A 129,214-nucleotide genomic window follows, 5' to 3' on the forward strand; every position below is an offset into this window, starting at 1 on the left:
GGGCAGTTCGCAAGCAGATCTACCAGTTGGAGAGCGGCGCCAGAGCCTAGAGGGACGTTATTGCGGCGCTAACAGCGGAGAAGGACGAACTAGCATGCGAGAAGGACGTGCTAAGGGGCGAGGTGGAGGCCCTCAAGGCGGAGTTGGCACGCGAGAATAGTGCATTGAGGGAAGAGATGGACACCCTCAGGGCAGAGGCGGAAGGCCTTAAGGAGAATAAGAAGGCCCTCCTGAACGAGGTGGAGTTCCTCAAGGCTGACATCGAGGAGAAGACTGAGATATTTACTCAAGCCATAGAGGAGACGAAGATCAAGAATGTTGCGGAGTATATCCAGTCTGACAAATTCAATGTCGTTCTTGGGGAGGCCTACCGCAAGGGGTTCAAGCACAGCAGGTGGCTGATAAGGCACACGTACCCCGAGCTTGACACGAGCCCCATCACCACCTCGTGAATCACAAATGAGATAGCTCATCAAGCCACATAGGATCCAAATTCAGAGGAGGAGGACGATGACGAAGAAGCGGATACCCCTGATCAGCATGAAGCTCCTGAGGAGGTCTCGCGCGGAGATGAAGAGTCCCCGAAGTGATTGTCTTTGTATTCTGAGCCTACGAGCTCAGTCTTTGTTGTTTTTTTTTTTTGTCTAGCTCATTGTACAAAAGTTACTTGTTAATGAAATTGTTCTTTCTTTTCCAAGTGTTGTTTTATCCGAGCTATCATGGTTGAGTGTGCGGAGTGATTGTCATAGCAAGGCATATGACCAAACTGTCTTGTGGCGTACATCTAGGTGATTGACATAGTAAGGCATATGCCTGAACTACCTTTTGGTTGTATGCTGAGGTGAGCTAAGCGTTACAAAATCTACTGGTCTGCTTACGCCCTTGATACATTATGTACTATGGCGCTGAGCTCCTTGGTCAGATCGGTGTTTTAGCCCCTTGGCCAGGGAGGAGTGGCTTCAGCCACCCTTAGAATTCGTTTGTCACGGGGGCGGCTAGGTTATTATGTCGGAGTCTGTTAGTTCGGCATTTTGGCCCTTAAGCCCTGAGAGTGACTCGTGGTATGCTCTTGGAATTCGCCCATGGCATAGAGGCGACTGGGTTTTATTGCGCTGAGGTTTTTGTTAGCTCGGCATTTTGGCCCTTGAGCCCTGAGAGCGACACGTGGTCTACTCAGTTATTTATAGGTAATACTGCCTTAGGTTGATAATATTCCATGCCCGAGGTACTTGTTTCCCTTCCAAAGTTTTGAGCTCGTATGTTCCTTCCCCGACTACTCGCTTTACTCGGTAGGGTCCTTCCTAATTTAGACCGAGCTTACCAACACCAGGCTCAGGCACCATAACCTTACGGAGAACCATGTCGCAAATGCAGAGAGTCCGCTTTTTGACCCTGGTGTTATAGTACCGAGCTACCCTCTGCTGGTAGGTCGCGGTCCTGATGTATGCGAAGTCCCGTACTTTGTCAAGTAAGTCGAGGTTGGTACATAGCTCATCTTCATTTGCCTTGTCATCATACGCTTCTAGTCTCAGCGAGGGAACTCCAATCTCGGCTAGAATGACTGCTTTGGTGCCGTAGGTGAGGTTAAAGGGGGTTTCTCCTGTGGCAGCCTTTTTCGTGGTACGATAGGCCCATAATAAACTGGGCAGCTCGTCTGCCCATATCCCTTAGCTAGGTCCAAGCGCGCCTTTAGTCCATGGAGAATAGCTCGGTTCGTGACTTTTGTCTAACCATTTGCCTGAGGGTGCACCACTGAGGTGAAGTTCTGCTGAATTCCCATGTCTTGGCACCAGTTTTGAAATTTGATGTTTTCAAACTATTTGCCATTGTCGGAGATCAGTACCCGAGGTAATCCGAAATGACACACTATGTTCTTCCAAAAAAAGTTCTGCACATTTCTGGGTTGTGATTGTTGCGAGGGGTTCAGCCTCGACCCACTTCGTGAAATAGTCAACTGCCACCACTAGGAACCTCCTTTGCCCTGTCGCTGGTGGGAATGGCCCGAGTAAGTCAATCCTCTATTGTGTAAATGGCCACGGGATAGTGAGGTATTTTAGGTCAGCGACAGGCCGGTGGTGGATGTTGGCGTGCTTCTGACACTTGTCGCATTTTTTGACGAGCTTGGTTACATCTGCCTTCATCGTTGGCCAATAATACCCCTGTCATAGTGCTTTCTGAGCGAGGGCTCTGCCCCCCAAGTGTCCACTGCACAGGCTCTCATGAGTATCACGGAGGATGAGCTCGGCTTCAGAGGGTCGCAAACAGCTCAGGTAGGGGAGCGTGTAGGATATTCGGTACAACCGTCAGTCTATCATGTCGTATTTGGCTGCCTAACGCTCTCCCCTCCTGGCAACATTACAATCTGCGGGGAGGGTCCCATGTAGTAGGAATCTCGTGAGCGGATCAATCCAGCTCGACTCTGCTTGAACAACGAGAGCGACCTCCTCTGCCCCCTTGAGAATGCTAGGCCGAGGCAAATTCTCTATATACACAGTCCTCATAGTGTTATCACCAGTGTTGGCTAACTGGGATAGGGCATTGGCCCCTGCGTTCTCTGATATCAGGATTTGCTAGATGAAGTGTAACCAGAAGTTGAGCAGAACCCCTCTTACTTTGGATAAGTATGCTACCATGGTTGGCTCGCGAGCTTCGTACTCACCCATAACTTGATTGACCACGAGCTAGGAATCGCTGCATACAACAATGTGTTTGGCTTTCACTTCCTTTGCCAGATCTAGCCTGGCTAGTAGCGCCTCGTACTCTGCTTCGTTGTTGGATGTTGCGAACTCAAAGCGTAGTGCGTACTCCAGTTTCACACCACTTGGCCCGTACAGAACGATCCTAGCTCCGATGCCCTACCGGTTTGACGAGCCATCTACGTGAAGGATCCAGGGTTCCTCGTCCCAGTTCGCGCTTGGCCTAACTAGGAGAGAGGTCGCACTGGTTGCTACTTCATGGCGCTCGAGCTCAACTAGCCCAGGAACCCCGGGCTCACCCGCACTGGGGGCCTCATGTTCCATTGGCCTGGGGACTTCGGAGCTAAAGGTGCATTCTACGGCGAAATCTGCTAAGGCTTGGGCCTTGATAGCAGTTCATGGCTTATACTAGAGTTCGTATTCGCTGAGCTCGATGGCCCACTTTGTCAGCCTTCCCGAGACATCGGGCTTGAGCAATACTTGCCTCAGAGGTTTGTCTCTGCTCCCTGCAACACTTTACTAACATAATAGACGGTTCGCTGGACCCAATCTACTTCTCTTATTAGTACCGAGCTGACCACCTCGTCACTTGCCGAGAGGTATAGCTCTAAAACATCACCCTCTTCGGGTCAGGTTAAGACTGGGACGTTGGCGAGGTGCCTTTTGAGCTCGTCGAACGCGAGCTGACACTCTTCAGTCCATAGTAGTTCACTATTATGATGGTAATCTCATGCAACTATGATGGAAATAACAAATGAGAACCAAATAATATATCAAACAAAGTAAAAAAAAACAAAAACAAAACAAAGAATTGGACAGATTTCTCATGGATGATCGAATATGGCTCTAGGGCTCGCAACATCACACCAATAAAATCCACTGTTGTCAAAGGCCTGCAAGGAGAATATTATGATGGCCAGCTAATACATAATCATAAAATCTGGAGGAAATGATGAATCGATTCTCATGTTTCAACAACTAAGTAACAAACAACAGAGACAATATATATAATCTAAAAACTGTTTGGTAGTTTTCATATCTAACATTTCAACCTGTTTCATAATTCTACAAGAAGTTCCACAAGGCTCAAACATGTTTGGCAATATAATAACAACTAATTTGTTCTTATAACTTGGTTGGAATGGAATTTGAAACCATCATTATACAAGTTTCTTGAATCTCTAGGGGCCAAGGTTTTTAATTATATGTAACTGAATTCAGAAATGTATGAAATTTAAGAATTGAAATGGGTAGTGGTCGGAATGTGTAAAGTGAACAAAGTTGGGAAATGGGCGGAATGTGTAAAGCTGGAATTACTTTGATTACTGGATGTTGATCAAATACAAAAGCCCGCCATTGCTAATATATGTTAAAGGTCAACCAGTGCAGGACCAGAGATGGAAACTTCGCAATTCTTTGTCATTTTCATTGAGCTTGAGACCAAAAGAACGCCAGTTTACATGATATGCAACAGGTGCAACTCTTTGAAATGCTGATGGGTACTCACCTAGTCATCTTGTCCCTACAGTGTGGTATTCAAGAATTGCAGATAGGCGAGCCCTCAAATAACTGAATAAGAATCAGATCTTAGCTTATAGTTCTTTGCATGGAAAAAAAGTAAGGGGAATAAGAAGACTTACTGTGGACTTAGTAGAATCCTCTTCCAAGAATCGCAAAAAATTGATTTAGCATACTGATTTGCGATTTGAAAACTGTAAAGGTATGGGGTTCTCTCCACGAATCCACTTCATTTAATGCTGTGTTTGGTTTGAAGGAAAAAGCAGGGAAAGGAAGGGAAAGGTAGGAAAACCTATGTAAAGATTGTAAACGTTTCTTTATCTTTCCCTTCCTTTCCCTACTTTTTCCTTCAAACCAAACACATCCTTAGTGTATGCTTATCCCATTTGAAGTTTGAAGTTTTGTTTGTCAGAAAAAAAAGTTTCTTCTTCTTGTTATCAATTATATTGTTGATCTTGTAAAAAAAAATATTAATCCTGTGTAGGATGTGATGTTTGGTGGCACCGGACCGTCACATTGGCAATCGAGTGGGCCATGGTGGATGATGAAGGAAGATTTGGCCCGACCTCACAGTTATTCGACACATGGCAGAAACAACAGCTCGACAAAAGGGCCAAGCCTAGGCGTGAACAAGGGGACACCAGCGGACCGAACTCCCTACGGGGGGCCCGTACTCACCCTTGGCCCAAAACCAGAGTAATCCGAACTGGCCAACCTTATAACAGCTCGGGATATACCTCGCTGAAACCTTGTAACAGCTCGGGATATACCTCGCCGAGCTGGCCAACCTTGTAACAGTTCGGGATTCACCTCGCCGAACTGACAAACCTTGTAACAGCTCGGGATATACCTCGCCGAGCTGGCCAACCTTCTAACAGTTCGGGATTCACCTCGCCGAACTGGCCAACCTTGTAACAGCTCGGGATATTCCTCACCGAGCTGGCCAACCTTGTAACAGTTCGGGATTCACCTCGCTGAACTGACTTGCCCTATAGATACCTCCGAACTCAAGACTTCGCCGCGCTCACCACTCCGCATCACCTTCTGGGCACCAAAACCAAACAAGTCGTACCATGCCTGACACTAAGGAAGTCTGTGCCTGAGGGCACCGCACCTGACTGACTTGGGATCTGACGCTTGGCGGCCGCACTTTAAACGGCTACCTGCCACCGCCACTGACACTGCCATCTCCAGTTAGAGAGACGGTTAGGCAGTGACGGTTCTGTCCCAGCAGAAAGGACGACGGCCGAATTGACAAGCGCAAGGGTAATCGTACCCGACCTGACAAGGGCCTCGGAACGAGTACGCGAAGTGATTATAAGAGCCCCCTGCCCCCCAACAAAGAAAGTATGCAAACTTTGCGCTATCTGGTATTATCTTGCTTTTGAAGGATTCAAACTTGAGCTTCGGAGCCGCTACACCGGGTTCCCCCCCAGAGCTTCCTCATCTCCTCCGTTTCAAGTTCCCTGCTACCCAGTTCAGAAGCAAGGTCGTTGACAGCTAAGACCGGCCGGATCGCGCTCCATCAATTGGCGCCGTCTGTGGGAAAGCTTCAAAAAGCCTCCCTCCAAATTTCGATAACCCCTTTTCTTCAAAAAACCCAACACTCATGGCCTCCTCCAGCAACGCCGGACATGGCACGGAGACAAACACCACCGGGGAACAACTTCAAGTCCCCGTGATGTGCATTGGACAGTTCACCATCCCCCTTTCGGTGGATGGGATCCCCATCTTGAATGCACCACAAGCAGTGGCGCCCGTAAACCTTCCTAACACAAGCATCCCCTTTCCTCTCCCCATTGAGACAACCTTTACTGAACCGACTGCCATCCCCCTGTCAGCCAGCCAAAACTGGTTGGACGACCTGATGCAGTGCATGTGGGCAATGCAAGCCCAAATGCAACAATTCCAGCAGCACCAGCTTCACCAGCACCAAGTACTGCACAACATCTCCCAGTATCACTATCAACAGCAATTCCCCCCACTGCCACTGAACCAACCACTACTTCCACCTCGCCACCCCGCTTTGAGGCCGATCAAGGCCTCCCCGCAGGATGGACGCCCCCATCAGGCGAAGGCCTCCCGGCCCTAGAACCCCACTAACAGCCAGGCCTCGTCCCCAGGCCGAAGAGAGAAAAATATCATCCCCGCCTCGCAACCCGCAGGCGGGTCGGGAACCTCGCCCGCGAGGTCGGCACCCCGACGCTCCAAGCCCGAGTTCCCGCTCATGGAAAACCGATTCGGCACCCTAGCGGCAAACTACCAGCATTCCGGGCCCATCGAGCTCGTTAACATGGAGGCCAGCAGCGCCAGTACAAGGCCCACTCAACAACGAAGGCGCCGGCGAAGTCGTCGAACCGCCACCCGTGCCTTGTCAGAACTCAGAGGCAAAGAGACGAGCTTGGACGAGGTAGGAGCTGCCCCGATTCTCTCGGTTCCTTCCCCCCTCGCATCAGAACTCCTGGCGGTCCCCTTACCTAGAAATTTCAAGCTCCCACCTCTGGACAAGTACGACGGGTCCTTCGACCCCAATGACCACGTTGACACCTTTCAGCCCCAAATGCACCTTGCTAGGGCTAGCGAATCGTGCATGTGCGTGGCCTTTACCACCACCCTCAGGGGGGTAGCCTGCACTTGGTACAGGAACCTGGCCCCGGGTCGATAAAGTGCTGGGCCTAGTTCGTGCAGGTCTTCATCGCACACTTTGTCACCAGCCAACGGTGCCCAAAACAGAGGAAAGCATCTTCGAAATAGTCCAAAAAGAAGGAGAATCCATCTGGGGCTACATCAAGCGATTCAACGAAGCATGCTTGCAGATACCGCAGTTGGACCCCGCAATGCAGCTCACGGCGGCCAAAAGAGGGGTGACGCACAAAGAATTCAAATGGCACATGGTGGTTAACCAGCCCGCAACCGTGGCCGAATTCCTCAAGCTCGTGGATAAGTTCATGAGGACAGAGGAAGAAATCAACCAACGAACCGAATGCAGGAACGAGAAAAGAAAGAGGGAAGGCGAGCTCTCCAACCCGGTCGACAGAAAAAACCCGGCCCAGGAGCCGAAGCCGAACCAGTCGTTCTGAGCTCCCCTAGCAGTTCGGACGGACTACACGCCGTTAAACACAAGGCGGACCGAGATCTTAATGACGATCAAAGACACCCCGTACGTGAAGTGGCCACCTCGCCTAAAGGGAAATCCGAACGAGAGAAATAAGAATTTGTATTGTAGTTTCCATAGAGACCATGGTCATAGTACCGAGCAGTGTAATAACCTCCGGGACGAGATAGAGGGGCTCATCCGTCGCGGATACTTGAGAAACTTTGTACAGCACAACAATAATAACAACAAGGCAGGTCAGCAAGGGGAGCACGAAAAGGATGCCCCCGAGTCTAGCAGCAGACCTGCCGAACCATTGCTACGACAGCCTCCGGAAGAGAGGCCAGTTCGAGGAACCATCCATGTAATTGTGGGAGGTTCGGTGGTAGCAGGGTGTACCTCGGCAGCGGTCGGACTTTAGTTCGCGAAGCGGCCCTCGAAGAACGGAACCCCCCAAAGAGACCAAAGACCGAAGAACCAATCTTCTTCACGGAGGACGACGCGCGAGGGATCCGCTACCCCCATGATGACGCGCTTGTCATTAAGCTAAGGATCAACGACTTCGAGGTCAGACACGTACTCGTAGATTCGGGTAGCTCAGCAGACATCCTCTTTAAATCAGCATTTGACCAGCTACAGCTACAGAGGAGTGAGTTGAAGTCCGCGAGCACTCCCCTGGTGGGTTTCAGCGGAGAGGAAGTCAGGCCCCTTGGAAAAATAACAGTACCTGTGGAAGTCGGCACATGGCCTTGTGCGGTCAGACTCAACCATGATTTCTTGGTGGTCGCGCCCCCTTCCCCATACAATGCCATAATAGGGCGGCCGATCACGCATATCCTACGAGTGGTGGTCTCCACCTACTATTTGGCCATGAAGTTCCCTACGGACTTCGGTGTGGGAGTAGCGCGGGGTGACCAGCTCGAGTCCCGCAAGTGTTATGTTGCCGCCCTAAAGGGAAAAACCAAGGCGGACGACGACCTCAAACTGGAGCGGCATGCGGAGCAAGGTGAGGAACGAACTTCGCCCATGGAGGAAACAGTCGCAATCCCGACTTTGACTACGGACCCAGCTCGCACACTTCAGATCGGAGCTTCCGTCGAGGAACCCCTACGAACAGAACTGGTGGGTTTTTTACTTCAAAATTTAGATATTTTCGCCTGGTCTGTGGCCGACATGATAACTCACAAACTTAATACTGACCCTGTAGTCAGACCCGTTAGACAGAAGAAACGCAACTTAGCCCCAGAACGCTGGAGGTCGGTCGATGAGGAGGTCGAGAAGCTCCTCGCAGCAAACTTCATAAGGGAAGTCCATTACCCGAACTGGGTGACCAACTTGGTGTTGGTAAAAAAGGCAAACGACAAGTGGCGCATGTGCGTCGACTACATCGACCTGAACCGAGCTTGTCCGAAAGATTGCTTCCCCCTCTCCAGAATTGGCCGCCTAGTGGATGCGACCTCAGGAAATGAGTTGCTAAGCTTCCTGGACACCTACTCGAGCTACAACCAAATCCGGATGGACCCATCCGATGAGGAAAAAACCAGCTTCATAACCGAGTTCGGCCTATATTGCTATAAGGTCATGCCCTTCGGACTAAAAAATGCCGGGGCGACTTTCCAAAGACTTGTAAATAGGCTGTTTCGATGCCTGATTGGCACGAAGATAGAGTGCTATGTAGACGACATGGTCGTCAAGACTCAGTTTTCACAATAATTAATACAAGACTTAGATTCTGTCTTCCAAATCCTGCGTCAGTTTAGCATGAAATTGAACCCCAACAAATGTGTCTTCGGCGTCACCTCGGGCAAATTCCTAGGGTACATTGTCAATCGGCGCGGTATTGAGGCCAACCCGGACAAGATAAAAGCCATTCTAGATATGAGACCACATCGGAAAGTAAAAGAAGTTCAGAGGCTAAACGGCTGCATAGCTGCTCTAAGCCGCTTCATGTCCAAATCGGCAGACCGCTGCCTACCTTTCTTCAAAGCAATCAAAGGCAAAGGGTTCGAGTGGACCCAGGACTGCCAGCTCGCGTTTGACGAGCTAAAAGGTTACCTCGCTTGTGTGCCAACCTTAGCTCGGCCCGAGGAGTGCGAGGTCTTAGAACTGTACCTCTCGACAAGCGACGAGGTGGTCAGTTCGGTACTAATAAAAGAAACAGACCGGGTCCAGCGTCCCATCTATTATGTTAGTAAAATTTTGCAGGGAGCAGAGACAAAGTACCTGCAGATAGAAAAGCTAGCATACGCACTAGTGACAGCAACTCGGAAACTCCGCCCATACTTCCAGGCTCACTCCGTCATCCTCCTGACTGACAAACCTCTGAGACAAGTTTTACTCAAACCCGAGGTTTCCGGTCGACTGAAGAAATGGGCCATCGAACTCAGCGAGTATGACCTCCAGTACAAGCCAAGAATCGCTATTAAGGCCCAATCTTTGGCAGATTTTATCGCCGAGTGCACTTTCAGCCATGAAGCCCCACAGGTCGAGCCCAAGGTCCCCAGTTCGGGCGAACCCAGAGCTCCCAAGCCAATAGAGTCTAAACCCCGCGAAGTAGCAGCCAGTGTGGCATCTCTCCTGGTCAGGCGAAACGCGAACTAGGATGAGGAGCCCTGGATCCTTCACGTAGTTGGTTCCTCGAACCGGCAAGGCAGCGGAGCTGGAATAGTCTTATAAGGCCCGGGCCGCACAAAATTAGAATACGCACTACGCTTTGAGTTCGCAGCATCCAACAACGAGGCAGAGTACGAAGCACTGATAGCTGGGCTGGACCTAGTGCGAAAGGTAAAGGCAAAACACTTGGTCATCTTCAGCGATTCCCAGCTCGTGGTCAACCAAGTTGCGGGCGAGTATGAAGCACGCGAGCTCTCCATGATCGCATATTTGGCCAAAGTAAAAGAAGCCCTGCTCAACTTCCAGTCACATTTCATTAGGCAAATCCCGAGGTCAGAGAACATTGAGGCCGATGCTCTGTCCCGGTTAGCCAGCACAAGTCACAACGACATGAGATCTGTTTACATATTGGACTTACCTCGGCATAGTATTCTCGGGGGGACAGAGGAGCTCGCTCCCATCTTGGAAGCAGAGCCGAGCAGGATCGGCCCACTCACGAGCTTCTTGATAGATGGAACCCTCCCTGCAGAACGCAATGCGGCCAAGAGGGTGCAGCGCTAGGCAGCCAAATACGTCATAATAGACGAACGGTTATACCAACGGTCCTACACGCTCCCCTACTTGCGTTGCCTGCGACCTGCTGAAGCCGAGTTCGTACTCCGCAACACTCATGAAGGCCTGTGCGGCAGACACTTGGGGGGCAGAGCACTCGCCCAAAAAGCACTTCGACAAGGATACTACTGGCCAACGATGAAGACAGAAGCTGTCGAGCTTGTCAGAAAATGCGACAAGTGTCAGAAGCACGCCAATATCTACCATCAACCTGCCTCCGACCTCAAATACCTCGCCAGCCCGTGGCCCTTTGCACAATGGGGCATCGACCTCCTGGGGTCATTCCCATCAGCAACAGGTGGAAGAAAATTCCTAGTTGTTGTAGTAGATTACTTTACGAAGTGGATAGAAGCCGAACCTCTGGCAAATGTCATGGCCCGAAACATACAGAACTTCTTTTTGGAAGAACATAGTATGTCGCTTCGGGTTACCTCGGGTACTAATCTCCGACAACGACAAGTAGTTTGAGGATATCAAGTTTCAAGAGTGGTGCCAGAACATGGGGATTCGGCAAAATTTCACATCAGTCGGGCACCCACAGGCAAACGGGCAGACGGAAGTAATGAACAGAGCCATCCTGCGCGGACTGAAAGCACGTATGCATCGAGCTAAGGGATTGTGGGCCGAAGAGCTACCAAGTGTCTTATGGGCTCACCAAACTACAAAAAAAACCCGCCACGGGAGAAACCCCCTTCAACCTCACCTACGGCACTGAAGTAGTGATCCCGGCGGAAATCGAAGTACCAACATTGCGACTAGGAACATACGACGACCGGACGAACGAAGACGAGTTACGTACCAACCTTGACCTATTGGATGAGGTAAGGAACCTCATGCACATCTGAACAGCGGCATACCAGCAGCAGGTAGCTCGCTACTACAACACCAGAGTAAAGCAACGAAGCTTCTGAGTCGGCGACCTGGTCCTTCGTAAGATTATGGTGCCCGAACCCAGCGTAGGCAAACTTGGACCAAACTGGGAAGGGCCCTATAAAGTAAAAAGAGCACTTGGAGGGGCATACGAACTCGAAACCTTCGAAGGCAAACAAGTACCTCGAGCGTGGAACATCGTGAACTTAAGACAATACTACCTATAAACCGCCAAGCGAAGTGGACAAAATCAGGTCCTATTTGCCACGATGCAAAGCCAAGAAGAACCTCAGTGTAAACAAGCAAAGAAGAGCATATTATCAGCTCGACAAAAAATTAGTTCGCTGCAAAAAGCCTTCGCGGCAAAACAAGTCGCGGAAGTATAATAACCTGGGCAAGAAAGTGGCATATTCAGTTCGACAAAGAATCAGTTAGGGGAAAAGGAACACTTGGGCAAAAAGATTATCTATTCCGTTGCAAGAAACAGGAGTACATTGGCCATTAGAAGGGGCTAAAAAGAAAAATTGTTACATGCCCGGAGCTACTTCTTCGCCATCAGAAGGCACTTCAACAACACCCGAAGGCCCTGCCTCTCCTTCAGAGTCCGGCTCGCCATCGGTAGCATTGGTCATCTTCTGAGTTATACGCGAAGTGGATATGGCACTAACGTCGAGGTCGGGGTACGTATTCCGGATCATCCACCTGTTTAGTTTGAACCCCCTCCTGTAAGAATCCACCATCAGATTGTCAAAACGCGGAGAGGCAATGTAGTCTTCAACGGCCATCTTCTTGGTGTCTTCAATGCCTTGGAAAAAAATCTTGTTCTCTCCCTGATGTCCTCTTGAAGATATTCGACTTGATGTTGCAAATCCAACTTCAAGTCCGCCATATGCTTGACAACTACCCCCATGGCCTCGGCGTCACGCTGAGACCTTGCCTGCCTAGCCATCGTGACGCGAGTAGCCTCTTCGGCAGCATAAGCAGCCGCCTCAGCAGCCCAGGTATTCGCCTCTGCCGCGCGGAAAGCTTCTTCAGCAGCATGAGCGGCAGCCTCAGCAGCTCGCGCCTGTCACGAGCTCCTCTCCACTTGGGCCGCTAAGGCATGAATTGAAGAATTCACCTACCAAAAGAAACAAGTGAGTAATAACAGCAAAAGCGACAGGAAATGAAAAATGCAGACGAAATCTAACTTACCACCATAGCATGTGTCACGGCGCGGCAAGCGACCTGATTCAAAGGAATATTGGTCCACGCCACGATCTCCTCAGGGAAAGTAGCCTCCCTATTCTTCTGAAGAGCGTAGTTCGATGTCAACACGCTCTTGAACTCCCCTTGAGCTCCCGAACCCGAGGGCCCAGCCCGCGTATGAGCGGACCCAGAGTGTGCAGGAGCACTTGAGTATGCCAGAGCGCCCGTATGAGTGGTCTCAGCGTAAGGCGCCCCGGTAGTTTCGTGCATCGGTGGAGTCACCTCGGGCTCCCTGGGCAGATCCTCCAGCGTGTGGTCTTGAACTTGGGGCTCCTCGTCCAGGGGCAGCTCGGTACGAGTTCGCTTGGTGACCCGCTTCCTCCTCTTCATACCTTGGAACAGACGCCCCCCATGAGTTCTCTCCGCATCCATCACACCTGCAGAAACGAGTTCGACATCAAAAAAATGAAAGAACAAAGCAAGCAAGAAACCGCATAGCTAGAAACCTACCCGAACTCAGGGCGGCCGCAATAAGCTTGGCCTCCGTTAAGTAGTGATGACACTTTAAACCCTGCCGTGCCCATTGCCGGAGGCCCTTCACCGTCTCTTTATTGAGAGTAACACCTGAATCGAGAGAGGCCTCACCCCACCCAGTCCGAAAGGGTCATCCTTGTGCACTTCGCACACTGAAGTAGTCTCGCTTCCACGCTGGGACCTTATTAGGAAGATCGTGCAGAAGCTTAAAACCCTGGCGAGGAGAAATGTAATACGCCCGTCTTCCCCCAGGAAGAGAATCCGCCTGTCTCTTGAGCATCAAGATGGAGGAGAATATATCTAAGTCCAAGGGGAAGTTTTGCTCGCCAAAAAGGGAAACTGTCCCCACTAGGTTTCGAATAGAGTTTGGATGAAGTTGGCCAATGGTGACACCGAAATGGTTTATGACTTCAACGAGAAGGGGGTGGAAAGGAAGTCGCAACCCCGCAGCGAGCTGCTCTTGAAAAATCACGATCTCATCAGGACCGTGTTCCCAAGGAAAACTACCCGAAGGAATAAAATATGTATACCCCCCGTAAAGGTTGTAAGACATAAGTATGGATTGAAGCCCCTCAGGCGTCATGGTCGAGGGACCAAACCTGTCTAGCATCCGACCTCGGTGGGAGGTAGACGCCAAACTGCCCGAGGCGGCTCGGCCTACTGGTTCATAGTCCTCGAGTTCCACCTCAAGATCACTGAGGCAGTCGGGGAACACGGCTTGGTTGGTAGAACCTACGTCGGCCCTACTTGAAGAGTCGTCTGAGCTATCAAAGCTAGACATTGAGGAAAAGGTGGATTCAGGAAGGTACTCACCGAAAGAAAGTTTTGAAGGCTCCGGAGATGGGAACAAGCCAAAGAACCTTGAAGGCTATGTAACCAGCCTTGATGCAAGATAGGAAAAACTTGGACGCGAGCTGAAAAATTGGACGCTAGCTCAGTAGACACCACAGAAGTGACAAATCGACTGGGGTCCCCCACTATTTATAGCTACAGTAACCAAGGATCAACCGTGCAGATCAAAGACGATCCGACGACCCACGTTTTTGCTGACCGCACGTCCCATAAAGTCGAGATGTGATTGGTGCACGTCTTTCCGAAAAGAGCGAAACGTCAGCGCACGCCTTTTTGAAACTGACGTCGCGCTGACACGCGTCTTTCCGAAACTGACCGCGCCGCACGTCTCTCTGATAGCCGCCCGCGCACGTACAGTAGTGGTGCGCCTTTTTGAATGACCCGCTGTCACGTCCCAGTGGCGCAAATTTTTGAAATTAAAAAACGCGCGCTGTCGCAACCATCATCATTTATGAGTAGGCACATTTCCATCCTTCACGGAAACTCCCCGCACCAGGGGAAGACCCTTGGCGCGAGGAGTGGGGGGCAATTGATGAAGGAAGATTTGGCCCGACCTCACAGTTATGCGACACATGGCAGAAACGACATCTCGGCAAAAGGGCCAAGCCTAGGCGTGAACAAGGGGACACCAGCGGACCGAACTCCCTACGGGGGGCCCAAACTCACCCTTGGCCCAAAACCAGAGTAATCTGAACTGGCCAACCTTATAACAGCTCGGGATATACCTCGCTGAGCTGGCCAACCTTGTAACAGTTCGGGATTCACCTCGCCGAACTGACAAACCTTGTAACAGCTCGGGATATACCTCACCGAGCTGGCCAACCTTGTAACAGTTCGGGATTCACCTCACCGAATTGACCTGCCCTATAGATACCTTCGAACTCAAGACTTCGCTGCACTCACCACTCTGAATCACCTTCTGGGCACCAAAACCAAACAAATCGTACCATGCCTGACACTGAGGAAGTCCGTGCCCGAGGGCGCCGCACCTGACTGACTTGGGATCTGACGCTTGGCGGCCGCACTTTAAACGACCACCTGCCACCGCCACTGACACCGCCATCTCCAGTTAGAGAGACGGTTAGGCAGTGACGGTTCTGTCCTAGCAGAAAGGACGACGACCGAATTGACAAGCGCAAGGGTAATCGTACCCGACCTGACAAGGGCCTCGGAACGAGTGCGCGAAGTGATTATAAGAGCCCCCTGCCCCCCAACAAAGAAGGTATGCAAACTTTGCGCTATCTGGTATTATCTTGCTTTTGAAGGATTCAAACTTGAGCTTCGGAGCCGCTACACCGGGTTCCCCCCGGAGCTTCCTCATCTCCTCCGTTTCAAGTTCCCTGCTACCCCGTTCAGAAGCAAGGTCGTTGACAGCTAAGACCGGCTGGATCGCGCTCCATCAATGGAGATGATGAGAAGTCCAGAGGGCCCGAATAGAGTGCAATGGAAACTAATGGATGTGGTGGGCCTGGAATGAAGAATTTAGGAGAGGAACCGAATAAGCTCTAGGGTGAATCAGCAAGGCACCGGAACTTGGCCTCGTGAATCAGCAAGGCACCGGAAGCAAACAAAATCATTTGTTAAGACTCGATATCGACTATATACGTATTTACATAAGTTTGGTTTTATAGGCATTTGAAAAGTGGGTATAATTATTATTCACGCAAAACTCCACTCCGATTTAATCTTATGTACGTTTAAATGGAATGGAATTTTACGTCCATAATCGATGTAAAATCTCATCAGCTCTAAAGCATTACACTCTTCCACCCATCGGTATTTTTATACCAATGACGTTTTGTACCGATTCCAAACGCAGCCTTAATACCTCCTGAAATTTGATTTAGCGGTATTTGTCTAACGGCTAAAGTCCACGAGTCTTTGTAAAAAAAAAAAAGAGGGGACTTTGTCACTGACCCCATAATAGAGGGGGTGTTTCTAAGTTACCCAGAACATGGAAAAGAGCGTCGACGCCCATTTTCCATTTTGCCGCCGCTCCGCTCCACTTTCACCAATGGCTAATTTTCCTTTCGTGTTCTAACCGTCATTCCATAGGAAAGTCGTAGGAAGGGAAAGGAGGAAGTGTGTGAAGGGAACGAGAGAAAGGTAATGGAGGAGATAGAGGAGCTCAGGGCAAAAGTTATCGCATCAATGTCTACACATTCAAACCCTAACCCGAAGCCGAGGGAGAACCCCATTGGGACCAGAGAAGAAGGCGAGCTTTCTTCATCTGATAGCGATGTAATTTCTTTCTTAACCTTGATTTTTTCTATCATTCATCTGTTGTTCCATCTTTGTTTCTCGATGAATTGATGATTCTGCAATAGATCAATTTTCCCAATTTTCATTTTATTTTATTTTTTCTATTTTGAATTTCTGCTTGTACATCTTATCTTATCCCATGGTTCCGAGATTTAGGTTCTTTTAACTTTATATTATATCATTTCGACGACTTGCTCCTTCTAAATTTGCATCTTGTCACTGATCTCTAGTTGCTATCCTTCGTATGCTCTCTTGTAGTTTAGATTCATTCACCAACTCATTTACAAATTCAGGTTCCAATTGTACGCTTTGGCATTTTTGTTCTTCTTCTCTTCCCCCTATTGGTAACAACTCGCTTGTTCTTGAGTATGTTCTACTTCATTTTGATTGGATGGAAATTTCGCAATTATTTGGATGTTTCTGGCCCTTTCCCCGGTAAATCTAATATATTCTTCGCCGAAGACTACTGGAGATTTTTGTTAGTCCTTGCGTTTTTATCATTTTTGTCATTTTCTTTGTTCAGGAAATGCATGCATGTTCTCCTGCACAACCCACCAATAATACTGCGCCTTCAATTGGGCGTAGTAATGCTGCTCCTCCGAACAAACATAGTGGAACCTCTAATGTTGGTAAGTCACGTTCACTGTGTTTGACCATTTGTTTGTTTCATCATCTAATCGCACTTGCAATTCGGAAACTTTGTTCTCTTACTTTTGTTGAGTGTTCATTCAACTGTTTCAGATTCCATTTGCAGTTTTTCCTTTAGTTTCCTTTTTATTTCATACTTCACGCTTTACAATCAGTTGGAGAGGTACTAGAAGGACTTAAAATGATCCGGTACTATTCTGGTTCTACTGCAGAAGCTATTCCTATTGCTGTTCAGCTGTTGCTGCTGCTATTCTAATGAGTAATAGTGGATAATTGGGTAGACAATAGAAAAAGTCATTAACATGTGAGAAGATGGAGCTATAATTGATCCATGGTCCAATAAATGAAGTGTGCAAACCTTTTAAGGGAAAAAACTGGTCTTCAATACTGAAAGTAGACTATCGAGTGTATTATTTAGTAATTAAAAAAATAGATAGACGAAACTATCAAAAGAGACAGAATAATAGTTCAATCTTGAAATACTCCTTTGTTGATTTTCATTTACCAATCTTGTATCTTGTCCGTTTATCCATCATCCTTTCACTAGTTGTCATCTTGAGCTCAAAAGGTAATAATGTGAGTCCTAGGTGATTATGTATGTAATAAATCAGTTAGTTTCAACTTAGGGGTATTAATGTTATATGTAATAAATCTAAACAACTTGTTCTTATCGGTATCAAAGTAAATCTAAACAACTTTAGTTTCAAATTAGTTTAAAGTCAGTATGGTAAGGTCAATAAATTTAATAAATTTCAGTATTTTGGTGTTTGAATAGTGAGAACCTTGTTATTTTGTAGTATTTATGGAAGAAAATAAAGGGAAAGCCAAATTTAGGTTATCATTTCTGAAAGTGCCAAGGCCCATCCTCAGTGAAATGTCTTAGTGTGCAGTCCTAAAATTTGGGGATGCTGTTTATGGATGACTTTGTAACCTTAATTAAATATGACTAATAAAGAATATGCTAATGCTCTTTTTGTTCTTGAGGAAAGATTAACCAAATTTCACTAAAGCAAGAAAAGTATATGAGAAGATTTACATGGCAGGGGTAGAACCCCAAAGCTTACAGAGGAGGAATTCTATCACTATACAGTTCTTCCATAAATACACCCCATTTGGCTAAACCATCTGCTATGTGATTTAGTTCCCTAGGAATCCAAGTTAGTCTTGCATTTAGGTAGTTCAGGGAGTTCCTAGCCTCTGTCAAGTAATGTTTCAGTCTCCAAGGTCCTCCCTCCTTTTCCTTTAACCATTTTATGGTATCTGCTGAGTCTCCTGCAATTATTTTGTTCTGGATTCCCAGATTTTTCACTATTCTGATTCCTATAAGAGCCGCTATTACCTCAGCTTTTATAGAGTCAGCCAAGCCAATTGGACCACTGAAAGTCCAGCAAGTATTACCCCTTCATCCCTTAAAGGGGTAAGGCGCATGCCTTTCGCCTTCCGCCTCGTGCTTTATAACTTATGAGGCACACACTAGTTGCCCCTGCAAAATGGAAAATCAATGGAATTAAGAAATGCATTTATTGTTGAGCTACAATCCAAGAGAGAAATCATGATTCTTGAGAACAAAAACATATTTTTTATAAAAGAGAACAAACATTTGTTCTTCATGAATGGCCGGTGAAGATATCTCTTTTCTTCTTCTTCATGCTCTTGTTTGTTGAAGATTTACCCATAGAATTGAGTAAAAAAGTGAGAACATGAGACCAAACCTTTTTACCAGAAAAGATTGAAGATTGCTCTATTTATTTGGAAACCCATCGGCCATACTCTGCGTTGGAATTCGGAAATCCATCCACCGCTCAATCCATGATAAACCGAAGCAGTACTTTTTAGGTTTTGATTTTACGGTTGTACTTCTGTGGAGATTTTTTAGGTTAAACTATTATGCTAAGCTTTAAAACTTGTCTTTTAAGTTCTGAAATTTTTAGGTTGATTGTACTTTTATGATTTTTTTTTTTGTGGATGAAAAATTGGCTGTTAAGTATTTCTATTTTATGTTTTTAGCTAGGTGACAAATGGTTGATATGGTTTGTACTTTGTTAGTAAGCAAGTATGAATTAATTAATACAAATAATACCAACACTTCAAAATCCAATGGTCTAATGGGTTTTCTAGAGGGTATTTTTGTTAACAGCCATCATATTCTTTAAATTTTTTGGTAAATAAAATAAATTACCTTTCTTTGATAAAAAGCCTATGCTTTAAAATTTAAAATCGAAACAAACAAATTACTTTTTTGAGTATTCTAATGAAACTTTGTCCACAACATGTATTCTAATGGTGAACCTTAATTCTTTTTCTTTTTAGTTTTTACAGTGGTTTTTCAGGAATTATAAATTGGGTAGTAATTTAGGGTTTGTTTGGTTTACATGAATAGAGGTCTAGAATTGGAATCGGAATGGTCCATTCCAAGTTTTTTCATGCAGTAGCAAGTGGAAGAAGGAGAAGGAATTATATCTCGAGTCTGGAGATTGAAGGGGCAATAATTTCCAATCAAAGAGAAATTGTAGGGGCCTTTGTAGATCATTTTAGGTCTATTTTTAGAAGACCCCTAAACAATAGGGTGTGGCTTGATGGATTGGATTGGCCAACACTGAAACTGGAGGATAGGGAATGATTGGAAAGGAAATTTGAATTGGAAGAGATAAAGGAAGTTGTGTTTTCTATGGACAGATCAAAGGCACCAGGACATGATGGTTATACGATGGCTTTTTATCAGGATTGTTGGGAGATACTAAAAGAGGACCTAAGGCTAGTGTTTGATGAATTTTATTCTAGAGGAATGATAAACCCGGGGCTAAATTCCACATTCATTGCCTTAGTTCCCAAGAAAAGGAATGCAAATCACCCGAGGGACTATAGGTCGATCATCCTAGTTAATAACCTCTATAAGATCATCACTAAGGTGCTGTCCATTAGAATTAGGAAAGTGCTCTCAACAATCATAGCAGACAACCAAGGAGCTTTTGTGAAAGGGAGGCAAATAACAAATCAAATACTTATAGCAAATGAGAGTTTGGAGGAGTTCAATAGATCCAATAAAAAAGGGGAGGTATGCAAGTTGGATTTGGAAAAGGCTTATGACATGGTGGATTGGTCTTTACTGATGGAGGTGATGGTCAACTTTGGGTTCGGAGACATGTGGTGTAAGTGGGTGATGGGCTGCATCAGAAAATGCCATTACTCCATATTAGCAAATGGGACAGTGCTAGGTTTTTTTCCAGCTTTGGGAGGGATAAGACAAGGAGATCCCCTTTCCCCTTTTTTATTCACAAAGGCTGTAGTAGTTTTGGGGAGACTAATTTCTAGAGTAGACTCCAGGGACTTAATAAGAGGTTGGAGAGTTGGAAGGGAGAATGTGCCACTCACACATTTGCAATTTGTAGATGGCACAATACCTTTTTGTGAAGGAGGGGACCTTAATAGGTAAGAAACCTGAAGCTCACTATACAACTCTTTGAGCAAATGTCAAACCTTAAGGTGCATTTTGAGAAGAGTTGTTTAGTTGGGGTCAATATGGGGGAGGGGGAGACATCGGAGTGTGCAGTTTCTAATTGGCCCTTAAACTACCTCGGTTTGCCTTTGGGAGATAACCCTCAGAAAGATGAGTTTTGTGTTCCGGTTGTGGAGAGGTTTGAAAAGAGACTAGCAACTTGGAAGAAGAATTATTTGTCTCTTGGTGGGAGAATCACTTTAATCAGGTCTACATTAGCTAACCTTCTTGCCTACTTTTTATCAGTCTTTAAGATTCCAGTTAGGGTGGCTAGCAGACTAGAGGATGGTTTGTAGGAGCAAGAGGGAGGGAGGATTGGTTATTGGGAACATAAGGAATAGGAATTTGGCACTACTAGGGAAGTGGCTGTGGAGATTTTCTTTGGAGAAGGATAAACTGTGGGTGAAGATAGTGGGCAATATTCATGGGGTAGCAAACAATGGATGGTATTCTGGGATTCTGGCAAGGACTACAAGGGCAACACCTTGGAAAGCTATTCAAGCCATTTTTCCATTGTTCTCTCCATTGATCAGGTATGACTTGCACTCATGCTATCTCATCAATTTTTGGGAACATATCTGGATTGGGGATTCTCCCTTAAAAGACCAATTCCCGAGTCTTTTCACTCTTTCCACATTTAAAAATGAACCAGTTTCCTCCTTCCTTGTTCCTTCTAACTCAGCTTCTGGATTCAACTGGAACTTGGGCTTTAGAAGGGAAATTAGGGACACAGAGTTTGATTGTATTTTATCCTTGTTATCCATTCTTGAAGGGGTCTTCCTAGAGACAACAAAGGCAGACAGTAGAATTTGGACACTTACACCCTCGGGTTCTTTCACATGTGCTTCTTTCTTTAAAGCCCTAACACAACCTTCTTCTTTGGGTTTGTCCTTCCCTGTTAAAGAGGTGTGGTGTCTTCTTATACCTCCAAAGGTTGAGAGTTTCTGTTGGGAAGCCTTTTTGGAAAGAGTTAATATGGGTGATTTACTTCAAAGAAAAAGACCCAATAGTTGTCTGTATCCTCATTGGTGTGCTTTCTGTAAAGCTGATGGTGAGTCTGAATACCATTTACTAATTTCTTGTCAATTTACTAAAGTCATTTGGGAATGGTGTACTTCTTTGTTTGGGTGCAGGTGGACCCCCTTTGAATGTGCAAAGTTTATTCAGTTCCATGCCTGAGTTGGCCAACAAAAAGGGCCAAGATTATGTGGAGATGTATGAGGGCTGCAGTTTGTTGGACTGTTTGGGAGGAGAGAAACTCATGGATCTTCTCAAAAAAGGAGAGAAGCTTGGAAGTAATATTGGAGGTCATCCATATTAGGGTGATACATTGGCTGAAAACTTTGGCATTGTTTGCAGAATTCTTAGTAGATGAGATGCTAAAAAACTGGAAGGAGATTGCAGAATTAGCTTTAGCTAAGAAGGCATCAAACTCTGGTTGGATTCCTCCACCTCATGGCTTTATTAAACTGAATTTTGATGGCAGCAGTATGGGTAATCCAGGGCCATCTGGAATAGGAGGAGCAATAAGAGATGAACATGGGAATCTGTTAGTTATGTTTTCTGGACCAATAGGGGAGGGAGATTCCTTGAGGGCTGAGATACTTGCAGCTCTTGAAGGGGTACAAAGCGTCAAGGAGATGCAGTTTAGCAAGCTGATCATAGAAGGAGACTCTGAATCTGTTAGTTATGTTTTCTGGACCAATAGGGGAGGGAGATTCCTTGAGGGCTGAGATACTTGCAGCTCTTGAAGGGGTACAAAGCGTCAAGGAGATGCAGTTTAGCAAGCTGATCATAGAAGGAGACTCTGAATTTGTGGTGAACTGGTTAAAAGAGGATAACTCTAGGATATGGAATTACAACAATGAAAAAGAAGTGCAAACTCATTGGCAGATGGTCTAGCTAGGAAGGGGTGAACAGAAACTCTATATTTTGGGCCGTATTGTAATTGTATTTTGGTGTTCAATGATTGTTCTAGGGAGATAAGATTGTTTAGCCCCCTTGCTTTGTAATTTTTCTTAATCTTAATTAATACATTTCACAGTTATTGATAAAAAAAAATACAACTGGTTTGTTGGGCAGAATTGGAATCCCATCTAAACCAATCAGAATGGTCCATTCCATTTAGACCATTCTAATTCCCAATGGGTGGTTGGATGCACATGCTTGTAGTGTGTATAAGGTTTTTTGCTTTTAGGAGATCCTGTTATGGTCATTGGACCATTAATAGATTAGATGAACCAAACAAAATCACACAAAACTCCAATTCCATGTTTTTTAATGCCTTTATTGTTTATTGACTATATCTATAATTTTTATCTTTTTTACATTGAGGCTTACGCCTCACCTCTCTAAGAACCAACTGTCCCGCCTCCGCCTTTAGCCTTTTAAGACCTTGGGTAGAACTAGACATTTCTTTTAAGGAGAGGGATCGGCTGAGGGATGGCGTGAACACCACGTTTCTTCACCTTAATCCTAGTGAAGCTCAAATCAGAAGGGTTTGACAGTCGATGGTCTATTTCTTCAAGGCCTCCATAGAGATCTCCTATTAGTGAGAAAATCTCCTTCGTCCAAAGGTGGAATGGTAGTCCTCTCACTTTTATCCAACTGTTGAAGTTTAACAGTTCTGGGACTGCATTTATATTTGGCCACCATTGTTCTATAGTAACCCAGTTACTGAACACATGGAAAGAATTTTGTTTAATCCAGGCTAAAACCAGATCTTCGATGGAGCAAAACCCACTGCTCTGTTTTCTTCAAGAGGAATCAGTTTCAATAGAAATTCAGAGTGAAGGTTTGCCAACAATCCTAGCTCTACTTCTCTCCAGTTTAGGCTTTGAGCAAACAAAAGCAATACCGAACGATTTGTCCTAGTGGATGATGGAGATGAACACTGAGCCCCGTCTTGATGATCCTACTCCTGGATTCGAGCAGAGGAAAGAAAGACCTTCAGGACAAGGGTTCGCTTTGGGGATACAGAAGAACTTCAACAACTGGACTAAAATGTTCCAACCGCCTTTGACTGGCTCTTCTGGAATGCAGATGCTTCTTACCTTGTCTGATTTTTCCCAACAACTGACTTGGACATATCTGCCCCAACCTGTTTTCTTTAAGTTGCAAGCAGAGGATTTTTCCTTTGGATACCCTCTTGTGATCAACGATGAATGATCATTGATTTTCCATTGCTTCCTGAATGAAACCCCTGATCCAGAGAATATCCTCCTCAAACAGGAAGATCCGTGTCCATTCTCCCGTACCTCTTTCTGTTATTGTGAAGTCTTCTTCTTGGTTGACACTCCTTTGTTCTATTTCAAAATTTTTTGAGCCGACTACTGCAAGCTTCTTGATTAATCTTCCTTCCTTAAAATTTGACATCGATTAGTGCGAGCTTTTCTCTGATTAAGAGTAAGGGCCTGTTTGTTTCCTCCTAACTCTTATCTCTTAAGAGGAATCTTTTTACTTTAAAAGAAAAATGGGTGTTTGTTTCCTCTTATCTCTTATTTCTTAAAGTGCAATCAGCCAATCATACAACTTTGTGCTTTCCAATGATACCCGCAAAAAGACAAACAAAAACTCTCATATATAGGGTCAAACTGGATATTTGATAATTTTCAGAATTCAGAACAACATTCTCTACATTCAGAGTTCAGAGGAAAGAAAAGTTCACCAATACCAGTATACTTCTTGTAGAGAACACTGAAGTGGGCCCCATAGCTACGGTCCCACTGTGTTCGTAGGGTAGAAGATATTCTAGTCTGCCTAGGGTTAGCTATTGGTCATTTAGTTGTTTCAGTTGTTATTTATTTCAGTCTTTGTTTTACTCTATTTGTTATGTAAAGACTAAGGGCAGATCTGTCCTTTCCATGTAATGAGCATAACCTATAAATATTAATTAAAGTGGCGGCGGTAGAATATGAAGCTTCTGCTCATCCTTTCAACCCTTGTGTTCTACTGCTTCTTCTCCCTCTTTCTCTTCTCTCCTCTTTCTTTCTGCTTATCTTCGATCCTGAGATTCATTAGGGTTCAAGACTGATAACAGTCCTGAACTTCTAGTTGGTATCAAAGCTAAGTTCTCTCATGTGAGCCTAGTCCAGCCGACCACATGAGAACTATCTAAGGCTGGAAGACTGAGAAAGCAGAGTTCGTTGACTAGTTCTTGGAGATCTCCAGAGGATTAGCAGCTGTCTGAAGAAGTATCACAGTTGTAGCAAGTTGGTGATCAGGAAGAATCAAAGAAGGATAGGGTTCGGGTAACCTTGGTAGGCAGCGAACTGCATTCTACTGTAAGTTTTTTACTTTTTGAGAGAAGTAACATCAGAAAAGATAGGTTGGACCTATCCAGTAAGGGTGGCCGAACTACTCTAGGGTTTTATCTCTCTATTCTCTAGGGTTTCTCTAGGGTTTTGTCCTATCCCTACGGCAAACCCTAGTATTAGGCCGAAACTTGTGATCTTATTCCTGCGGCACCCCCAGAATTCTCCTCAACATTGATCAGTTTTAGGGTTTCATATTAACCCTAATACAAACCTTATCCGTAAGGCTCTTAGGACTAATTAAAACCTCGAATTTGCTTCAGCATATCAGATTGCCCTTCAAACTGTGTTTCAGTCTTTTTTTGGGGTTTCAAACACTTTTGAAGGGGTGAAAACAGTTCGGACTGTTGCTGTTGTGTGGGGTTATTGATTTCAGATCAGTCTTATATATATTTCATGCACATCTATCGTGAGTACATATTGGTTCTCTACTGATTTTGTGACTGTTGTTGGGATTTCTAGTGCTGGTTTTGACTGTAGTAACCATAATCTTTGATACTTCTGGTTCTTGACTGAAATGGAGCTTAAGAATCAGGCAGAAGACAGTTTTGGGAACAACAGTTATGGTGGTGGTTTTGAGACAGGTTTTCAGATTACAACCGTAAAGTTTGATGGATCAAACTACTTGGAATGGGCCCAATCAGCCATGATGGCTATTGGGGGAAGGGGCAAAGTAGGGTATCTCTTGGGAGATGTAGCAGAACCTTCCAAGGGAGACCCTACGTATACCAAGTGGGTCCAAGAAAACTACTTGGTTATGACATGGCTCTGTAATTCAATGCAGCCCCATATCATCCGAAATTACTTATGGGCAAAGACAGCCAAGGAGATATGGAATGTGATGAAAGAGACTTACTCCCAACCCCTTAATGTTGCCAGAGCATATGAGTTGAAATGTGAGGTGAATGCCCTTAAACAAGGAGAGAAACCAGTGTCGGTCTATTTCTCTAACTTGCAGTCCCTGTGGCATGAGATTGATCACTTAGAGACTCTTGAGTGGGAGAGTCCCAAAGATGCTCAAATACATAGAAAGCACATTGAGACAAACAGAGTGTTTGAGTTTCTGGCAGGACTGAATTCAGAATATGAGATTGTGAGGCAGCAAATCTTGACCAGAGATAGTGTGACCCTCTCTCAGGCATACTCCTTAGTGCACAGTGAAGAGACCAGGAGGAAAGTCATGATGCAACCTCAGCCGCTTACACCTGCCTTGGTAGCTGTCAAACCCAAAACAGAGGGTGATTCAGAGAGGGACAGAAAGAAGGAAGATAAAAGGGATGTAGTGTGTGAGCATTGCAAGAAACCTAAACACACAAAAGAAACATGTTAGAAGCTGCATCCACATTTGGTCCCGGCAAAGTCGAGAAATAAAAGGAGTAATGCTCATGTGGCTACGACTACTGATTCAGCATCCTCATCTGGCACGAGAGGCACACCATTAGAGACCTTAGCTACAGTTCGGGCAGCTCTAATACAATTGGAGAAGGAAGTTGGCAGTTCAGCTCAGTTACCGCAGTCATCATCAGCTCCAGCTACATCGGCCTTTGCACACTCAGGTACTCGAGCCTCAGCCTACCATGCCTCCGCTCCAGGTACTACTGAACCGTGTTGGGTAATAGATTCAGGTGCATCTGACCATATGACCAACTTGCCCTCTTTGTTTACTACTTATCACTTATCTTCTGTTAGGGATAAAGTATCTATAGCTGATGGCTCTCTTGTCCCTATTTCTGGCAAGGGTGACATCAAACTGTCAGATACTATATCCTTGTCCTCTGTCTTGCATGTTCCTAAACTGGATACTAACCTCCTTTCCGTCAGTAGCATTACCAAACATTTGAACTGCTCAGTAACTTTCTTTCCTGACCGATGTGTTTTTCAGGACATGGAGACGAAGAAGGTGATTGGGACTGGCTGTGAGACGAATGGGATCTATCTGCTCGGGGAGAGTTCTCGTCGGGAAGAGTCAGTGGATAAGAAGTTACTGGTTTCTCAAGTTGTGAGTCCGGTTATGTTGTGGCATAACCGATTGGGTCATTTATCTTTTCGGTCCTTGAAGAGTCTGTTTCCTACTTTGTTTGAGTCTGTTGAGTTATCTCAATTGAAGTGTGAAAGTTGTGAGTTGGTTAAACATTGTAGAAACTCTTATTCATTGAGTAATAAAAGGAGTAATAGTTCTTTTGATATTGTGCATACTGATGTTTGGGGGCCATATCACATTCCTTCTATGGGGGGGGTACAGGTATTTTTTACTATTTGTTGATGACCACACCCGTTTTTCATGGGTTTATCTTATGCGATCACGAGATGAGGTGCCTGTCCTGACCCAAAACTTCCACCAAATGATCCTAACACAATTTGATGCCAAGATAAAAGTACTTAGATCTGATAATGCAAATGAATACTTTGCTAAGCCATTGGCATTGTACCTCCTTAATCATGGGGTTATCCACCAAAGCACGTGTCCTCATACACCTCAGCAGAATGGGGTTGCAGAGAGGAAGAATAGGCACATCTTGGAGGTGGCTAGAAGTATTATGTTTACCTCCAATGTCCCTATTCGCTTCTGGGGTGATGCTATCCTTACGGCGGTATATCTTATTAATTGGATTCCTTCTCGGGTTCTTGATATGAAACCTCCTTTTTCCCTTCTATACCCCAATGAGGAGTTGTTCACTATTCCCCTCAAGACATTTGGTTGTACCTGTTTTGTTCCGCTTTCAACCCAAGGCCTCCAAATGCATCTTTCTTGGTTATGCACAAACTCAAAAGGGTTATTGTTGTTATGATCCTGTCTCAGGGAAGAAGTTTGTATCCATGGATGTCACTTTCTTTGAGGAGACACCCTACTATTCTCGGGTCTCTCCTCAAGGGGAGAGTAGTGAGCGTGGAGATTTGGGTCTTTTTCTTCAGGGGGAGGAGTGCAGTGAGGACAGGGTTAATACCTTTGGGGTTGTTCCCTTACCTATTCCAGTTGATGATGAGTGTTGTAGTAGCGAGGGTGGTCAAAGGGATCGGGAGTTGAGAGTCTATCATAGGCGATGCAGGCAGATTGATCCTGGTCATCAGCAGTCTCAGCCAGCTACAATCTCTTCTACGGCTCCAAGTCCAGATATTACAGTCCCAGGGCCCACAGAGACTCCTTCCATTGTTGCTACCTCACCCTCTGCAGATGACCTTGACCTTCCCATTGCCCTCCGTAAAGGAAAACGGCATTGCACCACATCTATAGCCCACTGCATCTCCCAGTTTTTGTCCTATGATCGCCTATCTCCCTCTTACAGGTCCTTTCTCACCTCTGTTGCTGATGTCCCTATTCCGAGAACAGTGCAAGAAGCCCTATCAGTCCCAGAGTGGAGAGGTGCAATGCAAGTTGAAATGGATGCCCTGTTGAAAAATAATACCTGGGAGCTAGTTGACTTGCCCAAAGAAAAGAAACCAGTTGGATGCAGGTGGGTATTTACTGTGAAGCATAATGCGGATGGTTCCATTGAGAGGTACAAAGCTCGGCTAGTTGCAAAGGGGTTCACTCAAACTTATGGTATAGATTACTTGGAGACATTTGCCCCGGTAGCCAAGATGACCACCATTCGGGTTCTATTATCTCTTGCAGCAAGCTACACTTGGCCTTTGTACCAAATGGATTTTAAGAATGCTTTCCTGAACGGGGACTTGCAGGAAGAGGTCTACATGCAGTTGCCTCCTGGATTCTATGATATAGAGGCAGGTAAGAAAGTTTGTCGGCTCAATAAGACTTTGTATGGTTTGAAGCAGTCACCTAGAGCTTGGTTCGACAGATTCAAACTAGCCATTGAGAAGTTCGGTTATGTACAGGCCCAGTCAGATCATACATTATTCATCAAGAGGGTGGAGCCGTCACTGACACTACTTGCAGTTTATGTCGATGATATTGTGGTCACAGGAAACGACAACCATGAGATTGAGTCCCTCAAACAACTTCTTCATCAAGAGTTTGAGGTGAAAGATCTGGGTACACCACGGTATTTTTTGGGTATTGAGGTTGCTAGATCTAAGCAGGGGATCTTTGTCTCTCAGAGGAAATATGTGTTAGATCTCTTGGCTGAAACTGGAAAGCTAGGTGTCAAACCTGCAGATACACCTATTGAACAGAACCACAGGATTAATGCAGAGAGTGGGGAGCTGCTTGAAGACAAAGTTATGTTCCAGCGGTTTGTGGGAAAGCTCCTATATCTATGCCTTACCCGACCAGACATCAGTTATGCCGTTAGTGTTATCAGTCATTACATGCATTCTCCTAGAACCACACACCTTCTAGCAGCAGAAAGAATACTAGCATATTTGAAGAGATGCCCGGGTAGAGGTATACTGTTCAAGAACAATGACCACATGAAGGTGGAAGTCTATACAGATGCCGATTGGGCTGGGAGTGTTGATGACAGAAGGTCTACCTCTGGATATTGTGCTCTTGTGGGAGGTAACCTGGTTTCTTGGCGGAGTAAGAAACAAAGTGTTGTCTCTCGATCCAGTGCTGAAGCTGAGTATAGGTCAATGGCTAATGGAGTGGCTGAAATTCTTTGGCTGAGATCACTACTTGAGGAGTTGGGCGTTGAGTATGAGAAGCCCCTGATGCTGTATTGTGATAATCAAGCGGCTATTAATATAGCACACAACCCAGTGCAGCATGACAGGACTAAACATATTGAAGTTGATCGACACTTTGTACGAGAGAGGGTTTCATCACAAGAAGTATGTCTCCCATACACCACCTCCAATATGCAACTGGCAGATATCCTCACTAAAGCTGTATCACGGAAGAAGCTAGAGGCAGATCTATCCAAGTTGGGAATGATAAACATTTATTCCCAACTTGAGGGGGAGTGTAGAGAACATTGAAGTGGGCCCCATAGCTACGGTCCCACTGTGTTCGTAGGGTAGAAGATATTCTAGTCTGCCTAGGGTTAGCTATTGGTCATTTAGTTGTTTCAGTTGTTATTTATTTCAGTCTTTGTTTTACTCTATTTGTTATGTAAAGACTAAGGGCAGATCTGTCCTTTCCATGTAATGAGCATAACCTATAAATATTAATTAAAGTGGCGGCGGCAGAATATGAAGCTTCTGCTCCTCCTTTCAACCCTTGTGTTCTACTGCTTCTTCTCCCTCTTTCTCTTCTCTCCTCTTTCTTTCTGCTTATCTTCGATCCTGAGATTCATTAGGGTTTAAGACTGATAATAGTCCTGAACTTCTAGTCCTCTTAATGTAATTATTGCACTTTTAGATGTCAGACTTCAGAGCAAACGAGCAGGCCCTAAAACTTCAACTTAGTACCTCCTATTTGTCTTCATTGACGTCACTATGATCAGTTGGTCTTTCTGCACACCTGCTACTGTAACTGGATAGTCAGAGCACCCAGACATTTTTAGTGTCTCCACTCAAGAAGATCAAAAAATGTTTTGCAAAACTTCTTAGAAAGGGATATTCTCATGAGTACCAACCAAGTTATTTCAAAACTGAAAATCTGGTTCACTTAGCAGATAATGCCTCCGGTCTCGGTCCCAAAAAAGATAAACAAGCTGACACAAGCAAGGCATTAAGTTCCGCCTTAGTAACACGACCATCTATAATGGGGCAATCCACCTCAAGACCGCCATTTTCTGAGATTAGGCATGGAAGCCATCCTTCCTGATCTTTGAGATTGAGCATTTTTCAAAATCTTATACTAATTTCTTAGATGTTGACATACACATGGAAACAATTTTATTTATGCTTTTCTTCTTCTTGGTTAATCTTATTCTAACAGCTATATTTTCATTGTCTAATATGCACCCTGTTTTCTGTTTAACATCCATCTTTAGTTTATTACTAGTCACTGCATATTTTGGTTTATATTACCTGTCCTTTTTTTATTGTGGCTGACTCCATATAGTTGGGATAAGGCATGGGTGATAATGATGATCGCCTGTCCTTTTTTATTGTTTACATTAATGTGTGGAAAATAATGGATTACAATACAAAGTGTGACAAGCATCATTCTTTAATGATGGCAAGTTCCAGTTACCTAACTCCATTTTCAAATATTCAACTTGCATATGACCTTCATAGTGGATGACTCCTCAATACAATTCTAAGCCCTCTCATTAGGGGTTGAGTATGATCATTGTTTGGTTCTTTCCTCAGATGAGGTGTAATTTAAATATTCTTTATTGTGGTAGGCATGCCTGTTATTTCGGAATTGTGTTAGAACCAGGATGTTTACCCCCCCCCCCCCCCTTTTGGGAGCAATTGATACATATATTCAATACTTGCTCAATCAGATACACATACACATACACACACATTTTGGAAATATCAATACAGCTATATTTTATTTTTAAAGAATCCTCTAGTAAAACTCCCAAGTACCTAATCTAACTAACAGAATCTTTATTGGTAGATGGTCCTGTAAGCTCTGGTCGCACTCAACTTTTATCTGTGAAACAAAACCATCGTAAGTACTTGGAGACTAGTCCAGCACCATCCAGACCGGGTAATCATCAAAATTCTTCCAGTTGGTATCTTCCTTCTGGGACAAATAATAATCTTGTGATAAGATTCTCAGATGATGACAGTGGAAGTGACTCTGAAGAGTATAAACCAGAAAAATCTTTGGAAAGGAATGTCAGCTCTATTGCAGTAGATGCATCTAAACGACAACTTTTTCAGTCAAAAGCAGATATGTTGCAACGAACTTCAAATAACCAAGTGAGAACAGTGCCAAAGAAACTCCCATTGAGTCGCACTTTTATCACTTCGATGACCAAAATCAATGGAGCCACTTCCAGGGGATCAAGACCTTCACTTGAACAGGCATCTCGTGTGCGAAATTTAGATTCTGTCAGTAAGATGTTGGCAAGTTGTGACCGAGTGCATAACCAAGGTATGAATTTGAACAATAACAATCTTGAGAGCTTACGCCAACAAATTGCCATACGAGAAAATGAACTGAGGCTTCAATATAAGTCTGCCCAGAAAAACAAGGAAACTACTTCAAGTTCACGTAAGGGTTACAGTGGTGGAAAGATCACCAACAATGCTGTTGGAAAGGGTAGACCAGCTTCTGCTAATACCATACAGCCATCTCCTAATGAACGGGAGAACAAGCGTTTGAAACTTGATGAAACTTGCCAAAATAAGCTCAAATCAGTTTGTCAGCAGCAGAAGTTGAGACCAGCCTCTAAATCTGTATCAGAACCAAAAATGTCGTCAATGAACAACACTCTTACAGACAGAGAGTTGGTGGTTTACAGCCAATACTCCAAAGAAATTCCTGAGGGAACCAAAAGTCCAAGCACAGATGAACGGCAAGTAGCAGGCGATGAACAGAATCCTGTTCCATCAAGCAATTTACTAACTGAGGTGAAAGATGGTAAATCTTCAGTCCCATTGAAACCATATTTAATGCACTGAACTTTGAGTTGCTTAATAAGCAGGGTCCTTGCAAATTATCAGGTGGTGGTGTCTCTGTGAATTGCAATCAGTCTGAGAAGAGCGCTAAGCTGATGGGTTCTCATACTTCATTAAATCAAAGCTCACTATTAATGCAGATGACATCAAGAGTAGATGATGGACCTGCTTGCCAGCTCAGGGTGCATTCCCCAAAGGAACAAGTAAATGTATACTATGTTTTATTTATCTTACTTGAGTTCTCACAACTTAATACTGACCTTTTTCTATGCCATCCTTTGCTTTTCTGTCCTTTTTTTCCCAATCAATATTTAACATTTTTTGTGACATAAATTTCTGAATTGATGAATTTCATCCATGATCAGATATGTGTTGTAAAGCTTATTCCATGTGAGAAATCTAAAGCTACCGAATCATTGTCTTGTTTAACATTCAAGATTTCTACCCATTTGAATGCATCTTGAGCTGATTTGTGGATATATATTTTTGGATCAATAACTGATTTTTGAAGATGTACCTGATATAATATTACTTTGGTGGTTGCCAGTGTTGTTGGTTTTCATGAGTGGTTTTCCAGGAATGTGGGCCCAACATTGTGGAACTATATTGACATTTTCCATGAAATAAAAAATTTATTAACCATTCTTGGCTACTATGGATTTTTCATTTTTTCAGTTGGGTCCCACACATTTATATCGATCTTACAGAAGCTTATAAGACTCAAAGCAGGTCATATAAAGAGACTTAAAAGGTGACCGACTTTCAAGTTTCAGTACTAGTTATGAAGTTATCTGCCATTTCCAATATTGTTGAATGGCATGGCCTGGGGCTAAGGTAACTACAGTGGGAGAGCTGGGTTATGGGTGACCTTATTGCACGGATCACTTGTGTATGTGATGCAAGTGAATGTTTACAAAAATTCTGTTGCAAAGTTTCATTGTTCGTTCCATCATTAGCCCTATCCATGTTTTTACAGAAGCTTATAAGAATTTATTAACCCTATCCAACGTTGTGAAACTATATTGACATTTTCCATGAAATAAAAAAATTTATTAACCATTCTTGGCTACTGTGGATTTTTCATTTTCTCAGTTGGGTCCCACACATTACATCGATCTTACAGAAGGTTATAAGACTCAAAGCAGGCTGTATAAAGAGACTCAAAAGGTGACCGGCTTTCAAGTTTCAGTACTAGTTATGAAGTTAGCTGCCATTTTCCAATATTGTTGATTGGCATGACCTGGGGCTAAGGTAACTACAGTGGGAGAGCTGTGTTATGGGTGACCTTATTGCACGGATCACTTGTGTATGCGATGCAAGTGAACGTTTACAAAAATGCTGTTGCAAAGTTTCATTGTTCGTTCCATCATTAACTTTATCCATGTTTCTACAGTGGCTCAAGAACACATTCATTCTTCTTTGTAGCTTTTCAAAGCATGGAATAAATATTTCATGGTCTTAAAAACGTTCAGTTTTAAAAATTTCAAATAGAAAAACATGTATTTATGCTTGATTTTAATTGTTAGGAATGACAAAAATGACAACAACAAAATCCACTACATTGGTGAATATTTACAAATACATTACACTTTGTTTCTTTGTTTCTTGGAAAAAGTCACTAATTATAAGTTTTATTATCTTCACTATAATTTAGCTATAATTACATAGTATTATAATGTTTATCCATTGCATGTAGGAAAGTATTATAAAGCCTACCCATTGCATGTAGGAAGATATAACTGTTCAAGTGTTCTTCTCTATGTTACCTTTATGCAGTTGGATATGGTCTTAACCACTTCTTGTTCTCACAATGTGGATGGTTTAATGAAATATTTCCCTATTTCATATTCGTTTTAATTTTTATGTCTGAGATGGTTTGCACCAAAGTGTCTTTGAGTTTGTAGCGTGATTAACCTCAATAATGTGGTCAAACTTACTGTTGCTTTTAATTAAATTTGTACATAACCACATCCAGATGATTTTGAGGTTGCTCAATTGCCTACTGTTTCCTTTTTATCATTTTAATCTTCTACTTTTGCAGAACACTGACATGGTAAAATTTCCCAGTAGACTTGGGGGGATTCGTTCATCCATGTTTCAGAACAAGTCAGCTTCTGAACACTTAGTGAGAGGCAGTGAGTATAACGAAATTTCATCTGGTGATAGGACACTTAAGCCCATATCTGATAGTACATGCCATAAGTGTTCCCTCCATGTTCTGGAAAGCAATATGAGAACCTCTGATGTAAGTTCAAGTTCTTTAGGAATGTAGAGCTTGTATATTACATTTTCCTTGGCTACTTTGTTTCCAGTGTGGTAAATTTATTTTTTTGGTTAATGCTAGGCATTTCCGAATACCACATGCTTGTTAAATTGTTCTGGTCAGCTAAATCTCTTGGGACATGATAGCATGGATATTGAATCTTTAGCAAAAATTGAGGATTTGCAAGATAAAGAGTTGGAGGAGGCACAAGAGCACAGACGTCATTGTGAACTTGAAGAAAGAAAAGCACTTAAAGCTTATCGTAAAGCCCAAAGAGCTTTGGTTGAGGCTAATGCCAGATGTACTCTTCTTTATCGGAGAAGAGAGCTGTTTTCAGCTCAGCTTCGAGCTTTTACGATGGAGGGTTCCAATTCTTTGTGGAGTTCTGGGTGGAATATTGTTCCTGAAGCTAACCTGGACCAATCGCCCACTTTAGGCCATCAAATGCAGGCTGAACTGGAAGAATTGAATCAGCTGGCCAGTGATTCAAATATTCAATGTAGAGATGGTACTGTTTGTAATGCACCTTACCAGCCCATGAGTGGGCAAAATTTAGGTTCTGAACCATGTAGTGAACCTGATGCCAGTACATCAGAACCATTACATCACAAGGACAACAATGCTGTGAATGGAGTATGCACTCCTTCAAACCACCCAGACGTGCCAGCAGATGAAGACGAAGAGACATTTCCTTTTGACAACAAATCTGTTCAGTGCAGGTTACAGTGTGATAGCAAGCAGGAAAATTTAGAGAAGGAAATGGGCTTTCCTGCCAGGTTGGAAAGAAAGTATTCAATTGATAGTATCCGGGATCCTGCCCTTCTTGAAGCTTCCTTGAGGTCTGAACTGTTTGCACGTTTAGGAACTAACATTTTGTCGAAAGAAAGTGGTATAGGCTTGAAGAGGGGGTGCACTATTGAAAAAGGAACAGGAAGTGATTTTGGAAATAAGACAGCTGATCGGATTATGGGCAACCAAACAGTTCTGGAAGTGGAACAAAACCAAGTTTCTTCTACTGGAGGTATTTTCTGTTCACTAGTTTTTCAGAAGTGTGTTTTTTAGTGTTACACTATCGGGATTCTTTATCTGTTAATATTCTATCAAAAGCTCAAGTTTCCTTTAAGTTCAAAATTCTGGTTCTTCTGGGTTTTAACTTTGGTGATAAATCTGCCATCAGAATTTTGTGTTCCAGTTCAATATATAACTACATCTAAGTTTGTAAATGGTTGTATTTTTGGTACTTCATCCTCATGGTTGTACAAGATTTAGAAGCTATTAGAATTTAGAAAAGGTGAAAAGCATATAGTTTGCAGTTTATGATGATTTCTGATCCATGTTTTTAAATCCTTTGTCATATAGGCCTGACTTCCTACTTTTGTTTTTTGAAAAAGAATTGTCATAACATCTTATGCCTATATAAATTATAAATAAGGACAGTTTTGAATTTGATGATGCTTATCCTAGAATCTGTGGAATTCCTTGAATATTGTTGTATATATTTTGGCTGAACCTTGATATGAGGTAGGAAGCTTGTACTTTTTAGAGCTTAAGGGCTATTTGGATAACATTCTACAATTTGGCTTCTGTCCAGAATTGGATTTCAGTAAGAATCTGAGGTATCTAGTCTTTGATTCTACGTCCATTTCTTTTACCAGACCTACAACCTGACTTGATTCTAGATTTCATCTGTCACCTAATATAGGTTGTGTATTTTGGCAGTAATCAAATCATATGGGATTTTGTTTGATTGATTTGGTAACTTTATATTTCTTTTTTCGTTCAGTGAGAGGTGCTTCTAAGCTTTCTTTGCAAATCACAGACAAGAGCTGTGGTGATAAGAGTTCTTTTGGCGGTGAATTTAACGGTACTGTCAATTCCAATGAGGACAAGTCCTATTTGAAAGAAAGTCATAGTTCAATTACATCTGTATCTGTCTTACCTTCTTCAGATGTGAGGTGCGCATTTGGTTATGTGAAATTTAAACCTATAATCAGCATAAGCCGATCCCAGACTGCTAATCATCAGAAGTGCCTAGATGAGATTTCACATGAAGAGCACACTGGTGTTGGGTATAATGAGATTATGCTTGATGTTTTGAGGACAACAGAAACTTCAAGAGGTGGAAGCATGGGAGAAATGGGGTCTTATACTTGTGACCTTTCAATTGATCCTCTTTGGCCTCTCTGTATGTTTGAGCTCCGAGGTAAATGTAACAACGAAGAATGTTCTTGGCAGCATTTTAGGGACTACTCTCAGAGAAATATGAAGCAGATTGATGATTCTGAAAGTTCTGGTATCAACTAAATCTTTACAAATTTTCCAAGCCTTGATGCAATCTTTCTTTTAATCTAAAAAATGATTTTCTTATGCAGATTGCCATGCTAAACCATCATCACCTCTTGAAAAACCTAATAGAGCATGCATACCTCCTCAATGTCTTAATTATCATCCAATGCCAGCTCCAGTGACATATCTAGTTGGCACAGATCTTCTTAAAGCTGACTTGCATTCTTGTGAATCGATACTGGCTCGGAGTATTGGACAATGCTGGCAAAGGGGTTTCAGCACTTCTTTGTCTCTTCCTTTCTGCTTGCAGAGAAACATTCCTTCAGATGCATCTCTGTTGCGTCACAGTGACAGTTGGACCAGGCAATCTTTATATTTCCATAGTCAAGATGAAGCAATGGTTTGTTGATATGTTCTTCTTCATCTTTTAAATTCTATAGTTCAATGCATTATATTGTCAAGGTATCTTGCATTTCTACTTTTGTTGTGAATGGTTATGTTTGAAGTTGCTAGAAATATTTTGTTTGAGACTCAATTGACAGACCTTTTGCTTTCTCCAAATTGTGCATGTTACAACTGAAACAAAATTTCTATTGTTGATCAAACAACTGTTTATAGTGTTAAATTGTATGTAGGTGTGCCAATGGATCAGAGTTGGGTTGGACCCCATCTGAATCAAAATCAATTTTGAACAGATTGGGCGAACCAATAAGACATTGAATTGGACCAGTCCAGAATTAATGGTCCAAAGTATTTATTGAATTGGATTGGACCTGATCCATTTGTAATGGATTTATATTAGACTGGGTTGGGTTGAACCAATATCTGGTCCATTGACATAAGAGTATGGGTGCCAATGAACCATGTTTGGGTTGGATCCAATCTAAATTTAAACCAATTTGAACAGTTTGGACAGCCTAGACATTGAATCGGACTAGTCCAGGATGGTCCAAAGTATTCATCGGATTGGATTAGACTTGGTCCATGTCCATCTGTAAAGGACTCATACTGGACCGGATCAGATTGGACCAATATCTGGTCCATTGACAGTCCTAATTGTATCTATCTTATTAAAGATGATCAGAACGAGAACGTATAGCAAGTATGGTAAATACCTCAGATTTTTTACCATTGGGATCATTCTTTAATTTATACAAACTAAGCTCTATTTTCACCTTTAGTATTATTTCATTTCAAGATTGGAACCATTATTTTTGAATAAACTATTAGTTATTTTGCTTATAAAAAAGCTATTAGTTATTTATTTTTTTTGTTTTTCATGTATTCTTTGTTTGGATGCAATATCTAGTCGTGTACAACATATGTGCTACTTGTATCTTCTTCCTTGCAAGTTGGTAGAAATATCAGTTGTTAAGTTTTTTGTCACGTGGAGTGCAGTGCTTTGGAAAATTTGTGTTTTTTCCAAGTTTCTCTTCTAATCCTTAGAGTTGTCCAGTCATGCTATCTGAGCCATGTTCCAGAACTATTCTAACTCCTTATGTGTCTCCTTCAGAGGCAAGTCATCCATGGTTCAGCTGATCCTGAGCAAGTCTTGGAAATGGCTTTTATTTTTCTCAATCAGGAGGTCAACAAAGTAGATGGGAAGAAAAAGGTGATGCATCTGGCTTGTTCTTAAAAATATTAACAACTACAAACATGTTTTTGAAATTTATTTGTGTTCTGTGACCTAAATTGGACTGGAAGTTAAACTATTGGGACTGTCATCTGACCCCAGAAATAAATGTGGTTGATAGGTAGTCCAGCATGCAGTTGACTTGGTCAAATTTCCATGTCATGTGAATGTATTTATATATATCTGTGCATGCCATATAAAACTGAAATTTGTTTCATTTTTTGATTATTTAAAACATTTATATCCATGCTTGATCCTGTCTAAGTATAATTCAAAACCTGGTCATTATTGTCTTTTATGTTTCTTACAATTACATTGCAGGCACTGTCTGTTTTGTCACGATCTCTTGAGACTGATCCAACATCTGTGGTCCTCTGGATTGTTTATCTGCATATTTACTATAGGGATGAAAAGGCTATTGGAACTGATGACATGTTTTTTCATGCGGTATGTTTCTCTTTTTGCTTTTTTTGACTTGTAAGGTAAATGGGCTTTGGGACTCCTAACATTATTCATCTCTAAAATCAAATACCTTATCTTCTTGAACTACAAATTGAATGTTGATTTATTATTTCTCTCTGCCATTATTGTTTTTCCAACCATTATTTTTTGACAATTCATTGATTTATTTGCTGATTTTTTCTCAAGGAACAATGATACTATTTATCTATTCTAACCTATGAATGTAAATCAGATATATAGATTATAGATGTTTGGTCATGATTGTGTGTAAACTTAGTTCATCCAGCCAGTGTACAATGTTCACTCATTTATTTATTTTCATCATATTGTCATCAAGTTTATTGTAGCCATCCTTGAGTGGATATGATTTGATATTAAAATTATTATTTTCTAAATGTTCTTCAAGTTTTGGATATGTGGAACTCTAATTTTCTTATAAGTTGAAACTATATAATGCTGTATGACTTTCTTATTGTCATCATCCTCCAAGCCTTATCCCGACACGAAATACAGATGATTGAGCGGATCTTAACTTCTATTTGAATGGCATGTAAAGTTGGCAATTGGGTTGGATCAAGACACTTCGGCTTGAATTTCGGGTTGGGTTAGCAAATGCCCCTAACCCTAAATGTTTGGGTTAGGGTTGACCCATGGGTCAATCCTAAAAATAACTGGAGTTTTAAAATATAAAGAAAAAACACATGAAAAACATTAAAATTAAAGGAATTAACCTTAAAATTCCAAACATAAAATAAAAAACTTAAAAATTTTCAAAAATTCAAATATTAAAGAATAAATAGTAAAGATTAGTGATTTAAAAGGCACGCTTGAGGCGTGCCTAGGTCCTAGGTGCATTCCTTTCAAAAGGCGCATGCCTGATGCGCCTTGCACCTCAGCCCAGGCATGCACCTTTTTTAAAATTCTGCGCTTTTTGCTTTTTTGGGCCTAACTACTGGGCCGGGGGCTCTGCTCCTAGACCCACGACCACACCCCTCGAGGCAAGCCCAGACAAGTTCATGTTAGGGTCTTAAATTCTTATATGTAAGAAATAAGAATTTAAGACCCTAACATGAACTTGTTCAGGCTTTCCTCGAGGGGCGTGGTACAAAGGTGACTCATAGAATCAAGAATGCAATATGTTTTACATCACATTAGCTACTTGAAGTAATGCAATCGAAGAAAAAAAGAGATTGTGGGTTTTTTGAAACATTTATTTTAAAATTTAAGTTTATATTTTTTATCAACATTATGTATAATATTTTTTTGATTTTTTTTTTTGCATTTTAATAAAATTTTTGGTTTTTTTTTGAATTTTCTGACATTTTTTTAAATTCTTATCATTTTTTTTTGTAATTTTGCGCCTTGCTTCAAAAGGCTGTGCACCTCAGGCGCAAATTGGCCCTTGTGCTTTTAAAACACTGGTAAAAATTAAAGAATGAGAATTTCTAACCATACATACATAGTCCTAATTTGGTTGGGCCGGCTTAGGTCATTCTGAAATTAAGGTAGCTAGATATGAGACCCCCTGTCTCTTTCGGGTTGGGTTGGGTCGGGTTCACAGGTTGGGTCAACTTTTTGCCAGGTCATAGAGTGCAGCCACATCTGAATCCGGAATAATAAAATTGATGTTGGATCAGGTTTTGGACTTTCGGAGTCCATTGACAGCTCTAAATGGCAGTGCATCATGTGGATGTTCAGCAACTGTTGGAAAGTTGCAATGAGTTAGCCTACTCATGCTGAGAACACCAAATAATTTCAATGAGACTCTGGATAGCTAGTGTTGTTTATAGCGGCAAATGAAAAAGGAAACTCAAAAGACATGGAGAATTGAAAATTCACTAGGGTTGGAACCTGTAGTTGATACCACTGCATTAAAATCTCAATTAACCACCAAGAAAAAAAGTAGTCAAATTCAAATCCTGAAGACATTACTTGATGGATAGGGAGGAAAGTTAGAAGCAATACAGAGAATATTTTTTTTTTCGATAAATAGCAATACAGAGAATATTACAAACCAACTTAAACCTCATTGACCTTTCTGAGCATCTATCATCCCAACCTCAACCGAAACCATGTGAAATTAGAACTAAAAAAATTGAAGATGAAAGTATGTATGTTTTGTGGACCTTTTCCAACTAAGTGCATGAAAAAAGCATTTCTTTTGGGGGCCAAGTTAAACAAGAAAGTGAAATAGGGAATAGAAGAAGTAGGGTTTTGAGTTCTGTTATCGATAAAAAAAAGTAAGGTTTTGAGAGAAATGGGACGGGAAGGTTTGGATCTATTACAGATTTTTTAAAGAAAAAATAAACCTTCTTTTTTCAATTTTGGGAGTTGGAGGAGCACTAGAGAGTGATCCTTGACATCTCAGTTTCAAGTTTTTTTTTTTTTTTGGGGGGGGGGGTTGGGGGCGCACAACCCCCACCAATATACTTGGCTCTGCCCCTGGTCATTACCCAATGTTGCTCCAAGCTATCTGGGGTCTTCGGAAGGGTGAGCTGGATATGGACCTAACCTTTGGTATTTTTGTGCATGAAGTTGCTTCTCTCAAACTCAAACCCACATTTTCAAGCTTGTCAGCCTGGGATTTAACTACTGCACCAAGCAATGGCTCCTCAAACATGACTTGATGAGTAGAGAGATTTTGTGGAATTGATGAGTCCTGAGATATCAGAAGGTCATGTAGTTGGTTTCTTCAAGCAACCCAATTAGGTGTACTCTGTTGCATTCTGAGGTTCATAGTTCATTTCCAGTTTAGATAAAGATATGCGGCATCACACATGAAAAATGGAGGATTTAGAAATAACTAAAGAAAAAGGACGCATATAGCAATATCAAAGCATTAAGTGATTTTACCATCTTAGCTGTGCATTGGGAACTTTTCCTTGTGCACATCTTGCATTTGACCATTATTGTTTGGGTAGTTTTCTTATGATGCAGAGAATTCATCTATTCATTTACATCGTTTAATTTTTTTTCCTTGGAGAACTGAAATGCAAATTATGTCAACATCATATCTTGTTCACCAGGTCCACCATAATGAAGGTTCTTATGAGCTCTGGCTTATGTACATCAACAGTCGCTTACAACTTGATGATCAGTTGCTTGCATATGATAATGCATTGTTGGCACTTTTCCGCAATGCATCTTCTCCTGATAGGGATATAAAACATGCTAGTGCATGCATCTTGGACTTGTTTTTACAGATGATGGATTTATTGTGCATGTCTGGGGATGTGGGGAAGGCCATCCAAAGAATACAGACACTCTTACTGACTGTGAAAGATTGTAGCAGCACCCATTCTTTGTTGCTCTCAGATATCCTGGTATGTTTAACGGTATCTGACAAATGTATCTTCTGGGTTTGTTGTCTGTACTTGGTGATCTACAAAAAGATGCCTGATGCAGTAGTAAGGCAGTTTGAGTTCGAGAAAGAGTTCCATACGACGATAGAATGGCCTTCAGTTCAGTTAACACCTGGTGAGAAACAACTGGTTGTACAACTGATGGAAATGGCTGTGGGGTCAGTTGCTTCCAGCTCAGATACAAGGGAAGCCGCTCTCAGATCGGCACACCTGTTAGCTGTGAGTCATGTTAGATGTATGGCAGCACTTGAAGGCTTAGACTACAGTAAGAATTTGTTGGGCAAATACCTTAAAAAATATCCTACTTGCCTAGAACTCTTTCTGTTATCAGCTCGACTGAATGATCATGAATTTGAGGGTTTGGGTTTTGAAGGATTTGAAGAGGCTTTGAGTGGCTGGCCGAGTGATACCCCTGGAGTTCAGTGCATATGGAATCAATATGCCGAGTATGCTTTGGAGAATGGAAAAGTTAATTTAGCGAAAGAACTGATGGTTAGATGGTTTCAATCTGTTTGGAAGGCTCAGTGTCCTCAAAATGAGAGGACAAATAGTGTCATGGATAATGAATTACTCTTACTGGAATTACCTTTATCTGTGAATCAAGAAGACTCTTCTGCTTTGTCTAATACAAGAGATGCATTGTTTGGGTTACTTAATCTTTCTCTCCATAGATTGTTGCAAAAAGATTTAACCGAAGCTCGTAGGACAATTGATAGGGCATTGAAAGTAGCCTCTCCCAAGGATTATGAGTACTGTGTTAGAGAGCATGCCAGGTTTTTGCTTGCTGATTGTTCAGAACCAATGGAGGATACTCGTGCCAGTGAAATAGTGAGCTTTTTGAGTAGGTACTTGGTTGATGACCGGTCTTTTCCTAGTTCCCAGCCATTGTCTAGAAAATTCATTGAAAATATCAAGAAGCCAAGATTACGGCAGCTGATCAATAACATTCTTGGTCCAGTTTCTTTTGATTGCTCTCTAATAAACTCTGTTCTTGAAGCATGGCATGGGCCGTCACTTTTGCCTGAAAAATTCGGTCAACTTAAGGATTTTGTGGATCTTGTTGAGGCTATAATGGAGATTTCACCGGCAAACTATCAGTTGTCTTTGTCGATTTGCAAGTTGATGATTAATGTTTCAAACTCTGGTGCAATTACTTCTCATAGTGTTGTGTTTTGGGCAAGCTCTCTCCTGGTCAATTCCATCTTTCAGACGGTCCCAGTGGCACCAGAACCTATATGGGTTGAAGCAGCAGGCATTTTGGGTAATCTAGAGGTAACCCAATCCATTTCTGAGAGGTTTCATCAGAGGGCCTTATCGGTGTATCCCTTTTCCATTAGCCTATGGAAATCCTTTTTCAAATTGTCTAGCACAATAGGAAACATAACTGCGGTTGTAGAAGCAGCCAGAGAAAGGGGTATCAGACTGGACTGACCTTATTTTCTTTCCATCTTTTAGTGGTTTTGAAGGAAACTTAGATGCGTTAGACTTGGCCCAGTAACTGCTTTTGAAAAATTTTGGGCCTCTGTGGATGTATTCAAGATATAAGCAGGAGGTCGAAGTTCAATCTGACAACAGATACAACCAAATTACTGATTAAAAAAATGGACAACCAAATTGCTTATATAAGAATGAGATACAGGATGTCATGGCAAGCAGTTTCACAAGCTGAAGGTTTATGAAATGTCGTTATCAATTGGAAGAACTCGAATATACAAGATAACAAGCTAACATGATGGACAATCTAACCATTGGCTGTAAAACAGAGAAGAAACTTTCTTTATTTTTTGTTTGTGTATAGCCATGAAAGGATGTTCTTTTTTCTTGATTTCTACTCATTGATGATGCTATAAGATCTGAGAAATTTGTACGCACAGGGAAAATATTGAAATGGAAAGATTAATTCATTTTTACAGATATCATTCAACTCACAATCTTGATCTTGGTGAAATAGGTATCTGTTGAGCTTAAGTATGTGCTATTACCTGGACACCATGATGCACTATGCTATGGCCAGATTCATTGTCAATTGTGATTAGTGAGTGCTCATTGCCCTGATGTATGAAGGCCCATCATACAACGAACAACCTCCCTTCTATAATGTTATTATGTCCAACACTGGGGAATAAATGCTGTCTTGTACACCGACCTAAGTGAACATCTGTCTGCGTTCAACAATCAGTGCATGCACTTCTGAGCAAGGACAAGATAAACAACTTCTTGAGAAATCTGGGCTATATTGGTATAGCCTAGTGCAGTGTTTTGATCTGGACTGTTGGAACATTCGGCCTGGGAACCATCCAGGCAACTTTTTCAATTTTACCCTAAACCTAGTCTTTGGCCAAAAACTGTTGAAATGGTCAGTAATTCACTGACCTGGGTGGTCAGACTGTTGATCCAGTCGATTCAATCCGTTCAAGTTTTTGGTTATTTTTTTTATTTTATTTCTTTTTTTTTTAAATTGGAATGGGCCATCCATTCAAACCATACGACCCAGAAGTTGGTGGCCAGAATGATTCTGGTTTTGGGTCGATTTTTAAAACCTTAGTCTAGTGGAGTTGAACCTTCGAGTCCCGCACTCCCATCGCCACCATCACTCACTACTCACCAATAAACCCACCAAGCTATTGTTTACCGAAGTGTGTCTTGTGTTTCTTCATTTTTTTTACAGTGCATTGACGGAAATGCCCAAACAAGCGGCTCTACTTGAATTTCCTTGAATACTTGGTATTTTCGTAGTTATATTTGCAACTACCTTGCAAGCTCAAAGATGGCTAATCAGCTACCATCATTTAGGGTTGTTTACATTAAATGTGAAATTGACCAAACCGGCCCAACCCAACTCGAGTTGGTCGGTTTTTCAAAATCATTAGCCGGTTTTGGTTTGTATGAAAAAATAAACCGACAACTTGGTTTTACTTAAAATATATAAAAATCAATTAAATCGACTAAATCGATAAATCAACCCAAACCGACCCTTCATGTTTGGGTCGATTTTGCTTCAGGGTCAATCGGTTTCGGTTTTGTCAATGAGTAAACCGACTAGGTCGGGTCAGTTGAAAAAAATAACTCAAACCGACCCAACTCAACCTGTGAACATCCCTACCATCATTCCATAATAAAAAAAAAGGTGAAACTTGGGAGCAAAAGGAACACTATAGAAAATTATGTTATATCTCACATCACAATTTTTTGTATGTTTGTTTGTTTATTTTATTTTATTTTCCAAAACTCCCACTTGTACATACCTCCTTTGTATTAAACAAATGCCTACTTTGTGTTGCAACTAAGGGAGTGTTATGGAGTGTGGATGAAAAATTGGTGGGTAGATTGGTCTACATCACACCCTATGGTAGGGACCAATCCACATTCCACAGTCCAGAGTTGTTCTAAATTGTGGATGGCAGTCCACACTATACTTTTTGATTCCATGTATCTCATGTACATTTTATGGGAAATCTACACAGTTGATCATAAATGTCTAATTTTTGCATTTTATATGGTAAATAAATTGAAAAAAGGCATCATTATATAGACAATAATTGCAATTTTTAATTACTTAAAAAATATTATTTTAAATATTAAGAAATAATATTTTAAATATTATTTTATTGATAAAATATTAAAAAATAATATTTAAATAGTGAAAAAAGAGTTGAAAGGGAGAACCGTCGAACTTGTGCTAGAATTAACATTAAAATTTATTATTTTATTGATAAAATGTTAAAACTTATTAAAAGATTAAATAAAATGAGAGTGATTGGACCAATGTAACGTAGTTGCGTTACACTAAAACCTTCTCACAAATTGTCCACACCATAATGTGGACCATCCATGAGAAAATACTATGGATGATAAATTGGGGTGTGGCCTGTCCCTGTCCACGCTATTTTGTGCCACATCATGGTTTTCAGAATTAGATTGGACCGGATAGTCGAACCAGAAAAATTGGGAACCGGTCAAGTGACTGGTTTCAGTTTTCCCTAAAACCAGATTTTCTTAAAAAACCATTGATTTTAATCAGCAAACCTCTGACTTGGGCGGTTAACTGTTCAAACAGTTTTGACCGTTTTTAATTTTATTATTTTTTTGTCAAAATGAGCCAACCATTTGATCCGATAACTGGACCCTTGACCGGTTTGATCTTTGAATCAGTTTTAAAACCATGATCCACATATAATAAAACACCATATCTTACTATGAACGGGACCAATCCACAATATATGCATACTACCGAACGCCACTTAAATAACTAAAGGCGCTACAACTCAAAAAAGGTCCGTTGCATGTGTGTGTTTGTGTTTTTGGGTTTTTATGATTCACTCTACCTCGCAACTTCATCATACAGTTTGGATCGTAATTATATTGGGGAAAATAGTTTCCCTATTCTGAGGTGGATTGAACCGTAAAAATCCTCTTTTTTTTTGTGGTGTCCTTTATATAGTAACCATTTTAGAATTTAGAGTACTGTATTGCTGGGAAAGAAAAGGGGAGAGGATCAAAGAAAGACACTTACGTCCAATTTTTTAAAAAATCAAGTATTGTTGCATTACTTGACTTTGGTTAAACAATCACTAAAAAGAGGGGTTTTGAAGACATTAGACAAACGTCACCAAAATTACAACAAACGGCGCTGCAAATTTTCGTCAACGTTTGCACAAATGTCGCTAAAACCAATTTATTTGTTAATGGGACATAGTTTTGCCAACGTTTATAAACGTTACCAAAATTGTGCCTTTTTTCGACGTTTATAATTGTCACCAAAACTATGTTTTTTGGCGGTGTTATAAACGTCGCTCAAACTGCACTTTTTTAACGACATTTATAAACATCATTGTTGCTGGTCATAATAGACTGAGGGCAATACTGTAATTCTGATTCTGAGCTGAGGGCTGATTGAGGAGTCCGATGTCTATTGCGGCCAAGGACTGGTAGGTTGGGCCTGTGGAGAGAGAAAAAGTTAGAGGCCCTGAGTGCTAACCCGAGGTGAAGACTCTGACAATCAAGTTATTATGGGTGCAACACCAGGTGGGCAAGGCCTGAGATGAAAACACTCAAACAAGGCCATGAAGTAAACCAAGAATTCTTAGAAATCTTGACTCTAGGTTCCGGATGTTTACTTTGAGAGGGTTGCCCCCTATTTATACTTGGGACCGCTTTGAAGTAGGTGGACTCGAACAGTCAGGATGTGGTCCGGCCTTGAGGGGGACGATCATTTGGGTTCATCGTGTGCAACCGTGCCATTGGTTCCAGGTTGCAATAATCATTGAACTACTTAATTAACAATATAAATATATCTATTAAAATATTCTAATTTGCCACTTGGCTACTCAATCATTATTGACATGGATGTGATGTTGCACACTCTGAATACACGTATGCAAAAACTTAACATTGAACTAGTACTTCTTGGTCTCCTTTTGCCATACGAGTTCTCAGATTTGTTTTCTAGGAATTCTTAAAAAATTTAGAAAAAAACTAATGGATATTTAATCTTTTTAATGTGACTACCGGTTACAACCGAGATATGGCGTAATACTGAGGTCAATGGGCGGGTATAAAAGATAACAAGATGGATGAAATGACAAGTTTAATTATACGCGAAAAGGTATTTCCAATATCTTTCCCAGAGGCGTTATCTTGTTAACATGTACGCCCTGGATTGTTTACAAGAAGCGCCTTATCCGGCACATGACCTTCGTTCCTAACGCAAAAGCTCGGGGCGTAGGCAAGACTTCAACGGAAACTACTCAAAGCTACCAGTTTTTATATTTTTTTCCCATTTCCTTCTTTTTCCTGCAACTTTAATCTAATCCGGTGGATCTACATTTCATTTCACCAACTTATGACCGTCTCTCACTCTCTCTTCCTTTTTCTGCTTCAGTTTGTCTCGACGGAAGTTTACCTGAGTATCATCTTCACAGAGGATTTGAGGTAAAAGGCATTAGTATTAAAAATATAGTTTTCCATCGTGAAGGCGCATTGTTCTGTAACAACCGGACAGGAAATCAACAGACGCCCACCTCTGGCTCTCGCACTAGAACAATCACATGGACGAAAGTGATTCTTGGGTTCGCACCTATGGGAGTTCAAATCAGCCTCCACCAGATTGCCCCCCACAACGTCCCACAGTATATCCCCGCTGTATATTATGAATCGGGAGATATTCTCAATACACGGCTTGAATGTGCTGTGGGACGTTGAGTGTGTGTGGGGGGGGCTGATTTGCTCTCCACCCATGGGTGCACAGAACGCGAGCTCAGCTATGGGTATTATGATATGAGAGAGAGAGTCCCTCATATGATTGATTACATGTGATGGTAAATGCCTCTTGTTAAGCACAAAAATATACATTTTAAAATGTAAACCAATGAAATATAAGCTAATTAAATTTGGCTGCACATCAGTGTTACAAAATTTTCCCTAATTTATCAATTCTTAATAGAGTTCAACTAGGGTGCATTCCCTAGTGTTGACGGGGAAAATTTTGTAATACCTTAGTTGAACTCTTTAAGGTCAGGCGGGTTTCTATATGACTATGAATTTTAGGATGCATAGTAGATCTGGCAGGGCCAATATAAACCAAGCTTGGAACCAATGTTTTAAAAACTGACCCAGTGGCCGAATCATTTTTTACTTCAGGTTGTGAGTCACTGTTTTAATCAGCCATGTCGGTGTATATATGTATATGTATATGCATATGTGTGTTTGTATACACATATATACACATATGCACTATTAATTAAGCACGTGTTGCAGTGAGAATTTTTTTTTCATATTAATTACTTGAATTTTAAATATATCATAGTTAAGATAGAAATTAAAAATTAACAAAAGTAATTAACAATATGAAAATAAACTTAAATATTTATTATTCAATTATGACATCATGGGCATTTTTGAATGGTTGGATCAGCGACTCATCATCTAGATAAGAAAATAGCTTTGCTTTTGGATTAGTTTTAAATTAAGGAAAATTATAGTTGGAGTCGACTGTACATTTAAAATTAAGCTACAAGTTGGTTCATAAACCAACACAACTCTAACAATCGGCTCTACATTTCAAATTATAAAAACCCTCGCCATGTCATTAAAGGCTTATGTGGCTATTGCCAATATGGAACTCTTAATCCATGTTGGACACAACAAAAAGCTTGTACTGAAATTGCCCTTTAATGTTGGGTGATTGGAAAAAAAAGGGTTTTTAGTTTACCTCTCTCTCCCCCTCAAACTCTATCACTCACAGTCATGTTTATGTTCAACAACTATGTGATTTGAAAATAAATAAAAATGAGTTTTGCTTTATGTATTTATGTTCTCTATATCATTTTCTCTCATTCTCTCTCTACTTATCGTTTTCCTTCAATCTCTCTCATTCTCCTTTAATTTCTATCAGCCTTTCTCAGTTTCTCTCATGCTCCCTCTCTCGTTTTTTTTTAATTGTCTTACACACTTATATGGTATTAATCGGATTGTATAAAAGAGCATGAAACCAACTTGTTATGATTAAAAAATTATTACACTAATTTAATAAAAATTCACAAGAAGCTCTTGGCTATGAAATTTACACAAACTGGAGAACAATAGAGATTGAGGGAGGAGATATTGACTGAGAGGGAGAGTGAGGGAGAAGAATGAAAAAGATTGAGGGAGAACAATAGAGAGAGAGAGGTTTTGATTTGGTTATAGATCGAAGCTGAGAGAGCGGGAGAGACAAAGGGAGCGGGAGATCGAGAGATGACTGAGAGAGTGCGAGAAAACGAAGGGAGATTGAGAGACAGAGGGAGTGAGAAAGAAACTGAAAACCTATTTTCGGTATAGGTCTTTTGTTGTGTCCAACATGGACTAAGAGTCCCATGTTGGCAATAGCACATAAGCCTCCGATTACATGGCGGGGTTTTTATAATTTGAAATGTAGAGTCGGTTGTCATAGTTTTGTTGGTTTTTGGACCAACTTGCAACCTAATTTTTAAATGTACATCTGACTTTGACAATAATTTTCGCTTTAAATTATATATTTAATTTATATTATATAAAACCTTTTTTACTTATCACACTTAATTTTTGTTTGTCTATGCTATCATTTGACTCAAACCTCTAACCCACCATCTAAAAGTAAAAGTTGTTTGATTTCTAGGTTAACATAATTAAACTTTGTATTACATTTACATCATTGATAAAATTATTTCTTATGTATAAAACTTATTTTTGTTCAATATAATGAATGCACAATATTAGAGATGTACCCGATATTTTATTTTTTATAAACATATAACATTAGATATGTGCCCAAAATTTTCTCTATCTTTTTTTATTATTTTTATGATTCTTTGTATTTTCTATTATTAAAAATTTTATTATTTGACTATGGCATCATTTCATTTCTAGGTAGATTTTGAATTTGACATTCCATTTTCATCATTAATAAAAAGACTTCTTACATTTCATAGTTATTTATTTTAAATTTTTATTATTTAATTATGACATTATTTATTAATCCATTTGATTGGAAATGGTCAAATTGCTTATCCACCACTGGGAAGGAAGAAAATGGTTTTGTTTTTAAATTACTTTTCAAAATATTTATTTTTATACTATCAAAATTAATATTGTGGATTTAATTATAAGAGTTAATGATGAGAAAAATATATCTTAAATATAGGATTTAATTAGAGAGAATAAATGATTTAATTTCTTACCACCACCTAGATGGAAACACTATTTTTGCTAGGTAGATTTTAAAAGTATAAGATTTTATGTTATTGAAATTATTAATTTATTAAATACGGATTTAATTAATAGAACTTAATGATGAGAAGAAACAAAAAATAACTTAAATATATGGTTCAATGAACATGAATGCAAGTTAATGACTTAAATGTTGAATTTAATGAGAAAGAATTGAATGCATTGAATATCTTTAAATTACCTCTTTTCAACTCATTTAATATCAAGAATCGATTGCCCTATTTGCCCTCATTTTTTATCAATAAATTTAAATATAGAGGGACAAATTTTGTCCTTAGATAATTACAGAAATATTCTTTAGGCCATTTGTGCTTTTTAAAGTGGTATAGATGTGTGTGTACAAATATATACTTTAACATATATATATGTTAAATTACCCGAAATCCTAACTGGGTGACGGTTCAAACAATTTGATTGATTAAGTCAACAATGGGTTAAAAACATTCCTTGGACCAGCAATGTTGGCATAAAATAAAACCTAATCCTGTCCTCAATGCCTCAATGGGTCCAATACTATTGAGACGACCCAAAATTACAAGCCGGTCTGAACCTATTAATCAGAGGATGGAGTCAAATAAAAAGTAACTTTTATTGGGCCTTCTTTTTAAACCCGATCTCATATGGGCAGCTTGGCCAGTGATGCACCCCATAACCGGGTATAGATGCTTTGTATAAAGCAAGCATACTTCGTAATGCTATGAGCAGCCCTATTAAAATCGGGACCAGATATAGTAGGCACGTTCGGTGAGCATTTAATAAAATTTTCCAATTGATCATGCTTAGCAACCTGTATCCTTGACAAACCAACATATGCTAATTCATTTGGTATTTTATTTTTTATACAAGAGTATAAATCAGTGAAAAAAAGGTAGAATTTGAAATAGTTTTTAGCTAAATTTCATGTTTCATACATAATTTTTTTTTATAACATTACATTATAATTTAATGAGAAAATTAACAAGTGGGTATTCGGCAATGTATATGATTTTAATTTTGAAAAAAAAAAAAAACAATTGCCACATCAACAAAACAATGGGCTTGAATATTTGGGTTCTCACCGGGCCCAAGGCCTTAATACTTGGGCTTGGATTAAAACCTTAGTCAGTCATAAACTGGACCGAGCCCCATCCGATCTTTCCCAATCTGTTAATCTTTGTTTACTTTTTAAACTAAAGAAATTAGGGTTCGACTATGATATGAAAAAGATATGATATCCGAAAAATAATTGACCAATAAACTAAAATTATAAACATGAAAGCGAATCAGGTGTTATTTATCAAAATTCATGGGTGGATTTTGATTGCTCAAAACTCTTTCCATATCATATCTTTTCCATATCATAGATTTTTCCCAGAAATTTTGAACAGGTTCATCACCTAAATACTGTTTCTCAACAGAAATAAGATTTCCATGTGCTTGGTTTGTTTGCACTTTGTAGTGTAATTTCATTTGCACTGGTGCAAAGTACAAATTATTTGAGTTCAAAATTCTGATTTTTTTTTTCAGTTTTTCTTTATTTTCTTTGTTAGTATTGCATATGATATAAAACAAAGTAGCCTAAACAAAGTAAAATTCAAAAATAAACTGAACTATAAATTGTATCCTTCCCATTTGCAATCTAGTATAAATGCACTAATGCAAATGAAATTATACCGGAAACATTACTCTTACAATATTAATAATCTGAAATTTACTAAGTTTCTCTAAACCTATGTTTGGTTTGAAGAAAAAAAGTAGGGAAAGGAAAGGAAAATTAGGAAAGTCATCACAAATCTTGTATAAATTTTTCTGTCTTTCCTTTATTTTCCCTAATTTTTCCTTCCAACCAAGCCTAAATTTCTAAAGAAGTATCAATTAATTCTCTATACATGCATACAATACATGTCGGTCCACACCTGCTGGGCTTGAACATAAAATTGTAGGCACAGATCTGCAGTTGGGCCCTCCGGGCCAGGCTATGAACGATCACATCATTATGACCAATTCTAAGATGAAGTGGTCCACTGTCCAGACTACCAACCAACAGATAAGCATGAATTTATTGCTGAAGCTTCAGCCAAAATAAAAGAGCCCCACAGATGAAATATTATGGTTCACTGAGTGAGCATCTCTAGGGCATTTTGGTAATTGACGTTTGTGGGTTTGTTTTGATTCAAATGCCCAAAGACACTCGATTGTCCAATTAGCATGCTTGAGCCTTCTGAGTAGGGTTATTAAATTTTGAATAAGGGAGTGAGCATGGAGTATAAACAAACGATATAGCCAAAATTATTCATCCAATCCCTACTATATACGTGGCATACTTGGAGGGCAATTTCGTCACTTCATAGGTCTTGGGGGGGCATTCCTGGTATTTTCCCCCTGGCCTTAATGACACTCTCATACTCATTTAATACTAGAGCAACGCCCGATCATGTGGTTATCATCTTAATGAGTTTGGTCAATGATGCAACCTAGCGTGCAAAACCATTAGGCCTATTACAAGTAACCCATAACGCAACCATGAAAGAGACTATTTGGCCTATAAATAGGGACGAAGAGCCACAAGTACTTTCCTTACATTCTCTGATTCTTTTTCTTGTCCTCACCTCTACACTTTGACTAGCATAACCGAGCCTCCAGCGTCATTTTATGCTTATATATCCGTAATTGCATCGTCTTTGCTACACCTCTTCTTATCCATGAAGCATACATTTCCATTTTAAAAGCAAAACATGCTAAACGGGATTTCCTACACTCACTGAACACTATGCGAGAAAGATGACTTGAGACCCAAACTCCTGGATCCGTATGTAGCAACCCTAGGTGAGCCGACCTGACCTAATTTCCGATCAGTCATACCTTACAAATCTGTTAGGGCCGTTAATGGGTTGGTTGGGGTTATATATAGGAAGAATGACAGTTCAGTCCAAGGTCAGAATTTGTAGGTTTAAAGTACTGTCGGGGTAGGTACCAGCTCCGAATTGATACTAATTCACAAGCAGACGTTGATATATAGAATGTGAGTTATTGACCTTTTGAATATTTATAGCTTTACAGTGAAAATCAGAAATTTACATTGGATAAATTCATACTTCTCGGTATATACATAATTTTCAGTAGAGTTATTATAATTGAATCTATTGAGACAGACCCGATTGTCTCGGGAACCAATCAGTTGGTTTTGGGTCTAAAATTACATGCTCTATAGGTCTGATTTGATTTTGAATCCTCAATATTTCTTGTCGAATCGATCCACCCTTTGACAGCCCTACTGCGTATCACTCCCTTTTTTTTCAAATCATACATTCAATTCATGATTGATTTAGACAATTGAACCATTCAAACTAGATGAATAAACCTATATTTTTAGTAAAAAAAATCATTGTCTTTGTAAAAGAACTTTTGACCCATGCATTTGAACTAAGGACCTGTTCGACCTATGTCTCTAACCCTAAACTTGACCGACCCAAATCAATCTGAAATTGTCCTGATCCTATTGTCAGGCTTAGTTGAGCACTTTGCATCTCCTACCCACAGAATCACACGATACAACAACTGCTGTATATAAAAACATCTAATAACATGTAAATATGGGAGATTAATGTGCGGTGGTAAGAGGTCTGAACACGTAGTTGAAAGCATGATTGCGACTTAGTGGCAGAATCGCCTCTATTATCCTTGCAAGACCAATCAGAGCGCTTCTCATCTCTCAGGAATCAAGATTCAAGATAGTGTCCTTTGGATTTTGACTATAGTTTAACGAGGGCCCAATGGACCATAAACAATTCTTCTTCTCTAATCCGTATGGTAGCTTCTCTATCACCACCTTCTTCAAATTTTGTCTTTTAGCTACTTTTCCCTATTAAGACAATGTCTTCTACCGTATATGCCCATGGTTTGCAATCGTAATATGAGAATGGGGGCCCATATGATAATGAAGGTACTTTGCCAACACGGGTTTGCCAACCTTTGCCAACGGCACAGGTCACATGGCCGTGGGGCCTGTTTCTCTGCTCTTTATTTACACACTTATTATTAACATCTCTGAGATAGAGCCAAGTAACTGAAATTATGTCTATACACGTGGTAACCACTTACCTTCACTTGAACCGACCCGCTAATCTGCTCTGAAATTATGTCTATACACGCGGTAACCACTTACCATCACTTGAACCGACCCGCTAATCTGCTCTGAAATTATGTCCATACACGTGGTAGCCACTTACCATCACTTGAACCGACCCGCTAATCTGCTCCTTTTTTTTTGGAAAGGTTGGCAATCTCATGTTGGGATGGGTTATGAAGAATTATCCGATACACCTGGTTCATATGCCATGTTACGAAGAGTTCAATCTCTTGCCCACGAGAATCCTGTCTACGTCTACCTACAACACACTATCCCAATAAATTAGGAATATCTCTTCTGTATAATACTATTCCGAGAATGAAATATTCTTCATGTATGATTGTGATGTTATATAGGTAGAGGTGGGTAGGAGATCCAGACTCATTTATGTGTTAATTTGATGGATGTCCTGAACTGCAAATGGATCCAATCCGATAGGATATAGATAAATTCATCAGGTTGGGGGTTATGGGGCTTGAAGGATGCATTGAACTCAGATTTCTTATTCACTTTCTTTATTTACGCTTTACCCGCAATACACTGCAATCGCACATCTCAATATAAAATGTGATGTGTGGCTGCAATTCACGGTGAATAGAGTGTGGGTAGAAAATTCGATTTGGGATGAACTGTCCCTGTTGTGTAGTCCCATCGAAGAAAAAAAATTGAAGGACTTTAATATCATATTTTATAAATAAAATGAATTGAAAATTATTTATATGAAACTTAAACTTATGATAATTTAGGAGAAATATTATATATATATAGAGAGAGAGGTGGATTTATATGAATTAGATAAGATAGAGATGGATTTGTAGTCAATCCAATTATAAAATGATTGAATTTTGATCACCCTTAATGAGATTGAATTAGAAGATTAGATAACAGCCTTACAGTTCCCTATCTGTGGAATATCTTCCAAGAGTGATAGATGAAAATTTTTACTGATCAAAGAATCCTGACCATCCATATAATAAATAATTGTGGGCCATATAAATAACTTTGCTGGTCATATTGATGCTATTACTTTGGGGCACAATGACCTTATAAAATTACTCTAGTTGGCCCCTAGTTATTAATTTTCAACATCCGTGACAAAGTAAATTATCCTATCTGTAGGAGAGAGAGAGAGAACAGATTACCTGAATTTGATGCATAATTCAAACAACATACCATTAATATATAATGGATAACACAAAAAATATCAACAATAACTTCTGGTTAAATAATTCATTTCTTTTTTATAGTACCTAAGAAAATAATTTGTTTCTGCTTTATGATGGTATGCCCATTTTCTTTTAACTTTTTTTTTATAATAAAAAAAAAACATGGAAATCATTAAATGCAACTAATTGAGTGAATATAGATATGGGTTTCATTTGGACTCCATTTGGTTTATGATAAAATTACTGAAATTCAGAAAATTGTGCATAAGTCCTTAAGGCCATACCCCCCCAAGGACTTACCCACATCTTTCTCAATTTCAGTAATATTGCCAAAAAAAAAAAAACCAAACGCAACCTAGGCTATGGTGGAAAAAGAGCGTTGGTTCATCCATTCATGCAGTTTTAACAATGTGGCCTGTTTTACATTGTTTAGCAAAGCAAACTCCTGAAATGGATATTCCATTAAGTAAACAATAGCAATACACACATCACACTGTGTACATTTTAAGGCCACAGAATTCATGGGCTTAAAATGCACTAGTCTAACCCTATTATTTGGTCCATAAGATCTCGTAGAATCAGGAGTGTTCAAATTCGGACACCGAACCAAAAACCAAACCAAATAAGTTGGTTCGGTTTGATTTATATAGTATTTGGTTTGGTTTGGTTTGACAAAAATTTTCAATCAATTTGAATTGAATAAACCGATAAATAGATAGATAGATATGTATGTATGTATGTATGTATTATTAATGAGCCCGAATAAAATTGAACACTAAAATATCTAAATCAAAACATTAATTAGGTTCTAAATTTGAACTGAGCCGGCGGAATCAATACCCTTACTGGGAACGTTGATGTTGGAATATATATTACTATGAGTTACTTTCTCCTGTTCATCACTTTTGGGCAATGTTTTTAAAACCGGATCGAACAAGGAACTGTTATGGGGTCTGGTTCCCGGGTCAAACAGTCTGATTATCCGGTTCGAACGAACTATCCACTCTGACCAAAAAATTAAACAAAATGTCAAAAACCGTTGTCTGGGTTGATGATTTCAGTGGTTTGGCTGCTAGGGTCAGTAATTAGCTGACCAAACCAACAGTTTTTTATTTAAAAAAAAATCGGTTTTGAGATAAAATGGAACCGATTCCTAGTTTATCTGATCCAACCATCAGGTCCGGTCTGGTATTGAAAATACTACTTTTGGGTGATTAAACCAACATATGTCATTTTAATTATATGTCGTTTGTCATATTTACAAGGAAAATGCTGAGGGTGTCGTGGATAAAGGTAAGGTCATGGAAAACTTTTAGGGGCGTTCTATTTTTTGGATTTGGGGAGGGGGGAAAGTTGTTAATGGGATTATGGTTCTTGATGGAGCGCGATCCGACTGGTCTTAGCTGTCCGCTGCCTTGCTTCCGAACGAGGTAGCAGGGAACCTGAAACGGAGGAGATGGGAAAGCTCTGGGGGGAACCCAGTGTAGAGGCTCCGAAGCTCAAGTTAGAATCCTTCAAAAGCAAGGTAATACCAGATAGCGCAAAGTTTGCATACCTCCGTTGTCGGGGGGCAGAGGGCTCTTATAGTCACCTCGTGCACTCGTCCTGGGGCCCTTGTTAGGTCAAGTATGATTACCCTTGTGCTTGTCAATTCGGCCGTCGTCCTTCCTGCTGAGATAGAACCGTCGCTGCCTGACCGTCATCTAACTGGAGATGGCGGTGTCAGTGGCGGTGGCAGGTGGCCGTTTAGGGTGCTGCCGCCAAACGTCAGATCCCAAGTCAGTCAGGCGCGGCGCCCTTGGGCACGAACTTCCTTAGTGTCAGGCATGGTACGACTTGTTTGGTTTTGGTGCCAAGTGATGCGAAGTGTTGAGCGAGGCGGTCTTGAGCTCAGAGGTATCTATAGGGCAGGTCAGTTCGGCGAAGTGTGTCCCGAGCTGTTACAAGGGTCAGTTCGGCGAAGTGCATCCCGAGTTGTTACAAGGGTCAGTTCGGCGAAGTGTATCCCGAGCTGTTACAAGGGTCAGTTCGGTGAAGTGTATCCCGAGCTGTTACAAGGTGGGTCAGTTCGGCGAAGTGTATCCCGAGTTGTTACAAGGGTTAGTTCGGCGAAGTGTATCCCGAGCTGTTACAAGGTGGGTTAGTTCGGCGAAGTGTATCCCGAGCTGTCACAAAGGGTGAGTTCGGGCCCCCGGTAGGGAGTTCAGTCCGCTCGTGTCCCCTTGTTCCCGCCTTGGCCCCTTTTTCCGAGCTGTTGTTTTTGCCACGTGTCACGTAATAGAGAGGTCGGGCCAAATCTTCCTTCATCAATTGCCCCCCACTCCTTGCGCCTGGGGTCTTGCCATGGTGCGGGGAGTTTCGCGAGGTAGCAGGTGGATTTGTCCCATCCTTCGAATCTTCACTGCACGAGTTGCTTTTGCTAGGGTTCTTTTGGTTTCCGAGAAGGCTGGGAACGTGCTTACTCAAGAATGCTGGTGGTTGTGACAGCACGCGTTTTAAATTTCAAACCAATTCGCGCCGCTGGGACATGACAGCGGGTCATTTCAAAAAGGCGCGCCACTACTGTACGTGCGCGGGCGACTGTCAGGGAGACGTGCGACGCGTCAGTTTCGGAAAGACGCGTGTCGAAGCGACGTCAGTTTCAAAAAGACGTGCATTGACGTTTCGCTTTTTTTGGAAAGACGTGCGCCAATCACGTCTCAACCTTAGGGGTCGTGCGGTCAGTAAGAACGTGGGCCGTCGGATCGTCTTCGATCTACACGGTTGATTCTTGGTTACTGTAGCTATAAATAGTGGGGGACCCCAGTCGGTTTGTCACTTCTGCGGTTTGTCTATTGAGTTCGTATCCAACCTTTCAGCTCGCGTCCAAGTCTTTTCCAGCTCGCGTCAAGGCTGGTTATACAGTCTTCACGGTTCTTTGGCTTTGTTCTCAAACTTTCTGGTGAGTACTTTCTTGAATCCATATTTTCCCCAATGTCTAGCTTCGATAGCTCAGACGACTCTTCGAGTAGGGCCGACGTAGGTTCCACCAACCGAGCCGTGTCCCCAGACTGCCTCAGTGATCCTAAGGTGGAGCTTGAGGACTATGAACTAGTGGGCCGAGTCGCTTCGGGCAGTTTGGCGTCTACCTCCCGCCGAGGTCAGATGCTAGACAGGTTTGGTCCTTCGACCATGACGCCTGAGGGGCTTCAATCCATACTTCTGTCTTACAATCTTCCTGGGGGCTACACATATTTTATTCCTTCGGGTAGCTTTCCTTGGGAACACGGTCCCGACGAGATCGTGATTTTTCGAGAGCAGCTCGCTGTAGGGTTGCGACTTCCTTTCCATCCCCTTCTCGTCGAAGTCATAAACCACTTCGGTGTCACCATTGGCCAGCTCCATCCGAACTCTATTCGAAACCTGGTGGGGACAGTTTCCCTTTTTTGCGAGCAGAACTCCCCCTTAGACTTAGAGATATTCTCCTCTATCTTGATGCTCAAGAGACATGCGGGTTCTCTTCCTGGGGGGAGACGAGCGTATTACCTTTCTCCTCGCCAGGGTTTTAATCTTATGCACGATCTTCCTAATAAGGTCCCGGCTTGGAAGCGGGACTACTTCGGCGTGCGAAGTGCACAAGGATGGCCCTTTCAGACCGGGTGGGGTGAGGCCGCTCTCGATTTGGGCGTAACTCTTGATAAAGAGACGGTGAAGGGTCTCCGGCAATGGGCACGACAAGGCTTAAAGTGCCACCACTACTTAACGGAGGCCAAGCTTATTGCAACCGGCCTGAGTTCGGGTAGGTTTCTAGCTATGCGGTTTCTTGCTTGCTTTGTTCTTTCATTTTTTTCTGATGTCGAACTCATTTCTGTAGGTGTGATGGACGCGGAGAGAACTCGTGGGGGGCGTTTGTTCCAAGGTATGAAGAGGAGGAAGCGGGTTGCCAAGCGAACTTGTACCGAGCTGCCCCTGGATGAGGAGCCCCAAGCCCCAGACCATACGCCAGAGGATCTGCCCAGGGAGCCCGAAGTGACTCCACCGGTGCACTAGACTGCCGGGGTGCCTTACGCTGAAACCACTCATACGGGCGCTCCTACGTACTCAAGTGCTCCTGCTCACTCCGGGTCTGCTCATACGCGGGCTGGGCCCTCAGGCTCGGGAGCTCAAGGGGAGTTCAGGAGCGTGTTGACGCCGAACTACGCTCTTCAGAAGAGTAGGGACGCTACTTTCCCCGAGGAGGTCGTGGCGTGGACCGATCTTCCCTTGAATCAGGTCGCTTGCCGCGCCGTAACACATGCCATGGTGGTAAGTTAGATTCTGTCTTCCTTTTTTTTTCTGTTGCTTCTGCTGTCATTTGCTCACTTGTTTCTTTTGGTAGGTGAATTCTTCGATTCATGCCTTGGCGGCCCAAGTGGAGAGGAGCTCGCGACAGGCGCGAGCTGCTGAGGCTGCCGCTCATGCTACTGAAGAAGCCTTCCGTGCTACAGAGGCAAATACCCGGGCTGCTGAGGCGGCTGCTTATGCTGCTGAAGAGGCTGCTTGCGTCGCGATGGCCAGACAGGCGAGGTCTCAGCGTGACGCCGAGGCCATGGGGGTAGTTGTCAAGCATATGGCGTAGTTGAAGTTGGATTTGCAGCATCAAGTCGAATATCTTCAGGAGGACATCAGGGAGAGAACACATATTTTTTCCCAAGGCATTGAAGACGCCAAGAAGAAGGCAGTTGAAGACTACATTGCCTCTCCACGTTTTGACGATCTGATGGTGGACTCTTACAGGAGGGGGTTCAAGTTGAGCCGGTGGATGATCCGGAATACGTACCCGACCTCGATGTAAGTGCCATAACCACTTCGCGTATAATTCAAGAGATGGCCAATGCTGCCGATGGCGAGCCGGACTCTGAAGGAGAGGCAGGGCCTTCGGGTGTTGTTGAAGTGCCTTCCGATGGCGAAGAAGTGGGTCCGGGCATGTAAATTTTTTTTTTTGCCAATGTACTGTTTCTTGCAATGGAGTGTCTTTTTCCCCTTGCTCATCTTCCCCGAGCTGTTTCTTTGCCGGGTTTTTAAATTTCTGCGGTCTTTTATGACGCGAACTGATTTTTTGCCGAGCTGATAATGTGTTGTCTACGCCGAAGTTCCTCGGCTTGCCTTGTGGCACATAGGGCCTGATTTCGTCCACTTTGCTAGGTGGTTTATAGGTAGTATCGCCTTAAGTTCACGATGTTCCACGTTCGAGGTACTCGTTTGCCTTCCAAGGTTTCGAGTTCATATGCGCCCCCGAGCGCTGTTTTTACTTTATAGGGCCCTTCCCAATTAGGTCCAAGCTTGCCGATGTCGGGTTCAGGCACCATAATCTTACGGAGGACCAGGTCGCCGACTCGGAAGCTTCGTTGCTTTACTCTGCTATTGTACTAGCGAGCTACCTGCTGCTGGTATGCCGCTGTTCGGATGTGCGTGAGGTCCCTTACCTCGTCCAGTAGGTCGAGGTTGGTGCGTAACTCGTCTCCGTTCGTCCGATCGTCGTATGTTTCTAATCGCAACGTTGGTATTTCGATTTCTGCCGGGATCACTGCTTCAGTGCCGTAGGTGAGGTTGAAGGGGGTTTCTCCCGTGGCTACTTTTTCGGTCGTTCGGTGAGCCCATAAGACACTTGGTAGCTCTTCGGCCCACAATCCCTTAGCTCGATCCAGACGTGCTTTCAGTCCGCGCAGGATGGCTCTGTTCATTACTTTCGTCTGACCGTTTGCCTGCGGGTGCGCGACTAACGTGAAATTTTGCCGAATCCCCATGTTCTGGCACCACTCTTGGAACTTGATATCCTCGAACTGTTTGCCATTGTCGGAGATTAGAACCCGAGGTAACCCGAACCGAAATACTATGTTCTTCCAAAAGAAGTTCTGTATGTTTCGAGTCGTAACAGTTGCTAGAGGTTCGACTTCTATCCACTTCGTAAAGTAATCTACCGCAACAACTAAGAATTTTCTTCCGCCTGTTGCTGGTGGGAATGGCCCTAGGAGGTCGATGCCCCATTGTGCAAAGAGCCACGGGCTGGCAAGATATTTGAGGTCGGAGGCAGGTTGATGGTGGATGTTAGCGTGCTTCCGACACTTGTCGCATTTTCTGACGAGCTCCACAGATTCTGCCTTCATCCTTGGCCAGTAGTATCCTTGTCGAAGTGCCTTTTGGGCGAGTGCTCTGCCCCCCAAGTGTCCGCCGCACAGGCCTTCATGAGTGTCGCGGAGTACGAACTCGGCTTCGGTAGGTCGCAGGCAACGCAAATAGGGGAGCGTGTACGACCGTCTGTATAACCGTTCGTCTATTATGACGTATTTGGCCGCCTGGCGCTGCACCCTCTTGGCCACATTGCGTTCTGCAGGGAGGGTTCCGTCTATAAGGAAGCTCGCGAGTGGATCGATCCAGCTCGGCTCTGCTTCTAAGACGGGAGCGACCTCCTCTGTCCCCCCGAGAATACTAGGCCGAGGTAAGTCCTCTATGTACACAGTTCTCATATTGTTGTGACTCGTACTGGCTAACCGGGACAGGGCGTCGGCCTCAGTGTTTTCTGACCTCGGGATTTGCCTGATGATGTGTGACCGGAAGTTGAGCAGGGCTTCTTTTACTTTGGCCAAATATGCGATCATGGAGAGATCGCGTGCTTCGTACTCGCCGGTAACTTGGTTTACCACGAGCTGAGAATCGCTGCAGATGACCAAGTGTTTTGCCTTTACCTTTCGTGCTAGGTCCAGCCTAGCGATCAGTGCTTCGTACTTTGCCTCGTTGTTGGATGCCGCGAACTCAAAGCGTAGTGCGTATTCTAATTTTGTGCCGCCCGGGCCGCACAAGACTTTTCCAGCTCCGATGCCTTGCCGGTTCGAGGAACCGTCCACGTGAAGGATCCAGGGCTCCTCATCCCAGTTCGCGCTTCGCCTGACTAGGAGAGATGCCACACTGGCTGCTACTTCACGGGGTTTGGACTCTATGGGCTCAGGAGCTCCGGGTTCGCTCGAACTGGGGACCTTGGGCTCGACCTGTGGGGCTTCGTGACTGAAAGTGCACTCGACGATAAAATCTGCCAAAGCTTGGGCCTTGATAGCGGTTCTCGGTTTGTTCTGGAGGTCGTACTCGTTGAGTTCGATGGCCCATTTCGTCAGTCGACCGGAGACCTCGGGTTTGAGTAGAACTTGTCTAAGAGGTTTGTCAGTTAGGACGATGACGGTGTGAGCTTGGAAGTATGGGCGGAGTTTTCAAGCTGCTATTATTAGGGCGTATGCTAGTTTTTCTATCTTCGGGTACCTTGCCTCTGTTCCCTGCAAAATTTTACGAACATAATAGATGGGTCGTTGGACCCGGTCTGTTTCTTTTATCAGTACCGAACTGGCCGCCTTGTCGTTCGCCGAGAGGTACAGTTATAAGACCTCGCCCACCTCGGGCCGGGCTAAGGTTGGCATACTAGCGAGGTAAACTTTTAGTTCGTCAAATGCAAACTGGTAGTCCTGGGTCCACTCGAACCCTTTGCCTTTGACTGCCTTGAAGAAGGGTAGGCAGCGGTCTGTTGACTTAGACAAGAAGCGGCTATGCGGCCGTTTAGCCTCTAAACCTCTTTTACTTTTCGAGGTGGTTTCATATCTAGAATGGCTTTTACTTTGTCCGGGTTGGCCTCAATACCGCGCCGATTGACAATGTAGCCTAGGAACTTGCCCGAGGAGACACCGAAGACACACTTGTTGGGGTTCAACTTCATGCTAAACTGACGCTGGATTTGGAAAACAGAATCTAAGTCTTGTATTAATTCTTGTGAAAACTGAGTCTTGACGACCATGTCGTCTACATAGCACTCTATCTTCGTACCAATCAGGGGCCGAAATAGCCTATTTACAAGTCTTTGGAAAGTCGCTTCGACATTTTTTAGTCCGAAGGGCATGACTTTGTAACAATACAGGCCGAACTCGGTTATGAAGCTGGTTTTTTCCTCATCGGATGGGTCCATCCTAACTTGGTTGTAGCCCGAGTAGGCGTCCAGGAAGCTTTGTAACTCGTTTCCCGAGGTCGCGTCCACTAGGCGGTCGATTCTGAGGAGGGGGAAGCAATCTTTCGGGCAAGCTCGGTTCAGGTCGGTATAGTCGACGCACATGCGCCACTTGCCACTTGCCTTTTTCACCAACACCGGGTTGGCCACCCAGCTCAGGTAATGGACTTCCCTTATGAAGTTTGTTGCAAGGAGCTTCTCGACCTCCTCGTCGACCGCTCTCCAGCGTTCTGGGGCTAAGTTGCGTTTCTTCTGTCTAACGGGTCTGACTACAGGGTCAGTATTAAGTTTGTGAGTTATCAGGCCGGGGCTAATGCCGGGCATGTCGGCCGCGGACCAGGCAAAAATATCTAAATTTTGAAGTAAAAAGCTCACCAGTTCGGCTCGTAGGGGGTCTTCGATGGAATCTCCGATGCTTAATGTGCGAGTTGGGTCCGTAGCTGAAGTCGGGATTGCGACAGTTTCCTCCGTGGGCGAAACTCGCTCATCACCTTGCTCCGCAGGCCGCTCCAGTTCGAGGTCATCGACCGCCTTGGTTTTTCCCTTCAGGGCAGCAACGTAGCACTTGCGGGACTCGAGCTGGTCGCCCCGCGCTACCCCTATACCGAAGTTCGTAGGGAATTTCATGGCCAAATAGTAGGTGGAGACCACCGCCCGTAGGATATGCATGATCCGCCGACCTATAATGGCATTGTATGGGGAGGGGGTCGCGGCTACCAGGAAATTGTGGTTGAGTCTGACCGCACAAGGCCATGTGTTGACTTCCACAGGGATAGTTACTTTTCCGGGGGGCCTGACTTCCTCTCCGCTGAAACCCACCAGGGGAGTGTTCGCGGGCTTCAATTCGCTCCTCTGTAACTGCAGCTGGTCAAATGCTGATTAGAAGAGGATGTCCGCTGAACTGCCCGAATCTACGAGTACGCGCCTGACCTCGAAGTCGCTGATCCTTAGCTTAATGACAAGCACGTCATCATGGGGGTAGTGGACTCCTCGCGCGTCGTCCTCCGTGAAAAAGATTGGTTCTTCGGTCTTTGGTCTCTTTGGGGGGTTCCGTTCTTCGAGGCCCGGAATGACTGGTTCGGCTTCGGCTCCCAGATCGGGTTTTTTCTATTCACCGGGTTGGAGAGTTCGCCTTCTCTCTTTCTTTTCTCGTTCCCGCCTTTGGTTCATTGGTTGATTTCTTCATCTGTCCTCATGAACTTATCCGCGAGTTTGAGGAATTCGGCCACGGTTGCGGGCTGGTTGGCCACCATGTGCCATTTGAATTCTTTGTGCGTCACCCCTCTTTTGGCCGCAGCGAGCTGCACTGCGGGGTCCAACCGCGGTATCTGCAAGCATGCTTCGTTGAATCGCTTGATGTAGCCCCGAATGGATTCTCCTTTTCTTTGGACTACTCCGAAGATGCTTTCCTTTGTTATGGGGCACCGTTGGCTGGTGACGAAGTGTGCGGTGAAGATCTGCACGAACTGGGCCCAGCACTTTATCGACCCGGGGGCCAGGTTCCTGTACCAAGTGCGGGCTACCCCCCTGAGGGTAGTGGTAAAGGCCACGCACATGCACGATTCGCTGGCCCTGGCGAGGTGCATTTGGGACTGAAAGGCGTCAACGTGGTCGTTGGGGTCGAAGGACCCGTCGTACTTGTCCAGAGGTGGGAGTTTGAAGTCTCTGGGTAAGGGGACCGCCAGGAGTTCCGATGCGAAGGGGGAAGGAACCGAGAGAACCGGGGCGGCCCCTACCTCGTCCGAGCTCGTGTCTTTGCCTCTGAATTCCGACAAGGCATGGGTGGCGGTTCGGCGACTTCACCGGCGCCTTCGCCGTTGAGCGGGCCTTGTACTGGCACTGCTGGCCTCCGTGTTACCAAGCTCGATGGGCCCGGAAAGCTAGTAGTTCGCCACCAGTGTGCTGAATCAGTTTTCGGTGAGCGGGAGCTCGGGCTTGGAGCGCCGGGGTGCCAACCTCGCGGGTGAGGTTCCCGACCCGCCCGTGTGTTGTGAGGCAGGGATGACACTTTTCTCTCTTCGGCCTGGGGACGAGGCCTAGCTGTTAGGGTGGTTCTGGGGCCGGGAGGCCTTCGCCTGGTGGGGGCGTCCATCCTGCGGGGAGGCCTTAACCGGCCTCGGAGCGGGGTGGCGAGGTGGAAGTAGTGGTTGGTTCAGTGGCAGTTGGGGGTACTGCTGTTGATAGTGATACTGGGAGATGTTGTGCAGCACTTGGTGCTGGTGAAGCTGGTGTTGCTGGAACTGTTGCATTTGGGCTTGCATTGCCCGCATGCACTGCATCAGGTCCTCCAACCGGTTTTGGCTAGTTGCCAGGGGGACGGCAGTTGGTTCAGTGAAGGTTGTCTCAATGGGGGGAGGAAAGGGGATGCTTGTGGTAGGAGGGTTTACGGGTGCCGCTGCTTGTGGCGCGCTCAAGATGGGGATCCCATCCGCCGAAAGGGGGATGGTGAACTGTCCAACGCACACTACGGGGACCTGAAGTTGCTCCCTGGTGGCGTTTGTCTCCGTGCCACGTCCGGTGTTGCTGGAGGAGGCCATGAGTGTTGGGTTTTTTGAAGAAAAGGGGTTATCGAAGTTTGAAGGGAGGCTTTTTGAAGTGGATTCCCACAGACAGCGCCAATTGATGGAGCACGATCCGGCTGGTCTTAGCTGTCCGCTGCTTTGCTTCCGAACGGGGTAGCAGGGAACCTGAAACGGATGAGATGGGAAAGCTCCGGGGGGAACTCGGTGTAGAGGCTCCGAAGCTCAAGTTAGAATCCTTCAATAGCAAGGTAATACCAGATAGCGCAAAGTTTGCATACCTCCGTTGTCGGGGGGCAGAGGGCTCTTATAGTCACCTCGTGCACTCATCCCGGGGCCCTTGTCAGGTCAAGTATGATTACCCTTGTGCTTGTCAATTCGACCGTCGTCCTTTCTTCTGAGACAGAACTGCCGCTGCCTGACCATCATCTAACTGGAGATGGCGGTGTCAATGGCGGTGGCAGGTGGCCGTTAGGGTGCTGCCGCCAAACGTCAGATCCCAAGTCAGTCAGGCGCGACGCCCTTGGGCACGAACTTCCTTAGTGTTAGGCGTGGTACGACTTGTTTGGTTTTGGTGCCAAGTGATGCGAAGTGCTGAGCGAGGCGGTCTTGAGCTCGGAGGTATCTATAGGGCAAGTCAGTTCGGCGAAGTGTGTCCCGAGCTGTTACAAGGGTCAGTTCGGCAAAGTGCATCCCGAGTTGTTACAAGGGGTCAGTTCGGCGAAGTGTATCCCGAGCTGTTACAAGGGTCAGTTCGGAGAAGTGTATCCCAAGCTGTTACAAGGGTCAGTTCGACGAAGTGTATCCCGAGCTGTTACAAGGTGGGTCTGTTCGGCGAAGTGTATCCCGAGCTGTTACAAGGGTCAGTTCGGCGAAGTGTATCCCGAGCTGTCACAAAGGGTGAATTCGGGCCCCCGATAGGGAGTTCAGTCCGCTCGTGTCCCCTTGTTCCCGCCTTGGCCCCTTTTGCCGAGCTGTTGTTTTTGCCACGTGTCACGTAATAGAGAGGTCGAGCCAAATCTTCTTTCATCAGTTCCTATTGACCAAGAATTCAATGTTCTTTTTTCAATTTATAGTGGGGACCAGGGAAAGTTTATTTTCCTGGGTACCACTTATCTAGGAATGTGATACCCATCTCCTAGGTGGGTAAATAACTTTCCCACATAAGGGAAAAGTTGCCAATACATGAATGGGACAAAGATGCCCCTTTTAATAATGGATTTCTTTGGCTAAAATGGTCATTACTTTATTTACCTAAAAAATAAAAAAATATGAGTAAATACACTTATCTAGATAAGTGTTTCACAGGAAAAACTTGCCTAGGTAATTGCATTTACCCGGATAAATAACTTACCAAAAAACAAACGGGGCCTAAGGTATTTTACGAAATTCATTGATGATTTTATAACAACTTTTCCATTGATCCCATAACTGTATTTGGTTGATGGAAAAAGTTAGAACTGTGAAAATGAATTTTATAAAATTCTTTTAATAATTTCTTTCAACTTTTCCTTTATCACTGTTATTTTATGAAGAACCAAATACAGCCAAAGATACTCTACTTGAGATTACCACAATTAGGAAGACACATCAGTATACCTAATGAATAGAGAATTCATGAAAAATCCTTTTAGGCATTTAAGGGAAAAACAGACTTGCCTTATAAAGGGTTCGGATTAATGTACGTTAGAGTAAGAGCACATATGTATAGGAAAAATAAGTTAAATGATTTAATTTTATGACTTTGATGGAAATCGAAATAACTTGAATCATCAAATTATTTAGGCTATGTTTGATTTTCAGGAATAGGGGTTTGGAATCGGAATCTGATATTTCACTTCTAACTGTTTGATTGAGTAGAATCATAATCTCATTTCCATTCCTGCTGGAATGGCATTTCCCCAAATGGTCATTTTTTGCCACTTCTTTGGGAATGAAATCTCATTCCTACTGATTCTAATTCTCATTCTCATTTCTGTCTTAATTAAACAGATTTTAGGAATAGGCCATTCTGATTCCGATTCCAAAAAATTTTGGTTCCAATTCTGACTAATCAAACGGATCCTTAGCACTCTAATGAAAGAGAAATTCCAACAAGCAGTTCTTTTATTCTCTGTGTATCATATGCATGTCTACACCAGATGTAGTATGTCTTTATGGCGCAGTCACAAAGATTGAATACGGATTTGCTCCTCACAGCTCCATCCCACTGTGTACTGGGAGCATTTTCCCATGAATAACAATACAAAGTATGGTAGTATTTCTGATGTACAGTTTGGACATGGTCCGAGGTTGGTATAAGGAGTGCCCGATGAGGAGGAGATCCAAACTCGCAGAGATCAAAGCTTTTTATGTTTGGTTTATTAAATTGTGAAAGTTATGAAGAAGGCATTTCCAGATATTTATCCCACAACTTTTCCTTTTTCACTACTTTCTCAAGAACCAAGCACAATACAGAATAGGTCCTAAAAAACGATTCCCCTATTGTGTAATGTGTTCTTGAGCGTGACTCGAAGGAAGAAGACAAACCAATTCCCAATAAAGGATAATTTTCAGAAATTGAGGTTACATTTATTCAATCATTCTTTTTAAATGTGCAACGAAGTGTGAAATTAGAGTATCGAATCAACAAAGACCAAGAAACTATGAGGTTTGTTTTGAAAATCAAAGAGTCCATGAATTGGTAGTTATAGCCGAAAAGGTCTCTTTTGACTTACAAGGACTCTACCCATACATACCCACAAAACACTATCACCGTGAATTGGAAATATCTTTCCGTGCATAATAACATAAATCAAACGAGATATTCCTTATGCGTGAATGTGATGTCATGTGGGTACGTATGGGTAGGAAATCCAAGCACCCCCTTAGTTGGTTCTTAGTAGAGTCTCTTCCCAAGCCCAAATTCACCACAAAAACAAAACCATTTGTCTCTTTACCAAAATATCCTCAATAGTTTTTTAATATTTTATTTTCTGCCCGGCCTCAAAGAGAAGAGATAACTCTATCTATTCTACCAGTCGGAGAAGAGAGAGTCAGGCTAACAACAAACAAAGAGCTTCTTTTGTTTGTCGTTTTACTTGGAATTAATCCTTTCTCCCTCAAGTATTCTTTCTAACACGCACTACGCACACATTTGGAAGCCTTTGTCAGGTGAGAGAGTCAGGGAGTACTGTGACTTACTGATCGGGACTCCGCCATTCAAACGTGCGCGAGCGCAACGATACTCCTACTCACCACATCTTCGCTCCCACGCCACCGATTTCCAGTCTGTAAATTCCTCAGAGATCTCTCTCTTGTTAAATTTAAAAAGATAGAGAGATCAGGTGGAGAGGAGAGAAGAAACAGAAGGATATTTTCTATTTAGTTTCTGTTCCACGTTCTCATGGCCCTCCGAGCAATGTGCATAGCCGTGTGACAGAGATGGAGAACATCGTTTTCTGTAACCATTCTCTGACTATTGCTCATTTTTTTCGCCTTAAAAATTTAAAATCGTTCCTTCTTCATCTTCTCGTCCTCGCTCTCAGATTTTGAGCTTACATGGTCTCGGCGGATTGTTCTTCAAACATCGAAGCAAAGAGATACATCAGCCGCAACAGCTAGCTAGCGCTTCAATTCAGGTACGTACGTACTTGTCTGTCATTCTCCTTTTCCTTCACACATACTTGAAAAACCAGGAACTGCTTATTTTGAGAATTCCTGGGTATCCTTCTAATTTCACAGTATGACTTGAAAGTTGTAATGTTATAATACTTCATGAATTTTCTTCTCCACATCTCTTCCTCCTGGTGTTGCCTTTTGGTACATTCATCTCAGAGAATTTCTGGATTCATTTCCTTTTTCTTCTTGTTTTGGGGATAAACCATTAAATCTCAAGCTCAGCCAGATCCTTGGACATGGATCTTCTTCAAGTGTTCTCGAGGGTTAAACCGCTTCAAGTATAAACAAACTCTCTAAACCTTCCTATTTGTTTCCATGGGAACTGAACATAGATTTTGTCTCTAGTTCTTCAGTTCTACTCTTCTGTTTCTTTTTCTCAATTTTGCCCAATTTAATAATTAATTATTTCGCAGGAAGGTAGAAATCTTATCAACTCAATCTAATTAGTTACTCTTTGTTCTCGTTCTACTCAAGTCAAACATGTAAGTAAAACTAAAGAAAATCTGCAGTTCTGCACAGTCGAGTATCCAGTATCCAGACATTAATTGAATTAAATTAATTAATATAAAATGGTGTTAGCATGGTCTTAATCTCCATGGTGATTAGTGCTAAAGCAGTGAAGCTCATGTCTTTTCTTTGATAAAAAACCATGGTAATTCCATCACTCTACTGACACAACATTCCTCCCATCCATTTTTATTTCTGACTTGGGTTCGGGATCTGCTATTTATTGCTACTGTACAGCCAGCTCAAATGATGGTACGGTGCTCCACAGTCGACTACTGTCTCCGAGCACTTAATATATTCATTCATCTGGTTCTAAATAAGTAATAACCCCAATTAGAGGGTTTGATTATCTTTAAACTAAAGTGGATATTTCAATCACATCCCAAAATGTCCTCGTAATTGATGTATTACAACCCCCCACACGCTTTTGAGGATTTGTCTTCTTTTATTTCATTCAGACAAACTTTCATGCAGATTGCGGAAAGGAAATGGATCCACCTGCTGAACAACCTCCCTTGTCAACCTTCTCCCGAGGCTACCGTCTTGACTCGCTCGAAGTTTTCAACCCATCCAGCCATGCTTCCAGGCCAACCCATCCCGTCTTCCGCCCACAATCGACGTGGCAAAATTGGGATGATTCACGAGACAATTCCATGCCGGAGGAACCCGATCCCCTCCTCTCCGGTAGACCTGCAGACGAGCCCATCACGTCATGGATGGCCATCAAGGAACCAACCCCATCACCACTCAAAGACGCAGAGCGGCCCAGCTCCTTAATCTTCGAGGAGAACCAACAAGACGGTGATACCAACAGAAAGGTCGAAAAACCAACGGGCGAAGCAGATACCGCCGCACAGAGAGCGGCGGAGTGGGGGCTAGTACTGAAGACCAACTCGGAGACGGGGAAGCCGCAAATGGTCACAGTGAGGACATCCGGAGGCGACGACGCGAATAACAGGGAAAGTGGGACGTACCAGAGGGACTCAGGCACCTCGATGCGAACCTCGGACGAGCTATCCGACGACGGGGCGGGAAAAGAGAGAGGGCTCCCGAGAGTATCCGAGGACCTGAAAGATGCTCTGTCCACCTTTCAGCAAACGTTTGTCGTGTCCGACGCGACCAAGCCCGATCATCCCATCATGTATGCAAGTGCTGGTTTCTTCAAGATGACCGGTTACACCTCCAAAGAAGTCATAGGCCGGAACTGGTACCACATCATCTACTTTCTCACCTTGTTTTCATTAACCCTCGTTTTTTTACTGTTTTCAACTGCGTTTATTAATTTATTGTGAAATGTGAAACTGGTCCACAGTTCACTGTCGATCGTTTTCATTAAACTTCAACTAATCAAAAGCTTGGTTTTGTCTGAATTGGGTGGGAGTGCAGCCGGTTTCTTCAAGGAGCGGATACTGATCCTGAAGAAATATCGAAGATCAGAGAAGCATTGAAGGAGGGGACGAATTACTGTGGACGGTTACTGAATTACAAGAAGGATGGAACCCCCTTCTGGAACCTCCTCACCATTGCTCCCATCAAAGATGAAACCGGGAAGATTCTGAAATTCATCGGGTGAGTTTAAATTCTGATCGACTCCTTTGAGTTTTAACCTTCTTAACTCACTGGATAAGTGAACCAGAACCAACCCATGATTCCCATCTTCAATTATTTAATGAAGTGACGGGAACTGGCCTCCATTGCCTCCTGCTGATCAAGATCTCAGCAGCTACCTTCAGACCTTCTTCTCCTAATTCCATCAATCAAATATATCGTCCTGTCTTTTAGCATTCAGTACCTTTTCCTTACCATCGATCATGTATGTATTCACTATTGACAAATACGGCATGAAATGGAGCGGATCAATCCATGACCCGACCTTGTTCCACACCTCTATTTAGCGGGTTTTGAGCCTCACAATCCAAAGCACAAAACTAAAATTATCGAGACACTGTATATGCATTTCTTCCAAGACTCAAAGCAAATGCATAAACGGATCGGGTGTGAATCCACCATACGAGATCAAATGATGATTCAAACCTGCATCTGAACCCTTTTTCCCGATCCATTATTGGATCTGGATTTGGCTGGATCTGTTCTAGATCTGACCCCTTCTATGACCTATGAATGCTTAAGGGTATCCGAGAGTGGCTGCCCACTCATGGGTATTTCTGTCAATACACTTGTAAACGGACAACATAGCTAGGCCAATTTGGTCTTTAAGGTTCCTTCTGTTTTGTCTTGTGTTCTCTCAGGCATTATTGTGTTAGCTCCAATTGGTAGCAATTCATGGCATTTCACTTTGATGGAAATGAATTTGCTTGTCGGGACACATCCCATTCAATGAATAAACGCTGACTGTTAGAAACGGTCTGGGCATAAACGAGAGTTCACATTTGTGCCCCACAATATCCCACAATATATTCCCGCATCTACTGATGATAGTATCAGTCTTGATGATGTCATCATTGAGAGATGTTCTCAATACATGGAGGGGATGTGCTGTGGAACACTGTGGGGCGCATCCTTGTGGGGCACAGATCTGAACTCTATAAATGATATCTTATCATGAGTGTGAGTCGGGTAACCATAATTGTATTTTTTGTTTTTTATTTATACTGATATATTTTAAAATTTTTAAATAATTTATTAATTCTTTTGAAAAATTAAATCTAATTAAATCAGATCTGAATATCCAATTCCTTATTAGATTCCAATTCAAATCAATGTTTGCAAGATTCGATCTGATCTATTATTCATAATAATGAATCAAATTCAGATACTTTCATTCAAATGCAATCCAATCCATTATGCCTACGACATATCCCAGTCGTGCATTGGGAACATTTCCCCATGACGAATTAAATGAGATGTTTCCAATGCACCCCAAGATGTATATGTCAGGCACGTGTGGGATGCGTCATGTGGGCAACCTGGCCCCCATTATTCAAAATTTCTTCTTTATTTTGGATGGGTGGATCCAGTGGATCTCCCACCTAATGGACATGTTGGCTTGGGCACATGATTCCTTCCTTCATGTAGCCAAAATAAGTTGCATAAAAAGCTCCCCATTTTAATAGAATAATAATTGGGCCATTGGAATTAGTTACCCATGGTCTAACGTAATCAAATGCATAATCTCTGACAGATCAGAACCGTTGATATTTGATAAGCATGTGGGTAGGGATGCAAACGGTCAGATCGGATTCAAATCAGGATAAATCCGAATCTGACCCGAGTTGAAGATGTGATTGGATCTCACAAATAGTGATTTGAATCTGAATTTGTTTCGATCCGATTTAAATTATGAAAATTTTAATAAATTATTAACAAAATATATAAATTTTTATATAAAGAAAAACAAAAATTTTAAATATGTTTTTTTCAATTATTTTTATCATATATATTAATATATACATGTTTTTTTTTATAAAAAGTTTACAAAAAATGCAATACAATAAAAACATATTTATAAATAAATATATTGATAAGCATTAATATATACATCTTTTTATAAGTATATATATTGAATCGGATCGGATATGGGTGATCCGAATTGTGATTATCACAGGATTATTCGGATCCAACAAAAATAGCATCAGATTCGGATTGAGGTGGGTCGAATTGGAGATGTGCACATCATTCAGAAGTTCACAAGCATGGTCTTACAAAATTTTTATTGATAGAATTTATTGGGTGGATCAAGTCTAACAGGATGGATGGGTGGAGTTTTAGGCCTTTTCAGTCTATGGGCTCCAATCTGCCATGCAGCCATTAATTTGACCACAAAGGGCCATACCCATGAATGATGGTTAGTTAATGTGAGGCCATGTGATAAAAGAATTTGAGAAGTGACATGAGTTCCTAAAACCGAACAAATTGAAATTGTGAATAAGACAGTGACCTAAAATCTAGGGACAGGAAAGAAAATGATAGAGGGTAATGGACATTGGTGCAGAGGGGTTAGGTTTCTCTATCTCGTTCTTTTTGCTCTTCTTTTTCTTATTCTCTCTTTTGTTGTTGTATGATTCTATGTGGCGTGTTACAGGATGCAAGTGGAGGTTAGCAAGCACACAGAGGGGCTTAAGGATAAGATGCTCCGACCAAATGGATTGCCAGAATCACTGATTCGATATGATGGTATGTGTATCCACATCTTATTCTCCTCTCTCCCAACCATCTCATGTTCATGTTGGACACAGCATCTCCGACACTAGTGCGGAATCCAAATATGCTGCTCAAGGCTGTGTATGATCGGGTACGTATCAATTCATTGAAAAAAACGACTACCATCCAATCACATCAATCGCAAATGAGTATGTATGTCATTGTTTCCCATAATAAGGTGTGGGTTTGTTTAATTGTGTATCATTCATAATTGGTTTGGATTCATAGCCAATTATACACAGCCTTGTTAGCAACAGACCTTTACATCGCGCATACTGATCATTAATTTGTTGGTGCCCTTACTCAACTACCTTTCCTCTAATGATTCAATAATTAAAAGACATGGGGTTATGACGTAGGAATTAGGATGTAAACATCACGTTCACGCCGTATATCTGGAATTTCTACTTCATGAATGACAGCATACAAGAAAGGGAGTGTGTGGCTGTAGCCTGTAGTGTCCTATGGGTACGTGTGGGCATGTGGGTATCGCTCGTGGTTAGGAGATCTTAAATCTTGGTGAGGGGCCACTGCTCTAGGTGTTATCACCGCACCCTTGTTGCGTGGTGTAGACTTCGGATGGATGGCTCCCCACAGGCGCCCCACAGTCCATTCGCCTCGTGCATTGGGAACATCTTCTGTCCTTATCATAGGAGATGTTCCCAATTCACGGGAGTAATAGGGTATAAGGCATGCTCTGTAGGGAATTCATCCCGTCTTCACGGGAGGAATGGAGCGTGGGGCATTCTCTGTAGGGAGCCCATCCCGTCTCCATCGTCAATACAACATTGGGCCATATAAATTGGGTCGGGTGGATTATATGTGTTTAGTCTTTCAATAGACACGAACCTATCTGAATTAGCGTCTACAGTATGCCACACCCATTATTAACTCCGGCATGTGAAGTCCATTTAATCAGATTGACGTGGTATATTATAAAGTTTCAATTACCATAGCTCCAGGTATCCTCTGCTTCATCGGAGAGTGGGAGATCAGATTTTGTATTCACAAAATCGGTACAATATCTTTATACTTGTAGAATTGAGATCTACTCCTCAGAGTGTTCCTCACACCTGTATTCTCCTCATACAATACAAATATATACAAAATGTAAGGTTTTGTATTCTATATATTTGTATATTTATTAGGGGTGCAATTTGGGTGGGTCCAGTCTGAGCTCAAATTAGTCCAATCCAGAATTTTATACAGGTTGGGCTTGGATTTTCAATCCTTGGGCTGGGTTTGGGCCCAAGATTTTTTTTTTTTAATTTTTTGGTCTGGGCTTGAACCTAGCCCTTAAGTAGCCCGGTCCAATTATATACATTTATACATATATATGTGTTATATATATTTACGTAAACACATTTATATATGTAAGAGTGGGTTCATTGCCCAACCCAAGCCCGGCCCGGGCCCAAGCCCAACCCGAGTGCATCAAATTATAGGGCGGGTTGGGCTTGGGTTGGAAAAACCAGGCTTGACCTCGGGCTCAGGCCTTAAGCCCAAATTTTAGGGTTGGGCTTGGGTTGACCATAAACCCGACCTAACCCCCCCGACTTACACCCCTAATTTTTACTCCTTTCAAACTAAGCCTAAAAATCAAATTAGATAGTTATAAATGTTGTTGAGTTTAATATAGTAGTGTATGCTAATTTATGTTTTTAACATTAAGAATTATAAATGTGGCATAATTACATAAGTTCAATTTAGAAAGAATACAAATACAAATATGTACAGTGAAAATACAAGTTTAGAAATACAAAGTACAAGAGGCTTTGCATTGTACATATTTATATTTTCACTTTTTCCAAACAGAACCATAATCACAAATTGCATTATTGATAATGTTACTATCAATATATATTATTGATTAGAAATCACAATGATAAAGTGCTTAAACCACAACAACAACAACAGATGGTTCAATTATCATTAAAATTTATATTTCCTAAATATTATCTTTTACATTACTTATTATACACATTCAAATATCAATTTGAGAAAAATTATCCATTTACTTAAGCAACTTAATGGTCAAGTAAGGCAACAATCTTTGTAAACTTGAGTGCTTGAATTTAAATATTCACATCTTCAAAAGTATTTTTGGATTTTTTTTAAGGAAAATTCAATTCCAAGGCCAGCTCCATCAAGGCCAATCAAAATTGTCTCTTCAAGTTGGTTTGGGTGATGATACCCTAAACTCTAGAACAGGCCTAAGTGGAAAATTGGTTTGAAGAATTTAGAATTAAACCCTACCCGGTAATAGATTGAATAGGATCAGTTCAAGGTTGATTCCATTCAATTCTAGTTAGAACTTAGAATGGAACCTATCCATTTGCTCCCTAGAACTGGCCTGAGTGGGGAATTAGTTTGAAGAATTTGGAACTGGACCCTACCCGATAATAGATTGAAATAAGATCAGTTTGATTCGATTTAATTCTAGTTATAACTTACAACCTATCCATTTGCTCACCTCAATACAACCTACATGTAATTTACCCAAAAAAATAAAAGCTGAAAATATATGATGTAGAAATGACATGATACCAACAAAGATTTGACCAACCCAAACATGATACCAGCAATTGAACAAATTGGATTTGGATGCTAACCTATTAATGATCTATAGGTTGGATTCAACTCAAATTTGTCTTGACCCAACCCACTTAAGCCATTAATATTTTAATAATTTTAGCTTAAAATTAAAATCAACGTATTCTTAATACTCTAATGATAAAAAATGATTGCCTTTCTAACTCAAAGCCCATCAAGACATCTTAGTGTGGGTTGTATTAATTGAGACCTGAGATGGTCAATTGGCTTCCCTCCCAAATAAGAAGGGCGGGATCAAACCCACGTTACAAGCTCTCTATAATAATATGGCTAATGGGCCTCATCTGTCCCCACCCATGATTCCCTTGTATTATATTATATAATATTCAGAAAAAATTAAATAAATATAGGCCATAACTGTTAATGCATCTTCAAGTTACAAGCTGTGCACGTGTATGAAATCCACAATTTTGTCAACTCCTTTCATTGCACCATAATGCATAGCATCAGGCAAGGTCCATTGGTAAATATGGATAAAATCACATCTCTCTTTACCCTTGGGAAGCACTCAAGCACAGGTTGGTGTGGCAGATTGTAGAGGAAATTTTCTATACCAAGGGTATAGAGGATGTGGACTCTACAGCCATGAATGGGTATTTATGACTACAACTGTATAATTAATCTTCCAAGTTCCAAGTATTGTGTTTTCAATTTAAAAGAATGAAGAAAACCCCCGGCCCACGGTTTCTTTTCCCATGCAACTCTCGACGGACGGTGTGTGTTATGTGTGCGTCAGTGCGTGTGATGATCAATCACTGTAAGTTGAACTACAATAAAAATTATTTTTACAGCAAGACAAAAGGAGATGGCCGCCGGTTCAGTATCTGAGCTTGTACTAGCAGTAAAGGAACCACTTGCGCTCTCAGAATCAACAAATCGCCCATTAATGAGGAAATCAGAAGGTGGTGTAGAACGACCAAAGCTACCAGCAGGGCCACAAAGGAGATACTCTGAAAATATGGCTCCTCTTAGACGGAATTCCAATAGCAAACTGAGAAGCTCGATGGAACGAATTAGCGAGTTACCTGAAAAGCAACCGACAAAAACCGGCCGACGACGTTCTTTCATGGGGTATAAGAATTTACATATTGTCAGTGTTAATGAGATGCATTGGTCTTCTTGACAATGGAAAACTAATGGTGTAGTTATAAAATTTTCTCTACTCATGGTGTAGTTATATATTTTTCTCTACTCACGTTTATTAGGAGTCCTTTTCCAAGTTTCTTCTTCTGTTCTTGCTGTTATTACTATATAGAGCTCAGTCAAGACCTGCTTTCTTTCTTGTACATCCAGGTTCCTACGTAAGAGTCAAACAAATGTGGAAGAAGATCAGGAGACAGAAGTTGCAGTGGAGGACAGCGAAAGCGATGATGATCAAAGGCCAGACAGCCTTGATGTTGATGACAAAGCAAGAAAGAAGGAAATGAGAAAGGGTATTGATCTAGCTACTACGCTGGAACGCATTGAGAAGAACTTCGTCATCACTGATCCGAGATTGCCTGATAACCCCATCGTAAGATTTCAATCCCTTTTCCCTAAACTTGTAAAATTGTACTGTACGTAGTCGAAGTACTGAACGTAACTCATTTTCTGGTAAGTGAATTTCTAATTCCTGCCAATCCTGTTTTCCCAATTCTGACCGTTCAAATTCGCAGATATTTGCATCGGACAGCTTCTTGGAACTCACCGAATATAGCCGTGAAGAGATCTTGGGAAAAAATTGCAGGTAATTCTGGCCTTCAATGTCTACATTATCTTTTTAATGAGTTCAAGTTCATGTGTTCAACAATAGAATTTGAAAGATGATGTCGCGGGACTCGGGAGGCGCATTGGCATTGCGAATCCCAGGAAGTAGAGGATATCATTGTAATTTTACTCCTGTTTGGTACCCGAGTTCAATAGTGCCTGCGTGTTCTATGACCTCGGAAATTAGGACGTGTTCGTTTTTTGAAAAGTTATTTATCCGGGTAAATGTATTTATCTCGGTAAATATTTAGAGAAAACAATTATTTAGGTAAATGTATTTATTCGTATTATTTTATTTTTAGGTAAATAAAACAATGATCATTTTTAGTTATAAAATTTATTATTAAAATGGGCAGTTTTATCTTATTCAAGTGTTAGCAATTTCCCCTCAAGTGGAAAAATTAAGAATTTTAAAATCGAACCAGACAATGAACTGTTCAGGGTGGTCCGGTTCCTAAGTTGAATGGTCTGATCGTTCAAACCAAATAGATAGCCCATTCTGATAAAAGAAATTAAAAAATTTAAAAATTTAAAAACAGCCAAAAACCGTTGAACGGTTCAAATGGTTTGAACGATTCGACCGTCCAAGTTAGTGGTTTACTGACCAAATCAATGATTTTTTGCCAAAAAGATGATTCTGGCCTTCTGGGGTAAAATGGAACCAATCAAATAACCGGTTCCTGGTTTTTTCGGTCCAACCATCATGTCCTGTCTGATTTTGAAAACTATGGAGAAAATTAATTATCCACATAAGAATAAGTTTTCTAAAAAAAATATATAGATACCTTGGTTAAAAACCAAAATTTCATTAACTAAATTTCTACTTCTCAAAATCCAAAAAAAAACCAACAGGCCTTAAAACTACGCCATAACTGTTAGGTTAGAAAACTTGAAGATGCAGTATACAGTAGGAGTAGTAGTGTATACTAATGAAGCCCATCCCCCCTTAACCCAAATCTTGGGAGTGGGATTTGATCCCAGGTCTATGCTAAGTTGGGTGCTAACTGTTACAAGGAGTCAAGATCCTACCAACTGAGCCACCACATGGTGCAGTACAGTAGTGTCTAATTTGGTACACGTGAGACTCGTACCCTCTCCTGTTCATTCACTGGGCCCTTTGTTGGTTGCTCTTTGAAATATGGCGTTGGGCTGGAAAAGGAAAACAAGGTAGTTGCAACTTGCAAGAAGCAGTCCCCATTCACTGTACATCCGGTCCAAGATTAGCGTTTCTTGGACTATAGAGCTCTAGAAGATTTCACCTTAAAAGCTTCTTGAACCATCTAACTAGATTGGTAAAGTCTCTTTCTTTATTTATTTCCTCTAAGTTTATTTGTTCTTATGCATACTTGGAACTCCTTGTTTTCGCTTCCAAATGTTCTCTCTGGAATCATGCAGGTTTCTCCAAGGCCCTGAGACTGATCCGGCAACGGTCAGAAAAATAAGAGAAGCGATTGATAATCAAACAGATGTTACTGTGCAGCTCATAAACTACACAAAAAGTGGTACACACAAATTTCTACTGAGCACAGTCTTTCTTCCCTTTGCCTGAGATCCATATGGATGGCCAGCTTTAGTTTTCACATTGTGTGTTTTTTTAACCAACAAAATAATATCACTCTTGATTATTACCAGAGCAAGACCAAAGCATCATAAAGTTCTATCTCATTGCAAAAATGGTCTAAGTTGTCTCATTATTTCGTTACCTTATTAGAGAGCAATTGCTCATAACTCATAAGAGTCAATAGTAAATCCTGTTTATAAATTTTGCTAATTTATTAAATGAAATTAACTTAAGGGTTCATGTATCTAGTTATTCCGTCTATATGAATACGTTTGAAAATTTATTTACCTTGTAACATAATTAGTTCAGTAAAACTTGAGGCTAATTAAACTGGAAACAAGAGCAAGAAGAGGTCGAAGCAAATCAATTGTTCATTATGTAGAAAATGGAAGATCTAGTGTGCACCACTACCTCTTAAAAATATGAATTAACCATTAAGTAATATTTCAATTTCGAGTTTAACTCTCTGTTCACAACATATTGATAACAGCAATCATATCTTTTGTAATAAAACATGCAATATGCTTCTTGTTTTAAAATGCATTCTCTTTATAAGTGACTTGAGCTGTTTGAGTTCATGCAGGCAAAAAATTCTGGAATCTGTTCCATCTACAGCCCATGCGTGATCAGAAGGTAAAACTCCTTTTTTGGCCTCTGATGCTTCCTTATTGTTAGGATTTCTCTTAGATACGATGTGTAATTCTTAGTAGTTTTGTCAACAGGGAGAAGTACAGTATTTTATTGGTGTGCAACTTGATGGCAGTGAGCATGTTGAGCCACTTCAGAACTGTATTACAGAAAATACTGCTGAAGAGGGTGCTAAGTTGGTAACTCTCTTTGCATGCTTTGTTCATTAAGTTGCTTTGCTTCTTTGGGTAGTTTTTATGAATGTCAAGCTTCCATTGGCTCATATAGTATTCATTGCAACTGATTGTAGTAACAATTGGAATCCATATTCAGGTGAAGGAAACAGCAGAAAATGTCGATGAAGCAGTGAGAGAACTTCCAGATGCTAATTTGGTAAGCAACACTTTTATCCACAACTTTATTTAAGACATCAAGATATAGCAGTAGTGAAATTTACTGATGCCCTGCAGAAACCTGATGATCTATGGGTGAATCATTCTAAGAAAGTTTTCCCAAAGCCTCATAGAAGGGACAGCTCATCATGGAGAGCTATTCAAAAGGTATATATCTCCTCTCTATTCATGTCTGAGTGTGTATAATGGACTACTTCAAAATTTGAGGGATTACTGCTGGAAATATAGTGTATATACTACCAGTGGTATCTACTGTGTGCTTATTTGATTTATTCTATTGATGCATCTTGAATAAATTTGTTCTATGATTTGTCTGTTTATCTATAATTAAATGGATATCAACTAAACATTCTTCCTTTGTCAAAAAAAAAAAAAAACTGCTTTGTATTTTGAAGAATGCAATTAATGCTGTCATGCAGGGGCCATTACTTGGTTTAATGGTAAAATCTCAGGCTAGCAAGCCTAAGAACACTTGTTTGAATCTGAGGGTGGCCACTTTGTGCAAAAAATGCCAAAGGTTAGGACCATACCCACTCTACCCCCCCCCCCCCCCCCCCCCAGACCCCAGATAGTTGGGACCAACATTGGGTAATGAACTCTATGGTCTTTTATTAATGCTGCCATGCATAGAGTAGTAGGTCATAACAGCAGTATGATCAATATCTCTGATATGGCATTTACCTCAAGTTACTCTCCTGATTGATTTGTGGAAATTTTGAATTTTTTGATACTTTATTGAACAAAAAGAAACTTTTTTCTTGATATCTCATTAACTTCCCAATATATTATGATTTCCAGATTTTAGAGAGTGGAGAACAGATAGGATTAAAACATTTCAGGCCAGTAAAACCCCTGGGATCTGGTGACACTGGCAGGTTTGTGTTTCTATTTTCCTCAATTATGTGCTAGTAGCCTAGTAGGCCATTACTGTTGATAATATTTTGGAACCATACAACTTACGTACCAGTCACCTTATTCAAATTCACTCACTAAACATCTCACTGGTTTATCATAAAGATTAATAGTGTCTGAGTGATTTAGTTTTCAACCTTCTAAGCAACTTCTGTGTTGCTTTTGGTAAATCAGAAGCATTTAATCATTTAAAAATATTGGGTTATTGTTGTTGAAATTTAACCTTCCAACTAACCTTTGTGTTGCATCCAAGTTTCACATTCTTGGATAAGGTTGTTGTTAAAACTTCAATGCTTTTCAGCCATACTGTGTAGATCATAGAAGAACCTGTTGGTCGTCTATCCTGCATCATGTTGCTAGTAATTGTTGTTAGTTCCTATGTAACATAAACTGCATGATGAACAATGGCTGGCAGATGCATTGCATATGAATTTTTTCTCAAAGGATTTTTCAGGTATTGAATTATCCATTGGACAATGGACATGCAGCATTTTGAATTCTTGATGAACTTTCACCCGAGTTTTTGGCAATTGATATAATGTAGTTTCGTAAATTTCAGTATACTCTGAAACTATGAATTTTCACTGCAATCCAGAAAGTCTAACTGCTATTGTCAAATTTATGCCAGTGTACATTTAGTGGAATTGTGTGGAACTGGAGAATATTTTGCAATGAAGGCTATGGACAAGGCTCTTATGCTCAATCGCAACAAGGTATTTAGATCCAAGTTCTGCATCTATATTCTTTGCATTTCATCATACATTAGACAATATGAAAAGTTATAACTATTTACATCTAATCACAATGACTTGGTTGTTACTGTAGAAATATCAACCATATGCTACACAAGGAAAAAAAAAAGACTCTCTTTTTTATTATGCTCCAACTGAGAATATTCTGTAGGATCTCTAGAAATGGACAGAAAGAAAGATCAAAACAAAAGAAAACATATCTAACTCTGGAAATTTCTTCCCCAGACCCCACATTGGTGGGAGCCTTCATGCACTGGGCTGCCCTTTTTTTCTTTTCCATTAGGTGTATGAGTTATCAACAATGGATGTCAAGTGAAATTTTTGGCACATTCTATGAAGTGACCTGGCATTAGAAGTAACAAAATATTTCAAGTAGTTTAGTGTCAATCACTATTTACTCTTTCTTTTAGTACAAGGGAAGACCTTCAGTCTTTTACCTATTAGATTGTGATTGTTGCATATCCATAGAGAAGCTAAGATGGGCAGATTTAACAGTTTTTTTTTTTTGTTCAAGTGTTGCATCAGAGATATCATATGCATATGTTAACCCTTTCCAGATCTCCAACAGCTATCTCTAGGGTACTAGTAAGGCTATTGTTTGTGCTGTTGACTGTATTTTTTAGGGCGAATTTAGTCATTTTTTTAAATTAATTCATATAATAAAGAAATAATGATAGATATCTTTGCTCTATGGCTGAGTTAGGTCCCATGGCACTGACAAGGTTATATAAGACCAGTGTAAATAGATTATTGAAATGGCAATGAAGATTTTCCATCCATGCTTTTAGTTCCCTGTATACCTTAGCCTGCTTGAATGACACCTTTAGGGAGTATGGTATTTATCCTTTTTTATCTATAACAAACCTAGGAAATAGTGGTAAATAAATTTCTTTGTACAGTTTTATATACCATTCTCACTGCATAGCAGAAAGTGAGTTCCCTTGGGAGGTGGGATCTTTGTTCTTATTGGTGGGGTCTTTCTGTCCTTTGTTACAGGTGCATAGAGCTTGTGCAGAAAGAGAAATTCTTGACATGTTGGACCACCCTTTTCTTCCTGCATTGTATGCCTCTTTTCAGGTTTGTCACTTGAAGATATACACATTATAACTGCACTTGAACTGTTATAAGTTGCATAAGTTACAGATTTTAACTGTTTGATGTGCTTAACTTACATGGTTGTATTTCAACATTTTTTTTTGATAAATGGATATCTCATACCTAAATGCCATAATAACCTGGATTTCCAAGTTGGTTTTCACCACAGTTTTAAGATGAGATTTAGTGCTTACAGGTTTCAGAAGAAAAATGTGAACAAACTATAAATGTGGAATTGCATCTATCATCTTTTACATAGTGTAACGGCGAAACAGAATTCATGAAACCGACCCCATATAGTTGGGATAAGGATATGATGGTGATGATTATCTTTTACATATCGTTCTTTCACCTGTTGCATGTCCCCCCAATTCCAGATTAGGCAGAAAACGTTTATGGATCCATAGATGTTTACATATGTTTACTTACCTTCATGTGGATTAGATGGAATCTTATGCTTAATATATTTTGCAGACAAAAACTCATATTTGTCTGGTAACTGATTACTGCCCTGGTGGAGAGCTATTTTTGCTTTTGGACAGGCAACCAATGAAGGTGCTCAAGGAAGACGCAATGAGGTATTGGTTATCATTATTATTAGTTTTAAAGTGATATTTAGCATGTGCTGATAAATTTGATTGGTGCATGATGGCAACATATCATTGTTTAAATATTCAGTCAATTTTATTCTCTGTGTTGTCCCTATCTTATAAAGGGATTGCACATTTAATAATTACTTGTGAATCACATAAAGCATCTTCAAGAAATTTTTCTTTAGGGAAAAGAGAATGAAAACCAGAAAAGACAAACAGAAAACTAAGAAAAACAAGAAAAAAAAAACTCTTGGAAAGGATTACCTTTGTTGTCCTTATAGCCTCTATCTTTGAATAAATTTGTCCTACCCATACTGAAAGCCTTGTCAACTGATTTTTTTTTTTTTTTTGTAATTTGTCGGCCTGAAGTGAAAATATTTTGTGAAATTTTCAGTTTGCTATATAAAGATACTGCACTTGAGTGTCTGAACCAAAACATTAAGGACACTATGACCCACATGGTTTTCTGGTCACTATCATAGAATAGGATTCATTGTTGTAATGTTCTCACTGTGCTGAAATATGGAGGCTTGGAGTTGACACAAATCTGTTCTTTTAATTGTTTACTTCTTGTTCATATGCTTGGTAATGCCTTTTTGTTCAATAACCCTAACTCCCTGAGAAATTTTATCAATTGAGAGATAATGGATGTTTTAATCTTCATTATCTAGACATGTTAAAATCTTTATTTTATTGTGAGATAAGAATTGCAAGCCAATGTAATGAACTTGACATAAAAAAAAAAGAAAAAAGTCTTCCAGTTTAAGGTAAAGGTTTCTTTGAAGATGATTTCTTGCCGAAATTTTCATGGTTGATTCAATGAACGAAAGTGACAAAATTGTTGGTGACTGCAGATTCTATGCTGCAGAAGTGGTAGTTGTGCTGGAGTACCTTCACTGTCAAGGTAAAGAATATATTGTTTTCACCTTATTCCATCAGGAAGAAATTATTCAAGTATAACTATCATATTAGCAAATTGTTATGCAAACCTCCATTTATTTTAATTTGGATTAATATTTAATCATCCAACTAGATTATGATCCATTTATTTAACAAGATTTCTTATACCATTGCACATATGTTTCCTTATTCTCCATTTATTGACATGTTCAAGAGTTCCTTGTAATTGAGTACAATACTTCTCATTATTTTTTTTTTCCTTCAACATGATGTTCATCAATTTTCACATTAATATTCAAGGTTAATGATAAAAAAATATTCACCAACCACTGCAAGGATCATCCATAACCATGTATTGATTTAATGAAATATACACTTTTGTTAAACCGAGAGAGTGAAATTAGAGAAAAAATGAAGCATAATGAAGTTTTGCATCTCACTTTCCTCACTTAATGCCCACCTTATTGACAGGCTTCTTGAAGATAATCAGATGGTGAAATTATTTTGTTCTCTACAGGTATAATTTACAGGGATTTGAAACCCGAAAATATCCTACTGCAGAGCAATGGGCATGTAACTTTGACAGATTTTGATCTGTCATGTTTGACATCTTGCAAACCTCAGGTGTTTTAACCATTAACTGATTTTATATTTCAAGACTATTTTTTACACTGCAACTATTTATATGCTTGTTTTGCATATTTTTCCACAAAACTAATAGGCCCAGTATGTCATCTGTAGCTTTTGATTCCAGATACCCAGGATAAGAAAAAGAAACAGAAAGGACATCAACTGCTTCCAATCTTTATGGCTGAACCAATGCGAGCATCAAATTCATTTGTTGGAACTGAGGAATACATAGCGCCAGTATGTTGTTCTCTCAACCAGCAATTTGGTTTCCAAAGAAAATAGTAGGATTATAATTCAACTGTTCTTCTTCCTCACTTTAACCTTGGTCAAAGAAAGTACAGGCATAAACTAACAAGAAGAAATAAAGATATCGAGGATGTTTCACCAAAAATTCAAGCGTTAGTTTCATTTAGGGGTGTTCACGGGTCGGGTTGGGTCGGTTTATTGGGGTTTTCCCAACCGACCCGACCTGGTCGGGTTACCTGAGATGGAAACCGAAACCGACCCACTGATAGGCCAAACTGACCTGGTCGGTTTGAGTCGGGTTGGGTCGGTTTGGGTTGGTTTCAGTTTTGCTCTTGTACAAAAGGATACCTAATTGAATTCTAATTGTTCTTGCCTAATGGGTTGCCTATATGGTGTAAAAGATTATAGAAAGTTAGAAACTAGGATAGATTGCCTATTCTAATTGTAATTGCCTAATGGGCCTTCTAGTTCTAGTAGAAGACTAGTTATAGTTAAGTAGGAAACTACTCAAACTCGGAACTACCGAACTAGTAGAAGACTAGTTCGGTTCGGGATGGGTTGGTTTCGATTTTCACACAAGAAAACCGAAACCGACCCGATATATCGGTTTATAGATTTTCCCAACCCGAAACCGACTGGTACTGATGAAAACCCGTCCGACTCGGGTTGGGTCGGTCCGGGTTGGTCGGTTTGGTCAGGTTGGGCATTCTTATGAACAGCCCTAGTTTCATTGATAATACACATCAGTACACACATTTACTAATACAACTACTATTTGTTTGCTTTTACATATTTGGAGCAGTTTGTCAGAAACTCAGACGTACCCGACTGATGGTCAGACTGTCAGAACCGGGAAACCAGCAGCCAAAATGGTTTTTAGGCCACTTGGTTCTTAGAAATGTTGGCTTAGTTAAACCTACCTTAATTGCATGTACAAATAAATTTTCTAACTTATAATGTTTATTATTTCAAGTTTATTTTAATATAAAATGCTTTAAAATGTAATCTTTAAACCATTTGCTTTTTTTTTTTATTTTTTCTTTTTCTTGAATTTTCAATTCATAATCATCATCATCATCTATGCCTTATCGCAACTACATGGGGTCAGCTACATGAATCCTGTTTTTCCAATCCATTCTTAGAAAATGTTGGCTTAGTTAAACCTACCTTAATTGCATGTACAAATAAATTTTCTAACTTATAATGTTTATTATTTCAAGTTTATTTTAATATAAAATGCTTTAAAATGTAATCTTTAAACCATTTGCTTTTTTTTTTTTATTTTTTCTTTTTCTTGAATTTTCAATTCATAATCATCATCATCATAATTTATGCCTTATCGCAACTACATGGGGTCAGCTACATGAATCCTGTTTTTCCAATCCATTCTTAGAAAATGTTGGCTTAGTCAAACCTACCTTAAATGCATGTACAAATAAAATTTCTAGCTTATAATGTTTATTATTTCAAGTTTATTTTACATAAAATGCTTTAAAATACAATAAAGCCTGTTGGTTCATGGGGTGAGCTACATGAATCCTGTTTTGCCAATCCATTCTATTTAAATCCATATCCACTGTTAAATTATTAGTGCTTAAATCATTTCTTACTACTTCTATTCACGTCCTTTTTGGTCTACGCATAGCTCTTCTAGGGGTCAAACCACTCAACCCGTGACGCAGTGACAAAAACTGGTCTGAGTCTGAAAACACTGATTTGGAGTTCATCCAGTGTTCCCCTGGTTAGTATTGTCCTGCAAGTTTATGTCTATCCTTATCCATTCATGACTTTTTTGAGGCATCCAGGCAGCTTAACTGGTTGATAACATGTTAGACTGGTAGCATTTGTCTATTGGCTAAATTTTTACATTAGCCACACAGTATAGCCAGTTGATTCCAACAAAAATGAAAGAATTGAAAAAGAAGCTACCACTTCCACAAAGAACGGACTTGCTTCTTTATGTCATATCCCTTGAATGTAGAACCATTGCATCTGATAATAACTTAATTTTGAACCAAAATGAAAGCTTAGTGTAGGTCAATAAACAACTTGAAGTGAGACAAACCTTGCTCAGATCATCTCAGGCCATACGAAGCCTTAGATGGTTAGCCCAAGCTTGGATTGCAAAGAATTTGCTAATCTCAGGCTAGGTGAGATCAGATCATTGAACTGAAGTTTTTTATATTATTTCCTCTCAATCCAAAATGCATAACCCACTATTTGAGACTAACAGTTGATGTATATTAATTGGAAAGAACAAATATGAATTTATTTTACAATATGAAATATATTAATTATATATAGTATATAAACAAGCCGAGCGCACCAAAGTTTGGCTCAGGTCAAATAAGCTTAAATTAGGGTTTGGTTTTAGCTTCATGAACAAAGTGAGCTAGCTGCGCCCATATCCATCCTTAATTTAGTCAAATCTTTCTTGAACTCTCCGAATGGCGATATGTGTCATGGGATGAAGTTAAATGATATATCAGAAATTAGATTTAAATCCCACATTATGGAATCCCTATTTATCAAGATTTAAATTGTTTTTTTCTTTTTCAGGAAATTATCACTGGGGATGGTCATACAAGTGCAGTTGATTGGTGGGCTCTTGGTAATTCTTTATTATTTTAGTGATTTTTGAACACTATTACCTACTTACCTTAGAGTCAATGCACCACTAAAGAAACCTATACTCTTTGATGCATCTTCTTTCTCAAAAGGATTTTTTTTTTTTTTTTTGTGAAAATGAAAAGTTGCAAAATGTAATAAATTTTAATGTTAGAATAACAATGTGGTATCCAATAATAACTGTGTAAACAGATCATTAATTCAAGCTATGTTCATCCCAAATATCCATTCTATTTCCCTGTTTATCGAATAAATATCCATCCATGTTAAGTTTCCTTCTCTTGGTATCTTATTGAACAATAAGCCACAGCTAAAAGTTATGCTCTGATTAGTAAGACTTATAAACCAGGACCTGTTCACAAGATGTGTTTATTAAATACTCTATTATTTAGCAACAAGGAGTGCACCTTTAAAGATAAGGGCCAGATGATGGACCTTGATATGGTATGTGTTTGGTTCCGTGGGCGTTTATGGACAGGGCGTTAATTTGCACTTTTTCACTTTAAACGTTTTTTACTTCAAACATTTCCTGTTTTTGTTGTTTGGTTGAACTTCACTTTAAACGTTTTTTACTCTCCACCTCAGATTAATACCCATTAAAGTGTGCCACATCAGCATTTGGTTTCAAGAAACGCTGGGGTGTTGGGGGAAACAAGAATTTGACATTTCCCCAAATGCCCCATGCACAAAAATCAAAGCGTTTCAGTTTTCTACCATTTATTTGATAAATGGTGAAACCAAACAATTGTTTCATTTTGCTTCATCTGCAATAAACGCCAATGCCTATGTGGCGCTGATGTGGTGGCGTTTTTTCAATAAACACCAAGGGAACCAAACATCCCCATGGTGATATACATATGTAACTTATTTTTCTGAACTCAATATTGGAACCATTCAATTTGAAATTCTTTTATTGAGATCTATTCATGGAATGAATTAGGGAGTTTTACGAGAGAGATTGATATTATCAGTGTCTGTGAAAATATATACATTTACCAGCATTTATTCAATCTTCTTAACCTTCTGATATAGATCTTCGTTTTGTGAAAGGATGTATTATTTCAATCTCCTTTGGAGGTTTTTGACACATTTTACTTGTATTTTAGTTAAATCTTGTGTGCTTGCTTAGATAAAATTTATTGAAAAATATCTAGCTTTTGTACTTTCTGTATTTCAAAGTTATGACTTAAACTTCCTCACTATGGAAAGTTTATTATTCACATCTAATACAATTCAAGTATCCCTCTCTGATCATAGAATCTATTTCAGATAAGGTCCTTGTCAGGAAAATTGTTGCAAACATTTAAAACATAAGTTTTCTACCCAGGGGAAGGAGTTGACAAATTCTTATATCTTAAGAAACAGAACTTTCATGACTAAAGATTAAAGTGAAGGAAGATGATTGGTTCTGGTGCTAATTGATGCATCATAAACCCATAAAGAAAAGACCTGACAGTTCTCTGTATGTTAAATCTTCTGGTTAAGAAGCTATAATATAATTAGGAACAATGAGAAATACCAAGGGCCACCCATGAACAAACAGATATTATCATTTATGTATTTATTCCTAACTTAATTCACCAACCATTCTGAAACATAGTTATTTCAAAATATTGCTGGTAGACAACACTGTAATGGAATAATAAGTCAAAACAGTGGTGGTGTTTTGGAGGCATCTCATTTTCAATGAAATGGGCAGATCCCTAGTGAAAAGACAAGAAACCATTGTCAGCAATAATAAGTCAAAACAGTGCTGGTGTTTCTGCCTTTTATAAAGGGGTTTGCCCCTTTTAAAAATGGGGTGTTCCCAAATTACTCCCCATAGTAGAAAACCTATTTAAAATGTTTCTTGACATCTACTTAGTGGGAAAAAAACACACCTTAATACTTAAGAATCAATCTGAACCATTTCTTTAAGTAAAATTCTGAGAACAACCATTACCCCTAGAACAAAAAATTCCATAGCATGCAACATTGGTTTCGTTGGATGGATAATTAAAAAAAAAAAAAAAGCTTTCTAACAGTACTGAAACCAAAGCATCTGCACATGTTTTCACATAGTAAATGAAGGTTCAGAGAAAAATTAACAGGATTATGTCTCATAGGGCATCATTTTTTATTCCATGCTTCATTTTCTGTCATTACAAAGAGTCATTCCACATCTTCACACTTTGCATCTATATCAGTGAGTTAAAACCAGCAATGTTAAATGGAAATAATTAAATCAGATGATACTATGCTGTTTCTTGCATTCATGAAAACAGTTAGAATATGTTTCTTCTTACCAAAAAGACCAAAAACTTGGTGTTAATCTCTCTCCGATGCATTTAGAAGGTTTTCTTGCTAGCATTTAATCTTATGGTTGCACATACGTTGTCTGCATAAAAATGACTGAGATATGATATTGGATATGTTATCCAGAAAGTTTATTTGTTGCTTCATGTTCTGTAATTCAGTTCATTACTTCCAATGTCTAGAATATTCCCAAAAGAGATGGCATACTTCAGTTGCATTAATGTAAAACATCTTTAAGAGATTTTTTTATTGTTCTGCCTCTTAATTTTTTACCATCTTAACTTGTGGACTTGGCTCAATAACCACTCTCAGGAATTCTTCTCTATGAGATGCTTTATGGATATACACCGTTTAGAGGAAAGACAAGGCAAAGAACGTTTGCAAACATTCTTCACAAGAATCTTAAGTTTCCAAGAAATATTTCAGTAAGTCCCATGAACTTATTGTTTAATATTGAAAATCTCCATACAATTGCTCCACGTCTTATATTATGTCTATGTATGAAGCTGATGTGAAATGTGTATTTTCTTGATTTGTATTTGTATTTATATAAGAACATTGTACACAAAATAGAACAGGGGATTTGAACAAAAAAAAGGTTTTAAAGCTTAAATTCCAGCTAAAACAATGGGTTTTAGGGATGAAATAGTATTCAGAATGATGGCATCAATAGAATGGCTTTAGTGAGGATTAAATCTGGAAGCTTTGACAAAGAAAATAATCTTTTAAGGGATTGGTTGTGATTAATCAGTCACCCCAATCTGTTTGTCCTGAAAATTTGACACTTTTTTTCTTTTTTGAAAAAAGGAAATTTTGATAAAAATATCACTATCAAATGACAAATGAGGGCATGGAATGTAGGACATACTGAATCCTCAATTCCGTTAATTTGAACGTACTATAATTTACAAGCTTTGAAACTGTATGTAAAATACATAGACAGTAGATGCAGTATGAAAAGGTTATTTGGTTCTTACAAAGACTTAAACAACCTCTTTCATAATATGAAGTGCTTTTATTGCATAGCTTATGGGGTATAGCAAAATTTTGTTACTTAAATTATAATGGCAACGTTGCTGCTGACAAAATTTATCTTTGAGCAGGTAAGTCTCAATGCAAAGCAACTAATGTACCAACTGCTGCAGAAGGATCCCAAACATCGATTGGGTTCACATGAAGGAGCGAATGAGATTAAGCAACATCCATTCTTTTGCAGTGTAAATTGGGCGCTGGTTCGCTGCATGGTCAGAAAATCATAAACTTTATTGGAAAAGTAAAGTTGAACTATATAGATGCATTTGCAAGTCTACACACAAACTTTTGTGCTTTTAACCAGAAAAAAAGACATTTTGACAAAATTAAAATTGCATCTGAGAAGTCATTGGCCACCGTATGTCCCATGTGCATGGTGCAGATGAATAGTGGTAGATCCTCACAAATCAAATTATTCAGGCTATTTCCAAGACTATAAATTGGATAGGTGCCATTTTTCTAGAGGAATATATACTTTTTGGATGCATGCAATGTTTTCTTCTAACTGTAAAGAAAATAAGAAAAGCAGAAAGGGAGATTGGGTGGCTTATAGACAAATAGAGGGTAGATAATTTGGTTAAGTTCACTATTGAAAACAAGGAAACTGATAAGATATTAATGAGATACACCCATATTAATAATATTATAACAAGTCTCCTAGCCTTTGCAGTTTTTTTTCCCCTCCTGGAAGGCACATTGTCACCATAATGGGTGACTTCTAATTGCAAATTTATGGTGTTCAGGCCAAGCACCACCTTCAACACGCATTGTCAACTAGGAAATGCCTTGATAACCATGTCATGACATTGTACCAACCATAACTCCCAACACTTGGGTAGAATAAGATAAAAGAGTAACAAACTATCAATAAATATATATTTCAAGTATCAAATTTGGGTATCTACATATGTTTCTGGTTAAACTAGTAATTACAAGATATGCTAACTGTACTTGGTAATCTTGATGGATGTTGAAAACCATTTTATTCTTGGTTTTATTCATTTTTTGTATTATCATCAGAGACTTTGAATATTCCTATTGTATGCAGAACCCTCCAAAACTTGACGCTCCCCTCTTTGAGGCAACTGATGCTGAAACTGAAGTTAAAGTTATGGATCCTGAACTCCTAGATCTACAGACTAATGTCTTCTAGGAGGTATATTCCATCTCTGCTCTTTTAATCATTTGGGAAACTGATCTTTAAAAGACAAGCCATGCTCCGTGAATAGAATCTTAATGGTTGTATGCCCAATGAATTAGCCACCACTGGTTGGGTCCATCTGAGAGTCCTGAGTTTTACCAATCAAATAGGAGGTCCTAAATGTGATCTTTGTACCATAATTTCTAGTTTTCTACTACATTAATCTTCTGCTAGTGGTCATTGTGGTAACTGTAGAATGGTTCTGACTATTATTGTCTAATTTAATTTAATTTACTGAGATTAATTTATTTTCCTTCTGCAGATTCAAGCATCTAAACTGCAGCTCCTGCTTCAGAAGTCATAATGAGAGTTTGGAAATAATGCTTCAATATGCCCAATCTTTTCTCTTACGAAGTTGAGTTGAAGAGCAACTAGAGGGAGAAATCTGGCACCTTGATTGTTTTCCTACTTTATTGTATACGTGCATAGTGGCTTTTGTTTTGCAGTATGTTGATGGAACTGGGAAGTTAAATAAAGAATTTATTCAAGTGGCCAAAATCGTCCAATTGGTAAAGCTTTGCATTAGGTTCTCCCTGAGTGGGATAACCTGGTGGGCATCATTCTGTTGCAAAATCATAAAAAAAATATGCAAATCCAATAAAATGAAACAAAAATTCATAAACCTTTGGCAGTGCACCGAGTACAAGGAATTCAAAGGAAAGCGGTTGTAGGCATTTTACTTTGGATACTTGATTCTTGTTTTTTCACATTTTTAATTTGGACAGGTTGAGCAGTTGGGTTGCGCCCAAATCAGATTATTCTACCATAGCACGCAGCTTCAGTGTCCAGTCCGTTTCAGTCACGTACCAATTGGCTGCTTCCTTCCAGTGAGGTAGTAAACAATGGGAACATGCAACTCTTGGAACTTCGACACATGCACATGGTGGGACCTTGGAAAGGACACAAGACGAATTTTAATGGGGCCCCATTTGTCTGTAGGGAGAAGAAATTCAGAAGTTGCAGGAATTCGTTGTTTATTAGCGTTTCCACTGGAATATCCATGTGATAGTTGTTACTTGGTGGTGTCAGAAATTTTACCCTTTCGATCGGCTACCAAAACTCAAAATTCCAACAACTTCCAAAGCCACCAAAATGAGAAAGAACCAATCTCAATATAAAGCATTCTTTATCCCAACTTTCTTTCTTTTTTTAATTTTTGCTGTCGAATTGAATTAATCAAATCAATTCATATCTTTTTTTCTCCAATTACCCTTCATTGCTTTTTTTTTTCCTGTTTACTTTTTTTGTAGATTTCTAGCTAACCTTTATATAACCCTCAATCTGTTATCATCTTCTTCCACCTATGGGTGTCAATTGAACTGGATTTGGTCCAATCCAATCTGGTCCAACTGAATGAATCCATTACAGATGAACCAAGTTCAATCCAATCCGATGAATGTTTTGGACCATTTTGGACCAGCCAAATTTAATGTCTGGGCCATACAATCTGTGCAAATCGATTTTAATCTAGATTGGTTCTAATCCAAACCTGGTCCGTTGACACATATATTCTTATCCGGATATTGGTTTAATCCAACTTAATCCAATATAAATTTATTATGCATGGACCAGGTCCAATCCAATTCAATAAATACTTTAGACCATTAAGTCTGGATTGGCCCAATTCAGTATCTCATTGGTCCCTCCAATCCATCCAAATTGATTTTGATGTGAATGAATCCAATTTAAAACTGATCCATTAACACCCCTACTTTCACTAGAGAGAAGTCTGCGATTATCTTCACAAAATCATTTAACCAATATTGCCTAGCAAAATACACCAGTGCTGTAAAAATCAGACTGTTGGACTGAATGGTTGAACGATTAGCTGGATCCTGGATGATCCTGTGACATTTTGGGTCCCAGTTTTCGCAGTAACAACAGACTAATTAGTAGTCACCAAGTTAACTGGTAAAATGTAAGCCAGTGAACATACCAGTTTTATGTCTCATCTGAGTATTACAACATTATTGTGAAATATATATATATATACTATTAAAAATTTAAAATGGATTCCAATCTTTGTGGGATCAAACCTGTGTGTAAGTGCATACTCTCTCTGCAGTAGGCCTCACGTGCACCCTGCTCTGTCCCATTCTTTAATCTGTATGGTAAATTCATGTCGACCTTTTAGGTTAAAGTTTTTTCAGGTATCATATAAATTGTCTATTAAAAATAATAATCTATTAATCAAAACTCAAAAAAAAAAAAAACAAAATCAAAATCATGCAAAACCCGGGAAGCTGACGGTGGAGAGGGATGGAATCAAAAAGAAAAACTAGCCAGTTGTAAGGTGCCAACTGGCTATTTGGTAAGGTCTTCAGCTAGTTGTAAGTTTGTAATGGAGATGTATAGAATTCCTGCACCAGGGTTGAGGGGTTATGGATTTGACTGATGGGTTATCCTGTTGTGGAGCCCCATGGAGAAATAATACATAAATAAATAAAAAGAAAAAATACTATGCTGCCAGAATGTATAAAAAAAAGTATACATATAAAAATATTTTTTTATTTTACATAAAAAATTAAATTATAAAAATTATTTATTATATATTTATATGTATATGTATATGTATGTATGTATATAATAATAAATTATTTATTTATTATACTAGCCTCGGAGCCTCATGAGCCGAATTTCATTGGGCTCGACTTGGCTCGATTAGCAAATGAGCCTATATATTAGGCTCGAGCTCGGCTCGAACCTCAGTTTAAACCAAGCCGAGCCGAGCTCAAATAGCTCATGAGAAGTTCAGCTCGTGGCCACTTCTACTAATTAGTTAATTGCTTTTATGATACCGGTTGATTGATTATGAATTAACTAATATGATAGTCGGACTCAAAGATCAGCTTTTAAATTTGGGCAAAATGTCAGACTCAACTCCCTCGCCATTATTTTGAGCTTACAGAAATTGACAAAATTATCAAAATATCCAACTTTGGCGATTTGAATGGTAAATTGGCTTCTAAATTTGCCCATTATGTTGCATCTTCAATTCTGATCTTTTAGTTGAAATATAATTTTGAGAAAATATATAATTTTTTATGTTTTTTATTTTGGATTTCTTTATATATATATAAAAAAATTTTATCAGTTTTTTGTGTTTTAAGAAAAAATATTGAGTGTGGTGGGTATACAAATCAAAGTGATTAGGTTGAGGTGGGTGGGTTCTAAGTTCTAACCTACTATTTAAGCAAGATATAAATGATTCGTTCTAGAGTATTCTGGTTAGTATAAAACCACATGTTTCCATCTAAAGGCAATATGATATTTAAAAATGTTGAAACAATGACATCACCAATTTCGATTAACATTCTAACATTGAATTAATGGAGGGAGTGTAGATGCAACAATTTAACATTGCTATTAGTATATAGTAAGGTACTGAACCGCAAAATATAGGGAAGGTTTCAGCAATTTACCCTTAGGCTGTGTTTGGTTTGAATGAAAATGTAGGGAAAGGTAGGGAAACCTTTACAAATCTTGTATAGGTTTCTTTGTCTTTTCCTTCTTTTCCCTACATTTTCCTTCAAACCAAACATAGCCTTAACGTTTTAAGTTTTACTTTGATGTAAAAATTTGAAAGAAAATGGGAAAATAAGAAAAAAAAAGGGGGGAAGAAATTCAATTTCGTGGATCCAAGATTCCAAGAACAAGATAGAAGATGGTTGGTTATATCATAAATGATTTTATCAAGCAACTATTAAAAGTTAAGAAATTAATAAAAATTAGTATTAATTTGTACTTAGGGATGACCATTTATAAGAGTTAGTATAATTAATATTAATAGGATAATTAGAATTAATAATAAAAAATAAAAATTATAAAAAAAATAAAATAATCATTTATTAAAAATATAAAATAATAATTATATTTGTATTTACAAAAATCAGCATAGGTATTTATCTATTTTCTCCTTTTTGTATTTTTCTTATTTTCTTTTGTTTTAAAATATAAAATAATAATTATTGTCACTAACAAAATTGTATATCATTAATATTACAAAAGAGAGACAACTAAAAGAGAGTTAATGAGAAAGAAAGGGATATCATTTATATTATTAAAGAGAGACAGGGGATGATGTAAGGACGTTTGGGTATTTTAGGCCCCCCTTAAGGACTAAAGAACTAATGATGCAAAGCCCCCCAAAACCCTAATATTAATAAAGTAATAAAATATTATTAAATTAATAATAAGACAATGATAAAATAATAGTACTATAATAAAATATTACCAAAATAATAATAGCAAACAATGATATTAATTATTAAGTATAATAATAATAATAATGTATAAATAAAATATTAATACAATATATTTTGGAGTAGCAAAAATAATAATTATAATAATATTACTCCTAACTAAGTAATAAATAAATAATAAAATAAAAATGTTAATATTAATAATTAAAAATAAAACATTAATGTAAAATATTCATTATAAATACTAAGATATTAATTATTAAAGACTAATAAAATAATAATAAAAAGTACTAGTAAAATAATAAAATTGTTAGTTGATTCCAATTCCAACTCCAAACGAACCAACCAATATCAATTAGAATCCAATAATTATGTATACATATATATTATGTATAACTATATAAAGTTTATAATTGATAAATTTAATATTTAATATTTATATATATTTATTATACATATATGCTTTAAAAATAATTGATTTTTTAATTTTTTTTTCATTTTAAACACAATAAAATTGTTGTAGATTAAATGCAAAGATGGTCCAAAACCCAACATAATAATTAGATGCAAAATGTGGATCTAAATTTCATAATCGAATATGGATGTGGACACAGTTGGTTCAAATTTGAATTCAAACCATTTACAATCCTACTGTTTACATTGTATGGGGTTGGTGTAGATCTGAGCTAGACCTAGCTCAGAAAAAAATAGTTGCTTGAGCCCAAAAATTTGTTGGTTTAGCTAGGTTTAGGCTAAGTTATAAATAATCATCCCTAAGTAGGAGTTTTAAGACATTTATAATTAGGTCTTTATTATTTTATAAATTTTAAATGAACTACAAGTGGTTTATTTTATTATTTTTAATATTTTCTTTTACTTTTTATTATTATTTTATGAATTACTAATTTTTATGAATTTCTTAATTTTTAATAATTGCTCGATAAAATTTTGCTAAATTAAATTTTATTTATCAGGTTTTACAATTAACCAGTTAAAAGGATTTGAATGTCAATCCCCATCCCAACTAAGGATGGATATTATTTTTATTAAAAATTATTAATACATTTAACCTTAAATTATTAAATTAATTTTATAACAAATTATTAAAATTATAAATATAATTATCATTTTCCATTATTTCATTTTTCCTTCACAAATCCCGTGCATCACACGGTCCCCGCCAGTTGCTATTAGTATATAGTAAGGTAATGAACCGCAAAATATGGGGAAGGTTTCAGGCTTTCAGCAATTTACCAAACGGGAAAATAAGAAAAAAAAGGGGAAGAAATTCAATTTCGTGGACCCAAGATTCCAAGAATAAGAGAGAAGATGATTGGTTATATCATAAATGATTGGAATGATGTTCTGTGAAGTACTCCGCACCATACGGCGTCAGAAGACAGAGACGTACACGTTCATCACCATCCGTCCATTTGGGTGGCCCCACACCACCAGATGATCAAGATGTATCAGCATTGATCACCCACGTTGAGAACGAGTGTTCAGACAATAATTCCTCCTACTCCTTCATTTAAAACAGTCGTTTTTATGGTTTTCTGATTTCTGATGCGTCTGTTATTAGACTAATGTTTTTATTACAGATCAAAAGCAGAAACAACTCATCTGATTCCGTTTGTTTCTTCTTCTTCATTCACTCCCCATACAGCTCACCACACACAGTACCCCTCTCCCACTCTCTATATGCCCTCTTTTTGAGCTCTGATCTCAGAGCTCTAATGGCGGCCGACAATGTATTAAAATCCCGAGAGGTATCAGCAATGATAAAACAAGGTTTCATATCCGACCCAACTCTCTGTTTTTCTCCTTCAAGGATGATATCTAGGGTTTCTCCGTCTTCTTCTCCCTCCAAGAGTAGTCCTCCCCCTGCATTCTCCGACAAGATGCGGTCTAGCCCGACCCTCTTCGAAATGATGTCCGAAGAGCAACAGCGAGAAGCCAAGCGTTCCGAGGACAAGCGTCATAAGTTGCAGGAAAGGATTTCGAGGATCTTGGCTGAAGCGCCATTTCAGAACCCCAATTGGGGGAGTGCTGGAGATGTTAAGCTCACGGTTACTTCAAGAGATGGGTTTAGGGTTTCGATGAATGTCCATCGGAGTGTCCTCGCCGATCGGAGCCGGTTCTTTGCGGAGAAGCTGAGGCCAGATGGGGCGGTTACACATTCGGTAGAGATATGCGATTGTGATGATGTCGAAGTTTATGTTGAGACTGTGGTCTTGATGTATTCCGAGGATTTGAAGAAGAGATTGATGAAGGAGGAGGTGGGGAAGGTGTTGGGGTTGCTGAAAGTATGTCTCTTTTCTTCTCTCTTGCAACTTCTTTTTTTCCTGTTGTTCTTCTAACTTTCTTGGACCATAGAAAGATCATATTTCATTGTTTTGGTGAAATTACTTATTTTTTCCCTGTAATGGAGGTGGTTTCCAACTATTTGTTTTTACTTGTTAAATTCTCGTATTTAGATTTTTCGTTCTTCTTTGAAGGAATTTTCCACTTTTGTTCTGAAAGTAATTGATGACTAGGGTTACTATGACTAATTTTTGGAGCTCAACTGAAGTTATCTCTCCTCTGGAGGTAATCTGACCCGAACAACTAGTAAAAGAATTGTTATTACCAATAAAGTCTGAAATAAAACCATAATAGTAGTTTTAGTCCTGTAAAGTTGTGAACCCAGAGATCCTTAAGAGAAACTTGATGGTGAATATCTTACTGAATGATGAAAATAAGAAGTCATGTTCTTTTCTTTTTTTTTTTTTTTTTTTTTTTGTCTGTTACAACTGCATCATTACACAGTGAGCATTGTATTGCAGGTATCTGCAGCTATCATGTTTGATGCTGGTATAGCGTCATGCCTGGAATATTTGGATGGAGTTCCCTGGTCCGAGGATGAAGAAGAGAAGGTCATCTCTCATCTCGGTCAACTTCAACTTCATAATTCGGTACCAGATGTGCTGAAGCGAATTTCAGTAGATCCATCTACTTCTGCTAGAGCTGATGATATCTTCTTGCGACTGCTGACAGGGGTTCTACAAGCTAAGGATGATAAAGCCAGGCGAGAAATGAAAACTTTGATATCTGGGTTGCTCAGAGAAAACACAAACCACCTTGGTCATAACGTTGACCGACTTGATGTCTCCAAGGAAACTCTTTACCATCTTTGCCACAGATGTCTCAGTTCTCTTATCCTTTGCTTATCTGAGGCAGCAAGCTTGGATGAGAGCAGGCGGGATCGGGGTGTCCTAATGGCTGAGATAGCTAGAGAAGCTGACAATATGCAGTGGATTGTCGAAATTCTGATTGACAAAAAGATGGGTGACGAGTTTGTAAACTTGTGGGCAGATCAGAAGGAGCTTGCTATCCTGCACTCGAAGATTCCTTCCATGTTCCGGTATGAGATCAGCAGGATAACTGCCCAACTCTGCATTGCAGTGGGGAGGGGACAAATATTGGTATCAAAAGAAGCAAGATTTTCTCTGTTGTCAACATGGTTAGAAGCTCTCTATGAAGATTTTGGATGGATGAGGAGGGCTTGCAGGTCTGTTGATAAGAAATTGGTGGAGGATGGACTGAGTCAGACAATCCTCACATTGCCATTGGCACAGCAGCAGGCCATCTTATTGAATTGGTTTGACCGATTTTTAAGCAAAGGAGATGATTGCCCCAATATGCAGAGAGCATTTGAAGTCTGGTGGAGAAGAGCTTTTATCAGGCAATATATGGCTGATCAGGATCAGTCGCAGCTGCAGATTACTGTCTGTGATTACCCCACCTGAAGGTATGTGATCTATTCTTCATTTAGCCTTAAGACTTCTTTACCATTTACTCTCTCCAAATCACTTGTTGGAGAGAAGTCAAACAAAGAGAGGAGATTTTTGGCAATGACTATAACTTTGGCACTAAAGAAGGCTATATCAATATCCTGCGTTTTTCTCCGTGCATTCATGTATCATTTATTTTAACATTTCTAGGTGGGTAGGTGGCATTGATAACTCTAACTGTATAGCTAACTTAACTTCATCCAACAGAAATATCAATCTTGACTGGCTACGGAGATGAGCTCCTTCAACTAGAAAGAGTGAGGCTTCCTTCCCCATACTGAAACAGAAGTCTCCAATGTAAATGGGCCTAGGTTCAATTGGAAACAAGTAAAGCTTTGCCAACCCAGTGGAGGGAAACAAAAAAAAGGACACCAATTTGCTGTTAAAGGTGCAAATATATCACGTTCGGATGCAGCTTCAGACCTTCATTTCTGTTACTCTTCAAAGCCTTAGAGGATTATCTATTTTCTACAATGACAAAAGGATGTGATTCAAGATGAGAAGAGGGATTGATGTGGCATTTTTTTTTTCACATTAATTCTGGAAGAGCTGATACCAACAACTTTGTCATCATCAGTAATGAATTATGGATGGAGGGATACAAATACCAGGGCCTTCGGCCTTGTAGAATCAGATGGATGGTCTAATGGTTGAGATTCACCCTGTTTTTTACTTTTTACTACTGGAGTGTGGCATTTAACTTTAACCAAACTTCTTTTTGTAGTAAAGATTCAGTACTTGAATTGTTGTTGATGGGAAATATCATGCGAGTACGCCCATTTGTTTTCACTATATTAGATGTTAATGTTTGTTTAGAGATGAGTGTTTGTGAATGGTGGCTGAACTTAGACTGGACGCCACCTACCTTCATCAAGTACAGTCCATACTGATTACTGTCTATACAAATGCCAAAGTTTGGCTTTGAGGTCCGGTATACAAAGAGATGCATTTGGCTTTGACTCCTTTTTAGTTTTAGGGAGAAGTCCCCAACTTAAGTGGATTGTGGACCACTGATGGTGGTGTTGGAGTAGAACAAGTGGGTTTGATTGATGGTGCCTGATGGAGTGTAGAACAACCGACAAACAAGGCTTCATGGGGATATGCATTGGGCATATTCCCTTTCAGAGACCAACAAATGGGTTTGTTGGGGTCTGATAGAACAAAGAACCAACAAGACCCATGGTTTCATGGGATATGCATTATTGGGCATATTCCCTTTCAGAGGTCTGATAGAACAAAGAACCAACAAGACCCATGGTTTCATGGGATATGCATTATTGGGCATACCAACAAATGGCTTTGATGGTGTCTGATGGAGTAGTGTAGAACCAACAACATCCAAGGCTTCATGAGGATATATGCCTTGTTGGGCATGTTACCTTTTAACCCGTTGGCTTTTTGGTAAGTTATTTATTCATGTATATGCAGTTATTTGGGTAAGTTTTTCCCGGGAAACACTTACCCAGTTAAGTGCATTTATCTATATTTTTTTATTTCAAATGTAAATAAGGCGATGACCATTTTAGTTATGAAACTCCATTATTAAAAGGGGTATTTTTGTCTTATTTAAGTATTGGCAACTATCCCCTTAGGTGGAAAAATTATTTACCAACATAGGAGATGGGTATCGCATACCCGATACCCGGGAAAAAATTTTTTTGTCTCATTTAAGTATTGGCAACTATCCCCTTAGGTGGAAAAATTATTTACCAACATAGGAAATGGGTATCGCATATCCGATACCCGGGAAAAAAAACTTTCTCTGATCCCCGTATAAATATGAAAAAAGAACATGAGATTCTTGGTCAATAAAAACCAAAATCTAATTAACCAATTTTCTCCCTTCTCAAAATCTGAGAAAAGAATGCCCCCTTAATTTCTCTTCATTTTGCCCTACAAAAATGCTGTTTTATGGAAGATTAAAACCTCATTTAACCAACTCTACTGTTCAAATAACATAGGCTCGGTTTGAAAGGACTATAAATACAAATATGTAGCCGACAGCACCCCAACCGTAGTTGGTAAGAAATTGTTGAAGACTGGGTCCACTGGAGAATTTATATCTGCGCTCCACAGCACATCTCAACCAAATAGTAGCACTATTGTTACGTTCTCAATACACGGTTGGGATATGCTATGGAGCACTTGTGGGTTGCTCTCAGTGGAGTGTGAATTCGCCCACTGGACCGGTCTTGTGAATGGAACGGAATCTGCTCAACACACAGGTGCCTCACAGGCACATTCATCATGCATCGGAAACATCTCCCGTAAATAATGATTCATAATTACGGGAGATGTTCCCAATGCATGATGGAATATACTTGTAAAATCGGTGTGAGGCGCCATGTGTGAAGAGCAGGTCCGGTCTCTTGTTGAACACTCCTTACCGTTACATCGACCCGTCTTATTCTTACGTGGTTAAAAACTTGATCAGATCCGATGGTTGAACAGAGCCCACTGGACCACCTTTTAATGTTTAATCTGTGGGTTGCAGCCACCATCACAGCTTGAGAATCGAGACAGCCTAATTGACATGACATGTGAGCAAGGAACAAAGTATCGATACTGATTGGTATTGGTTTTTTGAGCTGAAATCCCGAGAAATTGGGAAAAAATCGCATTTCCAAAGCATAATATTCTTCTCTGAGGTGCTTTTTGGAATAATTTGACAGAAATAACATCAAGAATCAGGGTAAAGTAATGCTTCGAATAATTCCATTCCATATATTATTTTTAAGATATGGAGTGTATTGATACTTTAAATCTCACTTGAGAATTCTTATAAGTGCTTAAATTAAACATTCCTTCACCTAACTCCACCATAGGCTGATATAGAGCATTAAAGGGATTGAGACAGAGCCGCTGAACAGGTCCGCTTACATTATCAAAAAGAACCTGCAGTAACATGGGTTTGATTAATTTGGATTACTTGAACGATAATAATGTCTCACGCTAAGGGTGTCAAACGACCTGTTTTGGATTGGACCTCGTTCAATTTAAAATCAATTTGGATAGATTTGATGGATCAATCAATAAGATATATTGGATTGGATCAATCCTGTCCAAAATATTTATTAGATTAGATTGAACTTGGTCTATCCATAATAAATTTATATTGGATTGGGTTGGATTAAACAAATAGTTGGTTCATTGATATAAGATAAGAATATAAGTGTCCATGGACTAGATTTGGGTTGAAACCAATCTAAACCAAAACGTTTTTGAACAGATTGGATGGTTCAAACATTGAATTAGACTAGCCCAAAATGATCCAAAATATTCATTGGATTGGATTGGACCTGGTCCATTTATAATGGACTCACATTAGACTGAATCAGATCGGACAAAATCCAATCCATTTAACACCCCTACCCCGTGCTAATGATAAAATACATGGCTCTACAATGAAAAATTAAATGGTTGTGAGTCTCATATATTTTGTTTTATTATTAGCATGGAAAGTTATTATTAGTTTCACAGCCCGTTGAATCCTTACTTGGGTTTCGTCTTGACCATCTCAGCTGCTTGGTCATGGCATCAAAGAGATCAGAATGCGTGTCCCTACTATATCACTCCAAAAACTAATCTTATTAGCCACATATCATCCTATCCCTTTAAAATTTCTTTAAGATAGATGCTAAACTTTGGATTGTATGCCAACTTCTAAGAATCTCATGTTCTTTTTTCAGATTTATATGGTGACCAGGGAAAATTTATTTTCTTAGTACCTATCTCCTAGGTTAATAAATAACTTTCCCACCTAGGGGGAAAGTTGCCAATACTTGAATGGGATAAAAATGTCTTTTTTAATAATAGACTTTTATGGCTAAAATGGTCATTGCCTTATTTACATGAGAAATAAATGAATATGGGTAAATGCACTTACTCGGGTAAGTATTTTCCAAGAAAAACTTACCCAAGTAACTGCATTTACCCCGGTAAGTAACTTACCGAAAAGTGAACAAGGCCTAAATTCTAATTGGGTTTAAATTTTACAGGTACCATATTCATAGGATGAGTTTCAACACAAATATATATTTTTTTAATTTGCCATGAAGTCATAAATTTGGCCAAATAAAAAATTAGATGATTCACCCGCAAGTATGGCATCTTTTGCTTCAAACATTCAATACCCCATATTGATATTTCTCCTATTTTCCTGAGATCATTCAATAGAGTATGTTTAATAAGGATCAGGATAAAACTAAGGAGAGGTTTTAGTATTTGTCAAACACCTGAGAAGACAATTTATGGAGTTTCCCTTAGATTAAATTATGGCTACTGTGCATATAAATGGCAAAAGCACAGTACTGAAGCTTGTGTCCAATTGTGATTCAACAAATGTGCAATATAGGCTCAGTTTGGAAGGAGTATAAATACAAATATGTAGAGTGCAAAATCTTATGTTTTGTATTATTTTGTATATATTTACATTGTATATGTTTACATTTGTACTCTTTTCAAATTGAGGCATAAGGAATGATCAAATGTAAGTAGTACAGATAAACCAGCCCCATAATAAAGAGATCATTTTAGGCAAAACTCTGATATAGCAAAAGCAAAATATATTGGCAAAACCTTGTACAGATAAACCAGCCCCATACATCTTCTTGTAACCTCCTTTGAGCGAGTTCGGATCTGCTCTTCACAGTGCACCTCACACCGATCTCACATTATGTTTCAGCTGTGCATCTGGAATATTTTCCTATGAATAAAGATTTACAATATAATTATGGAGATGATCCACATGCACAGCTGAAATGTTTTGTGAGGTCGGTGTGAGGTGCAATTTATGAGGAACAGATCCCATCTCCCATCTATCAAAAAATATAAAAATACAGCCTAAGGTGAAATCGAAACAACCCCCCACAAGACTGTCCCCCACAACGTCTCCGTTGTGTTTTGGGAACATCTCCCAATGATAATATCAGAACTCAGAAGTGATGATGTCATCATCATCAGGAGATGTTCCCAATTCGCGGCGGGAATATGCTGTGGAACGTTGTGGTGGCTGATTTGAACTCGCCTAAGGTATCCTGTCTTGTGACTTGAAGTAGATGTTGAGTCAAATCGGGTCAGGAGTCACCCTTGGGTCCTCTATTTTCAAATCAACAATCCAAACAATTAAACCATTCAAGCCATTTGACTTCGACCATTCGACGTTAAACTACTTGTAAGAAATTGTAACCTTCAATTGACTTGAAGGTTGAACCATTGACCCATGGGTCAAACTTAACCTAAATATTTAAGACTAGGGTTTAGCCTTTGCAAGTCCAACCCAAAAATCTATCTGACTTGAACTCAACCCGATTGCCAACTCTACTATTTGGAAGTTATTTTAATCACGTTTTTAAGGGAAAGAAAATCAAGTAGCTAGCCGATTACTTAGGCAAATTTAGGTCACTAAAGCTATGTTCAGTTTTTACTTTTTATGGTAAAACAATATAAAAATAGAAAGCCCAAGGTAAAATTTAAAACTTCTATCACATATTGGGAATGAGATCACATCTCCGCCCCACAACGCGGCGGGGATGTGCTGTGGGGCGGAGATGTGAACTCATTGGGGAGTATCAAGCACATTGTACCATATTGGCCATGCCTTCTTACATGAAATACGAAGTTGTTTAAAATTTTAAAATTTGCAAGGGTATGCCTTGTTAAGATAGGAATAAGAAATAGTTGAACGCAGTAACAGTAACTATTCAACACGTTGTGGGCCCACAACCATTTAATGGGTCTTATGCATTTTATCAATGGCGTGGGGCATTATCATTGGTTTCACATAAGGGTGCAATGGAGCCAAGTGGAGCTCAATTTTGACATGTCTTGGCTCAATTAGACTAAAATATATACTAGGTTTGAATTTGAGTTCGAGCTCGATTGAAATTATATTTTCTAGTTTCAATTCAATTTGATTAAAAAGCTCAGATTCAGCTCAAGAGTTAAAAATTGAATATATTTTATATTATATATAATATATTTTTGTAATTTGTAGTATATATATATATATATTGAACCAAATTTGTGAACTTTCCATCTAAAATTTTTATTGGTCAAGCTTGAATTCAAATAACTAATTCAATTAGTATCAAACTCGAATACAACCTAACTGAACTTGAGCCCAAACTATTTAATTAAAACTCGATTAAATTACAGCCTTGGTTCCACATCACATTGAACATCCATTGCCTTCAGCTAATCTGAGTTATGTTAGAACCCTAAAAAATCAGAAAAGATAGCATGTTGTTAAAAACTTTTAGAAACCCAAAATTGCCCCTTCGCGTTCCTTTGACCATGACTAACGATAGAAAACTATATGGGAGTACTCCAATTATGCTTGATTTCCAGGTTTTTCAAGAATGATCAAGTAGCTGTTTTATGCCATAAAAGAAGAAAGGGGAAGTAATAGTAGCTCGATCACTTTGGAAGTTTCTCACACGAGGAAACTCACAAGTAAGGTCTGCAGACCTCGAAATGGTGTTCCCAACATGGCTATCGGTTCTTGCATCTTTAGGGCAACAGAGTAATCGCTTAAAAGGCTCATCAACAAGATTTCCGTATCAAAATACGATTCATAGATGGCTTTTTAAAAACTTGATGAGTGTAGTTTTTAATCTGGGTTTTTATTCCTCTTCTAAGCCTTTAACATGTTGCTTCATAGTCTACAACAAGCAATAAAAAAAAGGATAGACTAAGGGTCCGAGATGAAACGAAGTTTTCAAAATGGTGACTACCTACCTATGTAAGGCATTGTTTGATGCCATATGTTGATTTACAGGTCAATACAGGTTCAAAACCAACCTGATACAACTTTCGTTTGCATGTTTTAGCTTTGTCATAAGGTTCGATCTGCACTTGATCAGATCTAAACCTAATTTAATATGCAATGGTGGTTGATGGTGCATGATCTGGTTGTTTCTAGCTGGATGGAAGTTTGGACATCAGTTTGCTTAGGTGGTCAATCGAATTGCAAGAGAGCAAGATCAGAGAACCCGGGGTGGCTTACCTGATGTGGGCACTCCGATGCCTAAGTAATTGTAGTGTGCAACCTGAAGAGCTTTATAAGCAAGAAAGCTAGTGAGCTATAATCTCGCGTACCTTGTAGCCAAGATTCAAAGTATCGGAAATGCAAGTTGTATTGGAAATGTAATTTTAAAAAACGTATCAAGATACGCTTTGGAAACATATAGATACAGACGAAAAATCAAGATACGCATGTATACACTAGAAAATCCAAAAAAAATCCTTAAAAATATGAACAATAATAAAAATGAGTTTTATGTGAGTATAACTAATTTATTTAAATATAACAACCATTCTTTAATGATTTATATAAAGTATCAGGATATAATTAGTAAGCATTGAAAAATAATAGAAGAACTAAAATGTTTGTATATATATACTAATATTTATTAGTTAATATTTATTTTGAAATCATTTATTAGTTAATATTTATTATGTATATAAGTTAATATATACCTTAATTTTTAATAAATCAATATAACTTGTATTCATCTTATTATTATATAATTACTAATAATCAAATTTATAGCATTTGTCAGGAAACATCCACTAAGGCAAGAAAGCTTACTTTAAGTATAAAAAAATATGTCTTTCTAATAAGTAATTAATGTTGGCATAATGGTTAATTAATTATTGTTATAAGCAAATGACTTGGGTTTGAAACTTGTTATATTTGGTTTATCTATTTTTAACAAATTATTTCACTTAGATAATATTTAATGACATTATTAAATGTTGTAATCAAAGGTAACTTAAATGAGCATTTAATTAAATTATATTAGCATTTAGTGACGTCCCAAACTTTAAAACTTAATTAAAATTGATATTAATGAGAGAGAAGAGATAAATTAAATTTAAATTTGATATTAATGAGAGAGAGAAGAGATAACTTAAATTTAAATTTAAAAAGAAGAGAGAAATTAAACATGTTCCGTGTATCGGAACTCTTCCAAAACAATGATACATATCGACCAATACGTTGCGAAATTTAAAACCTTGCTTGTAGTGTTGGGGTTGAAGTCCTTATATAGGCGAGCTACCATAGGTCTTATGAAACACCTTTGAGATCCCCGACCCGTGTTACTAGGAGTCCATTCTACATCCGGAGATGGATTTCGTGCGTCATGATCCCGAAAATGTCAGAGACAACTGGCTAGCTTCTAGAAATTGGCTCATATCACCTCGACAAATCGGGCCATCACAAGCTGCTCGGACCTCGGTCTTGGCTGGAGTGCTTGAGGTATTCGAGCTGACTTGGCTGGCTAAGGTGGCCAAATTACCCCTGGTTTTCTTTGCATTATGAGATTGTGAAGTTAAGCTTAGAACTCGATTTGGATGTACTTGATGCAATTCCAATATTTTGAAATTTTGAACAATTAGAAAGGGTATACGAGACTTTTTAATGATTCCGTTAGATTTAACTTTGAGAGGGGAGGTCGTAATCCCCTCTCAAATGGGAGGTTTTAGTATTTAAGGGAAATATGAAGGGAAGTTTGTCTTTTATCCTATTTTTAACAACATATTTTCGACTTTCCGTTTTTTATTTGTTTTGTTTAGCTTAACGTTTCACAGCTCATGTAACGCCACGAAGTTGATGTGTGAAAGCCCTCCAAAAGGCGAGACCGGATCTGCATTTCACATCTGGCGCCTCACACACATTCTATGGAAACATCTCCCGTACTTTATTATTATTCACCGGAGATGTTGTCAATGCAGAGTGGATGTGCATGTGAGACGCCCATTTGTGAGTAGCAGATCCCATCACCCAAAAGGCATTAGGAATATTATGGGAAATGTTTCCCATAGGCTGAAGCCTCGAACCATTGCTTTAATCCTCCCAAACAAGTCCTTAAAATTATGAAATTCCTTAAATTTGTAGAGCATAAAACCTTAAATTTTATATTATTTTGTATGCATTTGTATTTTTACTCATTCCAAACCGACACTTAACACCAAACACGGTCTTACGAAATAATGTCACGTATTCACGAGATTTTTACTTGGGACCGTAACGACTAGACAAGCAAACCATTATTTCACGATATTGACCGTCTGATCACGTTGCTTTCAGTGTGGACGGTATAGATGTGCGTCAACGAAGGCGTCAACATTTCTACCAATGTAAGCGGGGAATACGAGAGCATGGAAATATGGAATGGAATCGGTTTTTGAGATATATGGGGATGGGGTTATGTTATGGGAATAGCAGCGCGCGCCCAAGAAGAACAAAAGCAAAAATTTCTTGTCACTCTCCTAAGTCCAAACTCCAAACATCAAAAGTTGAAGCTCAAGGCAAGACAGCACGCAGCACGCAGCACGCTGCACGCTGCTTCGACCACCAGCACTAGCGTCGGGTTCTTTAATGGCGACGACCGAGATGCCGAAACCCCAGGAGAAAGAAGAACTTCCTAAGCAAACCCTAGAGACACTTCCTGACAAGACTCCGCCCCTCTCAGAACGTCTCGACGAGCCTCCTGATTATTTATCTGGACCTTCTCATCCAGTAACAGATGCTTCCAAAATCGAAGAAAAAGAGCCCAAAGAAAACACCGAAGCTCCAATTTGTTCTCCAATGGCTGCCTCCGCTCCAGTTTCTGATCTTCAGAAGAAGATTCGCCGTGCTGAGCGTTTTGCGATGCCCGTTCAGTTATCAGAGGAAGAAAAACGAAGTTCCCGGGCTGAAAGGTGCATTCCTTTGTCTATTTCCTTTTTTCCACTTGTGGCTCTCTTCTGTATGTGATAGGGTTCTCTAAGTCATTTTGCTGGAGTTTTTTTTTTCTTCTCCCCACCCTAACCAAAGATATCCAAACCATTTCAACTTGCTTTTTGGTGAGAATAATTTGTTTGCTAATGACTATGCTGTTCTGTTATTCTGTTATTGGTATCCGGCACGGTTATTCTTCCAGTCATTTCTTTAAATTATTGAAATATTAGCTGTTCCAGTTTGCTCGAACTACACAAACGCATTTCTGTATTAGGGTAGGGCATGGCCTAGAAAGGACACACGGTCGAGATGGTACATGGAAAAAGATTACTGGTGGAAAGTGTTGGCATCACGTGTTTTCAACACGTTTGGGAGAGTAGATTCAGAGGCTAGTTGATCAACTAGTTGAGTACTTAACTACATGCTGAATAACAGTCTATTGAAGGAAATGAAAAGTTAATATTCAACAGGGATTTCTTAATGGAGTCTAATGAATTAAGTGGTAATAAACAAAAAAATATTGGTCTACTATTGAACAAGGATTTCTTAATGGAAAAAATGTGAAAGGGTGAATTAAATCTGAGTTTCTGAAGTGAAAGTTTTTTGTTTTATTGTTCTTTGAAGCGTTGGTATCCTAAATTAGGTTGCAATTGACGTGACTTTTTACTGTTTTTTTATTTTATGCCTTGAATGGGTTGGCAAGGTCAACTAGTTATTAGTCATCTAGTCAATGCTTGTCCCAAGCAACTGCATCAGGTATCAACTGACTAGTCAATCATGCTGTTAGTATGAACTTCAGCTGCGTAGTTGACATTTCGATAATATTAGGTCCTTGTCATCCACAGTCGACCCCTTTAATTTGATGCTGACTTATTACGGCCTTCTCATACACTCTGTAAATGCAAAGAACTCTCCAGCTGATAGTGCTGAACCTCAATATAATTTACTTCTACCTATTCCCCTACTCCACTTCTGGCCAAAGATTTGGCTAGTTCATTAATTGATTTGCTAATCAAATGGAATCAGATGATCCCTTTGGTTGCTGTTGATCTAGTCTCTTTGATACAAGGGCAATACACTCATGGATGATTTCTGTCTTTTAACCAACCTACCAGGTCACCACTACTTGTAAATCCCCTTGGCTTTCACAGCATTCATGAAAGGTAGTCCCCTCAAGTGTGATATCAGTTTTTCCCAAATAAAATTTTGTCTTCTCACTGGTCCAGAATAAACCTGAAGAGCCTCTTCTTGATTCTTAAGTACACTTCCAATGCTTGAAAGCCCTGGGGAACCCAATGAGCAGAAATCTAAGTTGATTTTGATGGATTGTTGATGGGGAGGAACCTAGAGATGATGAGTCTCTGTAGATAAAGAAGAAGCAACATTGGCCCCCAGCCTATCACTACACCATCAGTACTTCAGTAGTGAGTTAGTGATGCCCCTAAACTCCTCTTTGGTAGCACCAAATGGGCCATTTTCATAGCAACAAACTCTATTAAGATCTGTTTTGTTCCTTTTAATATCCTTTTATTCATTATGTCATTCTAATAAATATTCATTGCCATTTTTTTATGTCATCATTATCATTTATCAATAGCTTAACCTTCTCCACATATTTGGGTTTGGTCTAGTGAATCTTGTTTTGTCTTTCCATTCCCTTTAAGGTCATATCTTCTGAGGTATAATTGTTTAAGTCTCTCTTCATTGCTGCTAGTCATGGTTTTCACCTTGCTCATTAGAGCTTTCACTTGAATCTAATCATAATTTGTCCCCATTTTACATGTATCAATCTATTCATTTGTCTATCTTGAATCTAGTGTTTTAAAAGACATATAAGGCTTCTTGCCTCAGGATGAGGCTTATGAAAAATGTTCAAGGCCCAACCTTGACTTTCTTGCCTAACAGTATTAGGCAACCTCGAGATGGCTTGTCTTGAGAATACGTGTTTCTTGTTGCAAGACCAATTCTAGGTTTCCTATGTGTGTTTTTGGTAATTTGTTTAAATCTCTAGCCTATTGCAACACATTCTGAGATCCTTTTACTTGTTAAGAGATTTCTAACAGGCTTGAAGGATTTGTAAGAATGCATTTGGTTTTATTACAACTCTTAGCACTTCATGATCCTTTTTTATGATGACAATTCATATTGAAATATAGTCCTTTTGTTCATAGCTTTATACTTCTTGATGTAAACATGTTTTTCTTTGAAAGAATGAGATATCATGAGCAAGGTTCAAAGTATCGACACGTATCGGACCGTATCGGCCGATATGTATTGTTTTGGGACCCCTTCGATACACCCCTATAGTAGGTGTATCGGGGGTCTGACCGGTTCAGGGTGTGGAGGAGACCTAAATTGCCCCCCTTGAACTTGTTTTGAAAAAAAATAAAATAAACGTAAAAAAAAGGGTACCGATTCGCCCGATATGCCCATACCGGCGTATCAGGCGTATCGATATTTTGAACCTTGATTATGAGTCTTAAGATTCATGAATTGAGGCTTACGATTACATCTCGCACATTGGAAGATCCTGGTGCCTAGCTTGACACCTCTACCTTTTAAAACAATGCTTGTATGTGCCCTTGCTTTCATCTTGAACTAGTATTTTTTTGGGGTATTCGGTGCCATGAAGTTTTTAAAAGCACAAGGCGCAGGGTCAATTTGCGCTTGAGGCACAGGGTGCAAAAATACAAAAAAAATGCTAAAAAATAAAAAAGTCAGAAAATTAAAAAAATGCCAAAAATTCAAAAAAAAAAAATTAAACATAATATTAATAAAAAAATATAAACTTAAAATTTAAAATAATGTTTTAAAAAACCTATTATCTAAAATTAAAATACATAAACATAAGATGTAAAGCATATTCAAATGAGAATTTAAAAATAAAACCAAACATATAAAACATTTTCGACCATGTAAAACCTCTATTCTCTTTTTTCATTCAATTGCATTACATCAAGTAGCTAATGTGATGTAAAACATATTACATTCCTAATTCTACGAGCTGTCTTTGTGCTACGCCCCTCGAGGCAAGCCCAAACAAGTCCACGTTAGGTATTAAATTCTTAGTTTTTACACACAAAATAATGATTTTATAGTTTTAATTGCTTTTGAAGAAGACATTTTATTAGGATGAATGAATGAACAACATTACCAAATTGGGGGTAATGCGATTTAGAAGGTGCACGCTTGGGCCGAGGCGCAAGGCACATCAGGCGCACCAGGCGTGCACCTTTTGAAAGGGCTGCGCCTAGGACCTGGGCGAGGCACATACCCTGAAACACACCTTGCCTGTGCGCCTAGGCGTGCCTGAGGTGCGCCTTTTAAATCACTGGTGCCATGCACCATTAATAACTTCCCCCTTGACCCCTTTTTCCCCCAAAGTGCTGGTTGTGGGATTCAAATTGAAGATGTTTGAATTAACCAAGATGCTTACTACCTTGTCTTCTTAGGATGACATTTGCAGATTTGTACAAAAATTCAAATTGATCTTATCCATGTAATTATGTTGCAATTCTTGTTGCCGATTCATCAATGTGAATGACATAAAGTGAACTATTATTGCATTGAAGACCTATTCACTAGTAGATGGAAGTCAACTTGCATTGGACTAGAGATGATCATTCGTAGCTCAGCTCAGTCTGTCCTGGAAATATTTATATATAAAAATATTATACACACACACGATGCCTAGAAGCCCAGCTTGGCCTAGCCTGACCTACCATAGCCCATGGTAAATTGGTAATCTCTGCATTGAATTGAATGCATCAAAATTCAAGTCTGACCTCATTATTGATATGAGTAAGACAAATTATGGATATTTTAATGGGGTTGACTCTAAAAGTGGAGTACTCGTATGCCAATACACAATTAAGGGATCCATTTGCAGGTTTGTTGTATTTGTTTCTTCTTGCTAACAGAGAGCTTTATATTATGAATGGATTGGGGATTGTCTATAAACCTGCCATTATTCGATCATTGTTAATGGGGTGTTTAAAGATTTCTTCCCAGCAACCAAAGATTTAAGACAGGGAGACCCTCTTTCACCATTTCTCTTTACCTTGGTGGCAAACACTTTTAGTAGGCTATTGATGGAAGCAGATGGTGTGGAACATTTTAGAGGTTGGAGAATTGGTAGGAATAACATTTTAGTTACTCACCTTCAATTTGCTAATGATACAATAGTTTTTTTTTGTGAAGGAGAGGCCCCTCACAAGGCAAGATAAGGGTAATGAAGTTGTTTGAAGGGATTTCTAAGCTAAAGATAAATTTTGAAAAAGAGTTGTGTGGTTGGAATACATTTAAGTGAGGAAGAACCGAGTGTAGTAGCTGAGTCCGTAGGTTGCTCCTCCTTTGAGTGGCTGATGAAATACTTCGGTATGCCTTTAGGAGACAACCCTTGAGAAAGTAGGTTTTGGGCACCCATAGTAGAAAGATGTGCTAAGAGGCTAGCAACATGGAAAAGGAATTATATTTCTCTAGGAGGTAGGAAAACCTTGATAAAATCCACCTTAGCAAACTTGCCAGTCTACTACCTTTTAGCTTTTAGGATGCCACAAAGGGAGGCTGTGAAATTAGAGAAGGCTATGAGGGATTTTTTGTGGGAACCGGGTGGAAGGTATGAGGAATCATTTGATAAATTGGAAAACTGTGTTCAAAGGTAAAGAACAAGGAGGATTGGGATTAGGTAATATAGGAAAGACCAAAAGAAGAATTTGGCACTGTTGGGTAAGTGGTGTGGAGATGGCCAATGTAGAGAGAGAGAGAGAGAGAGAGCAGCGTTATCTTCACCATCCATTCATCACATTTTTCCTCAGTTTTTAAGCCTTAGTAGAATGTTTTATATAATGAATATGTGCCAGGATCATGCATCTTGTGTGTCTGTCTTTGGAGTCCAATTTAATGAGTTGAGCATCCCATCATATGTTTGATTTGCTCCATAAAACCAAACAGTTCAAATAAGTTGAAGAAAAAGAAAAGATGTACTCATTTGAGCTGTCAGTATGGGAGATAAGAAGATGGAGAAGACTGAAAGTGAAAGAACAGGAAAGAAAGAGGAGAAATGAGGAAAAAGGAAAAAGGAAAAAGAAGTGGATGGCATTTCTAGAAGTGAGCTCAGAGATATTACTTGGTGATGATAAATAGGACATTAATGACATTTGGATGTTAAACTACATACTGAAACTTGTGCAATCTGATTGCTTTGGATGGATAATGAACCACATATCTAAGATGGTGAGGTAATGTTTCTTAGGAGCAAGCGATGATGGTGAACCGATCTGTAACAGGCTTCTTGAAGGTCTAGAGGGACAAACCTTTTGGAGGGGATGAAGAATAGAGAGATATTGGGCAGCTTCAAGATCTCTGAAGTCTGAACTTGAGATAGATGAAGTTTAGTGCTGGCTTGATGGGTGGAGAGATTTGGGCTTCCTTGGTGTAAAATGATTGGTCTTTGGGATTTATAAAAAATCAATTGGTGTTTGGGCATTTTCTCTTTAATTCCAATCCAAAATTGAAGCACACTATATCTTGAATTCTGGCCGGAGAAAATATCTTGGGCATGTGAACCCTGCTAGTGGATCTTGGAATGGCAAACATAGGTGAGTTGAAGTAGAACGGTTGCCATCTTTGGCGTCTTCTTGCACCCTTAAGTTGAGTGGCATTTGTTGTGAATTGGTGAAGCTTGTGGGAGTTTTGTCAATGTAGACAATCAGTTCTTATCTTTCAACAACGTAGATCATGTGCTGCTAGTTTGGAGCAAAAACTCAGTAGAAATTCCAAAGCTGTTTTGGTCTCACTGGATGGGGGTTTGTGGAGGATGACTTCAAATCTATCTAGAGTCCATTCCATAAGGAACTCAGCTTCTGAAGGTGTGAACTCTGGGTGCTTATTTTTTTTATAGCTCGTATTCCTGTCCAGGGTTAATTAAATGCCCTAGAATCTATAAAGAAAGATGGCAGGAGGAAGTGGAGTGGATGGCCCAGAGTATGAGAAACAAGAATCTCGAGGGTGCATCTTCTGAGGTTAAGTTTGATTATGAATTCCATTAGGATTTCAATCCACAGACAAATGGGTGTGGGCTGATCATGTGGTTTATCTGATTCCTAAGGGACTTAGGTGGCTGGAATTGGATGGAGAGTGGACAGGGAGCTGTTGGTTGAGATGGTAATTGGTCTTGCTATCTTAATTTGAAAGCTGATCTGAGAAGCGAGACTTGAATTTTTGGGCATATGAAGCTTTTGAATCTGGAATATTCCAGAGTTGGACATGTTGGGTCCTCTATGGGTTAACTGTTTCAAATGCTTTTAAAGGGATTGGCAATCTGAGCTCTGTTTTGATTGGTGTTTTGGATGAATTTCAATGTATTTGTTTATTTGTTTGTTGCCACTAATAGAATTCAACACTCCAAGAATGGTTATGAATCTTGAAGCTGAGGGTGATATTTGATGGTTGACCTGCAAACCTCTTATTTTGGTCTATATACTTTTCTATTCTTTTAGCAAAGAGAACTTATGAAAGCAAGCTGAGGATTTCATATCTGGCTTGATGTGATTGCTCAAGGGTGAAAGTTGGGAATCCAACTTGAAGAGTTTTACACAGCATTGGGCACTCAGGCTGGGCCTATTCAGGTTTTAACAAATCCCCAACCTGAGCAGCCCAAGTTGCACTCCTAGCTCAGTCCAGACTGGAAAGGTCATTTTTTTCTCTGATTAGTAACAGTTTATAATTTTCTTGATATCCGTATAAAATGATGAAAGACAATATATGTGTCAGGCATCCCTCTTTGGGTAGCTTGTCTCAGCCACCATTTTTTCCTCTTACACATGTTCCCCCTTGGGGAATTAAATCCACTTCATCTTTTTTTTTCCCTTCCCCTGTGGTGGGTTAGTGGGTTGTAGTTCTGTTAACCCCTTGTTTTGCCTGTTCATCAGCAATGCTATCGTCTGGTGTTCATTTGTAACTTGTTCTCTCCATAACTAGCATTTTAATCTCCATAAAAGTGTTTCTATGTCCCTATAAACCAATATAGCCTCTTTTTAATTTGATCATGTGCGAGTCCCCCTTGATCATAATGTCTTAAATTTATGGACTTTGCAATCCTCAAGCTATGAAGTACTGCCCAATATTCTGCTCAGATTGAGTTTGAGTTGCCAAACCCAATTGGCCCAGAGTAGACAGCTAGAAAGTTTCCTTACCAGTTTCTAGAACCTTGATCCATACAAAACACTTGTGTGACATGAAGAAATACACATTTATAAGGTTCAGCCGTTCAGGGTGAATGCTGAGGGATGGTGTGAGTTTTGGTCAGTTTGGAGTATGCAAATTTCTTGAGGAAATGTTGCATTTTGATGATTGCAGTAGTGGGAAATTAATGAGGTCAAGTTAGGTTTAGTTATATCCAATATGGCATATTGGTTTTTATCATCTAAGCTTCTGTCGTGTTGCAATGGGTGAACACTTAGCCTCAAACTTGATTTAAGGGGCTTTGCCAATGCTATCATAAAATGGTAAATAGAAAAGATTGTTAGTGTGCTGTTCTTCTGTCTATTCTCTATATGGCTAATTTTGGCACTTTCTCGTATACACTCTCGTGCCTTCTGTTTTCTTTTAATCTTCACTATTTACTTGAAAAGGAAGTAATTGTTCTTTCTATCTTCTTTGTGGTTCTGCTTTTCTGCTATAAGCCTAATAGACTGGTTTAGTTTTGTACCCAGGTTCTTTTGGGGCCATTGCAGGTGCTTAGCGCACTGCTAACCTTGATGTTGGCTCAGTTCATCATCATCATCATTATCATCATCACCCAAGCCTTATCCCAACTATATGGGGTCAGCTACATGAATCCTGTTTCACATTCTTCTGCTAAATGTCATATCCATTGTTAAATTATGAGTGCTTAAATCATTTCTTACCACTTCAGCCCGTGTCCTTTTTGGTCTACCCCTAGCCTTTCTTGCCCCTTCAACTTGCAACAGATCACTTCTTCATACAGGCAAAAAAAAAGATTCAGGATCCATGATCATTAGAGTTTGGTGAAAGTTTTAAATGCCAGCTGCCAATCTGATATAGCCCTCCTTTATCTGGCTTGGAACTGGCAGTGTAAGACAAGCTCACATCGGCAGAGTTCTTCCTTTCACTTTGATGACTTTAGATATTATCTGTCACTGGTTATTTATGAAAAGCCAGTTTTCCTAATTCCTAATCCTATAGCTGGCAAGATTTTTGGTTAGTTTAAATCTCAGTGCACTAAAAATCTAAAATATATTGTGCAATGCATAATATGAATAGGGAATTGATTGGTTTTGTTATCAAGTTTGCTGTGGGGCAGTTTTTGTTTTGAAAAACAAAATCAGACATGTTAGCAAACACCCCCTAAGTGTTGGTTTTTCTGAAACTATAAATTTAAGAACATCCTTATTTGTACTTGCTGATTGAACCAGTTAAATATGGAACAATGAAATTGGCAGGTTTGGCACGGGTTCTACCTTGCTTGGATCAGATGAACTGAAGAAGTCAGAGGAACAGAAGAGAAAGGCGAGGGCAGAGAGGTTTTTATATTGTCTTCTTTCTTCACCATTCAATTGTATTACTGCCAGAAGTTGAATTTATTAACCACTAACGGGCGTCTGTCTTATGCGCAGATTGTTGATAGTCGTACTAGACAGACTTTGAGCTCTTTATGTTGTTTCTCAGGTTTGGCCTTCCAGCACAGTCCGTCACTGATGAGGAGGCAAAGAAGAAAGCTCGTCTAGCCAGATTTGCACCAGTTTCCAAGACAGAATCTTTGGAAGAAGATAAAAAGAAGGCCAGGGCAATCAGGTTAGCATCATCCAAACCTTTTATGATTTTGTAAGTTATTATGCTTTAAGCTTTATAGCTACATGCTTTTTGTGTTCTCAGGTTTGCTGAACCTCCATCTGGTACTCCATCGCAAATGAATGGAACAGCCAACACTGAGCAGGTAGGCTCCAAATGTTGGGACATTTTTGTTGGACAGAAGTGATTATATATAATAGTTAAGCTTATACTGGTTTTGTGTTTATTAATATCACGAAGACGGTTACTACGGGTAAGGCCCATGGAGGAACCTGAACATCATTGCCTTCCTTAAACAGTAAGTCGGTTCCCAAGTTTGCAATGGAATTTTGCTTGAATGATTATTTGTTCTTTTTTCCTCTCTAGCATCCATTTTTATTTTGTTATTTCTTTTATATAATCCCACTACTTAATTATCTTAGCCTTGCCGTTGGGCAGATCTTATCCTCCTAATATTTTCTGCTTAACCCAGATGATTTCTTAGCTCATGTTTACCTTTTGCTCATGTAAATGAATACTCCCGGATGACTGAAGGTTGCAGCGTTGCCTGTTTTCAGAGGCCTTCCCACAATGTTCACAGCACGGTCTGTTTTGTTGCATGGAGATGCTTTGCTTCTTTTGAGATGCATTTGAGAAATGTATTTGTAACGGGACATGAAAAAATGAAGTTGCAACTCTACCCGTACTGTTTATATATTGTCTTAAAGTACTTCCAAGTTTTCTGACAATTGACTAAGGCTGTATTTAGTTGCAATGCAAATTTATTTGCACTGATGCAAAGGTAGATAGCCAAATGATTTTAATGCAAATTATGGTTTACTTTTATTTTAAAATTTACCGTATTTTGTTTAATTACAATACACATGAAGTAAAATAAAACCTGAAACAGAATAAAATAAAAAACTAAAACAAAATTAAACCAAAATTTACATTATTTTTGCATTCTCAAGCATTTGTACTAATGCAAATAAAATTGCACTGCAACCAAACACAGTCTAAATGTTAACGGGAAAAATGAAATGTCGAGTTTGCCTTTTATTATTTCTTAAAATTTTAAAATAAAATCCATTTGATGAAAATTTTCAAATTTGGGTGTAGGTTGTTTTTCAAGCAACAAAACCCAACTGATGAAATTTAGAGAATCAATTTGAATGGGCCAGGGCTGAGTGGTTGCCGCGTAAACTGATTTGAATGGCACAATTTGCCAGATTTTTCATTTTTCTTTTAAATGGAATCCATTTGAATGGGCTGAGGCTAAGTGGTTGCCATTTGGATTGATTTGAATGGCACAATTTGCTAGATTTTTCTTTTTCCTTTTAAATGGATTTTATTTAAGATCTGCAGAAGCTTTTCCTGTGTAGAATGCAGTAAGCTGACAAATCTACGGCTCAACCTTAACTTCCCACAAGCACAATCTCCAAGCAATTGTTTGGAGAATCAACAAGAAGTTGAAGGAAGCTAATTAGACTAGAGAACAGAAAGGGCTGTAAAAATTGGGTTTGAATCATCAGCCTCTCGAGCTGCAAGTGTTGTAAGAGTAGAATCGGGACCACCAGCTTGGATTGTTGAAACATTGGTTTTAAATAGCTTACCACCAATATTTAGCTTGATCTGTTTGTTTATCTGGTCCAATTTCTGGTGCCACTAACACCGCAACTTTCCTTAACAACCTTCTCTAAATCAAACTGTAGGTCAAGAACCCTCTCCCTATTTCCAATCGGCTTCTGTGATTCAAGTTCTTTCGCCATTACAAGTTCTGTATTATGTATTTCGGTGGTGGACAGTGTGAACTAGGAGATGCACAAGGCATCATAATCTATCAAATACTCAAAGGCGTCAGGGCTTTGGGAGGCAAGGATATAACTTAGGCAGCAGCAAGTGATGAGATTCCAATAACAGAAATTTCAGTGACCAAGAAGCAGGTTAAGAAGCCTAAGGAGAAGAGTCAAACGGATTGGCTGGACAACTCGAGATTCCCTCGACCTTCCCATCTTCCTTTCTTTTCCAATAAAATCTATCCCCATCTCCACCGTGTTGGAGGACCAAATCAGAGAACTTTACACTGTTTGGTTTGAAGGAAAAAGTAGGGAAAACTTCACAAACCTTGTATAGGTTTCCCTACCTTTCCCTATCTTTTCCTTCAAACCAAACATAGCCTTAAGGTTTTGCCCATTTTCCACTCAAAAAACCCTAACTCCTGACCAAAATGCAAATTAAACAGACATGGAAGTGATGCAAATACAAAGATGGCCAAAGAGGAAAAGGACAAAAAAGACTTATTCTCCTTTCTCTATAGCTTTGTTCTACAAGTTCATCTAATGGGGGGAGATGCGGTGGAACAACAGTAGTTTGAGTTTCGTCTGGTTTTTTCCAAATGGGTTTCGTGCCTGATCTCTGTATGGGAAAAAGATTAGATTAGAAAGCAGAAAGCCATTGTCTTGTACTGGTAAAAATGGTAATGGATGGACAAAGCGAAGGAAAGTGTGCGTATGTTAAGCTGTCCGACTTACAAAATAAAGATGAAGTGTAATATTGGGTTTTAAAAATATTTTATAGGTGGTGTCACATGGGTACGAATTGTAAATTTCCTAAATCATAGGGTATTTTAAGAAATTTGCCCTTGATTATTACATTTGTAGATGTTCAACTTCCTAGAATATATATATATATATATATATATATATATATATATATATATATATATATATATACCAAAGAGAAAATAGAATCTATTAACAGTACAACTTTTTCCGACCCATGTTCTTTCCCTTGGATCAAACCAAATGTTGGTAGCTTGGTTAAAGTGTCAACCGGCAAGTACCATCCGGAGGGAAGTTGTCAACACTTGGATGGGATAAATCGAGAAAAACCCGGAAAGCTTCATTTAGATCTTCCCAGAATCAGCCCAAAATGAGTTTCTCATATCTTTTCAGTCACCGACTTTTGGCGGTTAAATCTGTTAACGAACCAAATGAAAAAATACTACAGTCTGCCTGACTTGTAAACAGCCGAAAGACCATGCAGAAAAATATGACAAACGGAGCTTAGTAAAAAGGATCTTATATTTGTATGGTCTGCGAATTGGGTTTATGAAATTACTTAAAATTAAATTATCGGACCACATTTTGTTTTCTAAGAAGGAACCCATCAAATCATGTTTAAGATGGAATTAACCACCTACGTTCTAATTTCCACATGCGAATTTGCAGATAGAGAGGCTGCTGTTAGTCACATCTTTTTCTTATAGTGAAAAGCAGGAGTAAAGAAGCTCATCTGCTTTATTCACTGATGGTTAGACTAATTAAGCTAGTTTGGAATACAAAGATCATTCTCATTGATGTTCCATTTAGGCTCAGTTTGGAAAGAGTACAAATACAAATATCTACAGTGTAAATATATACAAAATACAAGGTTTTGTATTCTACATATGTACTCCTTCCAAATTGAGCTTTAAGAAAAATGAAAATTTCCGAGGGCCTATAGACCTTAGAAACAAAAAAAGAAAGATGCAAAAAATTGAAGAAAGACTCCTGTTTCTCTCTCATTTTCTAACCAAACATGCCCTACAAATTAAAAGCCTAAAACCAGCCAGCCCTAGCTATTTTCCTTAAGATTTATTTCTATTAAGGCTTAGGGCCTGTTTAGGAGGGTCCTGTGTTGATTGAGTTGCATTTATTAAGCCTAAAATGGCTTAACTGGAAAGTTGATTTTTGGCTTATGTAAACCTATTTTCAGACTTTTCACTTTTTCACCAAACATGGCTTCATAATTTTTTCAGGTTTTTTTAACTCATGTAGCGCCATAAGCCAAGCCCTCCCAAACAGACAATTTTTTCTTTTTCTATTTTTAATTCATCCTTCAAGGAGCAAAGATAAACTTGGGCAACTCCCTTGGTCTCAGTTGCACCATTCTTTCTTACATGCTAAATTCTTCCTCACCTGTATTTACTTGTGTATTTCTTGAGCTAATAAAGTCCCATAACAGCATCGAGGATCATGACATCTTGGGTTCCTAAGGCCAATGGTTGGAGTCCTACTTTCATGTTATTAACCCTGTTCAAGTAAAGTACAAGTACAGCATAAAAAAACTGTCAATCTTGCAATGCACAAGCATCTTTCACTTGCAACACAAATTGGGCCTCTCTCTTGTGTTTTTATCATTTAGTAGCCATATTCTAGTGCAATTAGGGCATGGTTTCACAAATCACAAAACAACACTCCTTGTCTCTTGATACGTGTTGATCCTGATCATATTTCCTGGGTTTGAGTCTTTTATCCAAACTAGAGTTGTTGAATTGATTTTTTTTTTTCTTTTTGGGTTCAAGTTTGCCAGTTTGTTGGGCAGCTTTTACAAATAAAAAGCACAACTTTTCTTCCCAAGGCAATTCCCAACTCCATCTTCTCTTTGTAAAAGTCTGATGAAGAAATGTTTGGGGGAACTTCAACTTCAAATAACACTTTTCCCCTTATTTTCTGATATAAATGAGGGTGACAGAGGTTTGCTAGGCCTATATCTGGTCTGGAACCTCTTGGACCAGGAGTAGAAGTTAGACTCCCCCAGCTCCCTTAATCGAAAGAGGTGGACCACGGCTGGAGTTCCTACTGATTAGATGGTGGTCTAGAAACAGTACTATGACTGTGATATCATCATGAAAATGTCTCCTCACCCCTCGTTCAATCTTTTTCAGGTCTGAGTACCTCATCTCTCTCTTTTTTGCAGCTTCGTGGAGTGCAATTTTGATTAATCTTTTTGCAATTCCCTGCACAATTTTGCAAAAATGAATCAATGTCAACAGCCTTCTAGGTCACCATCTAATTTCCTGCAAATGGAAGGCAAAAGCTGAAAACACAGCAATGGAGAAATGGGGATGGAAATCTTACATTGCGTGGATAATTGTGGACAATGTCAACAGCTTCTTCATTGCTGAGGTGCTCCCACAAACCGTCAGATGCAAATATGAGAAACTGGTCTTCTGGGTAGAGTTTCTGCTCCAGTATTGATGGCTCAGCACTCAGGATAGGTTTGTAGAATGGCTTGGGCAGTCTAAATCTAGCCAACAGAGGTTCTTTATTGAACTCTGCCTTCTTGAGATAGGCATCACCAATGGATCTAGAAACCTGCAACACCAAGAAGTGAGCTCCTTCATTCATCAACAATATTAATCCTAAACAGCAGTTTTCAGTTCTGGGTATTAATTAATACTTATCTAGAACTGGAATGCAGAGAAAAAAAAAACCTGAATGAGACCCTTGACACGCCAAACATTGTGTTTTCGAACCACAATCTGTGTATCATCGGGATGCATTGAACGCAGCTCTTCCCTCACAGACGGATAACTGGCGTTGTGCTCTGTAGACAATTGAATGGCTGTGACCTCTCCGATGGACTTCTCTGATCTCCCTAACACAGCCCTGGAATCTCCAGCATTTGCAATAAACACTACTCCACTACAGATGATCCCCACCAAACAACATGACCCAACTGACGCAATCTGTGGCTTGTTCAGCCATTGCTTCTTCACCAGAGACAGGAATTCCTCTTCTGTCGCCGAGAATGCTTTTCTGATAACATCAGCTGATATACTCCGACTATCCGATGCAAAGTCTGCACCATACATAGCCGTCAAGTCAGCAATTTTAGCTATTAGCTATCTGACTAAAGCATACAAGGAATTAAAGAATATTTGAACAAAAACAAGAAAGAACGAGAACAAGAGATTCCCTGATAGAAAAAAAAATCTGGGGATGGAGCAATTTGACACGATTGCCATGATAGAACAATCACCAGAGAATGCAAATGGAGGAAATCTGTAATATATTTTCATTGAATTAGCTGAAGAACAACATACTCTTGAGATTGTTGAACAGACGGTCGTTTATGAACCTAGACGTCTCAGGACCGCCATGGCCATCGTAAATTCCGACAAAAGTCCCTTGAGGGCCTGAATCAATTGAACTCAAAGGTCCCGATTCAAGTTGGCTCTGATCTTCCAACAAATTGTTGGCTTGAATCACCGCCATAGAGAATTCCCCATTAACATGGTGCCCTGAATTTTTATACCACAACAAGCCCTTGGCTCGTCCGCTTGCATCATCATCCTCAAGAGAAGGCTTCCAACAGGGTGAGACGAACTTCAATAACCCAGATGACACCATACTTCACATGTCTCATCCAAACCATCCGGCAATTGAAACATTCGTCAGTTCTAGATCCAAAACCAGAACCAAACCCAGTTTCAATTCCAGTTTCTGCTGATGTTCCAAGCTCAGAAGCCAATTCCCAGAAGCTACACACACCCTTCCCGGAACCCAGACACCGTTAACATGTATAGATCTCCAAGAGCAAGAAGAAAGAAATGGGTCTGGGCAGAAGTTATAGCAGATGAGTCTGGGACCAAAAAACACACGAATTTTTTAGTAAAGTTCAGAGAAATTAGAAGGATGTGGGTCTTTCATAATTCATACCTTGAATCTGGTTGTCGGGTTTTGACAGCCCATGTGTACGATATTTCAGCAGCGGTCTTAGCTGGAAAATCCCATCTGGAGTAATGGTGACAGCTTCTGATCGGATATCAGAAAATTGGAAATGGATAAGAAAGAGAGCGAGTGGGATTTGGAATTTTTTGACGGTGAAAACTTTAGTTGCTTTATCGTCTGGGTTCAGAAGATCTGGAGTCGGAAATGGGCGAGATTAGAAAAAGTACTGTTTCCTTATTCTCAAAAAAGGTGGGGCTCAGAGAGACAAAGTTATTTTAGACATCTCTCATTTTTTTCCTCTCTCTCTCTCTCACTAATCTTTCGTTTATTTCCCAACGTTGGTTCTCTGATTTATATTGGCTGAGGTTTTGACCATGACGAACAACAACCCACCTTTCCAGGCAACATTTGCTCATATCTTCTAATTCTTGTTTGTGGTTTGAGGCCTCCACCGATCACATAATCTCTCTCCCTCTCCCTCTCCCTCTTTCTCTCTCTAAATTTAAACTCTTGTTGTTTGATTAATTTTCTGGTTTCTTTTATAAAGTAATTCTTTACTTGATGAAGCTTTTTGAGACCAAATCCAAAACTGACTTATCTGCCAAAGAAAGAAGACCGAAACTGACTTCAAGTATTGCTCACCCAGTCAAGATGAAGAATCTCCCTTTCTTTGGTGTCCTGTCGTTCTACTTTTTCTTTTAACTTCTCATCCAAACAAACCCTTGATACCGTATTATGGCTCATTTGTCATGGATGCAGATCCACGTGAAAATCACGTGTTTTCATAGATCGAGATCCGACCCTTTCTGGCCTGGTCCATGTCCAAACTCCAGGACTGACCCGGTTTCAACTGTTGGGTTCGTGTCTGGCTGAACCGGGCAGATTGGGCCCCGGCCCTATTTTCTGCTGAATTTGTTATCGTGACTCGTGACTGAAATTAAAATTAATTCGTATATTCATGAAATAATCGAGTCATCCAGTGATCCAGTATTGGAGTCTATTTACCCACCCACCGGTTCGGATAATTCTGTGGACAGGACAGTGGGAAATGGGAATTTCCTGGGAAGCATCAGAGATTCAGAATGTACTTTGGCTTTGGGCCCGGCTCCGGTAGCCTTGGGCTGGTGGCTCTCCAGCACCGACGGCGACATGAATATGTGGATTTAACGATCATAGATGAATTCGGATATGCTTCCCACAAAGCGTGCCCCACACCAATCTCACTCCGGTGGCTATCCGTATTCGAAAATATTTATTCATAAGAGATGTTTTCAGTGCATGGTTGAGATGAGATGGCATCTGCTCCTCATACCTGGCACCTCCCAGGCACATCTTACTGTGCACTGGGAATAGATGTGCCTAGGAGGCGCCCATTTGTGAGGAGCAAATCCCATCACAGGTTCAAACATGCTGTCAGGTCAGTGTGAATTGTGCTTTATATTTCGGGTTGGGTGCTTTGCAACCATCCAACAAGGAAAGAACCAAGAGGGGCCCACGAAATAAAATTTGTTTAGCAGGTCCCTGCAAAAGAACGTTCCCCTTTATCTCAATAAGCTGTTCTTGTTGCATTTGTTTTTGGTTAAACTATTATATACATCCATAGAGTTTACACAGATTGATTTGAAATGAGTGAACATTGAAATTTTTTAGTTGACATTTTGAATGCTTATAGTTCTGCAATGAAAATCAGAAATCTGTATTAGGCCTATTTGTATTTTTTTGGAAATTTTTGAAGTGTGATAATCAATTTTATTGATGTAGTACTTCCAAAACTCAATCGTGCATATAATTTACATTGATTTTCAATGTAAAACTTACACTCCATCCATCCAAACACATGAAAATACTAATTTGAAGTACAATTTGGTATGGAATACCACGATTTAAACCCCATAAAAAAAATTAAAAACTCAGATTTGAGTTGGG

The 129,214-nt window shown here is 40.0% G+C and overlaps 5 protein-coding genes across 15 annotated transcripts; 4 read left to right on the plus strand and 1 right to left on the minus strand.

Moving 5' to 3' along the window:
* Positions 1-15,891: 15,891 nt before the first annotated feature.
* Positions 15,892-44,038, plus strand: LOC148870200 (zinc finger C3H1 domain protein). 6 transcript variants are annotated; one of them, XM_088972340.1, is made up of 13 exons: positions 15,892-16,218; positions 16,763-16,868; positions 31,109-31,201; positions 31,274-32,080; positions 32,164-32,327; positions 33,211-33,285; positions 34,160-34,363; positions 34,463-35,402; positions 36,165-36,674; positions 36,754-37,067; positions 38,181-38,279; positions 38,622-38,747; positions 41,789-44,038. In XM_088972340.1, exons 1-13 carry the CDS (start codon positions 16,087-16,089, stop codon positions 43,553-43,555), a joined length of 5,337 nt encoding a protein of 1,778 aa, XP_088828466.1. In that variant the 5' UTR covers positions 15,892-16,086; the 3' UTR covers positions 43,556-44,038. The 6 variants fall into 6 exon arrangements, with proteins under 6 accessions (XP_088828466.1, XP_088828464.1, XP_088828465.1 ...); XM_088972343.1 differs by adding an exon at positions 16,533-16,674 and having other exon boundaries at positions 16,082-16,218; positions 31,109-32,080; XM_088972338.1 differs by having other exon boundaries at positions 31,109-32,080.
* A 25,623-nt stretch (positions 44,039-69,661) lies between these two features.
* On the plus strand, positions 69,662-94,734 carry PHOT1 (phototropin 1). Of its 3 annotated transcripts, XM_088970489.1 has the most exons (25): positions 69,662-70,106; positions 70,192-70,284; positions 71,306-72,038; positions 72,218-72,400; positions 74,874-74,965; positions 78,397-78,676; positions 78,899-79,118; positions 79,261-79,331; positions 80,747-80,853; positions 81,496-81,545; positions 81,635-81,739; positions 81,873-81,932; positions 82,010-82,099; positions 82,751-82,827; positions 83,493-83,577; positions 84,613-84,693; positions 85,186-85,289; positions 86,159-86,208; positions 86,722-86,828; positions 86,946-87,071; positions 89,640-89,691; positions 92,316-92,428; positions 93,107-93,247; positions 94,084-94,191; positions 94,499-94,734. In XM_088970489.1, exons 3-24 carry the CDS (start codon positions 71,320-71,322, stop codon positions 94,186-94,188), a joined length of 3,018 nt encoding a protein of 1,005 aa, XP_088826615.1. In that variant the 5' UTR covers positions 69,662-70,106; positions 70,192-70,284; positions 71,306-71,319; the 3' UTR covers positions 94,189-94,191; positions 94,499-94,734. The 3 variants fall into 3 exon arrangements, 2 of the variants coding, with proteins under 2 accessions (XP_088826615.1, XP_088826616.1); XR_016107365.1 differs by having other exon boundaries at positions 69,693-70,284; positions 93,107-93,276; XM_088970490.1 differs by lacking the exons at positions 69,662-70,106; positions 70,192-70,284 and having other exon boundaries at positions 74,874-75,083.
* Positions 94,735-99,965: 5,231 nt separating this feature from the next.
* LOC148870202 (BTB/POZ domain-containing protein) lies at positions 99,966-103,063 on the plus strand. The gene is made up of 3 exons (XM_088972800.1): positions 99,966-100,744; positions 101,264-102,228; positions 102,479-103,063. Exons 1-2 carry the CDS (start codon positions 100,025-100,027, stop codon positions 102,224-102,226), a joined length of 1,683 nt encoding a protein of 560 aa, XP_088828926.1. The 5' UTR covers positions 99,966-100,024; the 3' UTR covers positions 102,227-102,228; positions 102,479-103,063.
* Positions 103,064-111,248: 8,185 nt separating this feature from the next.
* Positions 111,249-121,645, plus strand: LOC148870203 (uncharacterized). 3 transcript variants are annotated; one of them, XM_088971083.1, is made up of 6 exons: positions 111,249-111,979; positions 120,464-120,544; positions 120,690-120,815; positions 120,897-120,957; positions 121,053-121,110; positions 121,347-121,645. In XM_088971083.1, exons 1-5 carry the CDS (start codon positions 111,657-111,659, stop codon positions 121,086-121,088), a joined length of 627 nt encoding a protein of 208 aa, XP_088827209.1. In that variant the 5' UTR covers positions 111,249-111,656; the 3' UTR covers positions 121,089-121,110; positions 121,347-121,645. The 3 variants fall into 3 exon arrangements, with proteins under 3 accessions (XP_088827209.1, XP_088827210.1, XP_088827211.1); XM_088971084.1 differs by having other exon boundaries at positions 111,364-111,979; positions 121,370-121,645; XM_088971085.1 differs by having other exon boundaries at positions 111,445-111,979; positions 121,285-121,645.
* A 3,175-nt stretch (positions 121,646-124,820) lies between these two features.
* On the minus strand, positions 124,821-127,888 carry LOC148870204 (putative protein phosphatase 2C 38). 2 transcript variants are annotated; one of them, XM_088971760.1, is made up of 5 exons: positions 127,277-127,888; positions 126,661-127,173; positions 126,049-126,416; positions 125,693-125,929; positions 124,821-125,571 (listed from the first exon to the last, which is right to left on the minus strand). In XM_088971760.1, exons 2-5 carry the CDS (start codon positions 126,965-126,967, stop codon positions 125,359-125,361), a joined length of 1,125 nt encoding a protein of 374 aa, XP_088827886.1. In that variant the 5' UTR covers positions 126,968-127,173; positions 127,277-127,888; the 3' UTR covers positions 124,821-125,358. The 2 variants fall into 2 exon arrangements, with proteins under 2 accessions (XP_088827886.1, XP_088827885.1); XM_088971759.1 differs by having other exon boundaries at positions 126,661-127,199; positions 127,277-127,803.
* Positions 127,889-129,214: the final 1,326 nt, after the last annotated feature.

Source organism: Nelumbo lutea, chromosome 2 (genome assembly GCF_056320005.1).
Source record: "Nelumbo lutea isolate HS-2025 chromosome 2, American lotus-T2T, whole genome shotgun sequence".
In the NCBI taxonomy this organism is placed as follows: Eukaryota; Viridiplantae; Streptophyta; class Magnoliopsida; order Proteales; family Nelumbonaceae; genus Nelumbo; species Nelumbo lutea.

Bases quoted from the DNA above. Each gene is read 5' to 3' on its own strand.
- LOC148870200 (XM_088972338.1), top strand. From the start codon at position 16,087: ATGGAGGAGATAGAGGAGCTCAGGGCAAAAGTTATCGCATCAATGTCT. The intron at 16,219-16,762 runs GTAATTTCTTTC...TTCTTTGTTCAG, and splicing joins TTTCTTCATCTGATAGCGAT to GAAATGCATGCATGTTCTCC. The intron at 32,328-33,210 runs GTATACTATGTT...TCATTTTCTCAG, and splicing joins CCCCAAAGGAACAAGTAAAT to TTGGGTCCCACACATTACAT.
- PHOT1 (XM_088970489.1), top strand. From the start codon at position 71,320: ATGGATCCACCTGCTGAACAACCTCCCTTGTCAACCTTCTCCCGAGGC. The intron at 72,039-72,217 runs GTACCACATCAT...GTGGGAGTGCAG, and splicing joins GAAGTCATAGGCCGGAACTG to CCGGTTTCTTCAAGGAGCGG. The intron at 87,072-89,639 runs GTATGTTGTTCT...TTTCTTTTTCAG, and splicing joins CTGAGGAATACATAGCGCCA to GAAATTATCACTGGGGATGG.
- LOC148870202 (XM_088972800.1), top strand. From the start codon at position 100,025: ATGTTTTTATTACAGATCAAAAGCAGAAACAACTCATCTGATTCCGTT. The intron at 100,745-101,263 runs GTATGTCTCTTT...ATTGTATTGCAG, and splicing joins AGGTGTTGGGGTTGCTGAAA to GTATCTGCAGCTATCATGTT.
- LOC148870203 (XM_088971083.1), top strand. From the start codon at position 111,657: ATGGCGACGACCGAGATGCCGAAACCCCAGGAGAAAGAAGAACTTCCT. The intron at 111,980-120,463 runs GTGCATTCCTTT...TGAAATTGGCAG, and splicing joins CGAAGTTCCCGGGCTGAAAG to GTTTGGCACGGGTTCTACCT. The intron at 120,816-120,896 runs GTTAGCATCATC...TTGTGTTCTCAG, and splicing joins AAGAAGGCCAGGGCAATCAG to GTTTGCTGAACCTCCATCTG.
- LOC148870204 (XM_088971760.1), bottom strand. From the start codon at position 126,967: ATGGTGTCATCTGGGTTATTGAAGTTCGTCTCACCCTGTTGGAAGCCT. The intron at 126,417-126,660 runs GTATGTTGTTCT...TGTATGGTGCAG, and splicing joins TCTGTTCAACAATCTCAAGA to ACTTTGCATCGGATAGTCGG. The intron at 125,930-126,048 runs GTTTTTTTTTTC...TTGGTGTTGCAG, and splicing joins GTGTCAAGGGTCTCATTCAG to GTTTCTAGATCCATTGGTGA.